The 107,423-nt window shown below is 36.7% G+C and overlaps 7 protein-coding genes across 13 annotated transcripts in view; 3 read left to right on the forward strand and 4 right to left on the reverse strand.

The window, feature by feature from the left end:
* The window catches only part of ramp1 (receptor activity modifying protein 1), a 42,893-nt gene extending 36,791 nt beyond the window's left edge, over positions 1–6,102 (reverse strand). The window contains exon 1 of the mRNA XM_028436569.1: positions 5,587–6,102. Within this exon, the coding sequence (XP_028292370.1) occupies positions 5,587–5,632 (46 nt within the window). The 5' untranslated portion in view covers positions 5,633–6,102. The remainder of the gene's footprint in view (positions 1–5,586) is intronic.
* A 4,888-nt stretch (positions 6,103–10,990) lies between these two features.
* On the forward strand, positions 10,991–14,490 carry LOC114455071 (uncharacterized). Its single transcript, XM_028436080.1, has 4 exons — positions 10,991–11,188; positions 12,008–12,217; positions 14,075–14,235; positions 14,370–14,490. Exons 1-4 carry the CDS (start codon positions 11,036–11,038, stop codon positions 14,488–14,490), a joined length of 645 nt encoding a protein of 214 aa, XP_028291881.1. The 5' UTR covers positions 10,991–11,035.
* Positions 14,388–27,344, forward strand: map3k19 (mitogen-activated protein kinase kinase kinase 19). 4 transcript variants are annotated; one of them, XM_028435582.1, is made up of 14 exons: positions 14,388–14,485; positions 15,649–15,812; positions 16,854–16,911; positions 17,527–17,590; positions 19,050–19,172; positions 19,332–19,486; positions 19,557–19,591; positions 20,836–22,495; positions 22,817–23,010; positions 23,807–23,908; positions 24,002–24,240; positions 24,318–24,570; positions 25,904–26,112; positions 26,865–27,344. In XM_028435582.1, exons 2-14 carry the CDS (start codon positions 15,762–15,764, stop codon positions 26,989–26,991), a joined length of 3,270 nt encoding a protein of 1,089 aa, XP_028291383.1. In that variant the 5' UTR covers positions 14,388–14,485; positions 15,649–15,761; the 3' UTR covers positions 26,992–27,344. The 4 variants fall into 4 exon arrangements, with proteins under 4 accessions (XP_028291383.1, XP_028291385.1, XP_028291386.1 ...); XM_028435584.1 differs by having other exon boundaries at positions 19,053–19,172; positions 26,865–27,001; XM_028435585.1 differs by lacking the exons at positions 14,388–14,485; positions 15,649–15,812; positions 16,854–16,911 and adding an exon at positions 17,152–17,266 and having other exon boundaries at positions 26,865–27,001.
* Positions 27,345–29,084: 1,740 nt separating this feature from the next.
* On the reverse strand, positions 29,085–33,978 carry LOC114454813 (cyclin-T2-like). Its single transcript, XM_028435587.1, has 4 exons — positions 33,846–33,978; positions 33,056–33,126; positions 31,870–32,968; positions 29,085–29,514 (listed from the first exon to the last, which is right to left on the reverse strand). The coding sequence occupies exons 3-4, from the start codon at positions 32,924–32,926 to the stop codon at positions 29,441–29,443; spliced, it is 1,131 nt and encodes a 376-aa protein (XP_028291388.1). The 5' UTR covers positions 32,927–32,968; positions 33,056–33,126; positions 33,846–33,978; the 3' UTR covers positions 29,085–29,440.
* On the reverse strand, positions 33,872–41,043 carry LOC114454814 (cyclin-T2-like). Of its 4 annotated transcripts, XM_028435588.1 has the most exons (7): positions 40,844–41,043; positions 39,488–39,569; positions 38,966–39,094; positions 38,602–38,662; positions 37,160–37,222; positions 36,136–36,581; positions 33,872–34,009 (listed from the first exon to the last, which is right to left on the reverse strand). In XM_028435588.1, exons 1-6 carry the CDS (start codon positions 40,999–41,001, stop codon positions 36,502–36,504), a joined length of 573 nt encoding a protein of 190 aa, XP_028291389.1. In that variant the 5' UTR covers positions 41,002–41,043; the 3' UTR covers positions 33,872–34,009; positions 36,136–36,501. The 4 variants fall into 4 exon arrangements, with proteins under 4 accessions (XP_028291389.1, XP_028291390.1, XP_028291392.1 ...); XM_028435589.1 differs by lacking the exon at positions 37,160–37,222; XM_028435591.1 differs by lacking the exons at positions 37,160–37,222; positions 38,602–38,662.
* Positions 41,044–42,228: 1,185 nt separating this feature from the next.
* On the reverse strand, positions 42,229–50,805 carry acmsd (aminocarboxymuconate semialdehyde decarboxylase). The gene is made up of 10 exons (XM_028436595.1): positions 50,677–50,805; positions 48,875–48,919; positions 47,274–47,370; positions 47,115–47,164; positions 46,068–46,304; positions 45,010–45,103; positions 44,704–44,799; positions 43,612–43,784; positions 42,666–42,764; positions 42,229–42,529 (listed from the first exon to the last, which is right to left on the reverse strand). The coding sequence occupies exons 1-10, from the start codon at positions 50,731–50,733 to the stop codon at positions 42,467–42,469; spliced, it is 1,011 nt and encodes a 336-aa protein (XP_028292396.1). The 5' UTR covers positions 50,734–50,805; the 3' UTR covers positions 42,229–42,466.
* Positions 50,806–52,496: 1,691 nt separating this feature from the next.
* Positions 52,497–107,142, forward strand: LOC114455731 (transmembrane protein 163-like). The gene is made up of 8 exons (XM_028437114.1): positions 52,497–52,966; positions 59,409–59,528; positions 97,723–97,766; positions 98,801–98,892; positions 100,088–100,184; positions 102,521–102,632; positions 105,425–105,566; positions 106,495–107,142. Exons 1-8 carry the CDS (start codon positions 52,744–52,746, stop codon positions 106,553–106,555), a joined length of 891 nt encoding a protein of 296 aa, XP_028292915.1. The 5' UTR covers positions 52,497–52,743; the 3' UTR covers positions 106,556–107,142.
* The last annotated feature ends 281 nt before the right edge of the window (positions 107,143–107,423 follow it).

The raw sequence follows: 107,423 nt of genomic DNA on the forward strand, positions 1-107,423 counted from the left end.
TTTCAGCCCGATCCGTTCACGAATAACAGAGGAGTAGTGATTTTAACTAGTGTACACAACAAGAAGAAGAAGAAGAAAGTGAGTGGCGTTTTGAGTCTAAAAAATAATAATTTACGCAGTAATGGTTGAGTGTAGAAATGTAACAAATTACTTAACTTCTTTTAAAACATACAAGTGCCCATTAAAGCAACTCAGTTACAGTAACGTGAGTACTTTTCATCCATTATTTTGACCACTAGGTATTATTTCATTCACTATTTTGCACAATTGCATCTGGTTTAGTTTCGGATCTCAAACTGTTTTCTAAGAATTATATTTACATGGTACGAAACAGATAAAAAGGCATTAATAAAAGATAATCTGGGACTTTGTTTAATGTAACAAATAACTTATTTTAAAATGGACTTAAGCAGGGATGTCCCGATACAAATTTTTCACTACCGATATGCTCGGCCGATACCGATATTGATCCGATATCATATCAGCACGAATCATACATATTACTTATTTTGTAGTGTGGAATGTTAGAAAAGTCTTGATCAAGTGACGTTACTCAAACAGAGAACAATAGTAAACAACAATAGTGACTTTGTTGGAGTGTGAACCACAGTCACCTATAGATAGAAGTGCTAGAGCAGAACATTTTATCGGAGAGCTTATATCGCTGATTTTAGATGCAGTCTGATAAAATGCGATATTCGTTTTCTGGCTGATATCGAACTGATACCAATCACGGATCGGGACACCTCTAGTCTTAAGTACAAGTAATAAAGTTTAGAAATATACTCCAAAAAGTACAAGTACCCATAAAAGCAAGTCAATTACAGTAACATGAGTACTTGTAATCCATTACCTTCACTTCTGGTTATTATTTCATCAGTACGTGCTTCGTTAATCTTTATTATGAAGGAGAAAAGTCAAGGGGACTTTTGAAATTTGGGCTTTTTTCCAAAAAGTTTTAGCTTTTTCCACCCAAACAAACTTTGGCACGAGTGCTTTTGACCCAGAATCTGTAATGAGCAGTGAGTCACTGCTTTAGTTGGTCCAACACGAGCCTGTTGTTGGAGGAGAACCTGTAAGCTACACTGCAGTGGGAACAGAGATGCTACAGTAATGCCTTCCTGCTCCAGTTCAGGTTCACATTACAGTTCAATGAAGGGTAACGTGTTTAATGGTTGTGGTTGTTGTTCTAGTGAAGCCAGCGAGACAGAACGGCTTCTTGTGAAAGAAAGAAAGAAAGAAAGAGAATCATTTTGTGAGAGAGTTGCAGACACAAGCTGAGTTTGTCCTGCTCTCACCTCGCCCACACACTGTGCATTGTTTTTACCCTGAACCATAGCGTCGTTACAGTGAAAACAAAGGTAATATCTGTACACACATAAAGATAATTAGGCTGTTTTCCTCCTTCCTCACCAAGTAAAACAAACACCAGATTATCTGTCTGTTTGGGGGTAAGCTACGAATCTAGATGACCTCTTATCGCGCTAACTTCTGGGATTTAATCAGTGTGTGCTGGACTACAAACCTCGCTGGAGCTTAATCACTATGGCAATTAATGCTGAATGACGAACCTGGTCACAACCAGGTTTTGCTCTGGCTTGGATGTTAGGGAGTCCTAAAGCTCCGCCTCCTGACCAATCAGATCTATTAGAAAATGACCTGCCCATTGTTAGATGATCCTGGTTGGTGCAGATCTGACAGCTGAGTTTAGGAAAGAAGATTATTAATGATAAATGCAATCCTTTCATTTACCGATGACATCCTTTCGGAAAGATATAGATTTATATCTAATTGACTGATCTACAGTCAGATGATGAAGCCTGTGTGTCGATGCGTGTGCGCGGACGGCTGAAGTCATAAATTAATTCATTCATTAATTAATACGCTGGGGCTGACATTATCAGCAGGAACATGCACAATGTGCTCTAATCCCAGTGTGTGTGATAGAGGTCTACTTGAATAGAAACACGTGTGTGCTGTAATAAAGTTTAACTGCAGAGCGCTGTCCATTTATCATCATTAATATAATAGATAATCTCGCGCTTTTACGCATTCACAGTATCAGCAGCTTCCTGCCTGAGTTCTCTCATTGCTGCCTTTTCTGTAACAACAGTGTTGTCTTTGGTCTGAATGATGGATTTCAATTATTCATCATTTTAAACTTCAGTAACCTGGTTGGTAGCAAGTTATGAAGTGGATCAGATCTGAGCGAGTATAAAAGCTCCGCCTCCTGCTGTGCGCTGCACTAATTCACTGTTGCTCTTCACTATCATCATGGATTTGTATTCATCATATTTGTTTAAGATCATAAGCTGTTCCTCGCTCAGTCTGCCAGTTCTCGCCATTGATTGGTCAGAAGCTGCAATCTCCACCCCTTTCATGTGCACGCGCACGTAGCGAGGCTTAAATTAGCGTGTTGTGATCATAGGTGATAGATGGTTGTAAGACAGCTCCTGTCTGACAGGGAATGTTTGGTTAGTTGAAGCCAGTCATGATTTGTGACATAGAACAGAATGTAGCCAATCAGGAAGCAGCTGACTGAGAAACACGTGATGCTGCGTTCAAGGAATATCGGAACTCGGCAATTCCGAGTTGAAAATTCCGATCTCTAAGTTCAGTGACAGAACATTGAACTATCTCAAACATAGCTGACTCTTAAAGAGTAGGAGCTCCGACTTCAGGTGGCGTTCACTTTATCAAGTTGGAGGTCGGAAAATCCTGATTTCCGAGTTGCTTGGAACGCAGCATTAGATCACTGTTAAATCTTAATCTATGTACCCTTCGTTCTTTAGTTAATCTGTTTTAAAACCAAATCAAAACTAGGCAAGACCTGTATTCACAAGGCAAATACGTATTTGGCAATTGACAAAAATTGTCAAAAATGACAACCTGTATCTGGATTTGTTGACAAGTTATATAATGCAGGAAAAACAGAAGACTGACCTTGGCGTTAAATATGACCTTGAGTGAAGGTCAAGATCGCACTTTGAAAGGAAATGTTGTTGAAAGCTACCAGTCTGAGCGCTGTATCTCAATTTGTGGCCAAGTTATAAGAAAAAAAGTGGGTTTTTACTGGTAGGTCGTACAGCTTCAGTCCAACGAAATGAAATACTCCACTTGAGATGAGCTTTTCATAAATGTAAGCAACAAACTTGTATGATAAATATTCATAGAGATATGTAAATTTTGCTTTTTGACACGACTTTGACTTTGACATTTTGGTGCCAAAAAAGGTGGACTGCACATCCTTGACATGGCCCCTATGAGATGACATACTTGTCATTAGTGCTGCATTCATAGCCTAGGAGGAGTTTTAGGACAAAGCAAGTTGCGGAAGAAAATGAAGGACTCCTACGATTACAATATACAGTATTTTCAGTTGACAAATACAATAACAAATAAACAGTGTGGTTATTTTTTTTTTTTACAGAAAAATTAAAAACCAGATAAACAGCGTTTTTCTGTTTTAAAACTAAATCTTCTGTTTGTATGATATTTGGATATTTACCGGCACTCTATGGACGAGAGCTTCATGTTTTAATCTCACCACACAGAGGGGACCCACAGACGGGGGCAGACTTTTACTCCGCTGCGTTTGATAAAAAATGATCTTGTATCATGTTGTCCACCTCACACCGATGGCAAAGAGGCTTAATTTGTGTGTCGCTGACGTTTCGTTAAAGAGGTATTGATGCTGGAAGTCCAAATCTGTGAAGATCTGCCAACTTTACCGAACAGTGTTACGGCCCAAATAGTATCCAGATAAACAGGTGACTGACTATCGATTGTGAGGAAAAATAGATGTTAGAACTTCTACCATTTAACACTTTTACAAAAACAATTACACAGCTTTTTTGAGGGCAGTAAATGTATGTGTTTTGCACGTTATAATACCGCTAGCCACTAACCGCAGCCGTTAACACACACGGAAGTTGATCACAAGAAACGAGGAGGACCAGTAGATCATTACACCACCTCTGGTTCCTTTAATCACATATACCTGTAATGTTTTACGTAACATCCATTTTTTTTGTTTTGATTTAATTATGTATTCATAAAGTTTCAAGTCCCCTCTTGGTGGTGAGATGAAAACATGAGGCTCTCGTCCATAGTTTTCCCGTAAATGTCCAAATATCACACAAACAGGAGATTTTTAAAAAAAAAACATAAAATCTATATCTGATTTTCATCTTCATGTGTGGGTCTGTAACGTAAAAAATCTCTCTAGGTTTAGGAAGTCCTTGTCTGTGCACCGTGCGTAAGATTTGCATCGGCGGCTTTGCATACGCACACATTTAAATTAGGATCAGGTGAGTTGTTGAAGCAGACGTCATTCAGTGTTAATATAAACTAATGAGCAGCACAGATCTACAATGAGCAGCACAGATCTACAATGAGCAGCACAGATCTACAATGAGCAGCACAGATCTACAATGAGCAGCACAGATCTACAATGAGCAGCACAGATCTACAATGAGCCGATGTGTTTTAGTTTCCCAAACAAACACCAGTCCATAACTTAGAAAGGTTTTCTCACAGGGAAATCTGCTTCTTTGCTACAACACACGATAAGAGCTGCAGTTCTGCCTCCATTTATTTACATTATAGGTTAGGTCAGTGGTTCCCAAACAGGGGTACGTGTATCCCTGGGGATACAGGAACACATTGCAGGGGGTACTCGGAAAAATTTAACAATTATTTTAAAGATAATCAGGAATTGTACCTAGTTCCTTTTTAGGCTATATTTTGGACAAATTCACCACAAATTATCAGTGATATTGCTCAATAAAATACGCTATTTTCTTGAAACAGGATTATTTTATGCTGTGGAGGCCATTTTATCACACTTCTGACAATAGGAAACAATAATTAACTTTTTTTTTTTCTTTTTTACAAAGGAGATTGTATTTACTTACAATTGAAGTAATCACATTAAAGCTGCATTGGTATTTAAATATATATATATATATATAAATTACACTTTGAATTACACTCATTGTTTTAAATTTGTAGATTATTCATCCTTGGGGAACCAATGTTTGAGACACATTTAGGGGTTTAGGAGAGGCCGCTGTTATATGAAATTATGGAGAGGGTGCTAATAATATAAAGAGGGGGTACACATGATTTGACAAAAATACAAAGGGTGTACTGTACACGAGACAAAAAGGATTGAGAACCACTGGTGATACATTTGTTACCTATGGTGAATTAGCCCTCGTCAGCTTCCGTAGATTTGACTTCATTAGCAAACTTTCAACTTTTATCATCACATTGTATTTTGAGTTTATTTATTTGAAATGTTATTTTCGACTTTAAACTCGACTATATTTCAACTATATTCTCGTCATTGATTTGCCCAAAATTATTGGCCCTAATCTGCTTCCGTAGATCTGAAATCAAACTGAAATGAGAAATATTCCATCATCTTGTGCGTGTTTTTCTTTTCTTTGAGCTTGAGCAGAGTGACTAAACTTGTTCAAAATAAGCTCTGAAGAGCAACATTAAAACTCGTCAAAAAAATTAAAATAAAAATAAATAAAATAAAAATCACTTTTAAAACAAACTCTAGAAGGAGAAACTCACCCAAAATGACCCAAAGCAGCGCGTGTCCGGGCACAGCTGAGCGCATCGTGCCGCACTCCCGACGTCCAGCTGGATAAAGTTTATTTATGGAGGGAGGATGAACCAACAGCCTCTCAGTGGAGGATCTCCATCATCATCATCATCATCATCATCATCAGTATCTGCTGCTGCTCACTAACGCAGAGGTGCGCACATGCACAGCCCGACCGTGAGCGCACGCTGCTCGGGGGGGGGGGGGGGGGTGACACTCAGCTGATCCCCGTCCCTACAGCTCCAACAGCTCCCCCTGAGTCCTCCTGTCAAATCCACAGAGCAGCAGCCATCCTGAGGTTCTCCCGGTAACCCTTCCTTCAGGTTGGAGGATGAAGAGGATGAAGAGGAGCGCGCGCAGAGCGAAGTGCGCAGCGTTGGAGAGGAGTGAGTGCGCGCGCTATGCGCAACGGGGACGCACCAGCCTGGAACGGAGGAACCCACAGAGTGTGTGTGTGTATGTGTGTCTGTGTGTGTGTGACGACAGGACACTAGTGCATGTGCAGAGAGCAGACAGCACGGACCCAAACACCAACACCAGGAGAGGGAGGGGTCAGCAAGGGGAGATTCTCATTGGTCACTTATCACAATCATCACTAACACACTGAACTTTAACAAACTACACAAATATAGATGACGTCATCACGGCAATGTCATCATATCAAACTCAAACCTGTGGTCTGCAGTAGGGGTGTGCATTGCCACGAATCTGACGATGCGACACGTTCGATACTAAACAATACGATATATCGCGATATTATACTTACAAATTTCTCGTTAGTACAAAATTGTATGAAATACAATTTATTTCATTGTTTTTAAACTTGAGAACAAATCAGTGGAAACTAACTGTAATTAAAGTACAAACAAGGGTAGAAGTACTGTAAATACAAGTAAGTCATACATAAAATACTCAATTACAAGTAAAAAGTAGCTTCATTGAATAGTACTCAAAGTAAAAGTTACTAGTTACTTTCACCCCCCCATGTTTATTTTTTGGTAATAAATGTTGCCATGGTTCCCTTACATACAGTAAACATCTCATATATAAACTTAAAAATGAAGAAACCAAATCTTTGCACAATTGGAGCTAAATTTATTTTCCACAAAGACATATGTATAAATAAAAGGTTTTTTAAAATGTACAATTATTTAAAAAAAATAAGAAATAACACCAATGAATTTAATTTAATAAATAATAATAATCGGCTACGATGCATTTGGTTGTTGTCTGGTCATTTTATTTGTATTTTTTTGTAGTTTCACAATGTCCGTTGATCATTTTAAAACAAACAACAACAAAAATGCATTTACCCAGTATTTGTTTGGTGTAGAAATGCAATGAATTACTTTTCTTCTTAAGTAGAAGTAAAATGACTGATTTAGAAATACACTCAAAAAAGTACAAGTACCCATAAAAGCAACTCAATTACAGTAACATGAGTACTTGTAATCCATTATGTATGAATCAAAGTAGTGATGAACATGTGCTTAGATTTTTATTACGTGAATAAAGTTCAGTACTAAGGCTTTTAATCTATTCCCAGTAGATAAATGAGCTGTTTCGTGATTATTGGCTTTTATTAAAGCCTTTACCCATGACTCACTTTACAGCAACTTGAGCTGTATAAGTGGCACTTGATCTATAAAAGATTTACCAGGTCTGATTGATATGGTACAGCATCATCAGCATCACTTCAGGGAGAATATTTCTAAAAAATGATACGTCGCTTATTTTAACCAACTCAATTACTTCAGTGAGATACGTAGTTAACGGAATGATTCATTGTGCAAAAATAGTTCCACCTCAGTCGTGATGCTGCGTGTTGTTGAGGTCAAAAAGTAATACGCATCTTTTGTTACCATGGTTACACCTTTATATATATATATACATATATATAGGCTGCTACACTTTTATTTAACTAAATAAAAAATATAGTCTAAAGGTCTAACAATGACAATAAAAACAACAATTATTTAGTGGTAGAAATGAAATAATGAAATAAAAAAGACAAACATCCACATTGGGATGAAACCAGTGATCTCCACCTGTGGATGAACGTCACCAGCTGACGTCAAGTGTACAAAATTGTGAAACACTGTCATCTAGTGGTAATTTAAAGTATTACAGCCCAGTGTTTGTTAACAGGGGAACTGGAAGGTCAAAATAAATCAATTATTGTGAAGCACACACTTTTGTGACAGAAGCATTTAATCTATATCATAAACTGTGTGTTCAACACTTTTAAAATAGGGCTGCACAAATCCTGTAATAAAGAGCTGCAGTCCTGCTTGTTCTAAACGTTGCAGTAAATAAAGTTAATAATGCATGTTTAACTTTAATTGTTTATTGCATTTTTGTTTTACATAATTTTGTTTTTAACGACGGGATGGAAACAACTGAGGGCCATTAAAATGACATAAATAAAAATAAAAACGTTAAAGCTACAAAAACTGTGAAAAAGAGGCAGAAAAGAGCAAAAACCAAACAAGAACAAAGGTAAAGAAAATAAAATGTTATGAAATGATTTTAATATCGTACAACGACACTAACCTGTAGTCTAAGACGGTTTGCTAATCAATAAATAGCGTTAGCTTGTCATAGCGTCAAACTGTAACATTATCAGTAAAAAAAAATAAATGAATAAACAAATTATCAAAAAAAATCTGCGCTTGAAGCCTTAAAATAGACAACAAATTAGATTAAATTAAAATGTTAAATAAAACCAGCTCGGCATCTTTCACTGTCATTGTTACACATTAATTAAATGTGTTGTGTTAATATTGGTTTCTATTATTTTGTATGTCTTATTAATTTTGTATAAAATTTATTTTAAGTCACTTTTGTACAGGTTTTTTTTTTTTTTTACATTTTCTTATAGCAATTTTTATTTATTGATTTATTTATGTATTTTAATAATATTTAGTGTTTATCTCCTTAAAATGTTTTTTTTAAACATTATTTTATGTGCGTGTGGGTTGTTTTTTTTTTAGATAGTTATTTTGAGAGGGTTTTGTTTTCTCAAAAAAAAAAAAAAAATGGGTGAAAGTTGGTGCTTTTATTTACTCATATTAATTATTTTTTAATCAATCAACACCACATGTTAAAAGTAAATATCTGGTCTCTGATCGTCTATATTTTGCATTTTGCTTTCATTTGCATTTTAAACCGTCTTAACTTTAGTCCATGTTTGGTTGAACTTCTCTCTCTGTGTGTTGACATGTTACTTTATTCGTGCTGGCATTTGAAAACATTCCCTTCCTGCTTGTCTGTCTTCCCGTCTCCATGGCAACCGAGTGTAAACGTACGACAGGAGGCGTGCGGGGCGAAAGGACTGAAGAAGAGGAGCGTTTGTGAAAAGGTTCAAAGGTCTACTTTACAAAGACTCACAGACGCCTGGAGGACCAAACAAAGACAGATGATACGTTAGAAGGTAACGAAACACTTCCTGTTTAAAACCCGAAAACTGCTGGATTTGGGCTCATTTAGAGGAAAGACCATTAGATCCATGTTAATCATTAGCAACGAGTTTAATGAGGCGTCTCTAAAGCTCATTGATATATTGGTATCCATAATTTAATGGACTTTTCACAAGCTGCCATGTTAGGTTTTCTTCAATATTATAATATGAGCAGAATAAATATTCAGGGGGGGAAAAAATAAGAGGAAAATCACTTTGAGAGCCTTATTCATGATGCTCCCACCACCGTGCTCGACAAACATACTTGTTTTTGTACTGAACGCATGCAACGTTATGGAACTCAAACACCTTTTTGTCTCGTGCCTTTTGGAGTCTTAGTGTATGAATATGAAAAATGCTTCAGCGTTTTGGGGTTTCCATGATTGGATTATTGATTGATTCTACCTGATCAGTTCTTGTCTTCTAATTCTCTGGATTGTAAATGCTGCTCCTCCCTTTGTTCTGTTTCTTCTCTTCATGTAGCTATAAGATAGAAGACGTCTCTACTTTGTATTTGCTTGGCAGAACTTTACTGGATGACATGAGTTTATAACTACTGTTCAGTATTAGTTGGAACTACAAAACATATATTTTTCTAACATTTGGTAGCTAACGTTTTTCATTCATCAAACAAATTTAGTTTAAATCTTTCTGCAATTTGAAAAACCAACCAAATGATCCCCACCTATTGTTAGAGGTTTAAGTTAATCATATTACTGAATATCCTTCAAAATAAAAGCACAAGAGGGTCATTCCATGTCATTTCAACAAATGGTCCATGCACAAAAGAAATTCTGACATTTTTACCAATTGTTCTGTGATTATTTAATAAACAAACTGTACATTTTTAGTTTGATAGGATGAATTCTTTTTGAGATACAGACAATTTAGTGAGGAGGGTATGTGTCGATTTTTGTGCGATTTCTCCAATTTTTCCAATATCTCAGGAACTACATCACATAGGAAGCTGACATTTGGTATAGTAATACAGCTCCACCTACTCTCTCAGAATATATTAAACATATCTGAGATACAGTACATCCTATCTGGTGCACATGCCAGCTCTTCAGAATCAAAACATCTTAGCATATACCTCAATTCTTTGCATTTCCAGAGCATGTGACCCAAGAACCAATGCACATCTGTGACTAACCATTAGTGATGTGAACAGTCTATGTTCATAGTTCTAAGCTGCTCAGTAGTTTACTGAAGGCCCAAACATGTTCCAGACCCAAACACATACATTTTTGACTATTTAGAGTGTCTGTCATGTCCACCAGATAGAATGTATAGCAGATCTTTTTCTATATTCTGAGAGAGTAGGTGGAGCTTATTACTATACCATATTTACCTTTACTATGTGATGTAGTTCCTGAGATATTAGAAGCTGAAAATGGAAGAATAATAAGAACATAAAAAACCCACCACATACACCCCCCCCCCCCCCCCCCCTCACTAAATTGGCCATATCTCAAAAAGTAATAATGTGATCAATTGAAAAAAATTCTGTTTGTCTAATGAATAATCATGGAACAAATAATAATAATTTAAAAAAAAAAAATAGATTTTTTTTTGAGACCAAAGTGTGTGGGCGATTTTTTGGAATGACCCAGGATTGTTTTGTTTATTCCACTTTTTTCTTGTCCCACAACTTGAAAACCACAGCTCTATGAGATAAATGCAGTTAAAGCTAAATTCACCCTGATGAATTACTGATGACCGTCATTAGTAAAAAAGCTGATTCCATGTATAATGATGAACATACTGATAATGAGCAAAGTGGTAATAATAGGGCAGGATTTCCTATTCCCACAGGTGTTGATCCCTGCAGGGACCAACACGTCACTGGTTTACCAGCAGACGAGAGCCATCGTGTGCCAGAGAACGCTGGTGTTCTTCCAGCTCTGTATTTTTCTCCTTCTCTCTGTTTATTTTCAGGAACAGAGAAGTGGTGAACGATGACGGGAAGAGAGAAGGGAGATGATGATGAGAGGAGAAGAAAGAAGCTGGAGAAGGGAAATGAAGACTTGGTGTTGGAGACGAAGCTCGAGGACGAGGAAGAAGAAAAAGGCCTTTGTCTCTTCACTGCCTGTAGGAGTGGAATGGCTGAAGTAAGTGGTGCATGTCTGCATGTTGTCGTTTTACAGTTTGGTTTTTTGTGCGTGGAAGTGAATCGGTGACATTTCCTCTCAATAACAATAATAACGTGATCGTGTGCGTACAAGAGATACACAACTTAATTAATGCTCTTTATGTAAGTCGTCCCATTGGGAACGCTGCTTCAAAACAAGCTTGTGACCTACAAATGACTCCCTCTGTGACCCCTCCCCCCGGGAGAAAGGATGAGTCATCGAATCCATCCATGAGCAGTGGTACTCCACCTTATTTAGCCCACCACCCCTAAAATAAAGTGGCTAAAAATGGTGGAAAAGGTGGTGAAATGGGACTTTAAAAACCACAGAAATTGGTTAAAAGTTTCAAATTAGAGTGGACTAAAACAGGTTCAAAGTGTCAATATTGCAACAATTAGTTTAAACTTGCAAATAATGGGCATGACAGTGGTTAAATTGGCAAAAATAAGCCTGAAATATGGTGAAAATAGGTTAAAAGTGACAATAATGAGTCAACATACGTGACATTAGGTGGAAAAGTGGTGGAAATGGTTTATAAGTGCTGAACATATGCAGAAAAGGCATTGAAATGTGATGGAGAAGTGTCAGAAATGGGAGTAATGTAGCAGAAATTCATTAAAAGGAGCAAAAATATGGCAAGAAAAAGTTATGAAAATATGTTAAAATATGGCAGGTTTGGTGTAGTTACAGAAATACGCAAAATAAGGGTTAAAATAATCCTAGAGAGCCTGCAAACTCCACACTGAAGGAATTCTATTGTTGAAGGCCCTAAAACTGCAGCTTGTGCTCCTGGTGCAGGTGGTGCAGCAGCAGCTGCAGAGCACCATGGTGGACCTGACTGTGTGTAACCAGGCTCAGCAGACGGTGCTGCATGTCATCAGCACACCTGATCTCCAGGAGAAGGTGGTGCAGTGGATGTCCCGTGACTCCCGTCCTCATCTGGCCCCCCAGGCTCAGCTGCTGCAGGCCGCCTGGCAGGGAGACCTGCTGTCCTTACAGCAACTGATAGTGAGTCTGAACAACACACAACAGTCACCATCACAGCCATCAAGGACGGGAGGGCGGGGCCATAGAAATGTGATTGTATTGTGTGTTTTTGTGTATTTTGCTGTCCTCATATGTATTTTTCTCTCATTTTGTGAGTTTTTTTGTCATTTTTGTCTACCTTTGTTGTCTTATTGTGTATTTTTTCATCATTTTGTATATTTTGTTGTCCCTTGGTGTATTTTTTATTTTTCCATCCTTTTGTGTAATTTTCTCTATTTTTGTGTATTTTTAGAGTCATCGTTGTGTATATTTGTGGTCTTGTTGTGTTTTTGGAGTCATTTTTGTTGTTGATTTGTCTTTTTGTGTATATTTCTGTCATTTTGTGTATTTTTGTTGTCATTTCTTTGTATTTTTGTTGTTTTTATGTATTGTTAGAGTGGTTTTTGGATATTTTTGTCATTGTGTTGGTATTTTTCTGTCCTTTTGTGTAATATTCTGTAATTTTGTGTTGTCTTTGGAGTCATTGTTGTGTATATTTGTTGTCCTGTTATGTTTGTGGAGTATTTTGCATTTATATTATCAAATAGAAATTTTAGAGTCATTATTGTGTGTTTCTTTGTCATTTTGGTTATTTTTCGGTCATGATTGTGTACTTTTGTCATTTTGGATTTTTGAATTCTATTTTTGTGTATTTTTGTTTTCCTTTTATTTTATTTTGTGTTGCACGAATTTAAACTGAGGGCTGCATTTCTGATGGTTAAATTTGGATCATATTCACATCATAAAACACTTCTTTACATCATTAAAACATGTGCTGACTCAGCTATGGCTGACAAACTGGTTTGCTTTTCTTATTGTGTTCTCAGGTGACACTTTGTTATAGGAAACATGATATTCATCTAACTATTGTTTATTGTCATCACACACACACACACACACACACGAGTGCTTGAATTGAGTGTTGTGTGTCCTATGGCCAACTGCAGTTTTTCAATCTGTGGTTCACAGACCTTAGTATGAGGGTCCATGAAATCAAAGGCTTTAGTATAAATACTCAAGCATCAAATAGAAAGATAGTTCTTTAAAATGTTCAGGATGGTCCTTTACTTACAGACTTCACAAGAAAATTCACTTTAGTTTGTGCAACATGTCTTAGGTTGAGCAAATACATGTTATTTATATTACAATTAGCAAAATAAATGAATAAAAATCAAATAAATGCATTGCTTTAATAATCTGTTAATGCAATGTTTTGTGCCTTTTTGATTATAATTGTAATTGAGTTTTTTAAATGACATAATTTAGTTTTAGATGACAAAAAAATGCATTCATCAATAAGAAATTTTTGCAAATAAAAGTATATTATTAATAATAATTTACCAATCCTAGCTTGTTGCTTGTACCACATGACCACACAGAGTTTAATCCAGTACAAGGAGCAAGAGGAAATTGTGAAAAAGCTACAAAAACATAAATTTAAAAAATAAAATAATCAGAACACCATATGATGTCATTTTCAAAAAAAAACAAACAAAAAACTGTATTCTTTATTTCTCCATGACCGGGCCCCCATAATACTTTCACACAGTCATTAGCACTCACCATTGTGGTATTCTGTTGTAGTGTTTTATTTATATATTAATATACGGGTGTTTAAACTCATTCATATTGGTTTAAGTTATTTTTTTCTAAAGTAGGACAAACGCCAATGAGCGTAAAAGTTGATTTACCTTCATACAGATGACAACAGGAGTGTAATGTCTTTGAATGAATGTTGTCTAATGTGTGTGTGTGTGTGTGTGTGTGTGTGTGTGTGTGTGTGTGTGTGTGTGTGTGTGTGTGTGTGTGTGTGTGTGTGTGTGTGTTCCCACGTGTCAGGCTTGTCCAGACAAACCAGACGTGAACGCTCCAAACGGTGACGGCACCACCCCTTTGATGCTCGCCATCAGGGACGTCGACCTGTTTCATGGGATGGGGGCACGGTTACCATGGCAACACAGACCAGTAGAGGTGACCAAAGAACTGCTGGGACATTCTGCGTAAGAAAGAATGCTCAAACATGACACATGTGTCAGCCTCTAAACTTTAAGGAAATGTTTAAAATACTCAACGTGGAACACACACACACACACACACACGTGCACTCACACGTGTTCTATCTGATCTCCATCAGTGATGTTCAGATACGAGACGTTAGCGGATGCTCTGCTCTGCACTACGCTGCTAACATCAGCTGCTCTCTGAGGGACGAGATCATCACTGTTCTAGTGGAGGCTCTGAACTGCTCAGGTTAGCGCACACACACACACACACACACACACACACGTGCACACACATACACAGAGTCGTGTGTGCCTGAAAGGTCTAGTGATAATAAACTTTTAAAAATTTCTCATTAAAATTATTATTTTTTAATTGTCCTTTTTTGTAATTTAGTGTATTTTTGTTGACATTTTGTATTTCTTTTTTATTATCGTTGTTAATTTCTCTGTTTTTGGAGTCGTATTGTGTACAGTTGTTGTTCTTTTGTCTATTTTTCTGTCATTTTAGGCCCATGTGTTTCTTAAATCATTTTTCTCACTTTTCCTGGACCTTTATGCTTTTTTTAGTCATTTTTGTGTCATTTTAGATTCATCTTTGTAAAATCTTTGAGTCATTTTTGTGTCTAGTTGTTGTCCTTCTTTGTATTTTTCTTTCATTTTGTGAGTTTTTCTGTACATTTGCTGCTCTTTTGTGTATTTTTCTGTGGTTTTGTGAGAGATATCTAAGTGGGTGACCTGGCTTTATTGATACAGGTTCATGCTGAACACACAGAAGCTCTTAGTTTATGTCCTGCTGCACATCCACAGATGATTCATGATGCTAATGCAGACTGGAGCTCTTTCCTAATCCACACACAATCTGTGGGAGCTGAAACAAAGCAATTTATTACATTGGATGGACCACGATGGGCTGGAGAGGCATGAGATGTTCTAAATAAGCTGGATCAGCCTTAGTGACAGATACCACAGCACACCTTCATGGCTCCAATAGAGACCTTCACTCGCCATGTTGCTTTGTTGACAGCATTCCACATCCATTCATAATCCTGGTTTTATGAGTAAACCCTCAGCAGTGGAACTCAAAGCCTGCACTTATGTGGAGAGACTTAAGAAAGGCGTGTTTGTGTACGTGTGAGTGACCAAATCTAAAAACCCTCAGCAGTGTGTGTGTGTGTGTGTGTGTGTGTGTGTGTGTGTGTGTGTGTGTGTGTGTGTGTGTGTGTGTGTGTGTGTGTGTGTGTGTGTGTGTGTGTGTGTGTGTGTGTGTGTGTGTGTGTGTGATGCAGTAACAAGGTAACACACAGAGGAGTGAGGGATGCTTGAAAAACAGGAAAGCAAAGAGGTTTGACCCCATGTGTAAACAGTCCAGACTGTGTTTAAAGACACGTGTAACGTTTACGTCTCCTACAGACGCTGTTTCCACGTCGTCTTCCACCTCTGATAAATGGCAAGACCAGGACTCCCAGTTTGGAGATTCAGACACAGAGAGTGTTGATCTTTATCTGCCTCCAGCAGCTTCTGCCATGCAGACGTTCACTCATCAGCATCGACTGGTACCTTACAGCCAGCCTGAGGTAGGAGACACACACACACACACACACACGTTCTACAAATGATGCTTTAAAGCAGTGTTTCCCAACCTTTTTTGTCCCATTTTCCCCTTTCCCTTTTTGTCATATCGTGAGAATCCCTTAGTTAATGTCATGTATTTTTATTTGTGTCTAAACACTTTCCTACATTACACCTGGATTTAAACCTCGTATTCATCCATTTCTGATGTTTTTGACCATTTGAAATTTTTTTGAAATTCACCTTTTGATGTATTTTTAAAGAGTTTAGTAACTATTTATTTATGAGGGATGAGGAAAACGTCTGTCTGCATGTAAAAATGTCTCCTATTATTAAGGCTGGGACTTTAACGCATTCATTGTGATGAATTAATTACAGAAAAATAACGCACCAAAAAAAAATAACAGTTTATGGCTTTTTGCACACCAAACAGCACGGAATTATTTTAAACTAAATACATCAGTTGCTCTGTTTATTTCATGATATTCACAGATATTATCGCTATTTTACACTGTTCAGTTTACACGTCTCTGGAATGTTCTGTACTAAGTGCTGTTTTTGATTTTAATACACAAAAAAAAGTTTATAAAAAATCCAGAAAAGGATGAATATATCTTAGTTAAATTTATGTTTGTGCTCTGTGAACAATGCAGTCATAATATTCTTTATTCATATTACACATTATGTTAGCACTCAGTGATGGAAATAATAAACAATATGTTGTTGTTTAAGCTCATTTATTGTTTTCATTCATTCAGTCATATTCCTAAATAATCCATTTTTTTTTCACTCGATTCCCACCATTACCTGTATTGTTAGAAGTGAAATGGACAAATGTTCCTGTGAGATGTGTTCAAGTACTCCTAAGGTTCTAACACCCCTGGGTGCTAACTAAAGAGCCCTCCTATCAATATGTTTTAGATGCTACCCTGGTCCTCCATTCTGTGTGTGTAGCAGCAGGGTGACATCTGAAACATGCAGGACAGGGGCTCTCCAGGACCAGACCTCAGCACTCACATTCATCGTCATTCTTTTGCTCTTTTCAGGTTTTTGAGACGTCTGACTGTCTTCATTCATCTGACTCTGACACTGACCTGAGCCCAGGTAAGAGACGAGATAACGACTTAAAGACTTTGATCAATATCGTTCAAACATTTCTCCAAAAACGTCTGAACAGGAAAGAACACAACAACATGGTGATGTCTATTGAGTGATTTAAATGTATTACCTCAAGTACCACAAGGCCAGTTCAACCTTGTAAAAAAGGGGAGTGGGTTGATGGAGGCGGAGCCAATGCAGTGTGTGGGAGGGGTCAGCTGATAGACCAGCTTGTGCTACCGTAGGTGGGTTCAGAATCAGAGGATGGGAGCACCTGCTGTAAGAGCAGACGATTCTGGATCCAGACACAGGATGATTGTGTTATAATGGGAGCCCAGTGGAACCACAGGCTTGGACGCAGGTAACACCCACTGCTCCTCCACCACCATCAACATGTAGTGCTGGGATTGAACATTCTTCCCTGAATAGTGAACTTTAACGAAGGATGGGGGTTACACGTGTTCTAATAGTTCTGAAGAGCACAAGTTACTGTAGCTGTTTGTGTTTATGAAACAACGGCGTGTCTTAATTTATGTATAACACGGCTAATCTACACTGAAAGTTGAGAGCAGACACTGTACTGAGGACCTCTATGTGTAACACAGTGTGTGTTTTGTGCAGATAAAACCATGGAAACGCTGGGAGACGTCAGGCAAGCCTATCAGGACGCAGGACGGGCGAACAGGTGGGCACGCCGATGTCTCACATCTCACACACGTGCACACGAGTCCGAACATTTGTTTACAGGTTTTAAAGAGTGCGTTAGTAGAAAACACACTGCAGCTTGTGTAAGTAACACACACACACAGATTAACTCCTATACTAACTTCCTTGTACACACACTTCCATCCAGTACACACACACACACACGCACACACACACACAGTTTTACACCCACAGCAGAGATGTGTGGTCTCTGGTTTCACTCCCAGACGTGCACGCAGACACCTGTCATCAAGTCCAGAGGACAACCTGTTCCTCCCAAACAGGTTAGAAACAGGAGGAGAGAGAGAGCTTTGGTGAATCAGCCCATTGTGTGACATGAGTCAGCTCCCAGCTCACCCAGTAGAAGACAGGACTCACCCAGTAGAAGACAGGACTCACCCAGTAGAAGACAGGACTCACCCAGTAGAAGACAGGACTCACCCAGTAGAAGACAGGACTCACCCAGTGGAATACAGGACTCACCCAGTGGGATACAGGTCTCACCCAGTTTCACCCAGTGGGATACAGGACTCACCCAGTGGGATACTCCCAGGCACTCACTGTGTTTACAGAAGTAAACATAAAGGCATCTTTGCAAATAACTACTAATTCTAAGACTTCGGGGCGGGGCTTCTAGAGTAGTTAAGACACGCCCAGTCACAGAAGTCCCACCCCCCACAGTGCTGCATAGTTCTGCATGGAGCTGTCAATCAATGCTCACTGAGGGCTGTGAGCATTTTACAGGAGGGGCGGGGCCAACAGTGACTGTTAGTGATGTCACTGATCTAATCTCAGCCAATAGCAAAATTCAATCGTAATACCGGTATTTAACCCATAGAGGGCAGTCACTCTGACATTTTACAACTAAAAACACTCATTTTAATACAAACAGTAAAATATAAAGAGTGGGACAAGGATCATTAAACTACATTACCTCATACCTCATCATATATGGATTCAGCTGAAAAAAAGGGGTTTTAGGGCTTATTTTAACAACTCACAACCCACATTTGCCTGCAGTGTGAACATAACTTTATTGATGCAGAGAAATGTGTGAAAAGAATATATTTTGTGCTTAAAGTCAAACAAAACCCGAGACATGACTTTCTTTTAAATCTTGTAGATAAGATCATAATTGAAGTATTTTTTTTCACATGTAGTTTTGCTACAGTCTCCACCTACAAGCATTAAACGGCTTTTTAAAATGATTGTTTTGCGATCTGGAATAAAATCTGTTCAAACAAAGAATTATAGAGGATGAAGAACTCATTTTTCACACTCACCATGTTTCAGTTTTTCTTCTTGTCCCCGAACACCATTTTCAGATCTGTGCAGGAATATGATTGGCTGAGCTCCAGGAACTAATCCTGTCCTACTTTAGGTCCCAGTGTTGTGTTCAATGAACGTCGGAGCTACAAGTTTTGTTCTCTTCTCTTCAGTAGAGGCGTGTCCCTCCCCAGCCTGATCAGCAGCAGCAAACACTGGCGTCCTGCAGACCCTCCCCGTTCATCAGCCTTATGGAGCACTGGGACCCCCTGCCAACCTGTGCCCCCCACCAACAGGTACAGACCAGAGATTTACCTTTTAAAACGATGTGAGGATTGAAAATATCATTATTTTTTGTTCCCAAAAACAGACTTTCAGCTGAAATGTGAAGAGTTTTCATGAATATTATTAATAGTAAATATTTAAAAGTTTTATTATAATGTTTTTACTGCCAGGCCAAGAACCAGAAGCGTGGTCGCTGCCTCCCCGCCCTCCAATGGCCTGCTGTCCTCAGCAGACCCCAGTCAGCTCAGCCAATCAGCTCCCAGCATCATGGAGCCCCTGCTGTGTTCCAACGCCATGATGCAGGCCAGAGCTCACATCCAGACACGTACGTGTACCACACACACACACACACACACACACACAGTTTTATGATTGACGTCTCTTCTCCTCTGCAGGTCTGGGTTCCCACAACGCTGCAAATGAGCAAAATGTGAGTTTCATTCTTTGATCTCGACCTCATTTTTTTTATTTTTAAAGCTGCTGCAGATGAAAATAGACAAAAAAAAGTGATTTCTTGTGTTTCTTCACCAGACAAGGAGGACAGAGCATATAAATAAAAATAAATCTGAGCGCTGAGTCTTGATATTTTGAGAATAAAGTCATAACTTTCTGAGAATAAAGTCAGAATTGCATTAGATTAAAGCCGTAATAGTTCAAGATTGTAATATTTTGAGAATAGAGTCGTAGCTTTATGAGAATGAAGTCATATCTTAAAAAACTCGTAATGGTAAAGCGCTCAGAGTTCCCTGTGGAAGTGAGCGTAACTAACGTTGATATCCCTGAAGTCGACCACTTCCTCCTCCACAATAAAAGAGGCTATTTGATCGATATCAGTCTGGTTCTTTGGTCGGAACAAACGCAAACACCTGTACAGTGGCTTTAAAGTCCTTAAAGTGATAACAGTGGTGATGAAGGACCAAAAGGCTTCACCATGTGTGAACAGACAGATATAATGTCACTAAATATTCTACATTCTCCATAACGCACGAGTAACCACAAAACACACACAACATCCTGTTTGTAGTTCAATTTTATTCTCATAAAATCACGACTTTAATTTCAAAATATTACGACTTTAATCTCATAAATTTACAAGATTATTAAGACTTTATTCTAATCAAATTACAACTGTATTCTTGAAATAATTCGACTTTAATCTCGTAGGGCCCAGATTTTGTGCCAGGACAGTGATTGGCTTGACACCATTTTTGATCTAGTTTGTTCTGTGTAAGCCTGAAAATAAACATCAGCCATTGTTCTGCCACAACGTTCAGTTTGTGGAAACAGCAGAAATTTATAAAGTAAAAACACTTCCATGCATCAGTCTGCAGGACTCCACATCCCACAATGCAATGCACCAAAGTTTTCCAACAAAGTCAATGTCAAGTATTAACAATTGAGATCAAAGCCAACTTTTGTCAACCTAGTACAGTCTATCTTTTTCTCTAATTATTGATCTATGAGGCTAAACTATGGCTTTATCTTCTTAAAAAAATGTCTCCAGCAGCTTTATATCTTTTTAAAAGTGAATGAAATCTTATAAGTTAAAGTTACTGCAAAACAGCTGCGAGATTGTATTGCATTAAAGCCAATAGAAACTTGTTCTTATTTCTTTATATTTGCTGTAATTACAAATAACTAATGTTTGTAATTACGTTCTTTGTTTTCCTGCAGCTTTCAAAGGATCTTTGGTCAGCTTTGCATCCACGGACACCGAAGCTGTTGGCTCCTCTGGACGTCCGTCCTGGAGACACCACAGCACGTCCAGCTCTACGACATCGTCTCCCCCTGAAGCCCATCAACCAGAGCCCACTGAGCTCCAGGTCTCTTCACAGGAGAACAGGGCGCTCTCTGGGAGCTCCACGCACACACAGCAGCTGTCTCACTTTGATCAACTTTGAGGATGACGAAGGTGGTTTACGTGTGCACGAAGAGACGAATCAGAAGTTGAAGAAAGCATCAGGTGGTGATGAACACACAGACTTATTTTACACTGGGAACGATGCGACACCCTTTGTATCGACATCAGAGGAGGAGAAGAGTGAAGGAGACATATTTAACCTGAGTGGTGATGATGATGATGATGATGATGATGATGATGATGATGATGATGATGATGATGGTGGGGCTGTTATCTGTTCTGAATGGGTTTACACAAATGGCAAACCGGACATTGTCATCACAGCAGATAGAAAGGTCAAAAGAAGCCCAGATGAAGGAAACACAGAGTTTGAAGTCTCTAACGTCATTCCAACGAGCAAGGACGGAATATTTAAAGTTGTGAAACTCAAACTGAACAAGGAGAAAAGATCCAATCACAGCTTTGAACAGAAGGCGGTTCCACAGGCCAGTCACTCCTTTAACACAGTGGCACACAAGCCCAAAGCCAATAAGAAGAACTCAACGTATTCGTCACCCGTCAAAGAGAAAACCAGGAGAGGTCCTGATCCGTCTGCCACCAAGAATGTTCAGTCAAAGTCTAAATACGCCTCCAATAATCCATCACCACGGAAGAAAGTCTCTGAGCATCTGCAGAACAAACGAGCACACGACAGGGTGAGCATCAGCCGAGGCAGACGCGCCGCCGTCAGAGAGACAATCGCTGCTCCGCACTCAAAGAAAGCCTGCGTTGGTGCCAAAAACCAGCGCTCCAAGTCGGTGTCGGACCTCGTCACCTACGAGGACATGTTCCTGCAGATAAACAGCGGGGACGAGGGTCCGGCCATCTACGAGATGTTCGCCGGTCCTCTTTACGACAACCTACGTGTCTCCGCCTCCAGTGAGAAACGCAGGGAGAGGCACGTCCAGTCGGCGCCGGCGAAGAAGAGTCAACCAGGCCACAAACTCAAACACAGAGCGCCAAAACCAAAACCAGTGCAGAACAAGATGAGGAGGAGCCCCAGTGAGAGCTCAGTGGTTTCCACTAAAGCCAAAGCCAAACCACTTCCTCCCAAGGTGAAACCACACCTCCTACCCGTGTCAGAGAAAGGTGTTTACAAAACCAAAGTTGTCCCTGAACCTCCACCTGAGGTCCATCAACTTAAAGCTGTTGATCTTCCTCAAGAGCGAGTGAAAAGTCCCCTTCTGTCCACTATAGAGGAATCTGAAACACTCACATCTGATGATAAAACCCTGACGAGACAAATAACTCTTTCTCACGCTGAACATTTAAGTCGTATTTACCCGAGCGTGCACGAATCCGAGGTGAGTTCACCTGCTGTGAAGTCGCCCGTGCAGCCACTGAGCGCTCACCAACCAAAGATCAACACGTGGACGTCTTCCTGCACCAGCACCAGCACCAGCACCAGCACCTGCACCAGTAGCACTCACCAAGGTTGGGGTCAATTCCATTTTTAAAATTACAATTCTGTCTTCAGTTATCCATGTTCAATTACAACTAATTTACTATTACGTTAACCAGTGTTTTATCCTTTTACAATTATTACTTTCACCCTGAAATCAATTACATTCTTCATTTCTAAAATTAAATGACAATTACGGAGTCTGAAATAATTAAGCTCATAAAACCTATCCTTCCTCTTGTGTTAGCTTCCTGTTAGCATCTCTTATGATAATGGGTCCATTTTGACCCATGTCTTAAATCAGATCTAAAATACACTAACAAATATTATCTATATTCTAATTTATTCACCAGTTTACCAGAAGTACCTGGACGATGTGGGGGAGGGGCCACTCACTGACGACCTGCTGCAGTGTCTGGCAGAGGAGCTGATCTCATTGGACGAGAGGGACGCATCATCAGCTCTGACTCCTGAAAACTCCAAACAGAGCAAACAGAAATCCAACATTGACGAAGATCCCGTGTCTGCAGAACGTTCAAACCCTCAGGTGAACGTCAGGAGAACTTCCTCCTCTCTGTTACGTTTTATCAGCTGTAAATAATGAGAGTCAGGATGTGTTTGATGTTAGTTTTAGGTTAAACATCCACGAACTTGTTTAATCTTTAGTTTTCACAATTTTTAAATTTCTACCTTAGATCAGGAATTAGATGATGGACGAATTCATTCCAGACATTAGCAACGAGCAGCCCTCTGTCAACAACGAATATAAAATGACTACAAACAAAATGCCAACGAAACTGCACAATTAGACAGAAAAATACACAAAATGATGACAATAGCACAAGATATATAACAAAAAAACACACATTGTGTGAAGGTTTCATCCACTTTGATCTCCTGACATGTTTCAACTGACACCTGCCAGTCTTTGTCAGAGGCATCTGCTGATCGCTTTGATGTTTCCTTTGAAGGCGCTCAAAGTGGATTTCCTAAAGAATGGCTAATAAATGAAATTGTAACATATTATTTCAAAAGAACACAAAAAGAATCTTGCCAGAAAAACACACAAAATGACTCGAAAAACACACAAAATTGACAATATTGACAAAAAAATTGACAAAATAAAACTCAAAAAACACCAAGAAAACATCTCACAAAACAACAACAAAGACAAAAGCCTTTGTTTTTTCCCGTGTTTATACTCAGTTTGGTCTTTATTCTAAACAAGCATGCCTGGAAAATGTGATTTATTAGGTCCAATCTCTTTGAATCTTTCCTTTGTGAAACGCTTCCCGCGTTTGCTTGAACAGTGTGTGTTTGTGTGTGTGTCCACGTGGTTACAGGTTGTTTCAGTCGACGGTGGCGTTCTGTTTGGCTCTGGAAACGTGGACGACGCCGTCACATGGACCAAGGGTGAAATCCTGGGCCGCGGTGCTTATGGCACAGTAGGTTTGCTTTCTATGCAATTTAAATGCACATCATTGCTGTAGCTGCCATTGTTGATCCTCCGTAAATACTGATGTGTTCTGCTGACTCAGGTGTACTGTGGTCTGACCAGCCAAGGTCAGCTGATAGCGGTGAAGCAGGTTCCTCTGGACTCGTCCGACTCAGACGCAGCAAAGGAAGAGTACGAGCGGCTGCAGCAGGAAGTGGAGCTCCTGAAGGCGCTGCAGCATATCAACATTGTGGGCTTCCATGGAACAAGCCTCCATCAGCACGTGGTCTCCATCTTCATGGAATACATCCCAGGTGGATCCATCGCTAGCATCCTGCACAGGTTTGGTCTGAAGCTCATCAGAGACAGAGAGAGAAAAAAAAAAACATGCGTCTGATGCACGTTGTGTGTTTTTCAAGGTTCGGTCCACTTCCTGAGCGAGTCCTGGCCCTGTACACCAAACAAATCCTGGAGGGCGTGGCCTTCCTCCACCAGAGCAGAGTGGTCCATCGGGACCTGAAGGGAAACAACGTCATGCTGATGCCGACTGGCGTCATCAAGCTCATAGACTTTGGATGTGCACGTAGGCTGAGTTTCCTCAACCACACGGCGTGTAACAGTGGAGACCTGCTCAAGTCTGTGCACGGAACTCCTTATTGGATGGCCCCGGAGGTAAAGGCTGGGTTAGAACTGTCTAACATACTACTCATACTAAGTCTGACGTCTAAATGAGTATGTAGTGCGTTCACATTAGATAGTATGAAAAGATTGAGTAGGTGAGAAATACCAGGATGTATACTATGTGGCACATGTGTCCAGTTCAAGGCCCAGGGGCCAAATCCGGCCCTTTTGAGCATCTAATTCGGCCCACAGGAGGAAGGAAAAATTACAGAAAAAACATGAATCATTGTGTAATTTACAAAATATTTCAGTTGTAAATAGATGTTGAAAGAAATCTAAATTTTCCTCAAATTATTCCACAAAATCTCCCCAAATTAAATAAAAACTGGTAAAAAAATAAATAAATAAATAAGGCAAATCAAAGGACATTTAAGTATGTGTAACTTATTGCTCAGATATCGTTGATGCCTTCTATATTTATTTATGTCTAATTTATAACTGGAGGTGCAAACTTTGGCACATTAATGTTAAAATTGTTTGTTTTCCCGCCTAAAACCGGCCCATGGCCCACTTGTGATCAAACTGGTCCGTATTTGGCCCTTGAACTAAAATTAGTTTGACACCTCTTCTATATGGGGACATTTTTTAAGTTTGCACGGTGGACAGACTAGTCATACTTAACCGTCCCATGATGATGCATTGCAAACGGAACTTGAAATCAGCTTCAAGCTAAAAATCAAACATCCCCTTTTCAAAATTAAGGCATTTCTTCATTTTGTGTGTTTATGTTGTCATTGTATGTGTTTTTGGAGTAATTTTGATGTGTTTTTGAGTCTTTTTTGTTCCTGGGACCGGCTTCAAGCTAAAAATCAAACATTCCCTTCTTCAAAATAAAAGCATCTCTTCTGTCTTCCATTACTTTTGAACTCTTTTCTAAATAGGGCTCTTGTTTTGAAGTTATCCGGAAGTTTCTTCAGTAGCACAATGAAGGGTCTCTGAAAATCTCCATAATGTGTGAATGAAAGGTGTCTACGTGAGTTTTATGAATCAAATGAGCACATGTTGATATTTTGCTTTCTCACTTCAAATGTTTTCAGAACTTTCAAAGTAAAGGTGGAGAATCAACAGAGATATTTAGCCTCAGTGTGAACAAGGTTTTTGTCAATGTCGGTTCCTTGGGAAACTTGGAAGTATACTTCAGGGAACGCTCATCATACTAATAGTATATAGTAGACAGTATATACTCACTGAGTTTGTAGTGTGTAGTACGGAGTGTGCGTTTTCAAACAGCCAAAGTCCGTGAGCTCTGCTAGCTAAACGAGCTAACCAGGTACAGCTGGATGAACTCACCCACTGATTGTGTCTCTCTCTCATTCGTCTGAAGGTCATCAACGAGACCGGATACGGCCGAAAGTCGGACATCTGGAGCGTGGGCTGCACGGTGTTTGAAATGGCCACGGGGAAACCCCCCCTCGCTCACATGGACAAAATGGCCGCCTTGTTCTACATCGGCGCCCAGAGAGGATCGATGCCATCGCTGCCCGATGTTTTTGCACCCAACGCTGTGGACTTTGTGACCGTCTGTCTGACCAGGTGAGACCACCTGTGCCTGTACGCCCTCCACACATGCTAAAGGCTAAGCTAACACTCAGACTCGTTCTTCCCTACAAATAAAATGAAATAACTTCATTTAAAGACATTTAGAAAAGTTTGATCTTGTGACTTCAGCCCTACATTTCTAGGTTTAGAATACAGTTAAAAATGTTAATTCTTAGTCCTTTTAAAATTCAAAACTGGCTGCACAAATGTATGGTACTGGAAAACCTTTAAACACCCAGGAATAGCTAATGATTATTTTCAATTCCTGCAAAAATATTGCAAATGTTTGTCTTGTAAAAATGGATGATTTGTTTTGAAAACTGAATAAAGAATGGGGGTGGGAGATTAAAAAAGTGCTACTTAATCCCACTCCCTTTATTTATGTTTATCTACAGTATTTATGTTAATACGCATCGTGTATGTTAGCTATGTATGCTACAAATGGAAAATGTATGTACACATACTACGAAAGCTTTTCTGTTTGTGTTAAAGTGCTCGAAATAAATAAGTTACGTTATAATTTTGCTCCCATGTGAACAATTGGATATTTCTTTATATTTATAACTAAAAACGACCCTTAGTGTTAATGGTCATGTTGTTATACAGTCATTTTGCCACCAGATGTCGCTGAAACAAAGCGTTTACTACTTTATGTAGTGGAATACTTTCTAATCTCAGTCTAAATAGGATAAAATGAGTGAGATTGAGTCATTGTTTCCTAATGTTTCCTCCTCTCATTCCTTTAGTGACCAGAGAAGACGTCCGTCGGCCAAGCAGCTGCTGAAACACTCGTTCCTCACAGGTAAAACCTCAGAGGTTTGTTTAAAAACGCACAAAGGAAACTGCTGTCCTCACCGAGGCCTGTGCACTTAGAAGATTCATGACACGAGGATTTAAACGGACTGTAACGACTCAGCACATTTCTACATGGACGCAGACACTTGGTCAACTCGTGCTGAGAAATAAGAACTTATAACATGTGAATATGTCTGTAATGCAGTGTACATGTGCCAATTTGGTGATGGTTTATCAATGTTAACAGTTCAGCTAACTTTCACTGTTAAAATTGTAGCTACCAAGAAAACACATTTAAGCTGCTGGAGATTATTAATTTTTTTAAAAACATATATATATTAAGACAGTGTGAACCGCATCAATTGCTAAAAAAACAAAACATGTAAAAGGTTGAAATTGACACTTAATGGTTCACTTTCATCTCCACTGTAAACACTCGGAAAGGTTTGATGCATTGCATTGTGGGATGTGGAGTCCAGTAGATGGATGCATTAAGGGTAGAGATGTAACGATTAATCGCAAGGCAGTTAAAAATCGATTAATAGGTATCACGGTTGATATCGATTTTCTGAAAATTAAATCGCAGTACTTTTTTCCACAAGTGTAGGCGGTGGGCGGAGTCTGCTAATACTTTCTTTCTGGCCGCCTTCTACTCTTAAATATGTTAATAAATGTGCCAAGTTTCACACTGATTGGACAAAACCCCAAGGAGGAGTTAGAAAAAAGTTTTCACGATTTTTTTTTTTTGCCAACAAAACTCAAGGCGGAAATGGGCGTGGCCTAGCTCAGCTGATTCAGTGCTATTCAGGGAATCTGTGGATATAAGATGAATTTTAATGTGCAACACACGATGTGGGAGTTATAGGCCAAAACAAGTTGACCTTGGTTATAGCGCCACCTGCTGGCAGACATTGATAGTATTGATACCCTGAAGCCACACACTGAATTTATTTATCCTATCTTAAACCGTTTCTGAGACAAGCTGTCCACTATAAGTCGGACGAGCAAAACAACAGAAATGTGTTGGTACATAACTTAGGCAGTTTTTTGGGGGGGCAAACACAAAATCACAGCAAGAATGAAGTAAAAACACTTCTATGCATCCTTCTACGGAACTCCACTTCCCACAATGCAATGCAGGAAACTTCTCAAACAACGTCCTTGCAGCGGAGATGAATACAAACTTTGGCGCTAGTGGCAATTTCAACCTTTTACATCTCTTATTTTTCTCTTGAGATAATGATCTTTGACTTGATTAATGTTTTTCTTGATAACTAATATTTTTTACTAATGTATATATATATAAAAAAAAACCTCTGAATGGCTAAATAAAATAGTACCAGGAGACATTCTGTTTCTTTTCTTTTAGTCGTTAAAATGACAACCAGAATCAACGTTATGAGGGTAGCAGCAAATGTCGCGTTTATTTGCAATGTTGAAATTAAAACCAGAAAAAAAGTCGACTGCTGCATCAACCCCAAAAAAACTCATAGGGTGTCGACATAACCCCACGACTGAATACTCGCTAACGACCTGATGAATGGGATGTAAAGCATAATTAGGATCTTCCAATAGATTACAGACGTTAAAGGTTTAAGGAAAGACAAATAACTGTTATTCTCCCACATTTATCTGAATGTGACACTAAGACGTGAGGAAGACAACCTTTGGCCTGGAGCTGTGGATCTTTTGGTAAGTGTTGATATGCCTATTATTAATGTAGTAACAGGCTGTAGATGTTAATAACAATCATTCACACCAACATAAAGTCTTTGTACATGTATATTTTTTATCTGGTGATACTTACAAGCAGCTGAACCTGAGTAGACAAGGTATATGGTTTTGTTTTGTTATTTTAACTCTTAACATACAAAAATGTATGTATATTCATCTTCTTTTCTCTCCTGTAAACAGCAAAATAAACAAACACTTCTCTTTAAGTCCCTTTGATGATAAAAACATTATCAGACGCATTATTGTTGTGGGTATAGAGAGGAATCAAAACTAAGTCTTTTTTTAAATCAAACTTTACCCTAAAAGGCATTTTTAAATGGAAAGTCAAAACTTAATCCATACAATCACAACAATGTGATTAAATTAAATTATTTGTTTTAAAACTAAAAAAGGGGAAGAAAAATACAAATAAATTGCACCATTCTTTCTTTCCTGTGTTTTTTTTTTTTTTTTTTGCAAATACCTGTTATTGTTTCATTTGGAGACGTGTTGGCCACACTTCAACCATAGCCCACCTCACACACACACACGTGCACACACATGCACGCTCCGAACAGCCCGATGATGGAGGAAGAATAACCAAAGCAGCGACAGATAGACGGAGACTGTAGTCACGGCAACAAACGTGAGTGAGGAAAGGTTTTCTCTCCTTCAGACTCGGCTTGTCTCTCAGTCAGTAAAGGGTTTGTTTTCCTAGGGCACTTATTAAAGGAAAGGGAGCACGGTCTGAGTCCGGGGGCAGTTTGTAGCCATGGTGTCAGTGTGCTGGCGTAGGGCCGTCTGTCAGGTGGAGTCAGTGTCTCTGCTCCCCCACCTCCTGTGGCGACTCGCTGTGAGGCGGGTACTGCTGGGAGGTCCGCAGCCCACCTACGGGCGACAGGTTTGAGAGGAAGAGAAACAAGGATAGGGAAGTAAGGGGGAGGTTAGCAAAAGAGCTGCAAGCCAGATGAGACACATCAGCAGTAGAGCTGGAAGGATATATGGGTGGAAGGAAAAAATCGATTAGACGATATATCGCGATATTTCACAGCTTGTTTATCGTATTGTCCAAATTTTTTAAATAAATTTTTTTTTAATTAAAAAAACTATTAAATTGCGCTAACATATGCATAGCACGTAAGGGTGTGCGATCTGACGACATTAAGATCGTTAAGGATTACAACATGACGACGATCTCCCAAATCACAGAGATCGTAGACCTGTCTGTAGTTCACATTTTAACCCTTGTGGTGCCGTGTCTGCATCGTGTCTGTGGTCCAAACACAGAACACCCAATGGTGCATGGACACAGAGTTAGCTGTGCTGCTTCCTCCGTGTTAGCGACTATCTGTTAAACTCCATTAGTTCTGAATGTTGAAGCACTGATGTTTGAGAACACTGCATGTGTTTCTCTTCTATAACTAACTCTGTCGCTGCGCTGTAGCAGAGAGCTGCTGCTGTAGCTAACGGGGCTGTTTCCACATTCTTAAAGAGTTAGTGTCCTGAATGTGATTTACTTTAAAAATTACTTTCAACAACTCAGAGCTGCCCTGAAAAAGCAACACTACATAATTTAATCACATTTCAGCCTTAATGAAGGAAAAAGTCAAAAGTGATACAAAACGTTATTGTGCTGCTAGTGATTAATAAAAGGGTCTTTGTGGCATTTTTCTTCACTGACTTTGACCATTGTTTTTCTTGTAAAACTATTGATAAAAAAAATAAATTAAGTTTATATCACCTATTGCCATTTTGAGGAAAAATATAGAGATGTGAATATTGGTCCATATCACCCAGGCCTAATGTAACCAAAGCAGTAACGTTTTATCTTGTAAAAGATATGATTGTCTAAACTGTGTGAAATGAGGTGTTCACACTGCTTAAAGCTTAAAGGATTTTATTAATGTGTTACCTCAATAACAAACAGAAATCACTAGACTGATATGATGCCTTGTTATGTAGCAAGTGATGCTAATGCTACACCACTTTAGTTAAAGTAAAAAGATTGTGTGTGACTAAAATAACTTGTCAGCCTTTTTGTTTGATGGTAATTGTACTAGGAACCAGTTTGATAAATTGCTTACATACAATTAAAAAAAAAATTGATAATTACCTTGTCCTAAATGATCTTTTATTCCTTTTTTCCATTTAGGGCGATGACTTTAAGTAGGTGATTTGGTTTGTTTTAATTGGTAAATAACCTTGAAATAGTCTAAATGATTTGAATGAAAAAAATCGTGATCGTAATTTCGCAGAGAAAAAAATTGTGATATTTTTCCCATATCGCCCACCCCTAATAGCATGTATACTCCCAGTCACGAGGTGTCAGTGAACGCACCATCAGACCTTGTTAAACTACATCACTCCTCAATGTATTTTAGATGGAAGATGATTGTACTTTATTTGGATAAAATATACTGGGCACTTTTATAGATATAAAAAAATAATAATTGAAGAACGTAAAAGGATCAGAATCTGTTGTAAAAGATAAAAAATTTACTTTCTTGAAAAATGTAATTTAACAGTTTGATAAACATACTACTTGTTTTTGATATTGATGCTAGAATTATATTTTCTTAATCTCGCAACTAAAAAAAAATTAATTGAGTGCCTAAACACGATTATATGTCCAGAAGCGCTTATGTGTTGAATGGGTTGTCGTTACGTGAAGAGACTAGATTACATTCAAATCAATGGAAATGACACAACCTCAAGTTATCTCCCCTCAAGACTTGCGTGATTTGAGCGACCAGGTCAAGCGCGACCGAGTCGCTCAAAGTTGAAAAACTTGAACACTTCGAGCGACAACTCCCCCGTCCTTCACTGTCTGTGGAGCAGAGGCAGCAGCCCATCCTTCACACTGTGAGACAGCTGCAGCGGAGGCTTCCTCAACTTACCGGGGCAAAATTAAAGCGGTTAACTCCTTGACTACTCCTTAACTACTTTCTGTGTGAACTCATCCTTTAGTAACAACGTAAGTTGATCATTTAAAAAAATGCGGCACTGTCTATGATAAGTGCTGTAAACGTACGGCTGGAGTGAGAAAGAAAAGAAGTGATCAGACCTCTCTCTCTCCCCGTCACTCGGCTCCGTACACACACACGTTCTATCTTGAATCTCGATATATTGCCCTGGCCTAGTAATTTGCATAGATTTTTCAGCATATATCCTTACATCCCAACAGAGCAGTGGAGGTGAGGAGCGAGGGAGGAAAGACGGGGAAAGGAGAAGAAGATGCGGTACCTGCAGCACCCGGGCCACCCTTGGCCACTTTGTTCATTTTGGAGCAAGACGATGACGATGATGAAGGGTGGTGGTTGTAGCCGACGTCGGCGTGCACCCTCTTACGCGTTGACGACGAGGCTCCTGAAGACACGAGTAGCGAGGAAGATCCGTCCATGTGGCCCCGGATGAGCTGACCTAGACTTCCGGCTGGTCCCTCGAAGCCTCCCCCTCGGCCGTTCCCACTGTTGGCGTGGCTGTGCTTGTGGTGGCGATTGTGGTGTTTTTCTCTGCTCACCAGAGGACTGGAATGTTTGCTCTTGTTGTTGTTAGCGGCTGCGATGCTCTCGTCTGACGAGCTGTGGCGTTCTGACGAAGACAACTTGATCTTCATCTTGAGCTCGTCTTTGCTGAGTCCGCTTTTATCCAGCTGGGAGCTGCTGCTGCTGCTGCTCGGAACGGCCACGTGGAATTTAGGCGTTCCTTTTTCCCGCCGTTTGTCGTGACTCGATGATAACGAGGGGACTTTGATTTTCATGGGCGAGGCGGTGGTGGTTGTGGGTGCATAGGTGAACGAGGACGACAACGCGTCGCCGTCTCCTCCATGTTGCTCGTGCCGTCGTTTCTGCGCTGAAACGGAAAGCTCTGCGACGTGTTTCTCCCTGTATTTATCTAAGGAAAGTTTCTGTGGTGTGGAAGGCTGTGACGTAGGGTAAGAAAACTGAGGTTGCTGATTCAGTTTTCCTTTTCCTTCTTGTTTGATTGGAATCAAATCCATTTTCTCAGTCTTAATGGGCGTGTGCTGGATTAACGAGGAGGTGAAGGTTTGGGAGGAAAGCGCGTCATGAAGGGGGATGCTGATTGGTTCTTGCTTCATGGAGACCAATGAGTATGCAGCCTGGCTCTGACTCCCTTGGGGCCATTCGCTACTGCTAGATGGGTTGTAGGTCCCGGGCAGGGGGACGGGGAAGGCTGCGGCTGCTTTGGAGAAGCTGGGGTTGGAAGATGAAATCCCAGGAATAGAAACGTCTCCTTGGTCCTGCAGCATCGATGGCTCAGAGAAAGAGTTGTCCGTCATGTTGGAGTTTTCAGACTTGGGCTTTTTGGCCGCTTGCGTTGCCTTGAAGACAAAAGACTTTAGCACCCCAGTATCACCAAATCTCTAGTAAATTAGAGCTCTATGCTAAACAAATACGACGTAGCTCACCCTCCAGTTGCGTATTCTTTTTAGTCGACTCGGCGTCTTCTCGAGGATCTGCAGAAACTCGTGGGTGAGCTCTGAAAAGATGTAGAACAAAGGGAAGACACTGTTACGACAGCGGGGGCCAAAAGATGTGATCTGATCCAAGGGTCACATTAGGAACATTCATGCTAGCATTTAGAATAATGACCAATCACAGCAGTAATACAGGAAAAATCAAAGAGTTTGGTCTGTTGTAGTCGTTTTTTTGTTGTCATTATGTATTTGTGTTGTATAAGTCATTTTGAGTTTTTTCCTGTTATTTTGGATTTGTTTGTGTGTGTTATGAGTCATTTTGTGATTTTTAGAGTCATTTGTGTGTAGTGGTTATTTTGTCATTAGTCATCACCACTTGCCCATGCCTTATATATGAAAAAAAAGCAAAAAGAACAAATAGTTTTGTATGATATTGCCATCTTTCTGTGTGATGATGTGGGTTTTTGGTGTCATTTTGTCATCATATTGTGTATTTTTATTGTCTTGTATGTTTTTAGTCATTTTGTGTGTTTTTTTCCTGTCATTTTCAGTTTGTTTTGTCTAATTTTGGAATCATTTTTGTGCATATGTCATCATTTAGTAAATTTCCCTGCCATTTCTTATATATATATATATATATATACACTCATTTTGGTAGTGCATTTTCCTGTAATATTGGGTGCTTTTTTGCACATTTACTTTTTCACACAACACGTGTGTTGAAAAGAAACCTGAAACAATTACTGACATTAATATTAAGTTATGGGGATTTGTCTCTCACCGTCTAGCAGTTCCAGGGTGACGGAGCGGTCCACGTACTCCCACCAGTGTTTCCCATCAGTGGAGACTGGGATCTCCCAGTTGGACCATTTGCAGGCCAGGTGGATGCAAACGCAGGCGATCACCGTGGGCTTGTACTGGAGGCAGAAGGTAGTGAGGTGTAGGCTGGGAGGGGCGTGGCCAATGTGTAAAGGTTTGATGTGTAGAGTCAGTCCCACATGTAGAAAGAACAGAGAAACACAGAAGGAGCAGACAGCATTAACTTCCTGTTGGAGAATGCCAAAGTAAAACTATATGTTAACAACAAACACTGGCTACCTTAAAGGAATAGAGACTAAAAATCTACTTTAAAACAAGCCATATAACAGCTGAATCATCAAAAAGCTCTCCATGAATCAACCGTCAACACCAGATCAAAACAAGGATAAAAAACAGTATTTTGTTTCCATAAAAATATTAATGAGTCGTTTAAAGTTGTCTTGTCATCAAAGATGAACAAAATACAGATTTAAAACAAGTATCAAATAGTCAAACAATGACATTTGTATCCAAGTAAATCAAAATTGCACTCAGGAATCAAAATAGACACCATCACTGTGGCATTTAAATTAAAATTTTGGCAATTATTTGGCATCAAAAATTTTAAATTGTGCAAAAAATCTATTAAGTTAAAAATAAAAATACAAAAAATTACAATGTCTGGAGTCTGTCTGACTATCCACTAAAAGAATGAATATTTTTGAATATTTATATATATTTTTCAATCATTGAAATGTTTGGTTGACATTTTCTTATTAATTTTCAATCAAAATGAATGTGAAAAAACTGAGAACCTAATTCTAAAAACACATTTAGCACCATGAGCGCCAGCATCCAGACATTGTCATGTGAACCTGTTGAACATAGATTAAAAATACAACAATGCTGATTATTTACAAGTCGTGATGGACATTTTTTTCCTCTGAAGTAGACACGAACCTGGAAAAGATCTCCACAATATTCTAACTATCAATGAAAATAAATGACCATTAGATTGTAGGGGAATATAGAAATGCTATGTGTTCGATCATAGACACGTTCATATTGTGAAAACTGTTATAAAATCTAAAGAATTAGAAAATGTTAAATCTAACCAGAATGCAGACAAAATAATGCAAAGTTAAAGTGAACTTCAAGTGTTCAAGATGATCAAAGACACATTACTAATTAATAGAGGTGGGACTTGATGAAAAAAATGTATCTAATAAATTAGAGATTTTGTAATTAATTATCTAAATCAATCGCATAACAATATTTGACACGAGAAGCAACGTTTTCAATTTTAAATGGATTTTTGGTACATGACTGAATCAATAAACACAATAAATGAGTGCCAACATAATTTGTAAATTCAATTAAGCTATATTCATGCTTTTCCTGATTTTTAACATCACTTAGTCCAGAACATTCCTGAGAAGTGGAAACTCAACAGTGGAAAATAGTTGAATATCTGTGGCATGAAATAAACAGCAACTGAAAAAGCTCAGAGTTCTCGCCTGCTCGGACGCTCCCGTGTTCACCTGAGGACCCCTGCAGCTACTTAGCTGCCCCTGATGCTGCCTGTGTGCAACATCCGCTTCGTAACCCATAATCACCATCCAATAAAAACAGTGCATTTTTAATCAGACGCAACGGCACATGAAGCTAATCGTCATGTTTATTACTCGCAGCGGATCATTCTAGATGCGCACGCACAGATGTGAATGGTGTCTGGTTGAAATGTGTTCGAACATAAAGAGACATCGGCTTCATTTGAGTCGGACAGTTTGTGCCGTGTTCTGTCGGGCTAGGGTCTTTTTTTTTTCAGCTCTACTGTGTGCATCCTCTGCTTTGTAACCCATAATCACCGTCCAATATAAACAGTGTTCTTCATAATCTCAAAAACAAACTGAATAAATGAATCGATACATTTAAAATTAATGAGTTGGGGGGGGGGGGGGGTAACTACCATGCGTTGGGTAACGCCCACAAAACACAGCAACTATTTCTCCTCAAGTTCTCCCATTTCTTGTGTTGTGATTGTGCATCAGTAGTATGGGTATACCGGGAACTCACGTAATGAGAGGCGCTGTTTGGAATTAAAATAATATTTTAGTGCGTTATTTTTTGGTAATTAAATAATCGCAATTAATGCGATAAAGTCCCAGCACTACTAATCAATAATTAATAACATTTCTTCAACAAAAAAAAGCAGTACAAACAAATAAGTGTATGAGAACAAAAATACAAAATAAATAATCAGTGGTACTTACCGAAAACAGCTCTACGAGAAATGTTTACATCTGTGAAATCTTTAGCAGCTACTCAGGCTACCAGAGCGTCTTTTCTTTTAGAATTTATGCACTTTTTCGCAACCAAACAAACACGTGGCTTTTCAAGCGCACCACTACACTTCGCATTTTGCATTCAACCCATCCGTGCCAACACATGGACCCTTGTACAATACACCGCACTGCGGCTGGGGCTGGTAACGCTACGAGCCACCGCGTCCACCTGCCTCTGATGAAGAGGAGGGGAGCTCAGGGGGAGGGGCCAAGCGTCCCAACCACCACCAGCGCAACTAGGGCCCGTTGGACACTGAGAGGGTACCCTGCATTACAGGAAGCTATGGTGTGCAGTCAAAGTGCAACAAAGGAGGGGCAGGATAACAACCTGTTGGTAGCCATGAAATAGGAAGTCTGTGCCAGATCCTTGCTTGCTGCAAGAGAGAAAAAAAGGAAGAGAAAATCACAAGAAACCTCATTAGAAGTCCTTCAAACCACAAAATATGTTTATCATGATTTACAGCTCAACATTTACCATTGGTTATGCATTTTATACAACACTTATTGAGCCAAGACAAGACCTGCAAATTAAAAACGGGAAGGAAACACTTTCAGGAAATCTGGTGGGAAAACTCGACACATTTTGGTTCCTTTTAAGATAAGAGCTTCACTATGCTAAAACAATAGCATATAAATTGCTAACTTTACTGTGATATCAACAAGTCAAAAACAATTGAGGATAGCCCAGGGAATTTCATTCAAAATACTTTTTATTTTTGGGAAAGAACAAACCTCAGTCTTGGCCCAATCAGTGTCTGGCAAATGTTGTCATTTTACCTTTATGGCATTCAATCAATCAATTTAAAAAAAAAAAAAAGGAAAATGGAAAGAATAGATTATGTGGCTGAGATAGAATTTAACCACTAAGACTTCATCCCCCCCATGCCCACCCATGTCTGTGGTGGGACAAACAAGAGTAGAGGGCACAAAGAGCAAAGAAGGAAGCCTCTACCTCGCACTAGCTGGGAACATTTCACCACATCAGTGTGTGGGTGATCAATAGTAATTTCAAAGCCTGGAACAAAATACACGACAGGTGAGTTCAACACAGACACAGTTGGTAGGTGACATGTCATTCTGAGGTTGGACTAAAGGACCATTTAGTCAGTTATAGACGTCTGAATATGTGATGTGCGATACTCGTAATTTACATGCAATATCTACATCAGGGGTTCTCAATCTTAGGGTAGTGACACACTGGGAGGGGGTCGTCAGATACATTTAGGGAACTAAGAACATTTTCTGAACAATTTGAGCCCATTTTTGCTTATTTTTCTTCAACTCCACAAAACTGGCCACATTTTAACCTATTTTCATTGCTTTTTCTTACCATATTTTTTGCTCCATTTAATGAATTTTTGCGACATTATTCCCAATTTTGCCACTTCTCCAAATTCCGATGCCTTTTCTGCACATTTTTTCCGATTTCAAGACATTTTCAGCACTTATGAACCCTTTTCACTACTTTTACACCTAATTTCGCATATGTTGACCCATGAAATATGATGAATCACTTTTAACCTCGTCATCATACTTCATGCTTATTATTAGTTTTTTTTGCCGATTTAACCACAGTCACGATTTGTCATGAGCCTTATTTGCCAGTTTAAACTAATTGTTCCTACTTTTTTTTAATTACATTGCACTTTATTTTCATAAAACATACTGGACACTTTTATAGATGTAGGTGGTTAATTTTTTTATTAACAATTTAAAAACTTATCAGAATCTGTTGTAGAAGCAAAAGTTAAACTTTTTTGAAAAATGTAATTTGACAGTCTGATAAACATACCATTAGTTTCTGATATTTGTACTTGAATTACAGTTACCATTATGTTTTTTTAAAAATCAAATAAATAGCATTTCATACCATTTAGCACTTGTAAAGGCAAGATTTATAATTATTGATATTGCAATATATCAGGATGTAGATTGTATGGTTTAGTATTGATATATATATATATATTTTTTTATGGTGAATTCGTAAAGAATCTGCACATCACAGTTCAGAAGTGAAATTTAGAAAATATTAACATTAATTACGATTAATACTGAATTGTAAGTGATGAAATATTTCCACCACATACAGTTGGGACAAGTTATTGTGGAATTTACCCATCCCATAATTGTATTAATGACATGTTTGTTATTATCGCTGTCAAAAAGAAAGACATGTCACCTTTACAAGATTCATGGACAATTGCATTTTTTGAAGGTATCCACACTAAAGATAACAAAGAGGTTTCAGTTGACAAGAAGCTGCAATAAAAACAAAACAAACAAAAAACAGTAATGATCAATAGCAATGCTCCCGTATTATTAATGTTTAACCAGTTACACTTAATGATAAATTTAAGCGCTCTCAAGCCATCCACTCCAGTCACCACTACTTACCCAGGGTCTGCAGCACTATGGATTCAAGTATCACCAGCTCTTGAGCTTGCTGGAGGTATGCCTGAAGTTTGATAGACAGTCATTACAACACAATTGTAATGAGTCTATTACTCTAACCCCCCTAACATCTGATGATTGTAATAAAAAAGGCTCATTTTACCATTAGGGCAAGCCTTTGTCAGGTGCCAGTGTTGGTTATACACCAATAAGTGACCACCAGAGGGGCCAAACTAATACAAGACCCTTTGAAGCGGGGCAAGGGAACTAGCGTAGTAACACCACTAGTGTTATAATCCACAGCAAAAACCATCAACCACTGAGACAAAGTGGAAGTTAAAAAGTAAGGATTGGTACACAGACTTACGTTACTCTTAGTGTCTAAAGGTGATTCTTGTGGATTGAGGCAAGCATGTGCAACTTTTATCACATGCTCCAGTTTCCGGGGTTGCTCCTCCACTTTTGCCGCCAAGAATAAGGTCGTAGGAGATATTATCTAGGAGTAGAAGACAATAAAAATAAACAAACCACACAATTTATCCTGTGCAGAAAGGAATACACAAAACATAAAAAACATGAATACAAAAATATTTTAACAATAACAATAAACCAATAAGCTAGATACGAGAAGAGATTAGGTAATTAGTATGGTGGATGATAAATTATCTAACAAAATAATTCACAGCAACAGACAGACATAAAAAAAATGCACTGGAAGATTTTAACAGTCCAAGTCATAGGTAACAGGAAAAATTAATTAAAAAAAAAAATTATAGTATTTAAAAATAATAATAAATAGTAAAGTAGATACATTAGTGCAACTGAAGACAGAAAACATGTTTTTGAACTTTTAGTAGCAGAGTACATTCAGGTATTAAAAAATACTTACATTCCTGTGAAATTTGGTGAAAGAGTGGTTCATATAGAATCTATGCATGTAAACAATTGCTGTATTTATTGTCAATTGCGATCTGAAAAAGCAAAGTGAAGGAAACATACTGTTTGTTGATGTACATCCTATCACTAACACACAGAACAGCACAGAATATTAATAAAATTGTGTAATATGTATAAAACAACAATTTTAACCAAAAGAAGAACAGGATTTGGCACCAAACGTGAACATTTGATCGAGACTTTAATTTTATTGTTGATTTTCAGAATCAGAATCAACTTTATTGACCAAGAGTGTATGAATACACGAGGAATTTGTCTTGGTGACCTGTGCTCTCTCAGATAGTGTAACATTAAATAATAACAATCAACTAGAATAAAGAAAAATAAATAAAAAAAGAAGTATAAACATAAATATAAGAGTAGCTAGACTAATATGCGCAAACTAAATAAAATAACAATAATAATAATGAAATAAAATAAAAATACAATAATAATAATAAGATAATAGTGCAGTAGTGCAGGTGAACATTTAAATGAAAATATTATGTCCATGAACATTCACAGTGACAGGTTGATCCAGGGTTGTTATGTTTAGTTTTTAAGCTTCTTTTGGATTTGCCTGTAAATAAAATAAAATGTAATGATAGTCCATGTAATAGTTAACAGGAAGAATTATTTAAAAAAAACAGTATTTAAAAATAATAAATAGTAAAGTAGATAGTCGTGTTCTTTGAACTTTTAGTAGAAGATAATTTAAAAAAAAACCAAAACATTGATACTTGTAATTAAAAACAAAATTATTGTTTAAAAATACAATTTCGACCAAAAGAAAAACAGAATTTAGCACCAAATGTGAAAATTCGAGTGAAACATTTTGCTGCTTTTATTGTTGATTTTCACGCTTCTTTGGAACTTGTCTGCAATTAAAATAAAATGTAACGATTTAAGCTGAATATATAGCATGAGTAACAGTTGCAGTACACAAATGAGTATATTCAATTAGCGAGCTAAATGATAAAAACAGTTGAAAGTTTATAAGCCGCGGGAAGCTGCTATCTGTAGCTATTAGCTAAGGCCTTTAGCGTGCTAGTGTCTTAACGCCCTAGCTAGCACACTATTTAGCTAAGAGGAAAATAAGGCTATAACACCACAACTTCACATATAGTTATACGAGTGTAGTAACACTACCATTATCAGAACACATGGGTGAATAAGGTAATAGCACAGCTGCAGGATAATACTCTCTGCACTGAGCTAAAAGTGACCGCATAGCAGGCTTAGCCTAGCATAGCTAGCATCATGTCGGCTTGAAGCGAGCGGACTCATAAGTTTGTTTATAAAAGGATACACGTTGAGCCTCTGGCCCATGTCTTGGATCAGATTGGCGGCTTGCTGTCGGTAGGAGAGCTCACGGTCCGGTTCGACCCCGCACCGGCGGGATGGCGTGCTTTCCAGTTGCTCCCGTGTGAAAAACCATTTTGACGAAGGCCCCCGGGTCGCCGCCATTACTCCGGAACGATCGTCTGGGCGTCGAGAGAGCGGAAAGGACGTCAGGACAGCGCATGCGCGTAGGGGAGCCGTCTTCTTCGGGGGTTACTGCAGTGGTGGAGGGGAGCTTTGTAGCTGTGGTTGCTAACGTCATGTTGCTGCTTGTATTCTTTTATTTTGTGCAGTAGTGAGTCACTACAATCCACATATAGTTTCCCTACTATGTCTGCTCCTAAACACAACATCCTTCACCTTCCTTTATTCTCATTAACCTTTATTTGGACACAAAAACCACATTGAACTGACCAAGTGTCCTGGTTAATGTAAGGTCCCACTAATGTTTATTATTTTACAGGGTGTGTGACCCACTGAGTCTGCACATTGTTACATAACGTTTCCTTGTTATAAATGCAGTGAAATACATAACATTTCCCCACTGAGGGATCAATAATGCTACTCTATGATCATTAACTACTGCTAGCTTTTATCACACACAAAAATATGATTCACTTTAGCATTTAATATCTAACCAATCTAAACATTATTATAGTTTTTGCTTATATTTTTTTGTCATTTTGTGTAATTTTCATCATTTGGTTGTTGCTGGAGTGTTCTTGGTATCATTTAGTAAAATCTTGTATGTGTTTTTGTTTTGTTTTTTGTAGATTTTTCTGTCATTTTGTGTGTTTTGTTTTAGTGTTTTTTTTGTTGCTTGATTTATGTTCTTCTTGCACTTTGTTTGTTTTAGTTCCCGCTTTGTGTATTTTAATTTCATTTAGTATATTTTTCTGTTATTTTGTCTATTTTTAGTAATCTTGTGTATTTTTCCACCTTTTTTAAGCGTTTACATTGGGGGGTGCCAGTGGCCCATATCTGAACTACTGTATGTGCATGTCTACCTTTTCCTTTATTATAATATACAGTTACCTTCCTATAACTCGTCTGTCTGCGTTTTGAGTGCACAGTGATTTCTGTGCGTGCTGGTAACCATGGGTCGATACAAAGTCATTTAACCTTGTTTTTCTAATATTGAGGGATTTGCTCATATTTCGCGTGTAATGTGTGAACTCTGCATGACTCATGCGACCAATTATTTCTTGTTGCTACTGACTCTCTCTTCTAATTTGGACCTCTTTCCTGGTCTAGCTAATAACTACTATGTCCTCCCATATTTTAACAGTGACATTTTCTTTATTCTACATGTAGCACAAATTAGTTATGTCATTTTTAATTGAGTTTGCATGATTTTTTTTATTGGTAATACAAAAAGCACAGTTGATGTTGTAAACATGACTCGTACAAATGCCCAAAGTTTAAATGATGTGATCAACATTCCACCTGAACGTTTACACCGAGGAAGAAGTATAATTTCACTGAAAATGTTCTACTTTTCTCTACGTATTTTTGATAACGAGGTAACTATGTATACAGAGATTTGCTACAGAATCATAAGTACTGTATAATGTACAGCTGGATCCCAGAGTCACACAAACTGGTCTCGTTTGAGTCCCAGAAATTCCAAAGCGTTTCCGGCGAGAAGTTTATCCTGCAACGCAAAAACATGAGTAGATTTAGGTGAATGTAAGTTTGAATGTGTAAACAAACAGTTTAGGAAGTTTTCTATTACAAAACATTGCTCATAAATACTCTTCCTGTTCTCTTTTTGTTGTGACAAACATTACCTTTAGATCATCGTCAAAATCCACCATTGACTCAATCAGAGAGCCAGGCTGTAGTTCACCGAGTGGGAAAGGATAATCTGTTCCCAGCATCACTTTATCCTGAAAGATGAATGTATAGAAGTGAACAGTCAATACTAAACTACGGGCTCGCTGCTAAACTGGACTAAGTCAGTAGACATAATGTTTAATTTGGTGTGGCCGCCAAAGAACACGCACAGAATAAACAAAAGCATAGAAAAAAAAACACAGAAGATGCCTAAAAATGTACAATAATAACAGAAAAATATACAAAACATCAACAACCAGAACACTAAATGACAAAAATGAGACGCATACACAAAATGACAACTAAAATACATTAAAAAAACATCAAAAATATACAAATGACTCCAAAAACACACAGAATGTAAATAACAACACTCAAAAAGAAAGAAAAACACACACTATGCTTAAAAAATATACAATAATAACAGAAAAATATCCAAAACGTCAACAAAAATGACTCCAAAAACACACAGAGCATCAATAAAAACATTAAAAATCAAAGAAAAAAAACACAAAGTGACACCAAACATACACAAAATGATTCCAAAAACACACAAACCTTTTCTTCTTTCCTGTATTAATGCTCAGACTGGTCATTATTCTAAATGCTGACATGAATAATGAAAATGTGGCACTTGGACCTTCTTAATTTTGTGGCCTAGCTGTGATAAAAGTTGCCAATCTTTACTTAAGTCTACAATTCAATTTAGCAGAAGCTTTTGTCCAGAACAACGTTCAACACAAGCAAGAGTTTAGACTGGAGGAAAAACCCTCAGTAAGTGCAACACATGCTTCTAATTTACAGTAGAGGATGTTCTAAATGAATGCACTGGAAGTAGATGTGGTTTTAAATCAATAACATTTTAACATTCATGGCCTGAATCAATGGACACGAGCTCACTTTTCCAATGATGTCTACGAGCAGCTTTAGAGCCTGTGGGTCGTGCACTAGTGAGTCTGTGTAGAAGGAACCGAGGTATCTGCGTGGGTTACATTTGTTGTCCACAGCGCACAGATCTGGTCGCACGGCGTGGCCGTGTTCAATCCTCCCGACGGTGAAGGGGAAAGATCCTCCTGTGTGTCCATGATTAAATAAACACTTAGTAAACAGAGAGAACGCTGCTGTTCACAAGCAGAATACTGTGAATATGATAGAAATCAACAAACTTCAAGTTTATCCACTGTTATCCAGGACGTTTACTACTATTTGTGACATAGTATATTAAAGATGACTATATATAAAGATAAATCCTTGTTTTAATCATAAATTAAATGGGTAAAAAATGACCAAAAATGGTTGTGAAATGACATTTTAAAAATCACAGAAATTGGTTAAAAGTTACAATTTAGAGTGGCCAAAAATGGTGTCGATGTGTCAATATTGGAACATTTAGTTTAAACTGGCAAACAATGGGCAGGATCAATGGTGAATGTGGTTAAATTGGCAAAAAAAAATAATAATCAAATATGGTAAAAAGAGGTTAAAAGTGACAATAATGGGACAACATATGTGGAAAAGTGGTGGAAAGGGTTTATAAGTGCTGAACATGTCTTGAAAGTGGAAAAAATGTGCAGAAAAGATGATGTGTCAGAAATGGGAGTAATGTAGCAAAAATGCATTAAAAGGAGCAAAAATATGGCAGGAAAAAGTGACGAAAATAGGTTAAAATATGGCACGTTTGGTGTAGTTGCAGAAAAATGGTAAAAATAAATAAGCAAAAATGGGCTCAAATAGTTAAAAAAATATCCTTTGTTTCTTAAAGACATCTGATGACCCACGTCTCAGTGTCTCACGACCCCAAGGTTGAGAACCCCTGGATTAATTTATCATCCATTACCCAAACCCTGAAAGAATTGTTGTAATAAGGTGCAATTTCATTAAATAACTTCCAATTTAAACACATTGAGCCTAAAAGTCGTGTAGCGTAGCACAAAAAAGTCACAGAATTCATGGTGAAACGTGCGAAAAGTGACTCGTGACATCGTGTTTTACCTCCATGAGCGAAGCAGACTTTGAGTTTAGGAAATCTCTCAAAGATACCACCGAATATCATGGAGCAGATAGCCATGGTGGTCTCTGACGGCATACCTTTGAGCAAAAATAACAAACATTTTAACTCCCAGAAGGAAACGTCTTTAAGTGAACGACAACATCAAACATTTGATTAAGTTTAATGTTAGACCACAGGTATTGGTTTGTTTTCCTAAAGCTCATAGTTTAAGAGAAAGTTGTCGTCATGTTATTGATTAAAGCAGATGTTCAGTCCAGTATCTTTAGTGTTTATTTGGTTTCTCTCACCAACCAACCAGGGAAGCCAGTACTTAGCCATCCTCCCCTCAGTCTGCATGTCCCACGGATGGACGAACAACGAGCAGCTCATCTCCTCTGCTGCCTGCAGCAAACAGTGAATAAATGATACACATTATAAAAGTAGTAGTAGGGCAGAAAAGGGCAAAAAGTGGCCCCTAGCACAGACTTGAGGGCCCAGGGGCCACATGTAAAAAGACTCCAAAAACACACAATTTGAGACTTTTTTAAAAAGAAATGACTCAGACACACAAAATAGTTACAAAAACAACAAATAAAAAAACACAAATATATAGATAGATTTAAAAAAAAACACAAGAAAATTCAAAGAATGACTCCAAAAGAAACAAAATGGCAGCAAAAATACACAAAAGTGAATCCAAAAACACCAAAGAAAACCCGCAAAATTAGAGAAAAATGTAAAAAAAAAAAACACATGATAATACACAGGATAACTCCAAAAACAAACACAATTAAAGAAGAATAAAAAAAGGCTCCAAAACACAAAATGACAACAAAAATGCACAAAAATGACACAACAAAATACAAAATTAGAGAATTTAAAAAAAAAACAAACAAGGTACATGACTTTAAAAACAACAAAAATTAATATGACTCCAAAAACACATAAAACAACAACTAGACACACACAAAAGGAAACATTTATTAAATGACCCAAAAACATAACAAAAATGCATAAAATTTGGCAAAAATATGCAAAATGAAAAACCTTTTGTTCTTTCCTGTGCTCTGATTGGTCAATTTGTTTATCTTTTATTTTTACTTCCTATTACTGAGACTTTTTAGTCATTTTTTTGACGATTGAATGTGTTTACTGTAAAATTTCTTAATGTTCTTATTCATCTTTAGGCCAGCGCTTCTCAACTGATCTCACCCTGGCACCCATATTTTCGGCACGACCCACTTTTGGGCCCCGACCCACCAGTTGAGAATCACTGTTTTAGACTGTTTAATGTTTTCTGTTGATGATCAAAGTTGTCTATATCTATAGTAGAGTGTGATGATCACAGTAGTTTTTACTGACTCACAGCGTAGAAAGGATAAAGCTCAGGTGAGTTCAGATCCCAGTTGTTGACGTGGGATCCGATCTGTACTCCAGGGAAACCCAGCTCCTTCACACAGCGTCTCATTTCAATCACAGCCAGGTCAGGGGCCTGCATGGGGAGGGTCCCCAGACCCACAAACCTCTGAGGGTGGGCGTGCACCGTCTGAGCCAAGTCATCGTTTAACAGCACACACAGATCCAGAGTGTCGTGAGGTTTAGCCTGTGATTAGATTTAAAACACTTTAATGCATGTGAGAGTGTGTTTAGTCCAGGGGTTCGCAACCTTGAGATCAGGGCCCCATTTAGGGTCACAAGACACTGGGAGTGGATCACCAGATGCCTTCAAGAAGCCATTAGGAATATATTCTTTGAACAATTTGAGCCCATTTTTGCTTATTTTTACCATTTTTCTGCAACTCCACCAAAACTCACCATATTTGACCCTATTTTTTTCATCACTTTTTCTTACCATATTTTTGCTCCTTTTAATGCATTCTTGCTACATTACTCCCATTTCTGACACTTCTCCATCACATTTCAATGCATTTTCTGCACAGTTTTTGACACTGTCAGCACTTTTTCACCTAATGTCACATATGTTGACCTATTATTGTCACTTTTAACCTATTTTCTCCATATTTAATGTTTTTTTTTGCCAATTTAGCAACATTCACGATTTGTCCTGCCCATTATTTGTCAGTTTAAACTAATCAATCAATCAATCAATCAATATTATTTATTTAACCAGGTAAAAATCTCATTGAGATTTAAAAACCTCTTTTACACGAGTGATCTGGACAAAGTCGGCTGGCGACTAATTGTTTCTATTTTTAAATTACATTAGCCCACCCCCCCCCCCCCTTCCCCCATTTCTGCCACTTTTAAGCCAATATTCACACTTTGAACCCATTTTACCACTTTTTCTGTCTGTTATTTCCACCACCTTCAGATACAGTGGGGGACCTTTATTTTGGGGATCGCGAGCTGAAAAGGTTGAGAACCCCTGGTCTAGTCTACATGCATCACTCACCCAATAACTGAACATCACAGGAACTGTTGATAAAGCCTGGACTGTTACACCTGAGCAAGAAAAAACAGGACTTTAATGACTGGGTTTCTGTGAAAATCACTTACTAACTTAATATGATATAATATAATATAATGTAATATAATATAATGTCATATATACCATGTTGATCCATGTCTCGAATGCGTGTGTTTGCATCCCAGCAGTTTTCCTGCACCACCCTGAACAGCTTCCCATCCTTCATCATTTGTGCTTCACCCTTAAACACATCAACGCAAACTTATATAAATTAAATTATATAAAAATGGAAGCATTGATTTTAGGGCCGGGATATCAGTCATTTTCATTCAGCAGTTTAATTTATGTGAAGCACAGATTTTAGGGGGAGAAAATAGCAGTATTATTGGATATTAATGTTCACTTCTATATATAACTGATATGCACAGTATTTAAGGGACAGGCAATATCCAAGTAGCTTAAAAAAATCCTTGATTTTGTGACAAATATTTGTGTAGATTAGATCATTTTTTTGCTCATAAAATAAGGACAAAAAAGTTTTTAAAAATTAATGAAAAAAATCCTACACTATTCTCAATAGAATATAATTTTTCCATATCTTACCACTAATAATAATAATAATAATAACATACGTTTCTCTACGTAGAATGTTTGTATTTATTAGTTTTCACTTTCTCGATGAAATCGTTTCGAAAGAAAAAAATAAATCTTGTCAGCCAAAAACCTCTAAAATGTTATTTCTAAGCTATTATTATTATTATTATTATTATTATTATTATTATTATTGTGATTATCAGTGATATAGGAAATAAAGTCTACAGTTCCAAAACATGTCCACAAGAGGGCAGAATAGAGGTAATTGTTAAAGTTATGTTTATTTCTATTAAAAATGAATTTTATATCGTATTGTTAATTTGGGCTGCAGCTATTGATTGATATTAATAATGATAATAATGATAATGAAAATAATAGCAAGTATTTTATTGATTAATCAGAATCAGAATTACTTTATTAATCTCAGAGGAAAATTGCTTTCGTTACAGCAACTTAAGAAAAAAAAAATCACAAATAAAAGAATAAAATGTTTAACAAAGACTAAAGAAAGAATAAACATTAAATAAGTGTATAATTAAATTAAAGACTCTTAGAAATAAGGATCAGATACACACACATTATAGTAGTTAAAAATAAAGTAAGATTAATAATAATACAAATATGATACAGATATTCACAAAAATAATGCAAAATGTACAAATACAGTATATTACAGATTTTACAACAATCAAGCTGTGAGGTTACATTGATGTAATATAAATATAGTAACTAATCGGATAATATAAATATTTATTTAATTGGAGATTAATTTTAAATGTACAACAGAAAAATGATAATACCAGCCAATTTGTTGGATTTTAAAGATATTTTTACATTTATTTATTACATTTACATAAAGCAAAGTAAAAAAATAAATAAATAAATGCAAGCATTGTGGAAAAAATGAAATGAAAAAAATGAAATGAAAAGAAGAAGGTAACTAATTGATATATATATATACAGTAAATATATATATATATATATATATATATTTTTTTTTAATGGATGTGTTTGAGGGCCTGGAGGAATCATTGCAGCTCTATTGTTGATGTATCTGCATCAGGATGTTTTTAAACCATTGTTTTCTATGTTGTGTCACATCAAACATCAAACATCACTTCCTGTTGTTTCTGAGCCTCAAAATCTCTCACCTGACAGTGATGGTGAAGCTGGACGAATCCCTCGTATCCATACCTCTGAGACACACACACACACACACACACACACACACACACACACACACACACACACACACACACACACACACACACACACGTATGAGGATCAGTCTGTTTTAAAGGCAGCCTCACTATAAACTACTAGAACATTGTCATGTGACTTGCTTTGATGCGTCTCTTATTGATCGTGTCGTCCCATCTGTGACTGTGAGTTGTCGGTTCACATCCCTCAGGCCCATCATGGGCTCTAACTGTCTACACTGAGAAAAGGCTCTGACACGTGTGTATATACAGTAAATGTATCTACAAACGAACAGTAGCAGCGTTTTATCTCAGAGATAAGAACTTGTCATTAACACGTACCATAATATGTGTATTAGAGGTGTCCAGATCCAACTTGTCCACGTCCAATACGATGCCGATATTGCAGCCTTGAGTAATAATGGCCAATAACGATATCAATCTGATACAATATCAGCACAAATCATATTTACTTATGTTGTCGTGTGGGATGTTAGAAAAGGCTTGATCAGGTGACTATTATAGGTCGGCAGCCACTATTATATCCTGTTATCATATACCTTGGGCCATCACAAATCGATAACGACCAGCCCCAACTCGGCCCCGTTTGGTCTCAGGGGCCAAAAAACACTTTTTTTTTTAGGAAACACTTCTGGCGAAATGATGTACATGTCAATATTAAGGTACTGCAGCTACATAAATGCTCATATAACCCTAATATATCTGTGTCCTGATACATAGGGGAAACTACTAGAAAAAGATTATGGGGATTTCTGGCCTTTCGCTGTCAATGTTACCCTCAACATATCCCAAAAGACAAAAAAAAAAAAAAAAGTCTGTCGGCCTGACAAATTTTCAACAAAAGTGCTCATTTTCAAGCATTTTATTATACATATCACTGCCTCAAACGTAGATGAAAAACTTCTCGAGTTTATGAGCTTCATTTTAAGTCCACAATAACAATTCTATGTAGAAGATGACAGCAGCTATTCCTAAAGTTCTCCATTGTACCTCAAATTGGAGAAATCAGAACTTTCAAGCAACATACTGCTATAATACATGAAGTACAGTATATATGCATGTTGCAGCACTGAATAAAAGATCAATCAGAAGAGCCTGAAATATAACCTTGTAACCATTAAAAACCAATAATAAATAAATCTTCAAGGCCAAAGCTTCAGTATCTTTGACTGTGAGTGTTTAGTTCTGTACACTGCTGGATTGAAGTGCTGGAGCGGAGTCTGGAATGGACTGCTCGTCTCAGACATTTGAGATACAGACTTATTTTTGATGGTTTTTTTTTAATACCGGACCGGTTTCTACTATCAATATCGTATCGGGACAGCTCTAATATACGTGCAATGTTAACAGTCAAATGGTGATTATCTACATTAAAAAGATGACAGTGTTTGGCTACAACATATATATAGTAGCACCAACTCACAGAATGTTTCCTGTTGTAAATGCTGTCAATCATTAGCCACATTTAGCTTTACACAGTGACACAGACGTACAGACAGAGCCAAGGCCAGAGCTTATTGATTAAAGTTTAACCATCCACACACAACAATGATTTATGGAGTAGCAGCTTAAACTGTTGGGAATTCATCAGAAAAGTCACATTTAGCCTTTTGTTCTATTCAAAGTATATTATATAAACCCCCCAAATCACTTAGTGCTGAGACTTCACTTAATAATCAATAATCTGTGTTTAGGACCAGGCTGTCGTTGACGTTGATCGAACAGAGACCTACCTGCTTTAGGTCAGGCCATTCCTTTGGTAAAATGTGATTATGGATGTCAATCTTCATCCTAATGTCCACTTTGTGTCGAAGGCTCAGACCTGATGTCCACACTGAGGGCAGGTACACACGCCCCCTCCACCCCCCCCTCGCCATCAGCCAGTGAACCAATGATCTACAGGTGAACGCCACATCATGTAACATATTAAATCAACAGAGAAGGACTTCCTGGTGTAAGGAGGACACATTCATATTTTACTGCTGTTTGTTTATTTCTTTGTTGTTGTGGTTTTCAACCTTTTCAGCTCATGACCCCCAAAATAAAGGCTCCAGTATGTGGGGACCCCCACAGTAGCTGAAGGTGGTTGAACACAGACATGAACATTGAAGAACAGTCATGTGGAGACAGGACCATCTATAAGGGGGAATAAAGGGGAGATTTTTGGGGTCCATCCATAAAGTCAGTAAAATGATGGTCTATTGTTCTATGAATCTGTGATAACCATATTTATTTATTTATCTGAATAATATCCACTGTTATCCAGGAACGTTTATTATTATTATAGTCATCTTAAAGATGGAATTTTTTTTGTTTTAATCAGAAATAAAATGGGTTAAAAGTGATCAAAAATGGTGGAAAAGGTGATGAAATGGGATTTTAAAAACCACAGAAATTACTTAAGAGTTGCAAATCAGAGTGACCAAAAATGGATAGAAAAAGTGATAAAAAAAAAAAAAAAAAAAAAAAAAAAAAATTGGCATAACAAACTGTGAATGTGGTTAAATTGGCAAAAATAAGCTTGGAATATGGTGAAAAGAGGTTAAAAGTGACAATAATGGTCAACATGTGACATTATGTGGAAAAGTGGTAGAAAGGGTTTATAAGTGCTGAACATGTCTTGAAAATGGAAAAAGTTGCAGAAAAGTCAGTGAAAATTGATAGTGAAGTGGCAGAAATAGGAATAATTTAGCAAAAATGCATTAAAAGGAGCAAAAATATGGCAAGAAAAAGTGATGAAAATAGGTTAAAATATGGTGAGTTTGGTGTAGTTGCAGAAAAATGGTGAAAAAAAATTAGGAGAAATGGGCTGAAATTGCTTTAAAAAAAAAAAAAGAATTCTTAGTTTCTTGACGCCATCTGGTGACCCCCCCTCCCAGTGTCTTGGGACCCCAAATGGGTCCATTTTTTTTTTTTACCAAACCTGCCTAAATTCGAAATAAATAGATAGATAAATAAAAGTAAAAAAAAAAAAAAAAAAAAAAAAAAAAAACATAAATACATACAAATATAAAAATACGTCAATTACTAAATACATGTAATAAAATAAAATAAATAAATAAAACTGGAAACAAATTCAAAAATCCTATTTTCAATACACAAATGAATACATAACAGTAAAAATGAAATCATAGAAATATGAAAAAGATAAATATAAATACATCAATTCATAAATACATATAACTAATTAAAAAATGAAATTCGAGTAAATAAAAATATTCTGTTTTCACATTTATTTATTTAAAGACACAAATCTACCTCCATAGCTCTATTATCGCCCTCTAGCGGACACTCTGTGTATAATCATGTCTGATCACGTACAAAATCCATCCTAACGAGATAAAGCTGTTACAGTCGTGTTCGTTTTTGATAAATTCATCTCAGTGTTGTTTAAATATCAGTGTTGGAGTTTGACTTGTGATTTATTAGAGATACAAAGCGAAGTGACAGTGAAACAGTGACAGAGATGCACGTGTGATAGAGATGCTGATGGAGGAGGAGGAGGAGGAGGAGGAGGAGGCTGAAGTTGTTGGCACCGCCTGCCACACTCAGACTCTCAGCCATCGGACCCTAAACCGTGTGTAAGTGCAGCAGCAGCTTCTACCTCTGATGGAAGTCTGAGACCTGATCTCCATCTGCTCCCTCACCTCCTCCTGCAGCGGCTTCTCTGGACAGCTCTGGATGGCTGCTGGGCGTCGGGTACCGCTCTGAATCTGCTACCCCCCCTACCCTTTACCCCACCCCACCATCATCTTCCTCATCTTCTTCACCTCTGAGCCTCAGACACTGAACCATCCAGGATGTCTGAGCAGGTGAACCAGGACTCCTGCCCCGTCCCGGAGCCCACGGTGGTGGATCCGTGTCCGGGGACGCTGCGTAACGGCCAGTGCGTCCCAGAGGGGTTCACCAACCACCAGCACCAGAGCCAGAACCAGAGCCAGCCAGACAAGACCCCCACCACAGAGCCAGAGGCGTTCACTGGGGGCCATGAGATGAAGATCACAGACAGTGTGGAGGGAGAAGGTAAATACATCACTTTGAATTCATGTGTGTATAGTTCTAAGTTTAGGGCGTGGAACAGAATAAGAAGGAGAGTATTTTTATCCAAAGGTGGATATTTTTAGTCTGCATCTGAATAATGCATCAGTTTTACCTCATGATGGAGGAAGTTCTTTCTTTTCAACCCTGCACCTTTGGAAGGCAAGGCACATTTATTTGTATAGCGCAGGGGTGTCAAACTCATTTTAATTTGGTGGCCAAATACGGAGGGGAGCAGTGGGCCACAGACTGTATGCAGGGAAACCCCAGTTTACTCTTCTATGTACACATAAAATACACAATATGTAAGAAATAGACAATTTGCAAGCAATAAGTGGCATGTATCAAAGAGGGGGCGGGGATGCGGTGGATTGAGCAATGTTGTTCCAATTTTGATTTAATTAAGGGGAATATTATGCAATAATTTGAGGAAAATTGGAGGTTTTGCAAGAATTTTCAGTTTTTTCAACACTTTAACATTAAAAATGACTGCAATAATGCAATATAAGCACCAGGAAAACTGTGAGCACCTGTAAATATTGTTGAGCATCATTTACACAATGATTCATGTTTTCTCCATCATTTTTACTTTCTCCTGGGGCCGAATTTGATGTTCTAAAGGAGCTTTATTTGGCCCCCGGGCCATGAGTTGGACATAAGAAAAATATTTTAATGATCCATGTGATGCTGACTTCAGCTCTGCTGCAGTTTGTTCCACTTCTTTGCAGCATAACAACTAAAAGCAGCATCACCATGTTTACTCTGAGCTCTGGGCTCCACTATCTGACCTGTGTCCATAGATCTGGGAGCTCTGGGCTCCACTATCTGACCTGTGTCCATAGATCTGTGAGAGACCTGCTGGGTTCAGACCTGGCTAACATCTCACTGATGGATTCACCACCACATTTCTACACCAGCAGCAGAACTTTAAAGTGTATTCTGCGGCTGACTGGGAACCAGTGTATAGACTAACACTGGAGTAATGACCTCTGACCCCTTTGTTCTGGTTCAGACCAGAGCTGCATGGAAGTAAAAGCCTGCATACATTCTGATAGCGCAGGTCACATGCTCAGCATTATGTGATTGCATTCATGCATTCATTCATTCTCCTCCTGAGGTCCCAGATTATTCCTTCTCTTCTCATAATCCCAGTTTCCAACATGTGTGTCAAACAGCTGCTGCTAAATAAAACATTTAAGGCTTTTTCTTCTTGGGTATCACCAAGCCTCACGTCATAGAACCTTTGTTTTTGTTAGGAGTTTGCATGTTCTCTCAGCACTTGCGTGGGCTTTTGCTACAGTCTCAAAAAATTCTGAATTTTGTACCAATTGTTCCGTGATTATGCAATAGTCAAACCGTAAGTTTTTAATTTGATCAGATTTATTACTTTTTGAGATATGGACAATTTAGTGAGGGGGGGGGGGGGGAGTGTCAATTTTCGTGCATCCTTATTTTTTTTTCTCCATTTTCAGTTTCCGATATCTCAGGAACTACAGCACATAGGAAACTGAAATTTAGTATAGTAATACAGCTACTCTCAGAATATAGATCTGGTGGACATACCAGCTTCTCGAAATTGGAAAAAAGTTAGCGTAGAGCTATGAACATAGACTGTTCACATCACGAATGATTAGTCACAGATATGCATTGGTTCTTGGGTGACACGCTCTTCAAATCAATTTTTTTTTACTAATTTCATTGGCTCATAACTGCATGTGGGAATGTAAGAAAAAATCTGATCTCTGTTTTAATTTATAGTAAAAAAGCTTCCACTGTCCCACCCTGACTCCCTCTCCCCTGTTTCTTTCCCCTTCACCTAATTTGTTTAGGTTTTGTGACCAATTTTTCAACATGTTGGGATAAAAAACAATGACTGCTATCATGCGATATAAGCATGGTTGAAAATCATTGAGTTTGTGTTTTTCAAGGGGCTGAATTAGTTGCTAATTTACACAATGATTCATGTTTTCTGCCATTTCTACTTTCTTCTGAGGCCCAAATTGGATGCTCTAAAAGGCCAGATTTGGCCCCCAGGCCTTCTGTTTGGCACTATTTCTTCCAGTTTGCATTGGTGAAACAATGTTCCGCATCCTTCTGTCACCGAATTTTGTTTAAAACACATTTGTTTTTACAAACAGACATTACAGACTTAGCACTGTGAAACTCAAATTTTATTCCAAATCTAGTGTTGAATTAGTGATGAATAATTGTACACCAGTGAAGAGGGTGCACACACACACACACGCACACACGCACACACACACACACTCACACACACACACACACACACACACACACACACATGCACAGACACACACACTATGCATTTTTCACATTTACAGCCTTTTCCACCTCCAGCCCCCACATTTCTCATTTCTCTCCAATTTGCGTTGATGTCCTCGGCACAAATTGATCTTGTTATACACTTAGAAAGTAAACGATGCCATGTTCTAACTTTGAAAGTTGTGCTCGGAAAAAACACACACACACACACACACACATGCACGCACAAACACACGCACACACAGTGTGAGTCAGTGATTGAAGTTGAGCGCATGCCTTTGGTCTGATCCCTTAGGCAGGAATCATGTGAGCAAAGTGATTTACCAGTCTCACTTTCCTCCTCTGACACACACACACACACACACGCACACGCACACGCACACACACACATTTTTACACTTTTATTTATCAAACTTTCTTTGGTTTTTCTAAAGGATGGGTTTATAAATGAAAGAGGACATGAGTTTATTTTTCTTCATCCTACAACAAACGGTGACAAATCACATTTTGTTCTATTCAGTAACATTTACAGTGACACAGTGACAGTTACATATGACCTAATTTACCCTGAGTCAGGCCTTCCAGGTTGTTTTAGGTCGAATATGCAGAAGACACCATGTGAGTTTTTGGGCTTAATAAGGTTTTTTATGTTCCTTCATTCACACAGTTACGGCTAGTTTAGGTGGTGTTACATCAGCCAACACTGAAAGTCACGTGTCTTCGGATCTGTTTCATTAAAATAATGCTGCATGAAAATCTTGTGCAATACTAATCAAGCAGAAGAAATAACTGGGCCCCTAATTGAGTTGTGTGAGGCATAATTGTAATCTTGCGTTGAATTACCTTTGAAACGATATATCACATGACTATGTTCTCATAAATTTGAAAATTACCAGAAATGGGGGGTAGGCCCCCGGGCCCCGATCCTGGACAAGCCCCCAGCGGCTTTAACTTATTTGATTTTTAATGGCTATTTAAAAGAACATTGTTTTTTTTCTTTCCTAATGCACATTTGTCACACAGCTTACAACAATGAACAAGTCTAGTATGGTCTGATCCTGGACAAGCCCCCCATCAGGTTTAACTTCTTAGATTTTTAATGGCTACTTAAAAGTAAAAGAACATTTTTCATTTCCTCTTGCACATTTGTCAAACAATTTACAATCATGAATAAGCTGAATCTTGTCAGATCCTGGACAAGCCCCCAGTAGCTTTAAATTTTTTGATTTTTAATGACTACATAAAAGAAAAACAAGAGTTTTTATTTACTCTTGCACTTTTCTCATGCATCTTACAACCATGAACAGTCCTCATCTCGTCCAATCCTGGACAAGCCCCCAGTAGCTTTAACTTCTTTGATTTTAATGGCTACTTAATAGTAAAATAAGATTTTTCATGTTTCCCCATGCACATTTGTCACACATCTTACATCCATGAACAAGAATAGTCTCGTCCGATCCCGGACAAGCCCCCAATTTGTCACAGACAAATGTTTTGTTTACGAAACTAACCAAACAAATGTACAAACAAAGTTGGCTTTAGTCTGCGTGAACTCTAACAAACAAATGACAAAAAACATCCCAAAATCACCAAAACAAAAATCAAATCGAATAAAAATATACCACAAATATGTGAAGCACTGTTCCAGTAAAATGAACACAAAACCAGAGTGTGTGGCATGATAATGAGGTGGAGTCAGTTTTATTTTTTTAACTTCCTGTCCCTGAGCTCAGCTCCTCAGCTGTGCTGTATTAGTGTGATTGGCTCCGCCCACAACTCACCTGCAGCAGACAGAGGAGAGCAAACAAACACAGTAAGAAAAGATTTTCACATAAAAATACTTCCTTGCCAATAATGAAACAACCTTTATTAGGGTTGATGTTGTTTATGATTCAGTGAACATTAGCCTGTATAAGCGTTAAAATGAGTAATATATGGCCACAGTCACTGATAAAAACACTCTAAATACCATTTACTTTCCATACGAATGGTGTGTGCATTTGTTTAAAATTGCACTTGAGGGAATTTGTAAATTTTCTTTAGTCGTATCAGAAGCTACCGTAAGTAAGATTGTTCTTCTTCATTATTATTACCCCCACTCGTCTCCCTTTACTTTGTAGCCAACATGGCAGGTCTGAGGACAAAAGACTACGTAGGATGGCAGCCAACAGCAATAAAATCTGTGTTAGATTTAAAAGTTGAGCTCGATAAATAATGCATGAGTTGACAGATCCATCCTTCAGTTTCGTGACAATGAAAGAGCAGCTGCAGTCGGTTTGAATCTGGGCTCGTTTGTCTGTGTCTGCAGGCCAACGCTTCTCATTCTCACACAGCAACGAGGACGTTGTCATACTGGTCCAATCAGGAAGCTCAAAGAGGCTTTTGTAGATATAGAGACAACATTAGATATTAGAAATATATGGAAAAACTGTCAAATTGACCCCTGGAACCAGGAGCGGCGCAGGAATTGTGGGTGGGACCCCAGAAAACTGAGGTTATATATATAATCACTATGCTGCTGGTTCCAGGGGTCAATATGAAAGTTTTCCACATATTTCTATCACTGACACTGCGTTCCAGGCTGTTTGTTTGTTTGATTAAACTAAAGCGATGATTATTCTGAATCAAACACAGTAAGGCAGCATTATGGAGCATATTTCAGATACAAGGCATTCATAGTGATTTACGTAAGGCAGAGATAGGGAACTTTTATTACAGCTGGGCCACAAAAATGTGTTTGTTTGCTCGGAGGGCCACATTATCACGTTATCAACACTCACGTCAGCATTTAGAATAATGACCAATCTGAGCTTCAAAAAAGAGTTTTTATAGTAAATTTGTGTGTTTTTCTATTGTTCTGTGCATGTTTGTTGTTGTGTTGCTCAATATGAGGCATTTTGTGCATTTCTGTAGTACTTTTGTTTATTTTTTCCTGTAAAATATGTTTTTTGGAGTCATATTGTGCTTTTTTGCTCTCATTTAGCATTTTTTTTGAGTATTTTTTGTGTATTTCTGTTCATTTTGTTAGTGCTGTGGGTTTGCTGAGTCATTTTTGTGTATTATTGTTGTCGTTTTGTTCATTTTTGGAGTAGTTTTCTGTGTTTTTGCAGTATTTTCTGTGTTTTTATCTTGTCTTTAACTGCATACCTGCAATGATGAAATTCTTTGTATTTCTTAATTTATTCTTGCTTTTGTTTTGTGTATTTTTTGGTGATTTTGTACGTTTACTTTGGGGGCCGCATAAAATTAGACCGAGGACCGCATGTGGCCCCCTGGCCACCTGCACCATGCTCGTACCAAACCAAGCCTTTGAGTTCAATCAACTTCAACTCAACTTTAATGTATTTATCATTAATTGTGTGTTTGATTTTTAATTTGTTGGACATTTAGAAAACATTAAAGAAAAGTTGGGAAAGTAGGGAATTGTTTTCAAAGATAAAATGAATAAAAATTAATCATGAACTAAAACACAAACCTATGAGCTTTTATTAGTCGTGATACTTTTGCTACCTTTTTGCCTATCAATAATAATACACATATAGTTACTGTGTGTTATTACTTTGATAGACTATAGTCAGAAAAAGTACAACAAAGGTTATTATGAGATGGATGAATGAGAAGAACCTTTCATTTTCAATTTCAAATCAGCCAAATTCCTGTTTCCTGGTATCTACTTCTGTTTTATTGTCTCTCTTACTTCCCAAATTAATGCCATAACTGCTTAATGGGGATTAATTACTGTGAACCTTGTTATTTTTATCTCACACTGTTTTTCTGTTTTTCTCTTCCAAACTCTTTCCACTACACAAATGTGTGATATTCTCTCAAAACATGTTGGTGACGGTACATCCGGAGGCACTTGATGTGCATTTGTGCTTCACAAAATATCAATGAAATCATATTTTTTAATTTGATAAAGTGAGCGGAACAAACAATGCATGACACATCATTGTATTATGAAATGAAAGTTCTTTATCACACAGTTCAGGAAGTTTAATCCCATTCCGTGTGGAGAAAGTGAACATTACGTGGTTAAACTGGACAAATCACCTTTATTTTGACAGTGTTTCTGTACATTATACATGAAAAGGATGTCATGGTGTTTTCCAGTGAATAACGTCCCAGTGATGGTCTCTGTCTGCAGGTCTTCTTGAGAGCAGTTTACGGCTGAAGCCTCACGAGGCCCAAAAATACAGGAAGAAGACTCTGTGGGTGTGCTGGCTCTCCATCGTGGTCATGCTCATTCTGGCCGTGGTTGCTTTCAGTAAGTCTCTTTATCTTCATGCACGCAATACGTTTGATACACTGCATGTATACCATGTGTGTGTTTGTTTCTTACTTCCTGATGACTTACAGCCAATGTTTTCATCAGTGGCTGATGGACGAATGTCGCAAAAACGTGGTCAGGCTTCTGAAACTCTTGTAATGGGAAGTTGAATAAATAACAGTAACTTTTATTCTTTTGGAACATTAAACCACTAACTATTTAAAATATTTGTTGACTTGTGGTGCCGTTTAGTCTGTTTTTGGTGGTTACTGGCAACAGAAAGGTTTAAAACTTGTTGATTTTGTTTTTTAACAATGTATTAAATAGATATTTAATACATTTAACAGCTTTTTCAGTCAAAATGACAACTTGTGCTGCCTTTGGTTACTCTAAATAATCAGGAAATTTAAAGATGCCGATGTAAACCTCTTTTGTTTACCTAAAGAAAATAAAAACAGTTGTGACCCGAAAAAAATTTGTGATTTATTGGGGCGACAGTCCCAACTCTGCAGTATCGTAATAGACAATGAAGCAGAGAAGAAGAGCTCTCCTAACGGTCCTTTACTTTCCTTAAAACAGTGCGCTGACACGCTCTGGTGGCTGAAGTTAGCGAGTAATCACAAACCATTGAAGTGGTCCCATTTTTAAAAGGCAATGAAATGAATATGGTGCATAATAATGCATTTTGTTAGGTATAGGTCTTCTAATAAGTACATTTCAAAGATTTTTGGCAGAAATGTATTTTAAAAATAGTTGAGGCTCTATTTAAAAACGTTGTGAGCATGTTTCAGGTGAAAGTTGGCTCATTTAATGCTGGATGTTTTTGCGTTGAGATATTTAAAGTGTTTTTTATGTCAAAATAACATGAATGAACTGTAGATGTGTATTCTGGGAGCTCACAGAGGATCAGACGTCATACTCAGTCAGGGTGCGTGTCATGTGACTTCCTGTTGTTTAATGCTGTGAAACTTTTAATGTGACAATCGGGGAGTGAAATAAATCTAAAAATGGGATTAGAACTGAAGAACCTCAGGAGAACAGAAAAGCAGTGACAGTGAAGGCTTAAACTGAGCTTTCTAAGATGATGTAAAGATGACTATCAGGTTAAAACAAGAAAATGACCTTTAAAATGAAAGAATAACCACGTCTAATGAGCATCATTTTCATGCTTTTTAATCACGCTCTACTGCCTGTGTGGAGGAATTGTCTCCAATGTTACCTTTTCATTCTCATTTCAATGAAAAGATAAATATGGCCTGGCACATGTTCTCTGTTACTAATTAAAACTTTACATTCAGGTCTGATCACGAGCCTTTTTTTTAAGTTGTGTGACGGAGTGAAAAGCATGTGTCTCTCCTCCTTTTCTCTCTGATGAGTCAGCAGGTTTATACTATAATTGAATGTGCCGCTGTTTACTCATTGTTCTTATTCACAACACTGAACCTAATGTTACGCTCATCATTTTACATCATCTGCGTGACTTTTAGATCATCTTCACGTTAAAACAAGTTCAATACGAGGCGACTGTGAACCACATAATGGAGGGTTCATCCTCTGATCCAGAGGTTGGGGGTTTGATCCCCAACTACCTGTCCATGTGTCCGTGTGCAGACTCTAGCTGTGTTTCCATTACAGTTTTTCGCAAAATAAGTCATATTTGTAAAATTATAATTGTGCTTTGAACGTGTTTCTATTGAAGATTGTTTTGGAGCCTCGTAACTCTCGTGAAATCTGATCTCGTGAGACTTTGCTACAGGAAGATGGATTCTCTAAACGCCCTGAGAAGACTGAATTCCTCTGTTGTTTAGTGTCCTGCGATGTGTACTGTAATTGAGAGAAAGGTGTTTCCATTGAGCTTTTGCGACACATTTCAATATGGAAACATCTGAAAAACCTCATTTTAACTTTTTATTCATATTTGAGTGTTTAATTAAAATTCAGGTGTTTCCATTACCTGTTTTTTATTGCACTAAATTTAAATATTGCACATTTTCAAGGGTAATGGAAACAGCCACTGAACCCTAACTAGCACCATGCCAAACTAAACGTCTTAAATTCATGTCAAAACTGTTTAAAAGGGATGATTTATGGCACATCTTTTAAACAGTTTAGCATAAATTGACCGATTTTGTTGAGTGAGATTTTACACAATATTCAACAAATCTGCCTGTTTACTTTTTCCTCACACTTGCTACACATTAAATGTTGCAAAATATGGTGAATATGTGTGATATAATCCCACAACATGAATTCTGTGTCAATAAACCAGATTATTGTCTACTTCCTGCAGAGCTGCACGACGACACATTTATTAGGCTCAGGCGAAGCAGGAAGACATCATTTTAGCCACGTTAAGTTCCTGTGATGAATGAGGTGTAATGATTTATCGATCTGCATTGATATATTGATTAGTTAAAGGGATAGTCCTCTGTTTTTACAAGTTGGGCCTAAAATCTTTGAAATGTCCCTTAAACAGTGCGCTGACACGCTCTGGTGGCTGAAGTTAGCGAGTAATCACGGACTGTTGAAGACACACAAACCCTGAGGATAAACAAACTTTTGGGTGGGAGTCCTTCAACAGTCTTTGATTACTCGCAAACTTGAACCATCAGAGCATCAGCTGCACACTGTTTAAGGGAGAGCAAAGGTCCCTTGGGAGAGCTCTTCTTCTCTGCTTCATTGTCTACTGCGAAACCGCAGAGTTGGAACTGTTGCCCCCTGACGTCATAGATTATTTTCGGGTCACAGCTGTTTTTATCCTATTTCTGTAAACAAAAGAGGTTTATGTCGAAATCTTTAACGTTTCCTGATTATTTAGAGCAACTAATACTAGCACAAGTTCTTATTTTGACTGAAAAAGCTGCTAAATGATTTAAAAAGCTGCTAAATTACCTAAAAATCATTTAGAAATGATCTAAAGCCGATCTGTAATGATCTAAAAAGCTGTTAAATGATCTAAAAATCAGGCTGAATGTTTCAGTCCAATAGAAAACAGTGGGATGTTTACAGGCAGTGGGGCCGTGTGACATCACCAATCATGTGATTTTAAGATGGAAGGAACATAGGCTCTAAAACTCTAAAGTAGTCCCATTTTTAAAAGGCAGTTAAATGAATATGGTGCAAAATAATGTGTTTTGTTAGGCTTAGATTTACTAATAAGTACATTTCAAAGATTTTAGGCCAAACTTGTGAAAACAGTGGAGGATCCCTTTAAGAAAAGAAAAATGATTTTCATTTAAATGTCTGAACTGATTCAGCGAGAACATTGTGAAAATATCCAATTGTTTGGTATTTTTTCCAGCTTTAGGTGAAATGGAGCTGATCGTGATAAATAGGTTTATAATATAATATTGTCTTAAATCAATCAATGGCCCCTGAATGAAATCAAATTGCTATCGAATCGTGACAGACTTTGTGATATCTGCAAATATTTGATCATTTTCTAAATAATATTGAGTAAAGAAGTTTGCTTGAATCTTTAGATAATCTGATTTTATATAGATAACCAAATTATCTTAATTCTACTGTTATTTCACACTCGTGCTGGTGGTTTCCTCAGAGGATGTTGCAGCAGTTTTGACACGCAGCGTTGTTGCTGTCTTGTGATTCGCTGCGTGTCTGCACATCGCTAATGGGAACGCATTAAAGGAGAAGTTGCTTTGTCATCCTGGATGAGTTTGTCTCAAGTCACCATATGACCTCATTTGTTCCAACACTTTAAAGGCTGCCTATTAGTCCCAGATCCACTGGTAACGGCCTGCTTTTATACAACTGGGAAATGGCACATAATACTGGACTGTCACCAATTACTAATACGACAACGATAATATAGTAAAAAAATATATATATATATGAAATTTAAACTGTTTAATGTTGAACTGAAAAGTATTCAAAATCATTTATAATCAACAATTATCAGTGATGGCGAAATTATTTAAACCACAGAAATGTCAATATTATAATGTTTATAATTATTTTCAAAATAAATGTATTTGTCAACGGGTACATTGTTCTACGAATTCTCACGATATGCACTAAACCCTCACCTACATGTACCTACCTTTTCAAAAGCTCACATGATTTTGACGTGTCCTTTCGACGCACTGATGCAACATAGAAATATGAAATTATTAACGATAGAAACTCAACTACCAGAAATAGGCAAGTTTGGCTTTTTTTTCAGGAAGTTTAACAGCTAGTAATGACATGAGATAAATAGGGAAAATGGACAAAAAATGTGTAAACTCTGACTTTCAAAGTTAAAGAGGGCAAAGTTAGAATTCATACACTGACGATAGCTGCGTTTCCATTACCTTGAGAAAATCTAAATGAAAAATTGTAATGGAAACACCTGAATTTTGAAAAACAACTCAAATATTGCTGAAAAGTTGCATAACGTAGCAGTTGGTTTAAATCAATCGATTTTGTTGGTCGACATTTTGCACAATATTGGACAAGTCTGCCCGTTTATCTCTGATATGTAATTACAGAATTCTCTCCTGTTCATATTGTGGTCACACCTCCCTAAGCAGGCCAGATATCATCGTACACTGATAGCACACACCAAGGTCTCTGCCTGAGGAGGCTCCACTCTGTTTTGACTACCGCTATCAGCAACATGCATAACCCTGAGAGCACTGGATAGCAGCAGATTCACTGAGACACACACACTGAAGGCTTAAAACCCTTTAACATAATAAACCCTGTGTCCACAACTGACCAGCAACCCTAAAGCTAGACTCCGCCTTATTCACCAAAACCGACGCAACAATCTCTTCCAAACACTTGCTACACGTTTAAAAAAACACTCAAATATCGTTAGAGTTTTTACGCTTCCATGAGGAGGTTTTCCAGATGTTTCAATATTGAAATGTATCGCTAAAGCAATTACACATCACATGAGAAAACATGGCGCGGTACGTGTGGACAGGGGAGGAGACGCTGACATTTCTTAGCGTTAGACTTAAAAATTAGTGCCACATTAGACGTGAAACAACAAAGAAATGCAGAGTGTTCTAAAGAGGTTTGGAGTGTCCATCTTCCTACAGAGAAGTCTCACGGGATGACATTTCACCAGAGTTACCAGGCTCCTCCCCCAAAACAACCTTCAATGGAAACACGTTCATTGCACAATTTAATGAATTTAGAAATATTGCTTTTATTTTTGTGAAAAGCTGTAATGGAAACCCAGCTATTAAGAAGGTTGTAATCCATTCTGACTGATGACAACTAATAACATTTTAACATTTCAACAGCTTAAATTGAACGTAAATGACTTCAGTGTTGGTTGAAGAAACTCTTTCGGTTCCTTTGAATCTGTGAAACAAATGCAGGTAGAAAACGCCTTAGATGCAAAGAAAATTCTGCAAACTCGCGGTTTGTTTAATTTAAAAAGCAGCCACAGCAAAGAGGAATAGAGAAGATGTTAAAGAGTGAAATGAGACTCACACAGCTTTGTGTTGGGTAGGAATGGGACGTGTTTGCTGGAGTGGTTCATTAAAGGACAGATTGCCTTGAGCTTTGCTTTCCTTCTATAATAAAATCATATTCAGCTATTAATTCTCTCAAGTGGAGGCAGTGAGAAATTAAAGGCGAGCATGTGCACCAGCGACGTTAAAGATGTGAATAAGTTTATCTGTGCAGCATGGATTATTGCTTATTTTGACCCTTTTTCTGCAACTACACCAAACTTGCCATATTTTAACCTATTTTCATCACTTTTTCTTGCCATATTTTTGCTCCTTTTAATGTATTTTTGCTACATTATTTCAATAAATGCTCATAGCTCTAAAAGTAATAATGCCTCAAAATAAATGTTCCTATCAATCATTGACCTACTCAAGTCTGTAATAACTTCATAACAAATATTTCATTTTGCACCTTATTTTTGGGGAAAAAAATGCTAATTTTGTGTTTTTGTCATTGAAAAAAAATGGCATGACAGAACGGACATAAAAACATTTAAAAAAAATGCAGAAATATAATCAAAACTTTATATCTATGGTTAGGTCTGGAGTTGTAGAAAAGATCTGATGTGAAAAAAATGGGGAAAAATATATATACAATATTTTTACGACAGTTTTATGAAGGGTACCATTGCCTAAGCTCAAGTCTATATACTAATACACAAATAATAATATTATTCCTGGATAACAGTGGATATTATACAGTATTTATCTTATTCTTCATGCAGTGATTGGTTGGATTCAACAGGATTTACATTATTAGTGTCTTCCTTAATGCTAGCGAGCTTTAGATCATTCATTTTCTGTGTATTTTGTTCCTTTTGTTAATTTTAATTCCTTCGACCATCTCTCTCCTAAGCCTACGTTGACCTTTAGCAGGATTTTAACATTTAGAATAAAACATGGATCTGCAGCAGGAATCCTCCTCCGCTCTCCTTTGGATTCTGTTGACTTCTAAACCTTTCACTTTTGAAGGTCTCGTACGTCTTTGTGCTCCTTCCTTTTCTCCAGTTAACACTTGTATCAGGTTCATGGTTCGTGCGTGGCCTCTCGCATCCTTTGCTAATAGAGCTGTGATGGATATAATGCCGTAAAACCTCAGATGTAGGGGCGCCGAGAGCGCAAACGTAACCATAACAACAGAAAAAGTACACTTTCCACAGGCTTAATACGCCTCTACCTCCCACAATGCACCATTTATTTAAAGTGATAGGCCGTGCTGAATCAACGACATGAGTGCGTCATGTTCTGACCAAAATGGCGACTCTCCATAGTTTATGCCATATGTCAAACTCGAGGCTCAGGGGCCAAATCCGGCCCTTTTAAACATCCAATCTGGTCCGCTGGGTAAAGTAAAAATTCCTTGTATGAATTGCCAAATATTTTAGCTGTAGATATCTCAGTAGGGTTGTAAAATATCTGGCAAATATCCACAAGAACTTAAGCTCAGGAATTTTGACAATATTGAAAAATAGCATCTTTTAATGGGGATTATTTATTGAAATTAACCAGAAATTGGGAGTAATTTCACATTACTGTATCATATCCAAACATACATATTAGCAACCATGTAACCAATGATACACTAATAGAAAATACAACACTTCAACAATATATCAGAATCAGAAATACTGTATTTATCCCAGGGGGAATTTTTATTTTTCACAAATGCTCCAGAATATAGAATGAAAAGAACAAACACTAAAACATAGAAAAGAAAGAAAGAAAAGAAAACGTACATAATGAGACTGTTCATTAAATACAAGTGCACACTTCCAGGAAAAAGTCATGAAATATTACAAATGTACAAATATAATACAGGGGTTCAACAGTTTTCCCACGCTTGTAGAAAACAATGGAAGTCATTTTTACTTTCAGATTGTGAAAGAAACCTAATGTTTCCAAAATCCTGCCCAATCCTCAAATTATTGGACAAAATTTCCCCAAATTGAAATAATACAGTCACTACCTGTCACCTATTGCTTGGATGTTGTTGTTGGTGCCTTATATCACTGCATACATGCTTTTATATCATTTATACATGGAAATACAAATTAGCACAAATGTTGAAATTCGCTTCTCAACCTCTGTGGCCCACATGAGATCAAACATGTCTGTATTTGGCCCCTGACACCCCTGTCCCAAGGTATAAAATTGTACTAAAAAGCCCTTTTAATGTATTTGTAATAATAAATAATACATTAAACACATTTTTTTATATACAGTATATATACATTTCCAATGAAGGTACCCTTTAATAAACGACCACATTCCCTCGCTCTTTATTCATCTCTAAATCAGTCCCAGCTTCTACCAATGTTTGTGTGTGACTTGTTCTTGTTCCATGTGCTCCCTGTGCTGAGGTTTGTTCTTTGGTTTCATGTGATGCATCAGTGTGAGGAACAGAACGCACAACAGCAGCAACGGAACGTCTCAGCCACCAATAGGCAGAAGCAGCCGTTTAATGTTTGAGCAACGACTAGATTGTGTGAGGAGGGGGGGAGAGAGAGAGAGGGAGGATGAAATGAGAGAAGGCAGCAGAATGAAAGAAAGAAAGAAAGAAAGAAAGAAAGAAAGAAGCAGAACATGGATGGTTGAAAAGAAAGGAAGAGGGAAAAATAACAGGAACTAACTAGGAAACCACAGACGAGGGAGGAAGTGGATGGAAAATGGAACGATTGCATCTCTCTCTCTCTCTCTCTCTCTCTCTCTCCTTCCTGTTTCTATCTCTGCAGTGGAGTTAACCCAGATACATAAAATAAAAGCTGCACGTGGTTATGAATAAAGTATCTGTGTTCTGGTATCTGTGCGTTTCTCATCATCAGCAGCTCCAGACATGAGTAGCAGAATCACGATGAGTGTCATGTTTGAAGGATGACGTTAAACTCATATTTATTTACTCAGTGGTTCTGACAAAGTGACTTCCAGAAACATTTCTGATGTTTTCACTGAAAGTTGCAGCAACGACGGAGGATGTTGCGACAGTTTGGATGAATGACACGGAGTCCAGCTTTAGGGCTGCTGGTCAGATGTGGACAGGGGCCAAATACGGAGCAGTTTATTTTAAGTGGGCCACAGATTTTTGGCAGGAACATGAGTAATTTAATCGTTATTGTGCTGTAGTTTGCACTTTCACATATAAATAAATGATAAAACATGTACGGCACTGACATTATCAGAGCAATAAGTGACAGATATCAGTCCCGGCAGGATCTTTACTTTCAATTTATTTGATTTTGTGGCACATTTTTATGTAATTTGCAGAACTTTTGTCAAATGATTTGAAGAAAATTGCAGGATTTGGGAAAAATTTAGTTCTTTTAACAATTTGAGATTAAAAATGGCTGCCGTATGCTGTGTATTGCCTGGGATCTAGCGATACAATTCATATCTCGATACGTAGGTCACGATACGATATATCCCGATATTAAAGTATAAGGCGATTATTGCGATTTATATATATATATATATATATATATATATATGACCTAAGAAACAACTAATCTGTAAATGTGTACACCTTTATGAGAAAATGATGTATGAAATATATTTTATTGGCATATTTTACACTCAAAACATTGGCTTTAACATGTCATGTGCCAACAACTTAAAATTTAAAAAATAACATGTAATCTGCCTGTGGCTGTTAAACCAACTTTGACATTAGTGCAACTTTAACGTAGGTACTGTATATGCCTAAAACAACAAATACATGCAGAAAGTTAGAACTTTATTTTTAGATTTTATTGAAAAAACACAAGCTGGTCGACATGCTCAGGTTTCAGCTCTTCTTTGTGCAGTTACAATGTCTCCTGTTGTGGAAAAGACTTTCCTGGTTAGATAAAGTAAAAAAAAAAAAAAAAAATTATATATATATATATATATATATATATATATATTTATAAAACAAAATCAATGTGGATGCATTTTTAATCAATCCGAGAATCGCACAACATGATATTGCGAGATTATTGCAGAATCCATTCTTTTCAACACCTCTACCTCCTATAGAACTCAGTTGGCTGAAAGGGGCGACTGGCGTCATCAATGACGTCATTTCAACATGGTGGCGCACAGGGTGAAATAGTCCCAGTTATGGGGTGAATATGGTGCCAAATAATGTGTTTTGTTAGCCATAGATCTTCTAACAAAGACATTTCAAAGGTTTTAGATCACATTTATAAAAACAGTCATAGATCAGGCTGATGTTCACATCTACATTTCAGGTTTAAATCATAGAAGATTCACTCGTTCTACCTTGGCTGTGTTCTCCGTCTCAAACCTCTCAGCCATAGAGTAGTGAATCTAGATCAGAAGCTCATGCTAAACCACAGAGGGCTGAGTGCACACAATAGGGATGTTTACATCCAGCTACTGCATCTATCTGCAGGCCATTCATCACATTTAGGCAGAACATAAAAAACACAGCATGTGTTCCTCCTCCTCCTCCTGATCCAATTTTTGTCTCTCTGCACTTTTCTCCCATGATCCCCCACCCCCCACCCCCTGTTCTCTCAGTGCACCTGACACGTCAGAGAAGCTCCTCCCCTGCTGCATTCTCTCACAGTTTCCCTTCTCCTCCTAATTCAGGGGTTCTCAACCTTGGGGTCAGAACCCCATTTGTGGTCATTAGACACTGGGAAGTATTTTCTAAACAATTGGAGCCTATTTTTGCTTATTTTTAACATTTTCTGCAACTATACCAAACTTTCCATATTTTAACCTATTTTTGTCCATTTTTATTGCCATATTTTAACTTTTTTTAATGCATTTTGCTACATTACTCCATGTCTGCCTTTTCTGTGCATTTTCAGCACTTACAAAACCCTTTTCCACCTAATGTCACGTATGTTGACCCATTATTGTCACTTTTATATTCCTAATTCATGCTTATTTTTGCCAATTTAACCACATTCACCCATTATTTGTCAGTTTAAACTAATAGTTCCAATATTGACACTTTCAACGGTTGAACCCTTTTTACCACTTTTTCTGTTTGTTTTTGGCCACCTTACTTTGCAACTTTTAACCCATTTTTTTTTCTGAATTAAATCCATTTCACCACCTTCTCCATCATTTTTGGTACATTTCTGATTAAAACAAAGATTTAAATCTTTAATATGACTATGTACTATGGCACAAATAATAGTAAACGTTCCTGGATAACAGTGGATATTATTCAGATTAATAAATAAATGTGGTTATTACAGCTTCATAGAACAATAGACCATCATTTCTATCTCTCTGGCACCTTTATTGTGGGGGTCTCAGGCTGAAAAGACCCACTGACCTAATTGCTTTATATCTTAGTCATTATTTACCAGCATGCATAAACAGCATAAACTAGTTGGTGTTAAAAACGTTAAAAATGGAAGTCAATATTTCTCTTCTTTTCAAATCATTTCCAAATTAAATTTGTACATGTTTTTGCTTCTGGTTTGCGTGACCTAATTATTTATTTATTTTATTACCATCCAGATGTGTACAGTTTCTGTAATTATATGATTTCCTTTTCAGATTAATTTTAATCTCCTGGCACAAAAAAACATGCCAATCTGTTGGTCATTCCCCAAAAATAAAATGCTAGTTATAGTCCAGTAAAGTCTCACAGTCAACCACAAATCTAATCATTGATATTTGTTCTTTTTCGGACGATTCTAGTTGCAGGTTATCAACATGTTGCATCACGTTTGGCTTTGTGTCCCTAAGAGACAGCACGTGTGAGTGAGCGAGCTTCGGTTGGGGGGGGTGGGGTGGGGGTACGACAGGGGGCGGATTTGCAGAAAAGAAATATATCAGTAAATTGATGCTAAAAATGATTGCGTTTGGAAGGCGTATAAATACAGTATCACCAAACTGAATGGAGATAAAATGATTAAATACATTTAATGAAACTGATCTTTTTTTAAAAAAAAAAAAAAAAAAATGTTTATTTTTTTTAATTTACAAAATCAAGTTGTTTCCGATATAAACACATTTTTTTTTTTCATTTTTACATTTATTTTAATTTTAATTACATTAATTTTATTTGTTTATTTATTCTTTTTTCATTAACATGTTTCTTTTAATATATATTTTTTATCTTTTATTTTTTATTTTACTGAACTATTTAGTTTGAATTGTTTTATTTTTAAATAAGCTCGTGTTATGTTTGCCACCTTTTTCAATATAAATCCATGGTTATTTTAAGCGAATGATTGTATTTATAATTTCTTTGCTTTTCTTGTCTTTCTCTCTTTTTTCTTCTTGCTTTGCCTTTTTTCAAACGTTTTAATAACCGAGTGGATATGAATATAATATATATATATATTGGTATTATGCCCAGCAGACAGCTGAGGTTACTAAAACAAGCGCACTTTGTCCCTCCTTGGATGCGTTTATGCGTTTGCAGCTGAGGAAAGAAGCCCATCATTAGGTTAAAATGCTAATCTCACACTGATTACTATCATCACATTAACGTCCAGTTCTGCGTTATGTCATTTTCCATGAATGTCAGGATTCTAACCTCAAATTAAACACACACGACTCCCAAAAATGTGAAGTCAAATTGCTGATGAACGCTATAGACAATGTAAAGCACTAATAGCCTGAGCGTTAGCATTAATCTAGTTATAGTTACACATCATCAGTGCATTCTGTGGAGATTAGGATCATAATGTCTTTATTTGGTGGCATGTGTTGAGTCTGTTCAGCAGTTGATAAACAGCAGCTCATATGTTCTAATGCATTAATACAAATAATACATGTCCTATTGTTCTAATGTATTAATACATGTCTTATTGTTCTAATGTATTAATACATGTCTTATTGTTCTAATGTATTAATACATGTCTTATTGTTCTAATGTATTAATACATGTTTTATTGTTCTAATGTATTAATACATGTCCTATTGTTCTAATGTATTAATACATGTTTTATTGTTCTAATGTATTAATACATGTTTTATTGTTCTAATGTATTAATACATGTTTTATTGTTCTAATGTATTAATACATGTTTTATTGTTCTAATGTATTAATACATGTTTTATTGTTCTAATATATTAATACATGTCTTATTGTTTTAATGTATTAATACATGTCTTATTGTTTTAATGTATCAATACATGTTTATTGTTTTAATGTATTAATACATGTTTTATTGTTTTAATGTATTAATACATGTCTTATTGTTTTAATGTATCAATACATGTTTCATTGTTTTAATGTATTAATACATGTTTTATTGTTTTAATGTATTAATACATGTCTTATTGTTTTAATGTATCAATACATGTTTTATTGTTTTAATGTATTAATACATGTTTTATTGTTTTAATGTATCAATACATGTCTTATTGTTTTAATGTATCAATACATGTTTTATTGTTTTAATGTATTAATACATGTTTTATTGTTTTAATGTATTAATACATGTCTTATTGTTCTAATGTATTAATACATGTCCTATTGTTTTAATGTATTAATACATGTTTTATTGTTTTAATGTATTAATACATGTCTTATTGTTCTAATGTATTAATACATGTCTTATTGTTTTAATGTATTAATACATGTCTTATTGTTTTAATGTATTAATACATGTTTTATTGTTTCAATGTATTAATACATGTTTTATTGTTTTAATGTATTAATACATGTTGTATTGTTTTAATGTATTAATACATGTTTTATTGTTTTAATGTATTAATACATGTCTTATTGTTTTAATGTATTAATACATGTCTTATTGTTTTAATGTATTAATACATGTCTTATTGTTTTAATGTATTAATACATGTTTTATTGTTCTAATGTATTAATACATGTCTTATTGTTCTAATGTATTAATACATGTTTTATTGTTCTAATGTATTAATACATGTTTTATTGTTCTAATGTATTAATACATGTCTTATTGTTCTAATGCATTAATACAAATAATACATGTTTTATTGTTCTAATGTATTAATACATGTTTTATTGTTCTAATGTATTAATACATGTTTTATTGTTCTAATGTATTAATACATGTTTTATTGTTCTAATGTATTAATACATGTTTTATTGTTCTAATGTATTAATACATGTCTTATTGTTTTAATGTATTAATACATGTCTTATTGTTCTAATGTATTAATACATGTCTTATTGTTCTAATGTATTAATACATGTTTTATTGTTCTAATGTATTAATACATGTCTTATTGTTTTAATGTATTAATACATGTCTTATTGTTCTAATGTATTAATACATGTCCTATTGTTCTAATGTATTAATACATGTCTTATTGTTCTAATGTATTAATACATGTCTTATTGTTTTAATGTATTAATACATGTCTTATTGTTTTAATGTATTAATACATGTCTTATTGTTTTAATGTATTAATACATGTCTTATTGTTCTAATGTATTAATACATGTCTTATTGTTCTAATGTATTAATACATGTCTTATTGTTCTAATGTATTAATACATGTCTTATTGTTTTAATGTATTAATACATGTCTTATTGTTTTAATGTATTAATACATGTCTTATTGTTTTAATGTATTAATACATGTCTTATTGTTCTAATGTATTAATACATGTCTTATTGTTCTAATGTATTAATACATGTCTTATTGTTTTAATGTATTAATACATGTCTTATTGTTTCAATGTATTAATACATGTTTTATTGTTTCAATGTATTAATACATGTTTTATTGTTTTAATGTATTAATACATGTTTTATTGTTTTAATGTATTAATACATGTTTTATTGTTTTAATGTATTAATACATGTCTTATTGTTTTAATGTATTAATACATGTCTTATTGTTTTAATGTATTAATACATGTCTTATTGTTCTAATGTATTAATACATGTCTTATTGTGCAGTGGAATTACGGCAGATTTAAATCCTAAAACCACAGGACAATATATACAGATATAGATAAAAAATAAAGTGTTGTAAATTTCATACTAATGTTTTACTCATACCAAGTGTGATGTCAGAAATACTATTTAGTGCATTCACATTAGATAGTATAAAAAGATTAATACGTGAGAAATGCCCGGATGTATACCATATGGCACATGTGTCAAACTCAAGGACCGGGGCCCAAATCCGGCCCTCTAGACCAGTGTTTAACTTTCCCAACCTTTTTTGTCCAATGAACCCCTTTTCTTTTCTGTCTTAAGGCGAGTACCCTTTATTTTGTTAATTTGCGTCTGAAGGCTCGTTTGGGAACCACTGCTCTAGACCATTTCAGCCCACTGGAGAAAGTAAAAAAAAAAAAAAGAACACATATTTAACATGAATTATTGTGTAATTTACCAAATAATTCAGCCCTTCTAAATACACTAATTCAATAAAACTCCACATTATTTGAAGGATGACAATTTTCAGCCATGCTTTTATCACAACTGCAGTTATTTTAAATATCAAATTGTTCTAAGGACTCAATTTTTCTGAAATTATTTCTTATAATTTCCCAAAATGAAACAAAAATTACTCACAAAATCAATGAAATTTTAAGAGAAAATCCTGCAGAGACTGATATCTGTCACATATTGCCTGGATATTGTCGGTGCCTTACGTACTTTTTGATCATTTATACGTTGAAGTGAAAACTTGGAGGAAATTATTGCTCATTTTCCTGCCTAAAGATCAAACTACTCTATATTTGGCCCCTGAACTAAAATCATCCTCTGCCATATGGGGACATTTTTTTTAAAGTATGCATGATGGGCGGACTAGTCATACTCAACTGCTCCATGATGCATTGCGAGCGGAACGTAAAATGGTCCTGGATCCGGCTTCAAGCTGAAAATTAAACATTCCCTCTTTTGAAAATAAAAGCATCTCTTCTTGTCTTTTTCTCTTTTGTAAATAGGGCTTTTATTTTGAAGTTAACAGGAAGTTTTGTCTGTAGCACAATGGAGGGTCTCTGAAAATCTCCCAAATGTGACTATTTAATTGTGTTCTAAAGAGTAGAAGAAAGAAATGGATGGTTTTGATGTAAAATTGTACACAAACAGTTTTTAAAGATGAAGGAATGATTAGGAATAGAAACTGATGCTATTTTTACAACACTGATGTAACAAAGCGAGAGGAAAGCGAAGCAACGAGAGTGGCAAGGTGATGGAGAGGTTTAGGTATAGATTGTGTGCAGTACGTGCTGAACTGAAATCTCCTGCCATGTGCTCGTACAGTGTGTGTTCACACAGATTTAATTATCATCAGAGAGATGCAACCATGAGGAAACTTTATTTATTAACAATATAGGGACAGATGTGCACGCTCGTGTCAAATTTCAACTGTAAATGAGCTGAATAATATTAATAAACAAATATAAGGAATGCATGCATCCAAACTTGTCAAACTCAAGGCCCGGGGGCCAAATCCGGCCCTTTGGAGCATCCAATTTGGCCGAGAAAACGTGAATCATTGTGTAAATAAAACAAAACAATATTTGCAGGTGCTCACAGTTTTCTCGCCGCTTATATCGCATGATTGCAGACATTTTGAATGTTAAACTGTTGAAAGAAACTCTTACAAAATCTTTAAATTTTCCCTCAAATTTGGATATGTATCCCTTAATTTAATATAAATTGGTCAGAAAATCTAGAACATTTAAAGTGAAGAGCCTGTAGAGTCTGATATCTGTCACTTCTGGCTTGGATTTTGTCGGTTTCTTACATATTTAGTATTATATGTATACTGTACGTAGAAGTGCAGAAATGTTGAAATTACTGGTTTTTCAGCATAAAATCTGTGGCCCACTTGAGATCAAACTGTTTTGTATTTGGCCCCTAAACTAAAGTGAATTTGACAGCCCTGCTCTAAACTGTACATGGATTTCAATCATTTCCCTTGCTTTAGTTTGGAGCTTTATTTAATAAAAACAGAGCTTTTCTGACGCGTCCCACTCATATGAATGTGTGTAATGTGAAGCGTTGTGGATGTAAAGGATCTCTGGGAGTCTGTGCTCGTCAGAAGCCATTAGGTGTTTTATTCGTGTACCTGCTCGACTGCCAAGAGGCATCATGGGACACGTCGGGACAGCTTCCGTCGTCAGCCTCACACCATCTTTCATCCGTCAGCAGAACTCAACTATTTTTACACACACTCATGAGTGTGAGTGTGAACAGATAAAAACCTCAGACAGACTGTGGTTCTAAGAAAGACTTGGACAGCGTGAAGCATAAAGGTGTGATTGTTTTATCATGAAAGGGTTATTTTAGCATTTAAAAGTTGAAAATCACAGTTGTGAAATTAGCGTGACAGCGTGAGGCGGTGACACCGTGTAAAATAATAGATTTTATTTCCTCTGTCAGCTTTGAAGCTTTTCCGCTACGACGCCGTCTTTGCATTTTACTACGGGATTCCCAATCCCACAATGCAATGTGGAATTTTTCTTGCCATTTGTACATTTTTCACGAGCAATTTGTCGTTTTATGCTTAATTTTGTGTATGTCTGTTATTTGATATACTTTTGTTCGGCTTTTGTGTATTTTTTTTTGCAATTTCACATGTTTTGTAATTCACATTGAGCATTTTCATTGTCATTTTGTAAATATTTTCTTATTTTTTTTGTTCTTTCAGTCGTCTTGTTTGCTTTTTGGTAAATTTCGTGTATTTTTGTCATGTTAGTTTTTATTATTTGTTCTTTAGTTATTTTGTGTGTTTTTGTCATGTGTATTTTTTGTTGTCATTTTAAAAAAATTTGGTTAATTTTCTGTGTAATTTCAGTCTTTTGTTTAATTTTGCGTATTGCTGTTATTCTATATATTTTTTGTGTATTTCTTTTGTAATTTTGGATGTTTTTCAATTCATATTCAGTATTTTCATTGTCATTTTGTAAATCTTTGTTATTTTTTGTAGTTTCAGTGGTCTTGCCTGTTTTTTGCTGAATGTTGTGTAATTTCTGTTGTCATTATATGTGTTTTTGTTTTTATTCTTTCTTTTTTTTGTCATTTTGTGTGTTTTTGTTATGTTTATCTGTTGTCATTTTTTAAATTTTGTGCATAATTTTAGTCGTCTTTTGCTTAATTTTGTGTATGTCTGTTGTTATTTTATATATTTTTGTGAATTTATGTTGTGCTTTTGTGTTTTTCTTTTGTAATTTTCTATGCATTTCTGTTTTTGTTTGTTAGTTTGTTTTTTTTGTCATTTTGTGTATTTATGTTGTATAGTTTTATTGTGGTTATATTTTGTTGTCATTTTGTATATTTTTGCTCTAATTTTGTGTATTTCTGTAGAAGTTTTGCATATTTTTCTCGAGTCACATGACCATTTGTCAATGAACTGAATTTCAACCTTCGATTTGATTTGTTTGTGAGTAAATTCTCTCGTTTTTCTGAAGATCTACTTTAGATTTATTGATCTACGAGGCCTTTATATGTCTGTCTGTGTTATGAAAGTGTTTAAGGTCACACTTGCATCAGTAACGGATGAAAACAACTTTTGGATGAAATGAAATACATTTCTAAAGTTGTTTATTGGGGGAAAACTGTCCCTGCACTAAAAGCACCTGATTTCTCTGCTGAGGTATTAAAACGGTGCCTAAAATATAAGTTTCTGTTTAGTTTAAAATGTTTAAAACATGTTCACTTGAACAATCAGTGATTTCCTCTGTTATTAGTACATCACAAGATATGATAAAACCATGTGCATTTTGTTAGAAAGTCTGGACTCTTTTCTGTGTTGCTGCATCTCATACTTACATTGTTGGAAAACCGAGGAAGGCTAAACGCTCCCAGAGCAGCCGATAGCTCACTCTGTTAATCAGTAGTGAGGTGTTGCTGGAGGCCAGGGATTCTGCACGTTGCTCTTAGTTGCCTGGGAACTGATGACGTGGCCGTAAAGGAGAGAGGGACGGAGAACACCTGACGTTTCCTCTAAAGCACTGAATGTTTTATTAAGCAGAGATGCTCAGTGGAGGAGAACACAGCGTGTAGAGCTCAGAGAGGGGAGGAGAATGCAAACAGAAGCTTTTTACTTGACTTTACTCGACAGTTTTTCTTTTTCTTTTTAGAAAACAGTATTTTTTTAGTCATTTTGTGACATTAAAAGGAGCATAGGGAAGGATTTGAGAAAAAAATAAACTAATTCTAAACCGAAAACAATGAGCCCACACACATTTCTATCTAAATGGACTAAATGGTAAATGGACTAGATTTATATAGAGCTTTATCACCACTGAAACAGTCTCAAAGCGCTTTACATATCAGCTCATTCACCCAATCATTCACACACCAGTGGGACAGGACTGCCATGCAAGGCGCTAGTCGACCACTGGGAGCAACTTAGGGTTCAGTGTCTTGCCCAAGGACACTTCGACACATAGTCAGGTACTGGGATCGAACCCCCAACCTCTCGATCAGAAGACGACCCTCTACCACCTGAGCCACGGTCGTGTGATACACAGGTTGTGTGATACATTTTGTTCTGATGTTATGGGTACAGTTTACCCGTACAGTTCCCTGCAGACGTGACGTCAAATGACGCTGATGTGTGTTCACGATGGCTTGGCGAGGCGTTCCAATGTGCACAGGTCTTTGCAGTAAACAGTAAATAAATAACCGTGTCACAGTTCAAAGGTGGATCAGGCCGTATTTTCTGACCCAACAGTGAAAAACTCACTCAAAAACATGACATATTTACGTTTGTTTTAGTGGTAAGCACCGATTTTATTAACAAACAGCTAGGAATGTCCCGATACAGCGTTTTCACTTCCAATACGATGTCGATATAGCAGCCTTGAGAGGCTGCAGTTCCACTAACCGCCATGGTGTCACTATAGAGTCTGATTTATACATCCTGCTCTATGCTCCAGTTTCATGTATTCATGTGTTTTTTGAGTCATTTTGTTTATTTTTCCTGTCATTCTGTGTATTGATTCTATTTGTGTGATTTCAGTTTTTCTTCATATTTTTTGTTTCGTATATTTGTCATTTTGTGTATTTTTCTTTTGTTATTCTGTGTATTTTGTCAATATTTTGCATTTGTTTTTATGTCTAGTTTCTAATTTGTGTGTTGTTCTCATGAAACTAGTTTTTTTTAGTTGTTTTGTATCTATTTCTTGTCATTTTGTGTTCGTGTTCTGATTTCCTAAATTTGTTTAGATTGAATCATGGTGACGACGGCAGTTGTTACCATGGTAACGGCCTATGCAAATTACCTTATTTTGTGACATAAGTGACAGAAACAGGATCACCATCTGTAGCTGAAATATTTAGCTCCAACAGTGACATCAGAGATGATGATAAAACTAACACTTTTATGGAGTCAAACTTATAAATGTTATTTGAAAGATTGTAGATTGTTACATATAGTTTGTTATTCCTGCTTTTATTCCATGTCTCGCCCTCTGCTAATCCTGCAGTCTGAGGCGTCTTCATTAATGCCTAAATATAAATATTCTTTCTCTTACAAATGAGGTTCAGTTAAACATAATATTCCATATTCATAATCATTTATCTGACCGTTTACCAGAAACTTAGAATGGATTATCTAGTGGTCTATTATTTGTTATGTCTATAATTATTCTTATTGTCTCAATTTTATCTTTCTTCACATTATAATCACACACGCACACACACACGCACGCGCACACGGGCACACACACACACACACACACACACACACACACACACACACACACACACACACACACACACACACACACACACACACACACACACACACGCCCTTGATTATCAAACACACACTTCACAGTGGAGTACATCACAGAGCATCTGTGAGCTGAGAGCCTATCATCTCCTCCTTTGTTGATACAATGATGTACTGTATGACGATGAAGCAGCAGTGGTTGATACTGTGGTTGTTGGAACGTGTTCACAATATAAAGTGTATAACGTATATAAAGTATAAGCCCATATCTGCTCTCACATGATATATTTTCTATTGTAATAGAGCTGAGTTTTCACTCAATAAATGTCTCATAGTCTGATAGAAGCTGGATTTTTAAATGTATGTAAACAGGTTGTCGACTTCTGTGGCTCCCTAATATAAAATTAATGGAATAACATTATTTGACACGTGAAGTAACGGTTTTTCATTTTAAATGGAATTTAGTGTATGACTGAATCAATGAAAAAGCTTCAACAACAATAATTGTTTATGTTTCCATCACTGAGTGCTAACATAATGTGTAATATGAATAAAAAATATTATGATTGCATTGTTCACAAAGCACAAATGATTCATTTTGGCTCTGAACCCTGAACCGTGTGTTATATAAATAAAGTCCAGAGTGGATTGGAGACACTGTTTGCTCCACTGAGACCATTGCCTGTGCTAACTGCTACATGTTTAGCATTGAGGTGCTAGCTGGTACATGTTTAGCATTGAGGTGGTAGCTGTCACATGTTTAACATTGAAGTGCTAGCTGTTACATGTTTAGCATTGAGGTGGTAGTTGTCACATGTTTAGCATTGAGGTGCTAGCTATTACATGTTTAGCATTGAGGTGCTAGCTGCTACATGTTTAGAATGAAGGTGCTAGCTGCTACATGTTTAGCATGAAGGTGCTAGCTGCTACATATTTAGCATTGAGGTTCTAGCTGGCACATGTTTAGCATTGAGGTGGTATCTGTCACATGTTTAGCATTGAGGTGTTAGCTGTTACATGTTTAGCATTGAGGTGCTAGCTGCTACATGTTTAGCATGAAGGTGCTAGCTGCTACATATTTAGCATTGAGGTGCTAGCTGCTACATGTTTAGTATTGAGGTGATAGCTGATACATGTTTAGTATTGAGGTGCTAGCTGCTACATGTTTAGTATTGAGGTGCTAGCTGCTACATGTTTAGTATTGAGGTGCTAGCTGCTACATGTTTAGTATTGAGGTGCTAGCTGCTACATGATTAGTATTGAGGTGCTAGCTGCTACATGTTTAGTATCGAGGTGCTAGCTGTTACATGTTTAGCATTGAGGTGCTAGCTGCTACATGTTTAGCATGAAGGTGCTAGCTGCTACATGTTTAGCATGAAGGTGCTAGCTGCTACATATTTAGCATTGAGGTTCTAGCTGGCACATGTTTAGCATTGAGGTGGTATCTGTCACATGTTTAGCATTGAGGTGTTAGCTGTTACATGTTTAGCATTGAGGTGCTAGCTGCTACATGTTTAGCATGAAGGTGCTAGCTGCTACATATTTAGCATTGAGGTGCTAGCTGCTACATGTTTAGCATCGAGGTGCTAGCTGCTGCATGTTTAGTATTGAGGTGCTAGCTGCTACATGATTAGTATTGAGGTGCTAGCTGCTGCATGTTTAGTATTGAGGTGCTAGCTGCTACATGTTTAGTATCGAGGTGCTAGCTGCTACATGTTTAGTATCGAGGTGCTAGCTGCTACATGTTTAGTATTGAGGTGCTAGCTGCTACATGTTTAGTATTGAGGTGCTGGCTGGGGCTTTAGAAGCTCCGGTGACCCACAAACTCTTTCTTGCACAAATTCCACTCAACTGGGCTTTTGTTTGTCTATTCAGTGTTTTTATTTAAAATAAAAGTAACGCCCATGATGCACAGCTCTCCTGTTTATTGTGTTGTGCTCTGTGTATCAGTTTTATGGGTACAGTATATCAGGAACTGTTTGGATTGCAAAATAAAAGCGGTTAACTGCTTTATTTTATTTATTTTTTTGAGTTTTTTTTTCTGTAATTAATTAACCACAATTAACGTGATATAGTCCCAGCCCTAATAAATATCTTTATAACATGTATTTTAATGTTGGATATTTTAAATGGTGTGATCCATCAGGAGGAGTGGACTCCTTCAGAGGTGTGTGTGTGTGCGTGCGATTGATTATGCAGATCTATCCTGGTTGTTAAACAGCAAGGGAATGCTTTGTAGTCAGAGCTGTGAAACCAGCAGCCATCCAACCAGCATCCATCCATCCATCCATCCAACCAGCCTATGTGATGAACACTCATCAACAATCCGTCTCTATGTGGACCCACAGTAGCACTACTACACATCAGCTTTTATTACAACACACACACAGATAATAGAAAAATACAAGCACGCTCATAGAATTCTCTCTTGGCTTGTGCATGAATGACAAGGTCAGAGAGAGAGACTCACACACTGAACACACACTAACACACACTCAGGGGAGGGCAGGCTTTTTATTGTCCTCTGGAAAAGAAACACTTCAATGGGGACTAAGAGTGTGTGTGTGTGTGTGTGTGTGTGTGTGTGTGAGACAGAGGTGTAACGTAACAAATGTGAGTGAATATTGACTCTTTCATGTCTTCCATTAGCCATTAATAAGAGGCTGTTCTCTAATAATCAGCATGTGTCCTTTAAGATGCTTCACTACATTCTACCAATTTAAAGCATTGTTTTAATCGATGCTCTGAAATGAGCCAATGATGATGTTTGTTTTTACATTCTGACCAATGACAGGTCAGGAAAAGTAACAACAACTCACTGCAGCATTTTAATCCTGCAATGCAGCAAACCAGTGACAGCTATTGGGTCGTGTCTAACTTATACTGGGACCAAGGATGAAAAACTCTCTGGATTTCTGGATGAGAGAAAATGACACTTTTCATGTTTGTGTTTTTGCTGTTTATGTCCTGCCATGTGTGAACTCACGTCACGCAGTTTCTGTTCGTTCTTGGTCAGTCCTGATGCTTCGTACGTGTTTTTTTTAAATGTCATTTTGTGTACTTATGTAGCTTGTGTGGTTGTTTTGTGTATTTTCCTGTTATTTTGTGTATTTATGGAATCACTTGTGCTTTTTTTGTTAATTTTTGTCATTTCCTTGCTAGTTTTTTACGTGTTTTTGTTGTAATTTTTGTACTTTTCTCTTGTTTTGTGTATTTTACTGTCATTTTTTGTACCCTTTGACTCATTTTGTGTTTTTCTTGTTTGTTTTGTCTATTTTACGTCACGTTATGTATTTTTGAAAATATTTTTGAGTTTTCCATGTTTTTGTTCTCATTTATTTTTCTGTTTTGTGTTATTTTTTAATCTTTTTGTACATTTTAGTTGTTAATATGCATAATTACTATTGAGAATTTGTTCATTTTCTTGCCGTTTTGTGTGTTTTTGGAGTTATTTCATGTATCATGTTGGGTTTTATAGTTTTAGATTTGTTTTTGTGGGCCGCACACAATTCGACCGAGGGCTGCAAGTGGTCCCTGTACCTCCACTTGCCAATGGCCGGTCTATTTGAATGCCAACTCTCATAGTGTCCAACATTCTCTTCGCTTGTTTTGACTGAGCTTTTTGCAAAGTTCTTTGTCGCTGACGTGCAAAAAAGTTTTTTACGGAGAATTATATACCAGTGTTTAACTTGATGTTAGGTATTTAAATGTCAAGATCACCTTCAGTTTGAATCATCAGGGCTGGAAAACGGACGGAAATAATAACTTTAGACACAGAAACTATACCCTTAGATTCCCACAGTACAAAAAGTCCACCGTAGCTTCAAGGATTAACTGTCACCCACTTTGTGTGTTCTAACAATAGCTGTGATTACACATGGATGTGGTCCAATAACTGAGCACAGCTGTGATAGCGAGCCACATGTGGCCGTTAGTATGAAAAAGGGACAAAGCGTATTCGTGCACTCAGGTCAACAGGATTTCATTTAGGGAAATAAATCAGGACACACGTACAGTCCATGTGGCTCAGGTGTGTCACTATGCACCACGTTCAGGACTAAAAGATCAAATATCTAAACACAGGCCTGTCTGTATGGATATCATATGTCGGGCAATTTCCTTGATTATTATGTGTTGTTATTGTGTTATTCTGTGACATGCAGAGCGTCGTCTGAAGTGTGTTTTTAATGTGTTGGTTCAGATTATTGTGACTGCATTCAAACGTGAAAAGGCTCTGGTACAAAGACGGGTTTAGCTGTTGGTGTATTAACTGAACTGGTGATTGGTTTACCTGGTGACACGTCACAGCAGAAGTATAACTCCTCTAATCACACAGCTGTGCACGTTTCATAAATATCGTTTTGGGACCATATCACACGTAAAACGAGAAGCTGAGGCTCAAAAGTGATTTCGCCACCGGATATTGTAGAGCACGGATGTCAAACTCGAGGCCCGGGGGCCAAATTTCGAGCTTCCAATGTGGCCCCCAGCCCCTTCAAATACACACATTTAATGAAACTCCACAATATTTGCAGTTTTCCCATGCTTATATCACATGATGGTAGACATCATCTCTAATTGTTGAAAGAACTCTCAATGTTTCCAAAATCCTGTCGTTTTTCCTGAAGTTATTCCACAAAAGTTTGTCACAAAATCCAGGACATTTTAGTGAAGATCGTGCAGGGATTTATATCTGTCACTTTATTACCTAGATATTGTTGGTTCTTTACATACCTTACATATAACTTATACCAGGAAGTGCAAACTAGGGCACATTAATGTTGAAATTGCTTGTTTTCTCTGCCTAAAATCTGCAGCCCACTTGAGATCAAAGTGGTCTGTATTTGGCCCCTGAACTAAAACCATTTTGGGACATTTTATAGCTCGCAAAAGTCATTTAAACAGGGAGCGATGATGAAATGGAAACAAAAGGAATTTGTTGAATATGTATTCTAGTAGCAGTGAGACCTTGGGTTGACATTATCTCTACGTTTAACTCATCACGTACATGCTGGTCAGAAAGTTTTCCAAGTAATCCTGAGCGTACAACTGGCAACATTCCCTGGTTCTACGTCTGGCTCACTGAGCCAATCGACTTCAATGATCCCCTGCAGCCAATCAATAGAGAGAGGAAGGAGCACTGATGGAGAGGAGGAGGAGAGGGAAAGCAGAGCGACAGAAGTTAGAAGGAGGAAATAGAAGAGAAGTTCACTTCTGGTAATTAGCACCAGAATAATAGAAGTGGGATGGATGAGGAAGTTCTGATGGACAGAAGAAGAGCGGCCGCAGCACTTTGGGGAGGAGACGGACATTAAGAGAGGAGAGAAAGGGGGAGGAGGGGGAGGAGCAAGGTTAAAAAGAGGAAGTATCCCAGTGGAGTGCATAGAGCAGCTTAGCAGTAGGTCCTGAATTATTAAACACAATGTTTGCAGCAGGGCAAACGCTAACGTAACCATGTTGGATAGATCTGCTGAGGAGGCAACCACTGCGCGTGTGTGTGTGCGTGTGTGTGTGTGTGTGTGTGTGTGTGTGTGTGTGTGGCTGCTTAATAGTGCTAAAGCTACTTGCTGCTAGCTTCTTTTCTGTTCTCACACAAGAGGCAGGGGGAATAAAGAGGATAAAGTAAGTCAGCAAAATGATGGTCCATTGTTCTATGAATCTGTGATAACCACATTTATTTATTCATCTGAATTATATCCACTGTTATCCGGGAATATCCGGCCATAGTGTATAGCAGGTTTGTTAAACTCATTTTAGTTCAGGGGCCAAATACAAAGACTAGTTTGACCCTAAGTGGGCCACAGATTGTAGGTAGAAAAAAGAGCAAATGTATGAAATATGCGAGTATATCAGTTCCTGCAAGAACTTCACTTAAATTTCCCTGATTTTGGGAATTTGGGGAAATTTTGTGCATTAATTTGAGGAAAATTTGCCAGATTTTGGAAAAATTTAGATTTTAAATGACTGCCGTCATGACTGCCCCCCTCTGCCCTCCACCCCCCCCCCTTCATCCTGCCACAGTCTGCCCCTACAGGACCTGGCATCACCCCCCTCCACCTCCACCCCCTGCGTGCTCCACTAATTCACGCACCCTAAACTCTGCACAGCCGTCATTGTATTGTTATGCTATTTGCACACTACCTCACTTTTTAACTTCATCTGCACTCTGTTTATATTATTAATACTGTAATTTATTTATATTCTACCTCATAGTAATTTATCCACATTCTACCTCATTGTTGTTCGTTATTTGTTATTTGTTGTCCGTATGTCTTTAGTTAAGTTATTTGTTGTATAGTATTGCTAGTTGTTTTTTTATGTGTGTTTGTTGTGTGTTTTAAGTGCTCTTTTTATGCACTGCAGGTTTGCACTGGGGGTTGGGGGGGGATTGCAATTTCATCTGTGCTGTATGTTTAACATGGGGCATATTTGACAATAAAGAACCTTGAAACCTTGAAACCTTGAATAAGAACTGGAAAACTGAGCTCTGCAAATATTGTGCATTTTAATCCATTTTTTGTGTTTGGAGGGGCTGACATATCTACAACTGAATTAGTTGGTAGTTTACAAAATGTTTCATGTTTTTTTCTATCACTTTTACTTTCTCGAGCAGATGGAATTTGGCCCCCCAGCCTTGAGTTTGACACATGTAGTATATAGTCATCTTAAAGATGTAAGTCCTTATTTTAATCTGAATTTAAATATTTTAAAAGTGGCCAAAAATGGTGGAAAAGGTGGTGAAATGGGGTTTTGAAAACCACAGAAATTAGTGAAAAAATTGCAAATTAGAGTGGGCAGAAAATGTGGTTAAAAAAAAAAAGGGTTCAAAGTGTCAATGTTGGCTTAAAATTCTAGAAATTTGTTTAAACTGGCAGATAATGGGTATGACAAATTGTGAATGTGGTTAAATTGGCAAAAATAAGCATGAAATATGGTGGAAAAAGGTTCAAAGTGGCATTAATGGGTCATCATATGTGACATTAGGTAGAAAGGGTTTATAAGTGTTGAACATGTCTTGAAAGTGGAAAAAATGTGCAGAAAAGGCATTGAAATGTGATGGAGATGTGTCAGAAATAGGAATAATGTAGCAAAAATGCTTTAAAAGGAACAAAAATATGGCAAGAAAGTGATGAAAATAGGTTAAAATATGGTGAGTTTGGTGGAGTTGCAGAAAAATGGTAAAAATCTCTCACACACACTTTGATATTTATTGAATACGTTCTTGTTTTAGTCTGCAATTTGGTATAGATGTTGTGTTTTGAGTCATAATGCCAAATATATGAATGCTACTAGCTTACTAATGAGCTAGCTAGCTTAGCAGCATCCCGAGCTAACAGAAGCCATGGACAGGTTACGTAGGTCTCCTCTCAGTGTTTGTCGTTCCCATTGTGTGACTTTAGTCGTTATTGTGTGCGGGGCAGTGAGACAGTCCACTGTGAGAGAAAACCAATTATCTTTGCTAAAAAACCCTGGAACTGGTCTTTTCTGTCATCTGACTTATGAACTTAGTTTCAAGTGAGGACGCTGTCAGTAAAGCACTTAGCACGTTGTTGGTGTTAAAGTAGAAACGGCGCCCTACGTCCTCTAACCTTGGGGTGACACTGGTAGGGGGCCGCCAGACTCCTTCAAGAAACTAAGAATATTTTTTGAACAATTTGAGCCCATTTTTACCCTTTTTCCTGCAACTTCACCAAATTTGCCATATTTTAACCTATATTTGTAAATTTGTCTTGCAATATTTTTGCTCTTTTTAATGCATTTTTGCTACATTACTTAATTTCTGCCTTTTCTGTGCATTTAATTCCACTTTCAAGACATTTTCAGCACTTATAAACCCCTTTTCACCACTTTTCCACCTAATATCACATTTGTTGACCCATTATTGTCACTTTTAACTTCTTTTCACCATATTTATTACTTATTTTTTGCCAATTTAACCACATTCACCATTTGTCAAGGTCATTATTTGCCAGGTTAAATGGATTGTTCCTATTTTTTTTGGGCACTTTTATGCCAATATTGACACTTTGAACCCTTTTTACCACTTTTTCTGTTCTGTTTTTTGGCCATTTTAATTTGCAACTTTTAACCAATTTCTGTAGTTTTTAAAATCCCTTTTAACCATTTTTTTTAATGGTTTTCTACACATTTTTTCCACTTTCAAGACATTTTCAGCACTTATAAACCCCTTTTCACCACTTTTCCACCTAATGTCACCATTATTGTCACATTTAACCTCTTTTCACTATATCTAATACTTATTTTAGGCAATTTAACCACATTCACCATTTGTCATGATCATTATTTGCCAGTTTAAATCAATTGTTCCTACTTTTTCAATTACATTACCCCAACCCACACTCCCCCCATTTCTGCCACTTTTAAGGCAATATTGACATTTTGAACTCTTTTTTTTATTTTTTTTAATCACTTTTTCTGTCTATTTTTGGTCACTCTAATTTGCAGCTTTTAACCAATTTCTGTGGTTTTTAAAATCCCTTTTCACCACCTTTTCCACTATTTTTTTTGGTCACTTTTAACCCATTTTTATTTCTGATTAAAACAAAGATTGTCTCATCGTTTGATTTGGTTTTTGGAAAAATCGGTGCCTTTGTTTTAAATCCTAGGTAAAAAAACAAAACATAAAAAAACATTCAAATTATACTGGAAAACTACACGTAACCATAGAAAACAAGCTAAAATTTCAATTCCTTCTCCTTCCACTGAAGCCTGTACAGTTCTGCCTCACCATTAGCATTCATTAGCATAAAAACCCTATTAGCTTCCACCAATTCTCACACGTTGCCGTCTTCTTTCTTTGCAGCGTTGCTTTCTGTCAAGCAGGTTTTTCCTAATCTCTTGAACAAGGCATTTATTCTTCAAAGCAGTGGTTTCTAATCCAGTGCCTCCAACATTTCTACTTTCCGTCTGTCCATCAGGATTCTGCAGTAGTTCTTGGAGCCCTGTGATGTAATTGAGTTTCACACCTCTGGATTGAGTTGTTGCCCTTGAGGAAAAGAGAAGGTGGACGTAATTACATTGGTGTTTGGTTGCAAATGGCTGCACTAATTTGATATGGACTTTCTTTTCCGTGCAGTTGTAGTTGGATTCTGTGTGCCCGTCTGCAGACATTTACACTATTTATAGATTTATTCTCATTAGTTCTCAGAATCGGCTTCAGATCATTTTTCATATTAATAACTCAGGCATTGACAGGCTGTTGTAGTTTGTTGTAATGCACTGAATGCGTCATAGTTTTCCGTCTGACCTCGGCTCATTGGATTTGTTAAAACATGATTAGATATGTGTGAAGTCCATCTGATTTTCAGCATTTAGAATCTAATTAATCCGAATATTATTATCGTAATTTTTGTTGTTTTCTGTGTTTATCAAAAAAAATTGGTTTTATTTTGTGAATTCTTTTTTTTAATTTTGTGTGTTTTTGTTGTCATTGTGTATAATCTTCTCATTTTGTGTGTTTTTGGTGTCATATTGTATATTTTTCTCTCATTTTGTGTGTTCTTTGTATGTTTTTGTGCATTTTCTTCTCATTTTTGTTGTCACCTTGTGTATTTTTCTTTCATTTTGTGTGTTTTTGTTGTCATTGTGTGTATTTTTCTTTCATTGTGTACTTCAGTAATCATTTTTGTCTATTTCTGTTGCTGTTTGTGTGATTTTAGTATCATTTAGTTAATTTTTCTCTCATTGTGTGTTTTAGCTGTCATTTAGTATATATTTTTTAAATATTTTCTGTTTTTGTTGTGTGTCTTTTTGGTATCATTAAGTGTATTTTTCTCAAATCTCTCTTATTTTTGTTGTTTTTTTGCGTTTCTGGCGTTACTTTGCATATTTTTTCCTCATTTTGTGTTTTCTTTGTATCATTTTGTATATTTTCTTCTTATTTTTGTACTCACTTTGTGTATTTTTCTTTCATTTTGCGCCTTTACTTTCAGGGGCCGCACGAAATTAGACCAGGAACCACAAGTTGCACATTTCTGGTGTAGTTTATTAATAATTAGTGTGTGGTATGATGTGGAAGATTGCAGTTGTTTTTAGGTTTCATTGTTTTCTGAATAAATAAATGGAAATCGATGTCGTTAAGCCCGTGGTTGGTTGGACGACCACACTGTACCGACTAGAACTGATTTAATAATTTAATGTGATAATCCTTTTTGTAAAACAGCTATTTCTAGATTATAAGTGCTTAAGTCAATTATGTTATTTAGGCTGAACAATTAGAAAATAGGAAAATTTAAAATGCACATTGTCAGCGTAAATTGTATTATTTCAAACTCTCAGATTATAATAAAAGGTTAGAAAACAGATCAAATCCACTGTAATTAGCTTCTCTGTAATGTACGGCCCATTCTGCTTCCTGATCTTTAACTTGAAACCACAGTTTAAACTGTAAACGTCCAATCAGAGGCTGCTTCCTTCATACTCTGCTAATAATTAGAGTCGAGGGAACGCTACAGACACCCTGAGAGAGTTGAAGGGTGCTAAATGTTGGCACCAGTTCTCGCCGTTGCATAACTCATTTTTAATTGGGCGTTTACTGCTGCCAAGTTAACACCAGAGCTTCAACCACAGTGAGGCGGCAGGTCAACATCACACACTGTAATAGAACAGACATGACTAATCGATTTAGATATTTACTTTCATTCACCATCATCATTATTTACCCAAATAAGTCTCGAATTGTACTTAAATTATTAACTCATCATGAACTGAGGCAGGGTTGGGGTCAATTACATTCTTAAATTGCAATTATGTCTTCAATTATTCGTTCAATTACAGCTAATTATGATGACAGTGACTGGCATCTTTTCCAATTACAATCAAAATTACAATTGTTATTTTTCCCCTGAAAATCCATTACATTTACGTTGTCAGTTATTACATTTTATTTATTAATTAGTGAGCCTGAAATAAATAAGCCCATAAAATGTAACCTTCCTCTTGTGTTAGCTTTCTGTTAGCATCTCATCATAATTATGATGTCTTAAATGAGCTTTAAATCATACAAACAAAATATTATTTTTTCATCTCTTGGTTACCTTGATAGGCTTCCTTAACAATGAAAATATAGTTTTTAATATTTTTGGTGTGAGCGTTTCAGCCTTTTTTCTCCTTCAATTTCATTTTTGTTTTTGAAATGGTGAAATGATCCTCGACAAAAGCCACATGTAAACTTGATATGAAACATATTTTAATGATTTTTAACTATGTACGTATGTGTAAGCCATGGAACTGTAACATGGTTCTCAAATATAAATCACAATTTTTATAGGATTTCCACGTCAATTACAATTAAAAAAAATTTTTTTAAGTCAATTATAATTAAATTACTATTAAAACAGCAGCAGTTTTTTTTTCAATTACAATCACAAATATAATTAAGTCATAATTGTAATTAATTATCATTAATTATCATCATATTATTACACAATTACAAATATAATTGAGCTCAATCCTGAACTGGGGTCACATGAACACAATATTCTATGTAGGTGCGTTCAATGTGATTGAAACCTAATCTTCTTCTTTAACATTATTACCCTGTCATCTACTTTATTCCTGGAAACACACAAAACAACAACAAAAATACAGAATATTTGAGATAAATACACTAATATATTGTTCCAAAACATGCATATGACGCACATGTTTCATATTGAGGTCCAATTTTTAATAAAGCGAGAGAAACAAAAAAAGGTCACGTTGTTTTTTTTGTGACTTCCTTTTTTCCGTACGTGTTCCGTCATCACGGAAAATCAGAGGCCGTACTCTACTGCGGAAAACTGACGAGTCATGCAATGGATTTTAACTCAAAGTCCATTTAATTAGCAAAAACCAAACCAAAGTGCATATTAATGTATGTCCAAAAGCTAAATACGTTACGAAGGACCGTCTGACAAAAATGAAATAAATATTAAAAAAATTAATAAAAATATATGAATATAAAAATACCGCAGAGCAAGGACAGGATCAGGAGTGCGTGGCAGTCCAGGCACACTCACTCGGTGTTCAAACACTCCTTAGATAGTGGAGGAAGGCAATCAGGAGGTGAGGCGCACCTGAGTGAGAACAAAAAAAGAGCCTAAACCCAGGGAACCTAAACTAGACGCAAATTAAGCAGAAAATAAAACAGGAACTAAAACTAAACAGAATCTCAAACAAACTAAAAAAAGAGGGTCATCAGCGCTTGAATTCAGAATAGAATTATTTTATTGTCATTATACACAAGGTACAACAAAATTAAGAGACAACTCTTGTATAAAAAAAAAAAAAAAAAAAAAAGAAAGAAGTGTGTTTACAAGGGGAGCCACTAAGACAATAAATAAACAATAAGAATAATAAGAATAAATATATTACACAGGAACAACAGCTTTAGCATCACAGTGTTAAAATAACCCAACGTGCCATTAATTAAACCAACCCAACAAACACATGATACATGTAAAGAAAACACACCCACTCACGGATGAGAGCATTTAGTTTCTCCTATAATCAGGAAGTACTGTAACTGTTCTATAGTCATAAGGTGGTGCAGGCACCAAAGACCAGATACCTACAGATACCATTTCCAGTCATATCTTCCTCTTCCTGCCGTCTTTTACTTCTTCCTCAGTCTCGTTAGCACTGGTCACACTTCCTTTCCTCTCTGATTCACTAACAACCCAACGGATGCTGCACAGAATGGTGTCTGCTCGCCTCCGGTGAGACATCCATTTTCGTGCAGGTTGTAACCACGCAGACGGCTGGCACAGCCACATGAAAAACGAGCAGGAGGAAGATCATCTATCATTTCAACAGAGCAGAGAGAAATCTGTTCAACTTTGCACCACAGCTGGAAAAACACACAAGGACTTCACAGATAGTGAAAGGTATTTGTTTCTGATCAAGCTGTAGCACACACATGGCTTTAAGCCTTAGATGACACGGGCATCTGGCGGCCCAGGGGCCACATGCAACCCTCTGTCTAATTTTCTGCGGCCTGTAAAGTGAACGCACAAAAGCAAGAATACATAAAAAAAAAATACAAATAAATCACATTGCAGGAAAATACAGTAAAAGACAAGAAAAACCCAGAAAATACTCCAAAAACACACAAACAACTACAATAATACACAAAATTACTCCAAACAACACAAAACAAAGACGAAAACACAAAAAAATGACTTTGCAAGCCCACAGTGTGAACAAACAAGCAAAACGTAAACAGAAATACACATACATTACTCCAAAGAAAGCAAAATGACAACATAAATACACAATATGACTCCAAAAAACATATATTTTACAGGGAAAATAAACATAAGGACAACAGAAATGCAAAAAAAAATGCCTCATAACAAGCAAAACAACAACAAACATACACAGAATGACAAAAAAACACAAAATTACTATAAAAACTCTTTGTTGTTTCCTTGGTCATGATTGTACTGTAAATGCTGACATACTGTAGATGTTGATAATGTGGACTTTCAATCATACAAACACATTTTTGTAGAATTTGCCGACCTCCGCTTTAAGATGACACACAAGATCCCAACTCAAGCTTGTTTTACACATCGTAGTGGATTGTGGCAAAAATCTTGACATTTAAGACGAGACTTGGCCAGTCTTTGCTTTTATCAGACACAGATTCTGTTACTGGGTCATTGTGTGTTTAGACTAAGGCCAAAATCTGTTTTCCTGAGCACTACCAGATGTTACAGGAGATGTAACCCTGATACGGTCCAACTTCTCTTTGCTAATTGCTTCTAAAAACTAGTTAAAAACTTACTTTGACAGGAAAAGATTAACTGGAATCAAATATTTTGTATTTTTTTGGTGTTATTTTGTGTAATATTGTTTCATTTTGTGTGTTGTTGTCGTTTTGTGTGTTTCTGGTGTTACTTTGCATACGTTTTGCTCTTTTTGTGCATTTTTTGTATCATTTTGTATATTTCCTTATTTGTGTGCATTTTTTAGTCATTTTATGTGACATTTTCCCTCATTTTGTCTGTTTTTGGAGTCATTTTGTGTGAATGATCTCAGTTTGTGCTTTAATACAGTCATTTTTCTGTTTCCGTTTGTGTTTGAAATACATTTCTTCGTCCGTTTACACATTTTTGTTTCCGTTTCATCGTCTTTCCCTGAATCAAACTGTGATTACAGGCTATTAAACCTCCTGAAATCAAGCCAAACATCCTTAATTCAGTTAAAGCAGTTGTACCTATTGTCATGTAATTCATATTTATATACAGCAGAATGTGATGTCCAGCTGTTTGCTAAACACTTTAAACTTTAAACCAGCTGTTTTACACTGAAAAACATGGTGTAAATGTGAGGGTTTAGTACGTGTCATATTGATATTTCCATTTTAAAAGGTGAAGCTTGTCATTGTGTCAAATTAGATAAGATTTTGCTTGATAATTGGTATTTACGCCTCCCTGACCATCTTTTTACGAAGACAAAGTGCGTATAAATGTGCATGTGAGGCTATTTTCAGTGTCCTGTTGTAATGTACAGTAAATTTTGTTAGATAAATACGTCAAATAATTAAAAAAACCTCTGAAAAAATGTACAATATTACTACATTTTACAGCTCTACATCCAGAACAATGAGATTTTCCTGATTACTTCGCACTGCAGCAGTCACAAGTTTACAACAATCATCATTGACCGCATCCCGCGTGTGTGTGTGTGAGGAAACAATCCATTATCTCATTTACTCGTCCTCAGCACAGTTTGTTCTCGTCATGGTTTTAGTGGAAATCTGAAAACATGGCGTGTGCATCTGCTGATTCTGACTGCTTACATCTGAAGCATGTGTGGAATGTAGAGTCATGCATGTTGGCTTTTTTTCATTCAACAGCCACTTATCCATTGTGTCGCTCCACGTCATTGCCCTACAACCACATTCCTTTGGTTGGTCATAGTAAATGTTTTTCCCCGTGGAGAGGATTTATCATTCAATAGCACGTTTTAACTCACCCCACATTTTTCTCCATTTAAATCAAATAGTAAAACCTATTTCCTGGGTCTTATTGCATTAATTTAAATGTTGTAGTTTGTATCACAATGTGTCTATTGTAAACTTTTTTCTCCATTTCTGAGCTAATGTGAAAGCACCAACACACCTGCCTCACTTTTTACTGCTCAGAATAAACTAAACTGATACTAGAGCTGAGAACAATGTGTTATTTACTTGTTAAATCATTATTTTACTGAGGGTACGAGACAAAAGCCAGTTTTTCTGAAAGAAGAACATAGTATTTGAATTTAAAGCTGCTAGAGATGACATTTTTTATTTATTTATTTTTTTATCAGATAAAGACATAAATTAAAGCGTCATAAAAAATAATCAAAGTATAAATAAAATGAAGGAAAAGGTTGAAATCGCTGCTTGAAAGTTTGTTTTGATCTCCACTGTAAAAACTCTCTTAGTGACATTTTCAGAAAAGTTTCCCACATTGCATTATGGGATGTGGAGTCCCGTAGACGGATGCACAGAAGTGTTTTCCCTTAACTTTTACTGTGATTTGACAAGCAGGACGGTGAGTGGTTGACTCCAGTTTGGTTCCTGGTTAAATTCAGTGCTATCACCTCACTCCACTTATTCAGATCTTTCCATTTGAACCCCTAAAATAAACATTATTCATTGGTTTGCCACAATTTTCAGTGAAAACACCAAAAATGTGTTGGGAAGTCACTTTGTCAGAGTTTTTTGGGGCAAACACAAGAAAACACAGTAAGAACGAAGTAAAAACACTTATTTTTGTCTTTTTTTTTAATGTTATCTTGTCTGCACATTCTGTCAAAGGTCAACACTACATGTAGTGCAATCTTTTTACAAAGTGTCTATTTGTACGGTTGCCATACGGACAACCCCCGGTGCTATTGGTATGGTTACTAAAGTACAAGTACGTAGCGTCTTAGCCTTAGGATTAGGTTTACGGTTAGATGATAACCCAATATCGCAACCATTTTTAGGGTCAGGTTTAGTCGTAGTCACGTAACCTAAACTGGCCAAATAGAGGCGCTGCGTATGAGCTGAGTGAATCGTTACATCCCTAGTAGTAATACAAGTTTGTAACAGCAGCCCAACGGCTCTTTTGCCGCATTAGCTTAGCTTTAGCATTAGCTTGATTTCTAGTTTTAAATGCTACATCCTCAGTGGTGTGGTGGTTTCTTATGGTGAATAATGTAGAGTTTTGTTTGCAGCTTCACCACGACTTATTTCCACATTATAGGAATTACAAATTGCGATCCTTTGATCTCTTTTTTTGTGTATTACTGCTGAACTGCGGACATGCTAAGCTAACCGTGCCTCCGTGTCCGTGAGTGTTGTTCTCCTGTAGCAGAGGCATGCGCACGCAGACACATGTTCACATGCACCTTCAGAGCTTTTTATGTCTTTCTGATCCATTTACACGTATGATTTACACTGTAACTAACACCAGAGCCCTACCTTCATATTTAGAAGTGCAACGTAGAAAAGGGTCCGGTCTGAAACGCGGCGCAGCGTAACGTTCTGAAAGTTGTGCAATCAAATACACCGGTACGGCGGTATATTAAAAGTTAATATCATAACGAAAATATATACTGGTATTCAGTATGAACCAGTATTCCGCCCAGCTCTATGTCAATTATTTTGATAGTGCTGAGTGTGTAATGCTACAGTTAAACCAGTCTGGTGACAAAACGGCTAAAAACACGTCTATGATGTAACTGTCTACAGTTTGTCTTTATAAAGATTTGCTGAGAAGCAAACATAATATATAGAAGAGCTCTTTTCCTAAGAAAGCAGTAGAAGATGCTGGTAAACTAAACAGGATTTGTTGGCATGTCAAAGTTCCACCGCTATTATTGTTTTTGCTCAGGTAAAACTCGCTGAGTCACCCTCAGCCCGTCTTTGGTTTCGTGCTACATTCTGATGCACAGTCTGGATGTTTGTGGACGTTTCACACTGAGCTGCTGTTATAAGCCAGAGAGACAAAGATATGAATATGTAAATCAGACACATCCAGAGTGGCTCGCCCTACAAAAATAGAGGTCGGACGACATAAATATTGATGATGTTCCAGGTGAAGAAGCTTCCTGTTTAACTGTGAGATTATTTAACAAACCACAGACACAATGGGCAGTCAGATAAGGTCAGTGTGCTGACACACACACACACACATACACACACGCACAATTAAAAACTAAATGATTGAAAATACACAAAATGACTCAAACGAGGACAAATAAAAACAAAGCATACTCGAAAAACAAACAAACAGACAGACGGACAGGGCGGGGAAATTCTTCCTCTCCTTCAAAGTAACTCATGCTTTCGTCCTCCGATTTTAGTTGCCATGGTGACGGGGGTTGACTTACCAGTGTCCCATAGGACTCACAGGTCTGAGAACAGAAGAACAGACAAGGACAGAAATAAGGGCAAGACTGAGACTGATCACACGCTATAAATGTGGTCGTCTTTGTGTGAAACAACAGGATGTTTGTGACGTCTAAGGCAGCCATTCTCAACTGGTGGGTCGAGACCCAAAAGTGGATCTCGGACATCTGGTCAAAAATAGATAAATAAATAATGGTTCTCATGTTGGACTTGTCTTTTTTTTTTTTGAAAGAAGCTTTTCTTTTGACAGGCATGCTGTGGGAAAATATATAGATTTATGTTTTTAAAAAGATTATATATGTGTGTTTTCAATGCGATTTAATGATGGTGACAAAATGTGGGTCCCAGGGTGAGACCAGTTGAGAACCCCTGGTCTAAAGCATTTATTTATTATGGTCATTAGTCCAACAACATACACGTGATTTAGAAACGTCATTCAGCATGAAGAAATGTTCAATACTTCCCTATAAAACGTCAGAAATCTGAAGTTTACATAATTTTGTGACTGATTATGATCTATTGATCTGAACTTTGCTTCTACTTTGATTTGCATAACATTTGGGCCAGATATGGAACCAAATGCAGGGTTCTAACCTAGAGAATCTAAAGAAAAAAACCCTATTAGAAATTCATCACGAGGCCAATCCCACCCCTACTGTGAAGCATGGTGGTGGCAGCATCATGTCTTTGGGTAAAATCTAATGTCCTCTCTCTTTCTGTGTCTCCACAGCTGTATCATTCATGAGACAGAGCGCATCCGCCTTTGGATTTGCTGTGAGTTTGAGTTTCCCTCCATTTCTCTTGATTGATGAGTCATTATTTAACTATTTGTGGTGTTGCTAAGTGTTATTGGTCCAATTGTTTCCACGGTTACAATGCAGAGAAGAGGGACCGAGTTCTGCTGCTGGCCTGAAATTAAGTGTGTTTGCCCGATAAAATGCCAGCTGTAGGTGCAGATGTAGCTTACCTCCATCAGTGTGAATGAATGAGCAACAAAAACATCACTAAAATCTATTCAAAGTGGTTGTTTTTCCTTGAGTTGGATCAGACACAGGCATGGGTTAACAAATACACAAAATGACTAGAACATTATACAAAATCATTGAAAATAGACACATTTACAACGAGATGATTCTAGAAACACACAATTAAAAATGAAATAGTGGAAATTACACAAAGTGACTCCTAAGACACACAAAACAAGAGCAAATAAAAACAACAATTACTCCAAAAGCAACTGAATATAACTCAAAAACACACAAAACAACAAAAAAATCAAATTACAAGAAAAAAAAGAAAGAACAACAAAATGACATAATTCCACAAAATGACCGACAAAATCATTGTAAATGCACAAAATGACTCAAAAACACATACAACCACAAAATTACACAAATTGTGTGAATAAAATCAAAACAACAATACACAAAATTACAGAAATTTCACACATTGAGAGCAAAAATACAAAAAATGACAACACAAGTACAGAAAATGATTCAAAATCACACAAAGCAACAAGAAAATTACACAAAACGTCAGAAGAAAACACCTAACGACAAGATAAACACACAAAATGACAACAGAAACACATAAATGTCAACATTAATACACAAAAGCACAAAAAACAACAAGAAAAATACACAAAAATGTCATAATATACAAAACAACAACAGATCAAATAAAATCCCATTATGCTGTGATAAATTGGATGCGTTCATAAAGCTCTAATGATAAATCCCTGGTGTTTCAGGTTGAATTAATCATATTTGTTCCAGTGCAGGTAAATGTGACTTGTTATTTTTTTGCAGTTTGACGCCACACTCGACGTCCTCTCATCCATCATCGTCCTGTGGCGCTACAGCAACGCAGCAGCAGTTCACTCAGCACACAGAGAATACATGTACGTTCAATAATCTCACCTCTGCTGTTTGATGCTGAACGTTTGTTTATTAATATGTGATGTTTTTGGCCTCAAGATTCAAATTGAAGCATGCATTTGTATTGTCTTGATTTTGCAGCTTCTAATTTTCCAATTGTTTGTTCTTCAAATCAAATTAACTCAATGTATTACATAATACCAATGTGGAGGAGAACACACACACTAATTGAGGTGCAGTGTGTGTGCACTGCTACACAACAGAGTATTAATTGGTCAGAACTGAGGCTGGTTGTAGCTCAATAACTGTCAGCTTATCAGCTCTGCTCTGAGCTGGGACACACACACACACACACACACACACACACACACACACACACACACTCTGAAAGACACAAATCTACACAAAGAGGGAGGGGCAACCTGGGATTGTGTGAGATTAATATGCAGCGTGAACAGTACAGGCAAAAATCAAGAGTTTAGTCTGTTTTTGGGGGGTTTGTGAGTTTTTTGTGTGTTATTGAAGTTTTCATGTCCATTTTTTGTTCGTTTTGTGTTTTTGTGGTTATATTTAATATTTTTGTTGTCAATTTGTATATTTCTGTTCTTATTTTGTGAATTTTTGGTGTTATAATCCATATATTTGTCTCATTTTGTTGGTTTTTGTGTGTTATTAGAGTCATCGTGTGCATTTTTTGTCTGTTTTGTGTGTTTTTGTATATTTTTCTCTCATTTTGTGTGTTTTTGTCTTTGTTTTGTGTGTTATCGGAGTCATCATGTGCATTTTTATTTTTTGGTCGTGTGTGTTTTTGTTGTCATTTTGTGTGTCTTTGTTTTTGTTTTGTGTTGTTGTTGCAGTCATCATGTGCATTTCTTGAGCGTCATTTTTTGTGTTTTTATTGTCTTGCATTTTTCTGTTATATCGTGTATTAGTTATATATTCTCTCATTTTGTGGTTTTTTTATGTGTTATTGGAGTCATTATTTGTATTTTCTATTCATTTTATGTATTTTGAAGTGATTTTTTGTTCTTGTTTTGATTATTTTTCTGTTACTTTTGTGTATCTTTGTAGTCTCATGTATGAATGGGCACTTGATGCACATTTAACCATTAAAACTACAGCATGCTCCAACATTGTCCAGTCTTTATGGGGTCAGTCTGATGCTGGACTTTTCCTCTCCCACTAACTAAATCCCAGTGTCTCTGTGTTGGTCTGCAGTGCATGTGTCATCCTCGGGGTCGTGTTTGTTCTTTCCTCCGTGTGTATCCTGGGAAAGGCGGTCCATGACCTGGCAACCAGGATGCCACCGAAAGTGGTGAGACTACACACACACACACACACACACACACAGAAAACACTCCTGCTATCGGGACATGAATATATGATGAAACAATATGATGTGCACATGTGTTCACGTGCACGTACTCCACACCTCACAGAGATCTGACTTGTGTGTGGTGTGTTTCTGTCTCTGCTACAGACACTCGCACATTCTTTATCGTACCCCCCCCCCCCCACACACACACACACACACACACACACACCCTCTCTGCAGAGCTGTTGAGACTATCAATAAGGATCCTAAAATAGTCTCCTCTCTCTGTTGCTGGGGTACAGCCCAGCTCGGCTGTCGTCACAGCCCAACGCATTATTTTCAGCTCTTGTTCTCTGAAACTTTGTGTTTGTAAAGGATTCACCCTCCATTTGCCATCTGTTCACCACTCACAGCCAGAGTTCTCTTTATCGATTCACTTATTGAGCTGCAAGGGCTTTAAAATCCAATTAACATGCCAGTTTACCTTTGATCTGGATTATTAGTATAGCATAGACAGTTTTATTGCATTAGAAGACATTACTGGTATGAATCTGTAGGGAAAAAAAAGTATTTATTAGCTTTGTAAACCATCTGGAGAGCATTTAAAGGTTATTTTCTACAAAGATGGAGAGTTTTATCACAGTGGGGCCCACAAAAATCATGTGATTGTGTCTGATTTGAGGGTTAAATTATCTATGGCCCCAAAAAATATACAAAATAACAGAAAATATACAAAATGACAACGAGAAGATTAAAAAAAAAAAAACAAACACAAAATGACAAACACACAATACAACAAGATGACAGAAAAGACACAAAGCAACAATAAAATAATTAAAAAAAAATACATAAAATGACCCCAGAAACACACAAAACGGCTTCAAAATTACAGAAAACACAGAAAACAACAAAATGACAAAAAACACACAAAATAATCCTATTAAGATAAAAAAAAACACAAAATGACCTCAGAAACTCATCAAAAACAACAACAAAATCACAGAAAATATACAAGACTAGAATTAAATGTAAATAAATAAAAAAAGACTTAAAAACACACAAAACAAAACAGAAAAATACACACGACAGAAAAAACCGACAAAATCATTATTTGTTTCTCTTAATTCAGTGTGAGAACCACTTCCTGTTTATCTCCATTAACTAATTCCAATGAAAAGTTTTCTAATATTCCTTAAAATTCTCGAGTTTAAATTTCCATGGAAATTTCCTTTCAAAGTCCCGCCTCTTTACAAACCTACTCCTCACACACGAGTACGTTTGCATTTATGTTTCTATCAATGAATCTTCTTCACCATCGTTTTTCCTCTTTTTTCCTTTTGTTTCTCTGTCATTTCAGTCCAGATATAATAGATCTCTGATTAGGTGGTAACCTTATTGTAATGTAGTTTCCTGTAAGTCCTGAGCTCTGCAGCACCTTTAAATAATGAGCTGTGAATCTGTCTGAGTGGAACAGAACATGTTCAGTGTCTGATTAGAACGAGACCTGAGGCTCACCTTTGTGCACGTGCACCAATAAATACAACACAATTCCTACAGTTACACAGGCCTGAAACATCAGTATTTACCTCATGAATAATGGAGACGTTAAGAAAAGCATCACACAGGAGGAAAGTCACTTTAAATTGAAAGTTTTTGCAATAACTGAAGAATACTGTAAATATACTGACATAGTTAACCAATCGTGTTTAATCATATAGCTGCTGCGCAGCAATTGTTGGGGCCAGGCCAATCTTTAGGCAAAATAAAAGCAGCTGATAGCTTTTAAAGACAGATGAAGACAGAACTGTGAAAAATTCAGTTATTGAGACAAAAATAATAAAAAAATTACACAAATTGCATCAGCAGTTTTGAACAATGATTTATTGGCTCCATAAGTGGAAAAACAAATGTTTAAAAATGCTATTTTTGAATTAACTAATCATTATTAAATGTTGTTCACACGAATTTGCAAGTGTGTTTAAATCAAATTGACCTAATAGTACTTTATATGCAGTGTTTATTGATGCCTTGATAAAAGATCGGCTTAATTTAAAGAAAATGTCACATGGTTCACCATCCATTAGTTTCAAGCTGAGGAAATGTATTTTTCCCCATCACTGGATTTAAGTTATTTTGTTACACTTACAACTAAAAACACACAAAACCAAATTAATGAGCTAAAGATGAACTAAAGTGGACGGAAAGTTTGTTTTATTTTGGTTTTGTGTTGACACTGGAAACTAATTGTTACCAAAAACCAGTTAAAAATCCAAACCGTTTGATCCAGTTCTTCTTCTTTGTTGTGATTATGAATGAAAATAATGTTTGTTTTTCAGGACGACTTCCTGTTCAGCGTAGCCATAGTGAGTGCGTTCCTGTGTGCTGTGCTCGCCGTGGCCAAGTTCATGTTGGGGAGGGTTCTGACGAGCCGTGCACTCATCACTGATGGTACGTGCACAACACACAGTAAACAAACACACTGCAGCTTTAAGAGTCCAGAACAAATGGAAAACATCTACATTATGGAACCAAATGAGATCAATAAATAAAAGTCATTCATATCTGAAAAAGTTTTGAATGCATTTAAATGAAATTTGGTGAGCTGTTAGACATTATAAAAGGAAGAAAGAATTAGATTTTGGAGATGATCTGGCAGTTATTGTGGATACAGTATCCAGAACATGTTTGGCTGGTTCTACAGCACCACCTGCTGGTGACTCTGTGTATATAAACTAAGTGAAGGTTTGCTCTCTGAGTGCTCCTTTTGTTTTTGTTTTTTTTGTGCATTTATCTGTAATTTTGTATGTTTTCAGAGCTTTTGTTTTGCTTTTTGTATATTTTTGTGATAATTTTGCAGTTGTGCTGTGTGCTTTTGGTATGTTTGCATTTTTTGTAGGATTTTATGTAATTTTCTGTCTTTAAAGGCATTTTGTGTGTTTCTGGTGGCCCCTATTATTTGTGTGTTTTTGAAATAATTTTGTGTGTTTGGGAGTCATTTCATTTAATGTGTGTTTTTTGTTGTTGTTTTGTCTGTTTTGCTATTGTTTTTTTAATTTTATTTATTTTGGTAGTTGCACAAAGTGCATTTTTCTTTAATCTTGTATGTTTTTAAAAGGAATTTGTGTATTTTTGTTGTTTTGTACATTTTTCTGATAATTTTGTAGTCATTTTGTGTGCTTTTGATATGTTTGTGTTTTTTGTAGATTTTTGGGCATTTTTTATCTAATTTGTATGTTTTAGAGGCATTTCGTATATTTTTGTTGTCATTTTGTGTATTTTTATTGTTGTTTTGTGTATATTTTTTGATAATGCTGTGGTTGTTTTGTGTCCTTTTGATGTATGGATATTTTTTTGTCATTTCCTGCATGAATCTGTATTTTGTATATTTCAGTTGTGGTTTTGTGTATTTTTCTGATAATTTTGTAGATGTTTTGTGTGCTTTTAATGTCTTTTTTGTAGTTTTTTTTTTTTTTGGTAATTTCCTGCATTTTTATGTAATTTTGTATGTTTTTTGGAATAATTTTTTGTGTTGTTCGATTGTCGTTAATCTATATTTTTTTGCTTTTTGTACGTTTCCACAAATATAATCCCAGTTGCCCATGTGTGCATTAGCATGTGCTGCAGTGTGTGACTTTTCCATTTAGCTGAACTACGAGAACATTCTGTAATTACACACACACACACACACACACACACACACACACACACACACACGTAGGTCTCAGAGCTCACAGGGCATCAATCCAATAAACCTGAGATTGCTGTTCTCAGAGTCGACGTATATTTCCCACAAGACTCCAAACGTTCTGCAGGAGAGACTAAACCCCCCCAGACTCTGAAATGTACTTATGGAGGAAAAATGTATCGACTGAGGCCGAGGGCTGTAAAGGTTCACATCTATAAGGATGATAACTACTGGACGCTTCCATAACGACCGTCATAAATTATCACTCTTTCAATACCAGAGTGCACATACAGGATAATTATCATTATTATCCCATTGAACCATATTTAACATCTAGGACTGTCTCATAAATAATAATTTGCCTGCTTCTACAAAGTAGATTATGGAAGAAGTAAGTATGTCCAATAATATGTCACACTGCAGTACAGGATGATCTCCAAGAAATGTACGACAACTAAAGCAGGATGCACACACACAACGATGTTTCATCTGTCACACACACACACACACACACACACAGACTAAAAAAATGAATCAGATTTAGAACAGTTTGTGTGTGTGAGAGCTGGTGAATTTCACTGTAGTGCTACATTGTAAATGATATTATAATATTATGTTTTATTAATGTGCAGGAGTAGTGGATACTTGGCTTCAGATTAAATGTCTGACGGACACTATGTCATGTCTATTATTACACCTGTCTGCATCTAAAATGGTCAATTTATTCTCTAAATATTACAACTTTAATCTCTGAATTTTACAACTTTAATCTCAAAATATTAGAACTGTAATCTCTAAATATTACGACGTTAATCTCGAAATATTACAACTTTAATCTTGAAATTTTAGGACTGTAATCTCAAAATATGATTACTTTAATCTCCAAATATTATGGCATTAATCTTGAAATATTAGGACTGTAATCTCTAAATATTAGGACTGTAATCTCTAAATATTACGACTGTAATCTCTAAATATTACGACTGTAATCTCTAAATATTACGACTGTAATCTCTAAATATTACAACTTTAATCTCAAAACAATATTACTTTAATCTCGAATTAGTATGATTTTAATCTCTAAATATTACAACTTTAATCTCTAAATATTACAACTTTAATCTTGAAATATTAGAACTGTAATCTCAAAATATGATTACTTTAATCTCAAAATATTAGGACTGTAATCTCAAAGTATGATTACTTTAATCTCGAAACATTCTGACTGTAATCTCGAAATATTATTACTTTAATCTCTAAATATTACAAATTTAATCTCGAAATATTAGGACTTTAATCCTGAAATATTACGACTTTATTCTCATAAAATTACAACTTTTTTCCTGAAATGTTATGACTTTAAGCTCATATTTCCCAGATTTTTTTTAATAAATTTGAATGTGGTCCTAATTGGTCGTTGTACCTATCAGACAGACTTTAAAAAATACAGAAATAAACCTTTTTTATTAATATTTAATCTGACTCGTTCTACACACTTTCAGTGGTTTCCTCTCAGACGGAATGATTTAAAGTGAAATGTTCTCTTTGTTTCCAGGCTTTAACTCTCTGGTTGGAGCCGTGATGGGCTTTTCTATTCTAATCAGCTCTGAGGTCTTTAAAGGACATCCTGACGTCTGGTTCCTGGACGGAACCATCGGAGTTCTCATCGCACTCATCATTTTGGCGTATGGCGTGAAGTAAGAAACCGACCACTCGGTGTTGTTGTTGTTGTTGTGTGTAATTTAAACACGTTCTACTATGGGCCCCTGATTGTAAAGTTGCACATATATAATAATAAACAACAACTTTTACCAACAAACCACGTTAAAAAAACTTGTGATTTTTACCAGATTTACAGCAATATTTGTGTAATTTGTGATAGTTCTTTTCTTGTAAAAATGAATGTAAATGTTAAATCTAAATCTAAATGTTAAATATAAAATATCAATGTAAATGTTAAATATAAAATATCAATGTAAATGTTAAATCTCAATGTTAAATTTAAATGTAAATGTTAATTCTAAATAGTAAATCTAAATCTAAATAGTAAATCTAAATCTAAATAGTAAATCTAAATCTAAATGTTAAATCTAAAATGTAAATGTTAAATCTAAATCTAAATGTTAAATCTAAATGTAAATGTTAAATGTTAAATCTAAATAGTAAATCTAAAAGTTATATGTAAATGTTAAATCTGAATGTAAATGTTCAATCTAAATGTTAGATGTAAATGTTCAATCTAAATGTAAAATCCAAATCTAAATGTAAATCCAGATGGTAAATCTGAATGTTAAATGTAAATGTAAAATCTAAATCTAAATGTTAAATCTAAATCTAAATGTAAAATGTTAAATCGGGTGAAACTAAATATTTATCTAATATGTGAATTTACCAGAAATACCAAAATCAAAGCAAATTCTGGTGAATTTGCATATTAGCTAAATATTTATTTTCACCCGTGACATTTAGATCTAACATTTAAATTTAGATTTGACAAATAACATTTACATTTAACATTAAGATTTAACGTTTATATTTAACATTTATATTGCACAACTTTACAATGGGCGCCCCATATTCTACGCACCAGAGAACACTTTTCAGTGTGTTTGTGTGTTTCCACAGGCTGCTGAGGGACATGGTTCCTCGAGTCAGACAGACCAGGAACTACGAGCGCTTTGAGTGAGAGGCCTGTGGAGCAGGTTCACACACACACACACACACACACACACACACACACACACACACACACACACACACACACACCTGGGTGCCTCCTACCCTCCTCTCTCTCTCTCTCTCTCTCTACTTCCCTCCACTCACACAATCACGTGAACAGCACAAAGTGTGTGTTTGTGTGTTCATCCATTCATCCGTCCACTCCACCTGATTTCACCCCCAGTGAAGAGGTGGAGGGCTGGAGACGACCCACATGTGAATATATTTATATATGCTGTATATATACATATATACACATAATTCTGTATATACATTCATGTACTGTATGCATCACGTGTCATACATACATACAAACATACGTCGGACTTCTAAGAGACTTTGAAAGATGACGATATGAGTGAAGATCATCTCCTGGATGGAAAACTGCTTCTTCTTCTTCTTCTTCACTTCATTTCTGCTCAAACTCAACCATCGTTAGAGGGATTAGATTAGATTACACGACTCAAAAACTACAGTTTCATGTCTGTGTATGAGGTGTTGAATTTAAAAACTCTGTCACTGTTTCATAGCTGACATTTATTTCACTTTCCTCACATTTATCTAATTTTTCTTTCATTTGAGACAAATTCATGTAAAACAGCATGTTCACTATCACTGCTAAAAATGTATAAACATAAATAAATGAATGTAAATATTACATCTAAATGTTAAATGTAAATCTAAATCTAAATGTTAAATCGATTGCCAAGTGTAAAACTAAATGTTTAGAAATTATACAAAGTGTAATTGACTGATTTAACATTTAGATTTACATTTAATATTTAGATTTAGTTTTAACATTTAGATTTACATTTGATATTTAGATTTAGATTTAA

This window comes from Gouania willdenowi, chromosome 21 (genome assembly GCF_900634775.1).
Source record: "Gouania willdenowi chromosome 21, fGouWil2.1, whole genome shotgun sequence".
Taxonomy (NCBI): domain Eukaryota; kingdom Metazoa; phylum Chordata; class Actinopteri; order Blenniiformes; family Gobiesocidae; genus Gouania; species Gouania willdenowi.

Excerpts from the sequence above, each read along its gene's own strand:
- LOC114454813 (XM_028435587.1), bottom strand. The coding sequence starts at position 32,926 with ATGACGGACAACTCTTTCTCTGAGCCATCGATGCTGCAGGACCAAGGA. Across the intron at positions 29,515-31,869 it reads GGGTGGCCCGGGTGCTGCAG|GTGGGCTGCGGACCTCCCAG; the intron begins GTACCGCATCTT and ends TGTCGCCCGTAG.
- acmsd (XM_028436595.1), bottom strand. The coding sequence starts at position 50,733 with ATGAAGATTGACATCCATAATCACATTTTACCAAAGGAATGGCCTGAC. Across the intron at positions 45,104-46,067 it reads AGCTTTATCCTTTCTACGCT|GCAGCAGAGGAGATGAGCTG; the intron begins GTGAGTCAGTAA and ends TGTTTGCTGCAG. Across the intron at positions 42,530-42,665 it reads ATTTTGACGATGATCTAAAG|GATAAACTTCTCGCCGGAAA; the intron begins GTAATGTTTGTC and ends TTTGCGTTGCAG.
- LOC114455071 (XM_028436080.1), top strand. The coding sequence starts at position 11,036 with ATGACGGGAAGAGAGAAGGGAGATGATGATGAGAGGAGAAGAAAGAAG. Across the intron at positions 12,218-14,074 it reads TGTCCTTACAGCAACTGATA|GCTTGTCCAGACAAACCAGA; the intron begins GTGAGTCTGAAC and ends CCCACGTGTCAG. Across the intron at positions 14,236-14,369 it reads GAACTGCTGGGACATTCTGC|TGATGTTCAGATACGAGACG; the intron begins GTAAGAAAGAAT and ends GATCTCCATCAG.
- LOC114455731 (XM_028437114.1), top strand. The coding sequence starts at position 52,744 with ATGTCTGAGCAGGTGAACCAGGACTCCTGCCCCGTCCCGGAGCCCACG. Across the intron at positions 59,529-97,722 it reads TCTGGCCGTGGTTGCTTTCA|CTGTATCATTCATGAGACAG; the intron begins GTAAGTCTCTTT and ends GTGTCTCCACAG. Across the intron at positions 97,767-98,800 it reads CATCCGCCTTTGGATTTGCT|TTTGACGCCACACTCGACGT; the intron begins GTGAGTTTGAGT and ends ATTTTTTTGCAG.
- LOC114454814 (XM_028435588.1), bottom strand. The coding sequence starts at position 41,001 with ATGGCGGCGACCCGGGGGCCTTCGTCAAAATGGTTTTTCACACGGGAG. Across the intron at positions 38,663-38,965 it reads CTTTAGACACTAAGAGTAAC|GCATACCTCCAGCAAGCTCA; the intron begins GTAAGTCTGTGT and ends ATCAAACTTCAG. Across the intron at positions 36,582-37,159 it reads ATGTTCCCAGCTAGTGCGAG|CAAGCAAGGATCTGGCACAG; the intron begins GTAGAGGCTTCC and ends TCTCTCTTGCAG.
- map3k19 (XM_028435582.1), top strand. The coding sequence starts at position 15,762 with ATGCAGACGTTCACTCATCAGCATCGACTGGTACCTTACAGCCAGCCT. Across the intron at positions 19,173-19,331 it reads CCTGTGCCCCCCACCAACAG|GCCAAGAACCAGAAGCGTGG; the intron begins GTACAGACCAGA and ends TTTTACTGCCAG. Across the intron at positions 19,592-20,835 it reads ACGCTGCAAATGAGCAAAAT|CTTTCAAAGGATCTTTGGTC; the intron begins GTGAGTTTCATT and ends GTTTTCCTGCAG.